This window comes from Corythoichthys intestinalis, chromosome 12 (genome assembly GCF_030265065.1).
Source record: "Corythoichthys intestinalis isolate RoL2023-P3 chromosome 12, ASM3026506v1, whole genome shotgun sequence".
Taxonomy (NCBI): Eukaryota; Metazoa; Chordata; class Actinopteri; order Syngnathiformes; family Syngnathidae; genus Corythoichthys; species Corythoichthys intestinalis.
This window is the reverse complement of record NC_080406.1, coordinates 30,562,350-30,700,901: the sequence shown is the minus strand read 5'-3', so window position 1 is coordinate 30,700,901 and position 138,552 is coordinate 30,562,350. Positions and strand designations below refer to the sequence as shown.

The window sequence follows — 138,552 nt, the reverse complement described above, 5'->3', positions numbered from 1 at the left end:
GATTACCACCCAGACTTTTAGAGATGGTTTTGTATCCTTTACCAGCTTTATACAAATCAACAATCCTTGATATGAGGTCTTCAGACAGGTCTTTTGACTGAGCCATGATGCACATCAGACAATGCTCCTCATCAGACAATTCTTACTAGGTGTGTGTTTTATAGTGGGCAGGGCAGCTTTAAACCACTTATCAGTGATGGGGCACACACCTGACTTAAATTGTTTGGTAAAAGTTGGTTGAAATTGCTCTTTAAGTCTCCTTAGGCATAGGGTTCACTTACTTATTTTCCCCCCCGTCTGACATTGTTTGCATGCTATCCTTATTAAAATATGAAAACCTATAAGTGTTTGGGTGGTTTTAGTTAAGACAGACACTGTTTATTTCATCTGTGTGATTCTGACAAAGATCAGATCAGATCTGATTATGATTTTATGCAGAAATGTGAGAAATTAAAAAAGGTTCAGATACTTTTTCACACCACTGTAAATTTATCAATATATTTAATGTATATGTTTCTTTGCCTGTTTATGTGCCTTCACATATTTTTTTTTTTCCCATGTCTTTCTGAACCTGTATTTTTAGTGTCGTTTATTTCCATACATGTAACTGTTCATATACGTGGGCCTGTTTCTGTGTCTTAACACACATCTGGAGCTTCATCAAATACAGTACCTGTTCTTTTAGCTGGATCTTTGTCTATCTATACTTGTTTCTGTACCTGTATCTGAAGTTGAAGTTGTTTCCGAATCTGCATTTGTCTTTGTATTTGAATTGTAACCTTTTTCTATTCCTGTTTCTCTACATGGAGCAGGCATATTATTGGATAATCTTTCTGTACAGGTACATTTACCTCTTTCTGTTTCTAAATCTGTTTTTACATTAGCAGTCTCAGAACCCATATCACCTTTGTACTGGTACTTGTTATGAGTGTTGCGCTCAAGACCAGTCTATTCAAGACCAAGACTTTGGTAAGAACAGAAACCTTGACTACAACAAGACTTTTGGTAGTCTAAACCAAGAAGTGATAAAACTCTTCAAAATGATTACATGAAAACAAGATCACTTTTAAATATTTGAAATTGTTACCATGGGTATTTACTTTATTTCTTTCTGTGTATTGTGTTTCTGTACCTTTCTTGATTCCTGAATATTCATCTTTGACTGAATTTAGCTTAATCCTCTTGTTTCAGGTCTCATTGAAAATGTGTACCTTGCTCTTATACTCTTTGGCGGCGGGGTCGATGTTGGCAATCATAGCAGTGGCGTTGGCTACCAGCACCGTGTACATCAGGCACCCGGACACCATGCTCACCATCACGATCCACAGTTCTACATAATCTACAACAACACCACAGCATTACAGATACAACCAGTTTAATTTATTTATACTGTGATTCAACAGGGTCAGAAAAAGACCATGCTTGGGTGTAACGCTTATAGTTCCGAGAAATAACAGGTATTAAGGGAAATAAATCCTGTGTCTTTTGGAGAACTCTCGTGTGTGTCTAGACCAAAGTAAGCAATTTGTTGGCTCTAAATTCATACCATTTAATGGATCTTGAGCCTATGGGGACAATGCTGATCAGAATCTTATAATCCTGTATTGACATTTTGTGGAGGTTATTATTTTGTCGACTACAATAACATTTATAAACGATATATGTACTCACTGGTCGGAGCATCCATGGATCCATAAGAGAGCGCAATCATCTGTGAGAGAGCTCTGAAGACCCCCCAAGAATATTTCACGATGACTGTGGCGTTCTGGAACAATCCATTTGAATTACAAATGTATTACGAACAGGGATGTACCACATAAGCCAAACAAGGAGCATACCATCAGGTTCTCCTTACGGACCCAGCAGTCTGTAGGAAACTCTTCCAACATGGGTACAAAGTACTGAATGCAACCATTCCAATGGCACAGCAAGAAGATCATCATGAATAGCGATAGAATTCGAAAAAACAGTCGCACCACCTCCAAATTTGCGTTTGATACCTGAGGATTAAGTCAGGTGCTTTATCCCAGAACGCGGAATTTTTGGGAAACACTTAGGATCACAGCAATCATATTCCACTTACTTTTTCCACTTCATTGAAGAAGCGTACTAGCCTGGACACCCGTGCCAGTCGTATGAGGCTGAGGATTCGAACAAACATGAGGATCCTCATCATCTTGGTAGTCTTAGAAGGGTTGTCTTCATTGTGGTAGTGCAAGTCCTAAAACACAGACATGTACTATCATTATCTGATATTTTTATTATCATTATATGTATTATAATTGATGTTCATGATTACAGCAAAGAGCAGGATGTATCCTATAGGGAAGGCAGCGATGATGTCAGGAATGAACCATGTCCTCAGGTAGCTTACTCGGATCCGCTTTATGTCTAAAATTGCTTCCTGGGAAAGCAAACACAAAACAAATTTGAATGTCTCTCAGTATTGGCAGTAGCAAAAGAAAAATAAAATACCTAGTTAAAAAAGAAATTGAAAATTTGATCATAATATCACTACCGTGGCTAATTTGTACTGGTTCACAGTCCACCTGAAATGTGATTTCAAGATTTTGTTATTATTCCAAAAATGTTACAACCTTAACACCCTCCTATCATGCTAACTTAGGTTCCATCTGAAAGCTACCAGACCTGAAAATAATTTAGCAGGTTTTACTGCAGGGCTCTGGAATTTCACTCCATGGACATAAACACAATAACCTCCAAAGACATTTTTAAACTTAGACTTAATACTCTACATTAGGGCTGCAGCTATCGAATATTTTAGTAATCGATTAATCGACTGAAAATTCTATCGATTAATCGAGTAATCGGATAAAACAAATTTTTTTTTAGGTAAAGAGCAATTATAAATATAAATGACAAAACAAGACATTTCATCTAATATTGAACCATTTTCAGTCAATCAGTGTCTTTATTTTCCACGTACATAGTTGAAAGCAGCCAACAATTACATCTCAGATGTGACTTGAATAAAAAAAAGACATTCACTGCTTTCACTCAAAAAACTTTTAGATCTTATAAAAAACATATTCCTACCTAAAAATGCCATTACGCTTGATAACACACATCACTTAAAAGTTAGGTGTTTTTCCCACGTGTTTCAATTAAATTTCCATTTGTGTCAAGCTATTTTTAAGTTCTAGTTAAGTTTTAAGTTAGTCTAAACTATAAGTCCTGATAGGATTTAGAGTTTTTGCAGTGTTCATAACATATGTATTTTAACGTATCAAGTTATAATATGGCGGGGATATTTGCATGCGTTCCTGAATGCACCGCGTGACGTGCGGGGGTGAGGGAGGTGTGGGAGAGCGAGCGACGTGCCTTCCTGTTGTTGTGGTTCTGGCGGGTGTGTTTGTGTCGGCTTTGGCAGACAGCTGTCGTGTGTTGGTTGTTTATAGTATATATAGTATATAGTACATATATATATATATATATATATATATATATTAGGGCTGTCAAACGATTAAATTTTTTTAATCGAGTTAATTACAGCTTAAAAATTAATTAATCGTAATTAATCGCAATTAATCGCAATTCAAACCATCTATAAAATATACCATATTTTTCTGTAAATTATATATATATATATTCTGTAAAATAATTTGTTGGAATGGAAAGATAAGACACAAGATGGATATATACATTTAACATACGGTACATAAGGACTGTAGTGAGCATTCACTCTACTGTCATTTAAATCTGTCTATGCTGTCCTCACTCCAAAGCTTCTACTTTTTCCAAAGCTAGACAGCTAGTGAACGACGCCTTAATAATCAGACTTCTTCCTTTTTCATCTGATTTATTAATAAAATGGCCTCAAACCATTGTCCTCTTTAGAAAAAATAGTAAAAAAAAATAGTACACAAGCATTGCATTAGCAACAACGTTAGCTTAGCACGCTATACAGGTTCATTAAACATAAACAAAAAGCGTCTCATACAAAAAATATAATATTTTGCTTACTAACATAATATGTACATTCTTTACAAAAACCATACTTACGGACAAATCTTGTCCAAGGATCATATAAGCACAACATTACAACGTAGGCGTCAGCCCGAGACGTCGTGCAGCCATATTGAACTGGCAAGAAAGCAATAAACCATGTCGCAAAGCGACCACAAGAGTTCGCTGTTAGACAGCACAAAAAAACCTTGCTGTAAAACTTACCAAAAGGCAGAATACTGTCTGAGTGGGACATGTGCGTTAATTGCGTCAAATATTTTAACGTGATTAATTAAAAAAATTCATTACCGCGCGTTAACGCGATAATTTTGACAGCGGACCCGAGCTACCCAAAAAGGGTTTGAAGGATATCTCTTTCTGAGGTTAGGTATCGCAACCACCACCTTATCAAAAGTTAAGCTTCTCGAACACATACTGTACATCTATATACAAATTGAAAAGATTGATAGTGAAGAAATAAATCAAATATTACATTGAAAAAGTCTTTTCAAAAATATTGACAATAAACAAGTTAATTTCGTTTTTTTCAGGCATGCCACTCAGTCCCCCCCGAACAAGGCAAAGGCCTATGTCATACATTACATACACTATACATACACTATACAGCCCACTCTTCCGCCATTTGCGATGTCAGCCTGTCGCTCTTCCCAACTTGACGACTCCTCCGAAGAAAACAACGACGAATCTGGTCCATCCTCTTCCTCGAGTTGATGAAATAATGCATTAGCTTGTGCTAAATTTAGTTTTTGATTCATTCCGCACGTTTCAAAGTCGCTAGCTCAATCCAACCGACTGTCGCTTGCTACCACGCCTCCCTCTCCTTAGGTGGCGCCTCGCTCGGCATTTTATCAAAAATGTTCACATTACGTCCGTCCTTTGTGACCTCACAATGGCTCCTGGGATATTTAGTTTTTCATGGTGCTTTCGGTTTTCAAAAAGGACAAGAAATGATAGAAATATGGGCATAAACACATGGTGCACGCAGCGTTTTAGTGCATATTTATGAAGGCACTAAAACTATAAAACTCAAATGACATTAGGTCCCGTTTTACTTGGTCGATTGAGTTCAAGTAAAAACAGGCGTGGACCTCAACTTCCGCACTTTCAAATGAGACCAACCATTGACACGTGGGTGACGTAATTACAGCGTGACGAGGCTTCAAAAATGATATGTGTAAACGTGTCGCCGCCAACACATCTGGTGTTAAAGAGTTAAAAATTAATATTAAGGGTATGACGAGTGTGGATGGGCCAGTGACAGTGCAGCGCGTCTTTAATCCTGGTGTTCGTCCAGGCTTTCTCATCTGTCACCTGACTCCATAACACAGATTAACAAGCCTGGTCACAGAGATTGTGAAGTGAAGCAGATCCTGCGCGCTGACGTGAGAGCCGCTAAGCTGGGTTTTGATCCGCTCACCTTTTGTGACATCCAGCGGGCCAATCATCAGAGACCCATCTGCACTCTGTATCATGCACACATGCCACACACTCACATACACATGTTTTTTTCTGCTTTCTCGTGATTCACCCGCAGGATTTTATGAAATTAGATACATCCGTGCTTCCTGACATAACCTAATGGCTCTCATTAGACTTTAATGAGATACATATACTAGAACCTCTAAAGAAAGCATAAGGTCATACTACAATCCCCTCCCCCCCCAGAGGAAATCATGGAAATGAGAAATAATCTGTTAAAGGGTCAACTTGTCAGTCAGACGTGTTAAAAGATGTTAATCGTCGCTCATAAAGCAGTGAAGCACTAACGCTTCTATTTTTAATATTCTCGCTGGTGTGGCTGCTTCAGAGCGCCTCATCATAATGTGAAAAGGACTTGTTTAATACTTGTACTTATGACTGTGTATAGAAAGGTAAGATCACTGTTTGGAAGTCAGCAGGCGGTCCCCTCACCTCCCCGTTCTCACTGATGATGCCCATTCGGAAGTTGAGTGCTACGTCTATGAGAAAAAGTGTGTCTGAGAAGACATTAAAGCCTTCCCAGGCCAGACCGCTGGTGCCGTCCAGAAAAGCGATCTCCATGGGGATGCCGATCAGGTTGAGGAAAGTGATGGCCATCATCCCCATGATGTAGTAACTCCTGTGGGAGGGACAACATCAGAAAACTTGCCAGTGAAGGCCATGCTATACACACACACCCAGTGTACATCTCAATTACAAGGCTCAAATAACGAAGCTTGATCACATTACTTGACTAAAAAGAAGCTGCAGGGGAATCTTGTTCATCCGATGCTTTCTTCCTGGAAATGGTGTCCCACAGTGTCCCTGAATGTCCCCCTCACACTCTGCTATTATTAACATCCTGGCTTTATTAATAGCTGAAAATGTCTGCATGCTCAGCAAATCTTGCTTCAAATGGGAAATTCAGTATTCCATTGTTTTGGCATGTCAGAATGAATAATGGTAGACTTGCTGTATTGGTTGTGTCTGTGTGACAATTGAGGATGTTAATAATTGAGACGTGATGTCGAGAGTATTTTGTTTCTTTTCCGTGTCAAATGTAGTAGCAATTAACTTGTATCTACACGTGTAGGACGTACAGTCAACAATGACTGTTGTGAGATTCATGTCAAACTGATGGATGGATGGATGGATGGATGGATGGATGAATAGACGGATGGATCATAGATGGTTGATAGATGGAAGGATAGTTGGATAGAAGTTGGATGGCTGGAAATTTGGATAGATGGTAAAATGTATGTTAAAAAACATGTAAAAATGGATGATGAGGATATAATCGCTATTGATAAGATGTTTGCTGGATGACAGATGTATGTACAGCATGTCATATGTGTGTAGAGTATGTTAAATGTTCAGTATGTGTACACAGATACATGAATGTTAGCTTAATCGGAGTCGGATGGCTAAATTCAGAATGATGCATGGTGGCTATATGGATGCATGTTGGAATAATGGATGGATGTCTAGATCATTGTATGCAATTGGTGGATGGATGGATGGATGGATGGATGGATGGATGGATGGATGGCTGGCTGGCTGGCTGGCTGGCTGGCTGGCTGGCTGGCTGGCTGGATGGATGGATGGATGGATGGATAGATGCGTGAATGGATAGTTGATAGATGGAAGGATAGTTGGATAGAAGTTAGATTCATGGCTGGATATTTGGATGGATGCTAAAATGCATGCTAAAAATCATGTAAAAAAGGATGATGTGGATATAATCGCTACTGATAAGATGTTTGATGGATGACAGATGTATGTACAGTATGTCATATGTGTGTAGAGTATGTTAAATGTTCAGTATGTGTACATAGATACAAGAATGTTAGCTTAATCGGAGTCGGATTGCTAAATTCCGAATGATGCATGGTGGCTATATGGATGCATGTTGGAATAATGGATGGATGTCTAGATCATTGTATGTAATCGGTGGATGGATGGCTGGATAGATGGCTGGCTGGATGGATGGATAGATGGATGGATGATGGCTGGATGGCTGGCTGGCTGGCTGGCTGGCTGGATGGATGGATGGATGGATGGATGGATGGATGGATGGATGGATGGATGGATGGATGGATGGATGGATGGATGGATGGATGGAAGGATAGTTGGATAGAAGTTAGATGCGTTGCTGGATATTTGGATGGATGCTAAAACGCATGCTAAAAAACATGTAAAAAAGGATTATGTGGATATAATCGCTACTGATAAGATGTTTGATGGATGACAGATGTATGTACAGTATGTCATATGTGTGTAGAGTATGTTAAATGTTCAGTATGTGTACATAGATACATGAATGTTAGCTTAATCGGAGTCGGATTGCTAAATTCAGAATGATGCATGGTGGCTATATGGATGCATGTTGGAATAATGGATGGATGTCTAGATCATTGTATGTAATTGGTGGATGGATGGCTGGATAGATGGCTGGCTGGATGGATGGATAGATGGATGGATGGATGATGGCTGGATGGCTGGATGGATGGATGGATGGATGGATGGAAGGATAGTTGGATAGAAGTTAGATGCGTTGCTGGATATTTGGATGGATGCTAAAACGCATGCTAAAAAACATGTAAAAAAGGATTATGTGGATATAATCGCTACTGATAAGATGTTTGATGGATGACAGATGTATGTACAGTATGTCATATGTGTGTAGAGTATGTTAAATGTTCAGTATGTGTACATAGATACATGAATGTTAGCTTAATCGGAGTCGGATTGCTAAATTCAGAATGATGCATGGTGGCTATATGGATGCATGTTGGAATAATGGATGGATGTCTAGATCATTGTATGTAATTGGTGGATGGATGGCTGGATAGATGGCTGGATAGATGGCTGGCTGGATGGCTGGCTGGCTGGCTGGCTGGCTGGATGGATGGATGGATGGATGGATGGATGGATGGAAGGATAGTTGGATAGAAGTTAGATGCATGGCTGGATATTTGGATGGATGCTAAAACGCATGCTAAAAAACATGCAAAAAAGGATGATGTGGATATAATCGCTACTGATAAGATGTTTGATGAATGACAGATGTATGTACAGTATGTCATATGTGTGTAGAGTATGTTAAATGTTCAGTATGTGTACATAGATACATGAATGTTAGCTTAATCGGAGTCGGATTGCTAAATTCAGAATGATTCATGGTGGCTATATGGATGCATGTTGGAATAATGGATGGATGTCTAGATCATTGTATGCAATTGGTGGATGGCTGGCTGGCTGGCTGGATGGATGGATGGCTGGCTGGCTGGCTGGTTGGATGGATAGATGCGTGGATGGATAGTTGATAGATGGAAGGATAGTTGGATAGAAGTTAGATGCATGGCTGGATATTTGGATGGATGCTAAAATGCATGCTAAAAAACATGTAAAAAAGGATGATGTGGATATAATCGCTACTGATAAGATGTTTGATGGATGACAGATGTATGTACAGTATGTCATATGTGTGTAGAGTATGTTAAATGTTCAGTATGTGTACATAGATGCTTGAATGTTAGCTTAATCGGAGTCGGATGGCTAAATTCAGAATGATGCATGGTGGCTATATGGATGCATGTTGAAATAATGGATGGATGTCTAGATCATTGTATGTAATTGGTGGATGGATGGCTGGATGGATGGATGGCTGGATGGCTGGATGGCTGGATGGCTGCATGGATGGATGGCTGGATGGCTGGATGGCTGGATGGATGGAAGGATAGATAGGTTGGTGGATGGATGGTTGTTAGATGGAAGGATAGTTGGATAGAAGTTGGATGGCAGGATATTTGGATGGATGCTAAAATGCATGTTAAAAACATGTAAAAATGGATGATGTGGATATAATCGCTACTGATTAGATGTTTGCTGGATGACAGATGTATGTACAGTGTGTCTAGAGTATGTTTAATGTACAGTATGTGTACATGGATACATGAATGTCAGCTTAATCTGCGTCGGATGACTGAATTCAGAATGATGCATGGTGGCTACTAGTATATGGATGCATGTTGGAATAACAGATGGATATCTAAATCATAATATGTAATTGGTGGATGACATGATGGATGGATGATGGGTATTTGTGTTGGATGAATGAATGAATGAATGAATGAATGAATGTTTGGATGGAAATATGAATGGAAGGATGCCTTGATGGAGAGATGGACAAATGAATGTCTGGAAGGGTGGATGGGTGTATAAAATGATGTATTACATTTAGATGAATTAGTTAACGGATGGATGGCTGACTCATATGCGTATTGTATGTTGGATGTTAACATTTAGTGTCTCAAACTAAACTACAGAAAAATAATCTCACATTAAAATCAATGAATGTCCACATTAATTTTGTGCAAATATTTCATTAGGCCAGGGACGTAAGAGTTCAAAAGTTTAGTCAATGTGTGTGTGTGTGTGTGTGTACCTCAAGAGGCTAAAGGGATGGATAACAAAGACTTTGCTCTCCAGCTGCCGTATGCACTCCTTCTCCACGGCGACCTCGCTCCCATACATGTAGAGCGACTGTCGGTTCTGCTGAGGCAGCAGCAGCGAGCGCCATCCGCAGGCGGCCCAGTCGCATCCCGCCACGGTCGACTGCCGACGTGAACCCGGACACCTTAGTCTCTGCATAGTTCCCGTGACATGATCTTCTCACCTTATCCAACCATTCTGACTACTTCAAATTAGTCTTCTGCTGGTTTTCTTTGAACTTTTTTTGGTTCTAGTTATTGTAATACTTGCAATTCTTCTCCTTGTTGCTGTTCTGCTTATTCTTCTAGTTCCTGAAGTTTGTGTTCTAGTTATCGAATCTCTTCCATTCTCTTCATGTTCGTCTTTTACATACTTCTTTCATTCTGTTTCTTTATTGCTCTTTTTCCTGTTCTTGTACTGCCTCTTGTTCTAGTTCTTGGAGTTGATCTCCTCCTTCTTGTTCTGGTGTTACTTCCACAGCATGAGCGACTTTTATGTTTGGTAAGCTCAACCTTAATGAAGGCACGTGGAGGCGAGTCCAGTGAGGATGATACCCGCCCTCATCCCTCACTCATCCCTCCTTCGCATCTCTCTCTCTTGCGCGCTCTCTATTCCTGCACCTCCTCTCTGGCTCATCCTCTCTTTTTCCCTGCGCTCATTAACTATTCACGATGTGACGCTCATCCTCCATGAATCATGCCAAAGGGCTAAAGGCCACTTTGCGTTCATCCTTAAGTGTCCGATGGGCACGTTTGCATGTGTGTGTGTTTACTGGTTGATAGATGGTTAATGTTATGGTACATATATTAAATGTATATTTATGTATGTTGATGAAAAAGTATCTGAACCTTTTGGGATTTCTCACATTTCTGCATAAAATGACCATCAAATGTGATCTGATAGTTGTCAAAATCACACAGATGTAAAAACAGTGTTTGCTTTAACTAAAACCCACCAAACATTTATAGGTTTTCATATTTTAATGAGGATAGCACGTGTATGGAGTCCCTCAAGGGTCAATTCTTGGACCACTCTTATTTAACATCTATATCCTTCCGTTAGCTCAGATAATGGAACAGTATGACATCTCATATCACGCCTATGCAGATGACACACAACTGTACATTTCTGTGTCCCCACATGATTATAGTCCCTTAGTCTCCCTGAGCAAATGCATTCATCAAATCAATGAATGGATGTGCCAGAATTTTCTCCAGTTAAATGTGGAGAAGACAGAGGTGATCATTTTTGGGCCAAAAAAGGAAAGGTCAAAGATAAGCGGCCAACTTAGCACAATGTCACTTACAGCTACAAATCAAGTCCGAAACCTTGGCGTAATTATTGACTCAGACCTAAAATTTGATAGCCATCTAAAGTCCGTCACTAAATCCGCTTATTACCACCTAAAAAATATAACCAGAATTAAGGGGCTTCTGACTCAACAAGACATGGAAAAACTTATGCATGCATTCATTTTCAGCAGATTGGACTACTGCAACGGTATATTTACAGGTCTTGATAAAAAATCAGTCAGGAAGCTGCAGCTAGTACAGAATGCTGCAGCCAGAGTCCTCACAAATACAAGGAAGCGGGACCACATTACACCGGTTTTGAAATCGCTACACTGGCTTCCAGTGAGTCAAAGGATAGACTATAAAATACTACTGCTCGTCTACAAAACACTTAATGGCCTTGGACCAAAATACATGCTTGACTTGTTAGATTCCTATGAGACATCTAAACCCCTAAGGTCGTCTGGAACCGGTCTTCTCCATGTTCCAAGAACAAGAACCAAGCAGGGTGAGGCAGCATTTAGTTATTATGCTCCTCACCTCTGGAACAAGTTACTCGAACGTCTGAAGTGTGCTCAAACTGTTAGCTCCTTTAAATCAGGGCTAAAAACGCTTTTGTTTAGCACTGCATATCCATAACTGTCTATATAATTCAATCTATCTGCTTTCTATTCCTCTTATGCTTATCTCCATTGCTGATTTCAATTATTATTATTAGTAGAAGTTTTTGTTTTATTTTTATTTATTTATTTTTATTCTGTGATTAAATGCGATCTTTTGTCTTGGTTTTTATGTTGTGTTGATTTAAATGTGATTTTTATGGTCTTCATGTGATGTAAAGCACTTTGAATTGCCTTGTGTTGAATTGTGCTATATAAATAAATTTGCCTTGCCTTGCCTTGCCTAGCATGCAAACAATGACAGAAAGGGGAAAAATAAGTAAGTGAACCATCTGCCTAATGAGACTTAAAGAGCAAATAAAACCAATTTTTTTACCAAATATTTTAATTCAGGTGTGTACCCAATCACTGATGAGTGGTTTAAAGCTGCTCTGCCCACTATAAAACACACACCTGGTAAGAATTGTCTTGATGAGAAGCATTGTCCAATGCGCGTCATGGCTCGGTTAAAAGAACTGTCTGAAGACCTGCGATTTGTATAAAGCTGGGAAAGGATGCAAAACCATCTCTAAAAGTCTGGATGTTCATCATTCGACAGTCAGAGAAGTTGTCTACAAATGGAGAGAGTTTGGCACTGTTGGTTCTCTCCCAAGGAGTGGCCGTCCACCAAAGATGACGCCATGAGTTCAGCGCATAATACTCAGAGAGGTAAAAAAGAACCCTAGAGGGTTTGCTAAAGACTTACAGAAATCACTGGCACAGTCCAATATCTCTGTGCACACATCAACTATATAAAATTATGGCCAAGAATGGTGTTCATTGGAGGACTCCACGGAGGAAGCCACTGCTGTCTAAAAAGTCTAAAAAAAAAACAAAAAAACATTGTTGCTTGTTTAATGTTCGCAAAAAGGTACTTGGACGCTCCACAGAAGTTTTGGCAGAAATATTTTGTGGACTGATGAAACCAAAGTTGAATTGGTGGGAGTAACACACAATGTGTGGAGGTAAAATGGAACAGTTCACCATCATCAACACCTCATCCCCACCGTGAAGCATGGTGGAGGGAGCATTATGATTTGGGGCTGTTTTGCTACCTCAGGGCCTGGACAACTTGCAATTATTAATGGAAGATTGAATTCAAAAGTTTTGCAGGAAAACGTGAGGCCATCTGTCAGACAGTTGAAGCTAAAAAGAGGATGGATGCTGCAACAAGACAATGATCCAAAACACAGAAGTAAATCAACTTTAGAATGGTTTCAGAAGAACAAAATACACGTTCTGGAGTGGCCAAGTTAAAGTCCACACTTGAACCCCATTGAGATGCTGTGGCATAACCTACAGACAGCGATTCATGCCAGACATCCAGGAATCTGATTGAACTACAGCAGTTTTGTCGAGAAGAATGGGTCAAGATTAGTCCTGCTCGATGTGCCAGGCTGATCTGCAGCTACAGCAAGCGTCTAGTTGAAGTTATTGCTGCCAAAGGGTGGGTGGGTGGGGGGTGGGGCACAAAATATTAAATGTGATGGTTCACTTACTTATTTTTCCCCCTTCTGTCATTTTTTGCATACTATCCTCATTAAAATATGAAAACCTATAACTGTTTGGGTGGTTTTAGTTAAAGCGGACACTGTTTTTTCCATCTGTGTGATTTTGACGAAGATCAGATCACATTTGATGGTGATTTTATGCAGAAATGTGAGAAATTCCAAAAGGTTCAGATACTCTTTCATCCCACTGTACGGATTGATGTTGGATGGATACATTGGAGGTCGTTGGATGAGAAGATATTTTGTAGATAAAATGTGTTGTGCTACAGTATGTATTTTGATAAATAGATAAAGACAAATGGATGAATGTTGAAATAACAAGTGAATGGATGGATATATGTGTGTGTATGTTCTTATCTTTGTCACTTTGTGTGAAACAACCATTTGACGTCTTGTCATTTTTTGTGAGAACATTTTCATTTGTTTTTGTCTGGATTAGAGAGTATTTGTGTGTCTGTGTGCGAGTATGTTCGCGTTTGTGTTCCTGTTGCATGCGTGTGTGCGTGCGTGTATAGGTGTGTGTGTGCGCCGGGTGCATGGTGAGTTCAGTCTGGGACATTTCTATCTGGGCTGTAATGAAACACTGACTTCGTTACCAGAGTACACAGCAGCAGCTCCGTGTTGATTCTTTACACTTTATTAACAACACTACATACACACAAGCACACACATTTATAGTGACTTATTTCATAATGTTTGTTTTTGCTTGGATGAATTTCATGCGAATGTGGAAAAGGGAGGATTAACAATGAGGTCATGCCAGTTATAAAATGTAAATGAGTGCTAATGTGTTTACTTTGGATATTCTGAAAGATTATTATTATTTTTTTTAAACTTCTAGCAGCAATGTATTTCATTTGCAAGAATATCACTGTCACTCCTCTCAGTCCAAATGGACTACGTGCCTATCCCCATCAAGCGCAGTGATAGGCTAAGAAAATTTTGAAAAATCTGAGAACACAGGTGGCTTCAAAGCAGACCACAAGACTCCAAAGGCTGATACCTATGAGACCAAGTAATGCAGACGTGTAAACAAGTGCATTGAGAAGTGATTCAGCACAGAGCAAACGATCCATGATGCGAGTCAGACAGCTGCAATGGATCCTAGGTTTCTTCATTGAAACCAGACCAAATAACATTTAAGAAGAGTAAGTGTAAGTGAGTGTATCAGTAAGTGTATCAGACCTGATAAATGATAGTGCGCTGCAAAATGGGCTTCAAACCAGACATACAGTGGGGCAAATAAGTATTTAGTCAACCACTAATTGTGCAAGTTCTCCCACTTGAAAATATTAGAGAGGCCTGTAATTGTCAGCATGGGAAAACCTCAACAATGAGAGACAGAATGTGGAAAAACCCCCTGAAAATCACATTGTTTCATTTTTAAAGAATTTATTTGCAAATCATGGTGGAAAAAAAAGTATTTGGTCAATACCAAAAGTTCGTCTCAATACTTTGTTAAGTACCCTTTGTTGGCAATAACGGAGGCCAAACGTTTTCTGTAACTCTTAACAAGCTTTTCACACACTGTTGCTGGTATTTTGGCCCATTCCTCCATGCAGATCTCCTCTAGAGCAGTGATGTTTTGGGGCTGTCGTTGGGCAACACGGATTTTAAACTCCCTCCACGGATTTTCTATGGGGTTGAGATCTGGAGACTGGCTAGGCCCCTCTAGGACGTTGAAATGCTTCTTACGAAGCCGCTCCTTTGTTGCCCTGGGATCATTGTCATGGTGAAAGACCCAGCCACGTCTCATCTTCAATCCCCTTGCTGATGGAAGGAGATTTTCACTCAAATCTCTCGATACATGGCCCCGTTCATTCTTTGCGGCGCCATTCATTTGTCCCTTTGCAGAAAAACAGCCCCAAAGCATGATGTTTCCACCCCCATGCTTCACAGTGGGTATGTTGTTTTTTGGAAGCAATTCAGCATTCTTTCTCCTCCAAACACGAGAACCTGTGTTTCTACCAAAAAGTTCTATTTTGGTTTCATCTGACCATAACACATTCTCCCAGTCCTCTTCTGGATCATCCAAATGCTCTCTAGCGAACTGCAGACGGGCCTAGACGTGTACTTTCTTCAGCAGGGGGACACGTCTGGCAGTGTGGTTCTGGGATTTTTGCTCACCGTTCTTGTTATCATTTTGACGCCACGGAGTGAGATCCTGCATGGAGCCCCAGATCGAGGGAGATTATCAGTGGTCTTGTATGTCTTCCAATTTTCTAATAATTGCTCCCACAGTTGATTTCTTTCCACCAAGCGTTTTACCTGATGCAGATTCAGTCGTCCCAGCCTGTTGCAGGTCTACAATTTTGTCTCTGGTGTCCTTCGACAGCTCTTTGGTCTTGGCCATAATGGAGTTTGGACTGTGACTGACTGAGATTGTGGACAGGTGTCTTTTATACCGATCATGAGTTAAAACAGGTGCCAGGTAACGAGTGGAGCCTCGTTAGACCTCGTTAGAAGAAGTTAGACCTCTTTGACAGCCAGAAATCTTGCTTGTTTGTAGGTGACCAAATACTTATTTTCCACTATAATTTGGAAATAAATTATTTAAAAATCAACAATGTTGACAATTACAGGCCTCTCTAATTTTTTCAAGAGGGAGAACTTGCACAATTGGTGGTTGACTAAATACTTATTTGCCCCACTCCAAGTGGGTCATTTCAATGGAAGCAAATGTTTCGGACAAAAGCAAAATGAAGGATTCTTCTCAGTATGACCTGTTTAAATTTCCATTAGTTTCATACTCAATACATTCACTGTTTTGTAGTCACAATTGGTGATGTTTTTTTCTGTCCAAGTTTGGCTTCATTTGGTCGTCGTGGGAGGCAATTGTTGGCGGTAAATACTAATCAGCAGGCATGGAGAGACACAAGAGCGGCTGCAATTGTGTGAAATCCTTTCAAAAAAACATGTAAGGTAACATGAGGGTTTTTGCAATATCTGCAGCTCATGTTACAAAAGAAAAAATAAGAGCGATTTAATGTGAATAGTGCTTTGCTTGTTTGTTTAAGCAGGGCACAGCTGCTGCTGGGAGAATGATTCAGGGCTTCTGTCTGCTTACGTCTGGATTTTCTTTTGCTGCTGACGCACGGCGTGGACACACATACGCATGCATTTTTCATATTTCACTCTCGAGTCTTCTCTCTATTTTTTTATCCAGTAGCATAAACCAATTTTACAGCACGGATATACACAGATGCATTCAGCAGAGTCTGCTTAACAGGCCAGGAGTACATTTCATATTAAATGTTCCTGGGCTTATTTTAATTTGGTATATTCGCTTGTCTTGATGTTGTTGAAAATAAACTATATTTAATGTTTTTAGAAAAAAGAAAATTATATTAATATTTTCCTTTAATCTCATGATGCAACCTGTATAGAATTTACTAAAGGGTTCAAATTAACTTGAATGGAATTTAGTGAATTTGAATCATTTTCATTTTGTTGAAATTATTTATTTTGTTTTTTTTTGTTATAGTGCAATTCATGAGCAAATGGGATTTAGTCTATAGATCATGATAATTTAAAAGGCTTATATTGAATTGTGTTAACCCACTTATTCTACATTTTATTTTATTGTAATTCATGGGTTGATTGGAAAAATTTGTTAGGTAATTGTGCTTATTCCATGTATTGAATTAATAAAAAACATCTTACTTTATTGTTTTACATTTTTGTTACCCATTTATTCTCGTTTATTCTATTAAAATCAATTGGTGGAAAGTATTGTATTTTGTGTTTTGTTTCCTTTTTGTTGGATTGAACTATTATTCTTATTATTGATTTTATACATATTTTTGTAATCAATTAACTAATGGGTGTATATTATTTGTATTCATTTGATTTTATTGTAATTAAAATTTTTTTTGAATGTTTTGTATTTGTCTTCTTTTGTCATAGAAAATGTCATTTTCACAATTGTAGTTTACTGTACCACCACACGAAGACTACATATCCCAGAATCCTTTGCAGCCAGTCATGTGGCCAAGTGACGGCGTGCCGGTTCCTGTTTGACTGTTCTCCTGTGAAGGTGACAGCGTGCAACAGCCTCCATACTGCTACTAGAAACTTACGCGACAGACCCTAAAGTGAGTCTTATGTTTTTTGTCCGTTCACTTGCCCCGAATTCTGCATTTACGTTGTGTTAATTTATTTATTATTTTTACCGAAGACGTGAAAACTGAGCGCTTTTTGGAGCACTTCCTTTGCTAGCCCTATCTGGAGCGTTATGTAGCCCTTCACGTGTTATGTAATATAGGATAAAAGTGAGTTTTGCGCCTATTAAACAACACATTTCGTAATGGTTATTCGCTTTAGTTTCAATTGTCCCAATATTGGGGTTCACAATTTTAGGTGCTGATTTTTACCGAAGTTCGTGGTGCGACTAACCATGAGGACACGCCTCCATTTTCATCACGTACTGTTGCGCCATTCATGATTCACAAATTCACTTTTCTTTATTAGTTTTAAATTAACTCGGTGACTGCGATTGACTGTTGCAGACTTTCAAGGTTCAATCCATTTTGACTGGGAGAGGCATTCAGCTAGCTAGTCCTAATTGGACGTTTAGCGCTGTCAAAGGCAGGCGATGAGTTCAAATTTGGAAGAATGTCTTCGTCTCTATACGCCACAAAACATTCCTTTATCAGTTTCAATAAGAATACGAGTGATTTGTATCAAATTTAATAAGGTATACTCTTGTAAAATGAGTTTTCTTTCTTTTAACCAAAGATAAGTGTGGCAGATGCTGCTTTCAATGAGGGCAAGCTCAAAGTGTGTCCGCCTGTGAGTGCTTTGTGACGGTGGAGAGGCTCAGCGGCACCTGCTAGGGAAAGACTCTGGAGTGCCAAAAGTCAAGTCTCCAAACACAAGCACCTACAATAAAAAAAAATTTTTTTTTTAAAAAGCTAATTTTTCGCTAGTTGTTTTTCACAAAGCAGGTGTTGCTAGGACGATCATGAAAATATCCAGTTCAACTCAGAACAACGGAGTACAAATCGAAAAATGCCTCCCGACAAGATCACTAATTGGCTCATTTCACTGTCACTCAAAAAGGGGTTCCACCTCAGACAGATCATCCAATCATCATGCAGAGAACTAGAGCAGCCAGGCCAGCTGAGCCCCGGCCACTCTCCATAGAACCTCAGAAACAGAGCGTCCAATGGGTGGGAGAAACCCAGCCTTTAACCAATGACTAATGGACTGAATGAATGAAAAAGTTGAGCGTGTTTGCATTTAGTTTTTTTGATTTGGATGGATATGCTTCCCTCTAGTGGTAACAGTGAATATGACATAACTCATTTAACATGGCTGAATCCAGCTGCTCCCTGTTAAGATCAACAGTAGTTAAGTGTTTGTTTGAGATATCTTTTTATGCATTCTTAAGTTAGTTTATAGGTCAGTTTGAACGATTTGTTCAGGGCATTGTCAAAAAAGGTAGCATTTTATAGCATTTAAGATAGCGGATGTTTGCTATCCAAGTTAGTTATCCAAGTTCTCTTGTTGTACTTAGATCCTTATTTTTTAATTTTCATATCGTTTGAGGTCAAGCTCAGGTATTTTGATTTATTTTTAAATGAAAGTGCAATTTTGCACAGTTTGGAGAAACGCTCGGGAGTTTTATTTTGTATTCGCATTTAATGCTCTTTAAGAAGTGCAATTTTAGCAAGCCTTTGTTTTACATCTCTTAACATTTATTTTGCAACGTATTAAATGTTCCTAATCCGATTACTCGATTATTCGAACTAACTAGTTGATGGATTAATCGACTACTAAAATAATCGATAGCTGCAGCCCTAGTTGTAAAGCATATTTAGCCAATGACATCTACACACAACAGTATACATTTGATCACTTGTTTTTGGACATTTTGTGGGAAGCTTGCCTTGTCGTCTTGAGCAATCGCTTCTAGTCTGTACAGTGTATATAATAAGGAAATGTCTATCTTCTGCTGCAGTGACTCATCTTTTGAGAGTTTCACGTTTTCTTTCACTTTGAATAGGTAACCAACATTTTGATACCATAATGAACAAGTAATTGTTCAGGTACAGAATTTCTGGTAGTTTGGTTTTATATTATATCAGAATGCTCTCAAAGTCAGACCACATCATAAAACCTAATTTCTGGCAAAAATATTAGATCATGGGAGAATCTCCGTTGTCCCATTGTAGATTGAAGATGTCGACAGTGTCCGCTGCTGCAGTGGAGCCCGCCGCCGTTACAGAGAGCGGTGAGCAGAAGAAGCCACTTAGGCCTTGCTGCGCTTGTCCTGAAACCAAGAAAGTCAGAGACGCATGGTAACTATTTGGATGATTACATTAAAAACAAACTTAATTTTATTTATTTATGTATGTAATGGTTTTCGCCTAATTTTTAGCATCATCGAAAAGGGTGAAGAGAACTGCACGGAACTCATCGAGGCTCACAAAGACTGCATGAGGCAGCTGGGATTCAAGATTTAACTGCTTGATTATTTGTGTGAATGTGCGTGGTAAGTTAAGTCTTGTGACTAATGGTCGTTTTTATTTTTTAATATGTATACATACAAATATAAGCATATTGCTAATTCTGAAAAAGTTAACGTAGTAAATTTCAGAGTTGTATTGTGATAAGTTTTATTTTATAAGGTAAAATTGTTCATTTAAAAACATGATTTTTCACTGCCAATCCTCCACACTTAAAATGCTCATTAATCTGGATGTAGGTGGAGCTCACTGTATAACGTGCATATACAGTGGTACCTCTACATACGAATTTAATTCGTTCCAGGACCTTGTTTGTAAGTCGAAATGGTCGTATGTCGAGCAGGATTTTCCCATAGGAATACATTATAATTCCATTAATTCGTTCCAAAGCCTAAAAACATACACTAAATTCTTAATAAATACTGCTGGCACTGTTACAAATGGCAATTAAACATAGAAAAACAAATAAGTTATAAATAAATAATTCAGAATAATATAATAATAAGAAGAATAATTAATAATTATTCCTGTAAATAATGTAACGAATCGGATTCTAATATGGCGGACACTTTTTACTGTCCCTGAACGCACCGCGAAGCTGACGTCTCAGTGAGATAGGTCGGTGCGGTAGAGATAATACTTTCGTTTTCTTGAGAGCAGTCAACTGCTTAAGACAATGGGCGTTTTGTGTTGGATAAGTTCTTAAATAAATGATAAAAACGTGACGAAGCTGGCGATTTCCTTGGCAATGTTACCACAATAATAATTGTCACCTTAACTTATAAATAGTGGTGAACGGTGGTCGGAAGAGGACCATGGAGCTGTATTGTTGAGCCAGTTCAGGGATGCGCACCCGAAGCTCATATTTTTCTATAACTTGCATCTTCATTTCAAAGGTAAGCATCACTTTTTTCCTTGTTTCTCCAACTGTATCAACTTTTTTTGAAAACTGTGTTGATTTCTCACACAAGAAAATCCACCGTGCGTTCGTTTGCAGTGCTGTCATGTCGTCGTATTTCGAGCAACTCGTCGGATGTAGAAACAAATGGCGGCTCAAATTTTACGTCGGATGTCGAAAAGATCGTGTGTCGAAGTGATCGTATGTAGAGGTACCACTGTATACAGTACATCAATGCAAAAAGGTGTCAGTGAAATGTTGAGCGTCAGGTATCTGGGGAAAATGCTAAATTTAGCGTGACAACTCGACTACACCAATGTTCCATGTGCTCTTATCATGACACATGTTGCAGCTCCCCACCTTCCACAGTGAATTTAAAAGAGTTGATTACTTGTAGACGTCCAATCCATTTGAACTGGCAGGGAATGAACGTTTGTTCATTCGCTGCCAACCCTCCCACTTCAAAATGTACTGGAAGTCTTTCGCTGTCAACATCCACTTATGAGGTAATGTGTGTAACATCTTAATATCTTCCTCCCTGCGCAGGAAATGGATCAAAACGACCCAGGAAGTTTTGTCCATCCTTTTAATTTATTTTTGTATGTGTAATCACTGCAGTTGGAATTTGAATAAAAGTTCTATGCAACCATTTCTCTGCTGGATTTTTTTTTTTTTTTTAAGAATGGAAGGTGAATTATTAATGGCGTGGCATTTTGGTTAGGTAGGTATCCTCGGTGCTCACTTCTTCCCCATTCCCTGAATGGCTGCTGTCCCTGGTATGTACTCAAGCTTTAAAAATAACTCTGGTCAATACGTGACATATCTGCATTCTTTTCTGTAGTGGACGGAACACCATTTTGTCCTCTAGAGTGGTAACAGGAGATGTAGTAGTACTAGTGGAGATGAAAATGACGGGAGAAATAAACATTTAATTCAATGAACCTTTTTTTTTTGGTGAGGGGAGTGTCAAAATTAAAATTTTGATACTGTATTTAGTGGCAACAAGGTTAAGTTAGAAAAACCCTTTCTCGTCATGTTGGCTATTCTTCAAACATTTCCTCCAAGCCCTACAAGTTGATTTTTACCATTCCAACTATTTTGGAATGCATTTTTAAGTGTTTTTAAATTTTAATACCGATGACATGAAAATTCATCCACTTGGTTTAGATGTTTGATTTGTCACTAGGGAAGGGGTCTGCAATCCAAAATGTTGAAAGAGCAATATTGGACCAAAAAAGCAAAAATTGTCTGGAGTCGCAAAAAATTGTCTTATGTATAAGCCTTATAATGAAGGCAACACATGGTGTATGTGTCTATATTGGCTATGTTAGCCTACTATTAAAATACATAAATGAGCCTTCATGATTAAATGTTTATTTTCCCTGCGGTGCACCCTATAGAGAATGACGCACCACGTGAGTACGTTGTTGTACGATGCCGCCTCAAGTTTAACTTCATCACAATGTTAATGAACTAGAAGAATGGTTTGTGTCATGTTTGTCCTACAGAAAACAAAAATATATTTTCCTCCCCCATCTTTTTCCATTTTCAAACATTCTTGAAAAAGTTCCAGGGAGTCACTAGGACATCGCTAAAGAGCCACATGAGGCTCTACAGCCGCAGGTTGCTGACTCCCGCAATAGAGAAAAGTATGCTGCAAAAATTATACTGATTTTTATCTGCAAAAGCTGTTTTTCTGTTTTGCTATCCAGTTGATTTGGGTGAAACTGACCCATGTGCCACATCCATTTAAGAAAGAACATAATGAGGTAGAAACATGCTTATTTTTTTCTGGTGAAAGTCTACCCCGTTTACATAGTTTTGAAATATCAGCCAAAATGCTCAAAATGGATGCCAATGCAGAGATTGTCTTTTCTGAAAATGGCTCCCATTCAAAGTTAAAACAAAAACAATGGTGGGAAGTGATTTATCCAAATAACATCAAATATACTTTAATCTGGATCTGATCCAGAATTACCATCAGTGTAAACAGAACAACTCCGTTGATCATCATGAATCTGTCATAACAGGTTTAGTGTCTGAGTGGATCATTCATCGTGTTTGTAGTCCATTAAAACGATAGATGACTTCATAATTTCAAGTGGTTGGCAAAGGTCTGCTCTCCTCCCTCACTACTTGTTTTTGTCGATTGATGGACAGTTGCGAATGTCAGGCGGTTGCAGTGGATATTTATACCTGAAATCCGACCTGCAGTTGGTTGCCTGTCTTGTGTGGATGTGTCCACAACCGCTCGGTTGGTTTGACCCATTCGAGGCAGAACTGACACAAGAACAACACAAGAACAACTTGGGCCGCCAGAACCTCTGGAGACTTCACAGCGCGACACAAAGTCCTTCCCACTTCCTGCCTGCCTCTCTCTGACTGTTATGTTAAGTAGCAGGCCTGCTTTCTGTCGGCTACTCGTGTCCTCCTTGGGTTTCAATTCCAAACATGGTGATCCTTGTGGGGACTCCATATCAACACCCCCCCAAACTCGAGCCCTCACTCCCACTCCTCCTCTTCCTCCAGGCTTATCCGCCCCCTCCAGCTGTTGTCTCTCTAGTGTTGGCCGGCATTGAAACTGAAAGAGTCACTACCTGAGACAGATACGGGACACATAATGAGAACAGGACTTCAATCCAGAACCGTGAGAAAACCCTGAAGAACTTCACGAGGGAACAAACTTGGATATATGACTCTGCTGCCCTTTTCTGACATGATTGAGCAGAATGCTACTCTTCTGGAGAACCTATTCTCCGCCCCGGTCTGCAATGGCTGGACTAATAATACCGAAGGAGCCCTTTACCATCTGGGCAACGCGTTTTTGTTCCTGGGCTATATGGGTGGCAGCGGAGCCTACGGGTGTCTCTTTATCTTCGGCTTTCTGACCCCTTCCTTCTTGTGCCTGATTCTGTGGAGCTGGATGACGATATGCGGCCCTGACGCGGTCACCTGGAACCTCCTGCTGCTTCTGGCCTGCCTGATGCAGATCTGCCACCTTCTTTACCGCTTGCACAAGGAGGGCCTGCCCAGCGAAGAGCTGACTGACCTCTACCAGGCTGTCTATCTCCCGTTGGGCGTGCCTGTCCAGGTATTCAAGGAGATCTCTGGTGCCTTCGAGAACAAAGTGCTAGAGATGAAAGCGGGTGAAACGTACGCAGTGGAGGGCAAGACGCCAATCGACAGGCTCTCGTTTCTGCTGTCTGGCAGGTGGGTGTCTTGTTTCTGTGAAGTAGTAACCTGCAGATCACTTTTCTTGTAAAGGTGGTATATTTTGCCAACTTTCAAGGAGTCGGACTAGGTTTGGTCCCTGGCGAGGGACTTGAAACACAGCCGGAGGCCCCAAAATCATGAGGGTTGTAAAAAGGTCGTTTAGTGATAGATTTGGCCGGCGCGGGCTCAGTTACTGATCAGTTCCTCTAAATCCTGTAACTGGAGCTTCTTAGGTTCCATAAATTGGGAGGTTGTGTCAAGGAGGATGACCAACTACATCGAACAAAGTGGATGGCAGTGTAGGTACATGTTGCTGGCGCAGGTTCCGTTCCTACCAGGGGGTTAGCACCCACTCGGGCCACCTCAAATCCCCGGTTCCAAGAATGGGAAAGGGTCTTCTCAGCCAGGGCTTCCACGCTACACCCAATCACATTGGCCAGAATTCAGTCCCTTCGTTGGTGCCACTGGAGACTCCCAATTCAGATCGTTGAGATGCATAAGTGTGGCTTTTGAATTGAAAGGCAACTAATGTAAAAGTGGCCAACGGTCTGAAGCTAATAATCCCTCAAAAAGACAAGAGTTAGTTTCTACCCTCTTTAAAGGTCCTAGTTAGCAATTTGGTTCCCAAGTCAGGGCCCTAACACCCAGTACTGATTTCCTTGATTGATAACCTGGATTACAAATGGCGGGTATTCCATTATTATGAAATTTCTCATGTAAAAAAACTTTGCAAGACCAACATTTTCTGTAAGAACCTTCACATATGTCAACAAGTCACTTCCTTTTTAGCATTTTATTTTAATTCAGTGGTCCGAAAAGTGATACCTCATAGTTTCTCCTCCTCATGTGGCAACTGTTTCACACTGTGGGATGGACAACAGCTATGACCCTGAATAGGGTGAGCAATATAGGATATGCAGTATGTGTTGATTTATGACAGGTTGAGGTCATAAACCATCCGTTTCCTATTTTGCTGGTCAAGTTCATGGCTATAGGAAGTATAACTTGGACTCAATACTAGCTCTGGTCTAATGTCCGTCATGGAGAGAGTGACATGATAGAAGGTTTCGAGGTTTTGAAGAAGAGATGACATGTGGAAACAAGGGATGCTATTCGTCTCAGACTGGTGCATTTGTGCAATGAATTTTCAGAAGTTCAATATCAGTTTTATAAAAGTGCTTATTCCCCTCAAAAAACAACTTTTTTGTAACATTTCAATTTATTTGCTAAATTTGGCTTTTATTTAATAATAATAAAAAATATATATATGACGGAAAACACTCAAGTGACTTAAAGTTCTGCTCTGAGACCCCCAATTTGGCAAAATTGTCCTATATGCATGTGTGATACATCATTGCAAAGCTTAAAATCTCAATCGCAAAACCCTAACTGGAGGTGAGTGCATGAGAGAACATAAAGACGCCATGATTTTAATGAGATGTTATCACTTACTTACCTCTTTTCAATACAAATACTCCATGTATCACTGAGTGTCAAGACACAGCTGTGAATGGCCACAAGTCGGATTTTTTGGATTTTATCGGTGAAACACAGTAATATAACAAGGGTCATGATGCAGACATCAAGGAGTGGTCGAGATGTTCTTTTTCATATATTTACCCTTTTCAATGTTTTTTTTGTCCATTTTTCTTTGTTTGGATCGATTATTTATCATCTAAAATATTGGGGAAAATGTGACCGTAACAAAATACAATTAAGCGATAGTTATGAGGTCAATATCCATGACTTATTTACAGACACTTATTTTTTTCATTGTGACGTAATTAGTTTAAAAGTTTAAAATATTTTATATTTTTTGAAGCCTTTTTTTTTTTAAACTAAATATTAGACATCAACTAATGATTCTAAGCTAAAAAATTACAGACATTTTGAATAATGAATAGAATTACTTACCTTCTTTTTATGGCTGGGTTGAAACAAAAGCGGTTGCGTGACATCTGTAAACGGGAGTTTCCAGGGTAAAACGGACAAATTAAATAGTTCGAGGGCTTAATGCGCCATGAATCTGATATGGCAGCATATAGACATATTGTTCTATTAAACACAACAGTCCTTTTGGCTTAAAATACAGCAGTTTATTTTAAAGACAGGTGCAAGAGCAGATACTGCTTTTTCAGCCTTGTCTGTGTTTTCCGCCATATATATATATATATATATATATATATATATATAAACAGTATCTTCCTCTGAAAAGTAAAAAAAATAATCAAACCTCTCCCCCATACTAAAAAAAACCCTTTGTCTCATATAAATGTTTTCTTGGAGAAGTGCTAATTTCTCTACAAGTTTGGACATTTGTTTTTCATTAAAATGTTTTTTACATTTCTGAGAATATTTTGCCTTTTTGTTTTCCTTTGACAAGTAAAAATAATTCATTGTTGTTCCTCTCCTTATCTGTTTTCCTAAAAAAATAAAACAAAATGTTTTCCTAAAAAACAGACTAATTTTTTTGTTGTAAAATGTTTATCCCCGCCCCCAGTTATTATTTTTTTCCCACAGTGACAAAAACATTTATCGTCCGTTTGTCCTCTCATATGCATTGAAACAAAGCGCCCCCAACCCAATCAAGTATGTCGACACATGAATGCACAACTGCGAGGGTCAGCTCAAAAGCACTAATCTGTCGTTGGTACACATCAGCGTGTACTTGGAAGGCTTCCCGAGCAGATGTTTAAAGCAACCGCGCATTCGCTGCAGGGATGTTTTGCTTGTTTCCACTTCCTGTTCGGCCCAAATGCGTGCACGCATGTGAGGTCAAGAGCTACAACCACCTCCCAGTTGACAAAGTCAATTACAATATTCTTATTCACAGCTCTTTCGATGGTGTTAAATGACCCAATTGTGACAAAGGTTGTCTCAAGTAAAAGCGAATAAGCAAAAATGAGAATGTAAAGAAATGAGGTGCTGTAACTTTTCAGCTGTGTAGGAGAAAGAGGAATCTTTACTGCAATCCACTTTTAGACAGTGGATTATCTTAAAGCCCCCCCACCCCCTGCCGAGGAGTGTCCTGATGACTTTATCCGCTCTTTCTGGCAAAGCAACAAACGGAGCTTGACGCAGCAAATATTCCAAAAGCAGTGCACTTTTTGTTGCCCCCCCGTGGAGGTGGGTATGCAAATGTCGGAAAAGTCACAAGTGACCTCCAGTTTTCTAATCTCACTTTCCCCTTTTCAACCTTGTCACCATTGATGTCAGGATCAACGTATCTCTGGAGGGCCAATTTCTGCACTACATCCACCGACACCAGTTCCTCGACTCTCCCGAGTGGGAATCTCTCAGGCCCAACGAGGACGGAAAGTTTCAGGTACCCAGGAAATGCACAACATTCAAACGCACTTTGCATTTTTTTGGGGTCTAAAGCAAATCCCTATTTTACTTGATAATAATCCAGGGGTGTCTAATTTTTTTTTACTCTGAGGGCCGCTTTCAGAAAAATGCAAGAATGCAAGGGCCAACCGCAAATCCTTCCACTTTCATTTGTTAGATAGAGGATGGGAATCGGGTAAAAAGATTAGGTCTTTTTTTTACTTTAAGTACCAACTCACTGCCATTGACGGAGATAGACGTCCAATCCATTTTTACTGGGAAAGTTGGCAATGTTCGTTCGCTGCCAGCCCCTTTGTCAAATTAGATTGGAGGTCTATTGCCGTCAATTGCAGTAAAACATGATCATTGAGTGCCAGGCTTCCCAGTTGAAATGGATTTGATGTCTATTTAACGCAGTGCTTCTCAATTATTTTCTGTTACACCCCCCCTCAGGAAGATGTAAATATCCCCCCTCAGGAAGATGTAAATACCCCCCCCCCCACTCTCTGCCACCACTGTAAATAGCATCATTTGTGTATAAAATTATTATAAGTACACCTCAGCATAACATTGTGTCCTTGTTAACATTAAAAAAATATAGATTAACTTACAATAAAGTGTAATTTTATTTTTTTGTTTGTAACAGAAAAGACTTAAGAGTGCATCAATTTGCCTAAATTTTTGGTAGAAAAAAAAAGTCACATCCAAACTTTAAACATACACTCAAGGTACATTTTTTTGACCATTTGGCACTGAAAAATAACATTTAATAACGTCAATAAATTTTAAAAAAAATCTAATTGATCCGCAACATCGACTCAAGTAGAATATGCCAAGCAATTTGACTGAAAATACAAAAATTAATAGAACAAAAACAACATTGTCACTGGACAGAGGCACAGTTTTTATTTTTGCTGCAGGCAGTTTCAGCTCCTTTGCTCTAATGTGGGGTTATTTTACACTGAGCAGCTTGGTATGCCACCTTATTTGATGCTAACAGTGATTGCTAGTTTACTGACGTAACACTAAGCGGGACTGTTGTCAATATTTGGCACACTTTCGCTTAAAAAAAAAAAATCAAGCAGTTTATCAATGTGTTTGGGGTCTAATGTTTTTAAGTGACATCTTGATTTGGCTTCAGGCTGTCTGCTGCCAACACTTTTAGACACAGTAAACATACTGGTCTTTCCTTGTCTCCCACTTTATTAAAAGAGAAAATAAACGCTACATATGCTTCGTCATATTTCCTCATTTTAGCTCTTCATATCTGCTGCTCTTTGCTGTGGGCTCTTGTTTGGTTAGAAAAGAGAGCGACACTGCTACCCACCGAGTGGATGTGCAATTACACCTCATTCTTGTATGGCAAAAAAGTATGATCCCCGAAGTCACATGCCCCCCTGGCATCGCTTTGTGTACTTTGCATGTCAAACGTCCCTCCCGATGGCTTCAAGAGAGTGCGCTGGCGGCTAGAGGTGCTAGCCTTTTGACCTGGGGGTTAGTGTGCTCTCCTGCCATTTTGGACGCGGCACATGTTTGAGTACCCTGTACGAGGGGGATGGAATGCGTCATGGTTCCATGCAGACCAGTTAAATCTTTAACTGTCAATGGCATTCAATGCGTTAAAGGCTACAAGCAACAGAATAATCCAGAGGCATGAGGATATTGACAGGATATTTTTTTAAATGTAAAAATATTAATGTAATACAAAAATGCTGAAATTCTACACAGCTTCCTGCAATTAGTTTAACATCTTGTCAGGTTGTGACTCCTGAGCTAGAGGAGAGAAACTGTTTAAGTATCTACAGTGGGGCAAATAAGTATTTAGTCAACAACTCATTGTGCAAGTTCTCCCACTTGAAAACATTAGAAAGGCCTGTAATTGTCAGATTTTCTATGGGGTTGAGATCTGGAGACTGGCTAGGCCACTCCAGGACCTTGAAATGCTTCTTACGAAGCCACTCCTTTGTTGCCCTGGCTGTGTGTTTGGGATCATTGTCATGCTGAAAAACCCAGCCACGTCTCATCATCAATGCCCTTGCTGATGGTAGGAGATTTTCACTCAAAATCTCTCGATACATGGCCCCATTCATTCTTTCCTTTACACAGATCAGTCGTCCTGGTCCCTTTGCAGAAAAACAGCCCCAAAGAATGACGTTTCCACCCCCATGCTTCACAGTGGTAATGGTGTTCTTCGGATGTAAATTAGTATTCCTTCTCATCCAAACACAAGAACCTGTGTTTCTACCAAAAAGTTCTATTTTGGTTTCATCTGACACATTCTCCCAGTCCTCTTCTGGATCATCCAAATGCTCTCTAGCGAACCGCAGACGGGCCTGGACATGTACTGGCTTCAGCAGGGGGACACGTCTGGCAGTGCAGGATTTGAGTCCCTGGCGGTGCATTGTGTTACTGATAGTAGCCTTTGTTACTGTGGTCCCAGATCTCTGTAGGTCATTCACTAGGTTCCCCCTTGTGGTTCTGGGATTTCTGCTCACCGTTCTTGATATCATTTTGAAGCAACGGGGTGAGATCTTGCATGGAGCCCCAGATCGAGGGAGATTATCAGTGGTCTTGTATGTCTTCCATTTTCAAATAATTGCTCCCACAGTTGATTTCTTTACACCAAGCGTTTTACCTATTGCAGATTCAGTCTTCCCAGCCTGGTGCAGGTCTACAATTTTGTCTCTGGTGTCCTTCGACAGCTCTTTGGTCTTGGCCATAGTGGAGTTTGCAGTGTGACTGACTGAATTTGTGGACAGGTGTCTTTTATACCGATAATGAGTTAAAACAGGCGCCATTAATACAGGTAAGGAGTGGAGCCTCGTTAGACCTCGTTAGAATTCAGACCTCTTTGACAGCCAGAAATCTTGCTTGTTTGTAGGTGACCAAATACTTATTTTCCACTCTAATTTGGAAATAAATTGTTTAAAAATCAAACAATGTGATTTAGTTTTTTTTTCCCACAGTGTGTCTGTCATGGTTGAGGTTTACCCATGTTGACAATTACAGGCCTCGCTAATCTTTTCAAGTAGGAGAACTTCCACAATTTTTGGTTGACGAAATACTTATTTGCCCCACTGTAGTGTAAAAGCTGAGACGTGCAACAGAATGTAAGATGAATTTCAGTGTGTCGTGCAGGCCATATTCAATATTTTCATTCATTTCTGCGGGACAATAAAAACTTGGCAGCTGGCCGCCGTTGGCCCATGGACAATAGTTTGGACATCACTGTAATAATCAGACTTCCCCCCAATGTTAATTATTCTTAACTTAGTGGCTTCCATTAACAGGGATAGATGTCAGATCTACTATTTGAACTAGGTGGGCGTGTTAAAATGGAATTTATATTTGTTGCTGTCAAAGTCTGTGAATGAGTAAACTTTAACGCTTATTTTTTTCTTCCAGAATTTTTTCCCCCCTACCTTTTTAATCTTAAAAAATAGAACTTATGTTCCAATATTGTGAAAACACTTGTTCAAAAATCATGACTTTTCCCTCTGTAGTACTGTTGTTTTTGGCAGCTCTTTTAAATTTTGTCTTAGTCTTTTGGACAATAATACTTATTAGTCTTAGTCATATTTTAGTCATTTCAAAATGTGTTTGTTGTCGTCTAGTTATTGTTGATGACAACTCAACACTAATTTTGTCTAGTTTTAGTCGGTTTACTAAAAATGTTTTCGTCTGTAAAATTAAACATTTTTACTCCAAAAATAAATAAATGTTTCCAACTATTTTAAATGAACATTGACAGACGTGCACATAGTGTAGCGTCTACAAGGACAATGCCAACTTGGTAATAATACACACTCAGCAGGAAAACAGTACATTATTTTTAAATAATTATACCCTCCTGGACGCCACGAACTGTATGTAAGAAAAAAAGTTGAGTTTGAGAGGATGCTCGCCGTTAGCATTAGGCTAATGTGAACGCGAATGCTATGCTAATGCTATGAGTTACATTTAGTGTGTGATGATTAAAGGCTAAAGCAACATTGCTTATTCTCTCTGGCCAAGTTGAGAAACCAAATCTTACCGTGTGTGAAAGCCTTGAGAGGAGAGTACACTGGTGCGTTGGGGGAAGGAGGGGCGCAGAAACGCAAATGAGTGACACAACCAGACACTGCTACGAAGAAGGCTAACTACATATAAGATGTCACACATTGTGAACATGTGACGGAAACTATGGCGCATTTTCGTCTCATCAGACGAAAACTGGCATGAAACTGGCATTAAACACGTTTTTACCTCGTTATCATTTGTCACCGTCAGGAAAAAAGTGTTTGTTGACAAAATATTTTCATTATGTCATTGTTGATGAAAACAACACTGCTCTGAAGTATTGTTTTTGTTGGAAAATATATTCATCATGTATAGGGAATTTTTTTTCCCTAGATACCGTAAATTCCGGACTATAAGCCGCTACTTTTTTCCCTCCCTCAGTATCCTGCGGCTTATAGTCCAGCGCGGCTTATTTGTTGATTTATTTGGGTTAATAGGTAACACTTTATTTGAGAGCAGTGTCATAAGACCGTCATAATTATAATGCTATCAAGGGCATTAAGGAATGCTTATGACAGATGTCATTGTAATCCGGCAAACTATGTCACTTACTCCATTTATGTCCAGCTCGGATCTTTTAAATCTATTCAAAAGTGAGATAATTTGCCGATGACACAAAATGACATCTGTCATAAGGATTCATTAATGCTCATGGCAGTGTCATGTCATAATTATTATAGTCTTATGGCACGACTGTCAAATAAAATGTTACCAAATACCATGACTAGCAATTAATGAAACAACTGGAACAGCAACTGAAGAAATAATTGGCACATAACATGAATTTTGATTGTTATTTACATCTGTAGCGCTGCAATGCATGCTAGGAGGCATGTTGGACAACAACAGAGTTGACGGCAGGTGGCAGCAGAGGTTGACTGTCTCTCCAAGGGAGCAGTGATGTCCAAATGAAGCTTAGTGAAGCAATGGTGGTTCATTTGGTCTTATGACCGTCATAATTATGACATGAAACTATCATGGGCATTACTGAATGCTTATGACAGATGTCATTAAGTGTCATCCGGCAAACTATGTCACTATATCCATTTATGTTCAGCTCGGATCTTTTACATCCATTCAAAAGTGAGATAATTTGCCATAATAACACTAAATGCCATCTGGTATAAGCATTCATTAATTGTCATAACAGTGTCATGTCATAATTATGATTGTCTAATTACAGTTTTATGGGGCCACTTTCAAATAAAGAGTTACCAAATACCATCTCTAGCAATAAATGAAACTGAAACAGTAACTGAAGAAATAATTTGCAGAGAACATGAATTTTGATTGTTATTTACATCTGTAGTGCTGCAATGCGTGCTAGGAGGCATGTTGGACGACAACAGTGTTGACAGCAGGTGGAGCAGTGATAGGCAAATTAATCTTCTCGAAGCAATGAAGCTTTTCAGCCCATCGGTTCAAAGCTTCATGGTGGTTCATTTGGTCTTATGACAGTCTTACGGTGCCGCTTTCAAATAAAGTGTTACCGGTCACTATCTTTTGGTGTAAATATTCCATAATACAGTGAGGAGTGCTGCGGTTTATAGTCCAGTGCGGCTTATCTGTGAACAAATGCTGTTGTTGTGTCAAATTTGGTGGGTGCGGCTTATAGTCAGGTGCGCCTTATAGGCCAAAAATTATGGTAATTGCTTTTTCATTGTAAGTGCCCTTGTTCTTCAAAAAATTCTTCAAATTTAATGACCTGTCAAAAAGTCTTAAAAAAAACAAACAAAAAAAAAACAAATCATGCTCTTAATCTGACTTTTGATCATTTCCCTAAAGTAATCTGAAACTGATCAACAAAACAATTAAAATACCATTTGACTTGATTCGTTTCCCTTAAAAATGTTTCCCCAGATAAAATTGCCCTATGTTCCTTGAAAAAGAAAATCTTTAAATGAAAAGTATATTTTCTTATAAAAATAGTGAGAAAATGAACTTCTTTTACATAGAAAAGTAGGATTTTTTTTCTTTTTCTGCAACTTTTCCATGGAAAATTACATTGAATTGTTTCAATAGAATTTTTTTGAGGTTCTAATTACTGCTTTTTTAGGGATTTTTTTCATTTGTCTTTCCCCACAAATTTCCTTTCTTTCTCAAAAAAAAAAAAAAATCATCTTGATGTTCCTAAGAACAAAAGATGTAAAGGAGTCGACCCAAACCTCTACACGTTACACAAACGCATGACGCACAACGCAGGAAACTCCACTTTTAACACTATTAAAGTGAGGAAGTTGAAGTTGCATCCAACTTCCATCGCACTTATTTGGCCTGTCTTTCAGGTGACTTTGACGGCAGAAGAGGACTGTCGCTATGTATCTTGGCGTCGCCGCCGCCTATTCTCACTCCTGTCCAAGGATCGTTACGTCTGCCGCCTGTTCGCCGTCATGCTGGGCTACGACATCGCCGAAAAGCTGTACAACCTCAACAACAAGCTGTACATCAAGAGCGGCGTCTTACTGGACATCCGCCTGCCCAGCCTCTACCACGTGCTGGCCCCATCGTCGCAGAGCGGCGAGGGCGAGGCCCCCGACGGAACCGAGCGGCCCCCCCACAGGGAGCCTGACAACCCAACTGGACGCACGTGGCCCTCGGACCCCGAGCTGCCCTCCGGTGAGGACTCCACCAGCCTGGTCCTGGAGGATTTTGCCGATGTGGCGGGCTCCTTAACCGACTATGGCAGTGAGAGGGATTATTTGAGGTAGAAGGGGCGCCAGGGGGGCCCGAGCTAACACACCCGCTCACCCGCTTAAGATACATGTAAGTACTGCACCGGGGGCACCGCGTGGTGGAACCAAACTTGCATGGATGCCATGCACCTTAAACACTAACAACAACAATTTCACAAACAAGACATCTTTTTCTGGAAACGGTGTAACAAATTTTTTTTGGAGAACTTGTCATGTTTGTCTGGGAAATGTTCTACTTTTACAGAGGAAAGATAAAAATCTCAGGACTTTTTAAATATGCCTCTCCGGACTGTTAGGAACACATAAAGAAAAAAATAGGCCTCCGAGAATGAAAATGTGATCTCACGAGATTTAAGTCGTAATATTTCCAGATTTAAAACACTCTTCTTAACATTATGAGAATAAAATTGTAAAATTACGAGATTAAAGTCGTGATTTTGCGAGAAAAAAAATCGTAATATTACGAGAAAATATTGTAATATCAAAGTTGTATTTTTACGAGAATAAAGTTACGACATTAAAGAGATATTATGAAAATTAGGTAGGAATATTATGAGGAAAAAGTTTTAGCATTATAACGTGACTAAAGTCGTAATGTTACGTAATTTTTAGTACTTCATGTAATGTCTGGATGCAGCACAGCTTACGAAGTCATATTATTATGATTTAGATGTGCCGTATCCATTTATATTACATAAAGTAAACAAAGTACGTTTTGTAATATGATAAAATTGTGACTTTTCTTCTCCTATAACGACTTTATCCCCAAAATATTACGAGTTTAATCTCATAGCCGTAATTGGAAAGTTTTTATAAACAGCATATACAGTATATATATATATATATATATATATATATATATATATATATATATATATATATATATATATATACGTATTTATATCAGAGGTTGCGCTAGACTTTTTCGTTGTCTGTCATTTTGACTGACGGTCATAAAAATCCGGTCATAATCTATTTTTACCCGTCACTTAAATTTTAAAAATGATAATAATGACATATTCAGTAGTATTTAGTTTTCATTCATTTTTAATTAATATTCTGTCCGAACAAGCTTAACAGAGAATCCACACCGTGCCATCACACATCAAGCAGATGAATAAGTAACTTTTTCTCTGCAGTGACAAAAACAGCTGACTGTGGCCCCAGTAGGTAGGCTACATATGGAACAATGAAATTAACAGTTCACCTGCTGTGGCCTGAACGCAGTCTCACACCTTCCTCCTGGTGCGCATGGACTTGAATTGCGTGCCCGCTTGTGCAGTCCCTCTTTTTTTAGCTCTTTTATCAACACCATTGTAGTTTTGGGGCTTTTTGAAGAAACTTCGGACACTCAGTTGCCTTGAAATTTTTCCGAGCAAGGCCAACGAAGTCATGCATCAAGAGAAAATAGCTAATTAATATGCTCACTCGCCACCCTGTGGTCTGGGGTGTGAATTGCAACCTGTCAAAATGACAGATGGACTTCAGTTTTTTCCGTCACCGTTTTAAAAAAACGGTCAACGACGGAAAATATTCGGTTAACGCGACCCCTGATATATATATATATATATGTATATATATATACAATGCTGGCCAAAAGTATTGGCAACCCTGCAATTCTGTTAGATAATGCTCAGTTTCTCCCAGAAAATGATTGTAATTACAAATGCTTTGGTCGTGATATCTCATTTATTTCGCTTGCAATGAAAAAACACAAAAGGGAATGAAAAAAATTAAATTAAATCATTATCATTTTACAAAACTCAAAAAAATCGGCCGGAGAAAAGTATTGGCACCCTCAGCCTAATACTTGGTAGCACAACCTTTAGACAAAATAACTTCGAACAACCGCTTCCGTTATGTATCAGTAAGTTTCTTACAATGATCTGCTGGAATTTTACACCATTCTTATTTTGGCTGCTCCAGGTCTCTTGAGATTTGAAGGGTGCCTTCTCCAAACTGCCATTTTCAGATCTCTCCGCAGGTGTTCTATGGGATTCAGGTCTGGACTCATTGCTGGCAACTTTAGAAGTCTCCAGTGCTTTCCCTCAAATCATTTTCTAGTGCTTTTTGAAGTGTGTTATCGGTCATTGCCCTGCTGGAAGACCCATGACCTCTGAGGGAGACTTAGCTTTCACACACTGGGCCCTACATTATGCTGCAAAATTTGTTGGTAGTCTTCAGACTTCATAATGCCATGCACACGGCCAAGAAATCCAGGGCCAGAGGCAGCAAAGTAACCACAAAACATCTGGGAACCTCTGCCATTTTTTGACTGTGGGGACCATGTTCTTCGACGGCCTCGTTTTTCATCCTGTAAACTCTTATGTTAATGCATTTTACCAAAAAGCTCTACTTTTGTCTCATCTGACCAGAGAGCATTCTTCCAAAACGTTTTTGGCTTTCTCAGGTAAGTTTTGGCAGACTCCAACCTGGCTTTTTTATGTCTCTGGGTCAGAAGTGGGGTCTTCCTGGGTATCCTACCATAGAGTCCCTTTTCATCCGGACGCCGACGGATAGTACGGGTTGACATTGTTGTACCCTCGGACTGCAGGACAGCTTGAACTTGTTTGGATGTTAGTCGAGGTTCTTTATCCACCATCTGCACAATCTTAAATTTGAAATCTTTCGTCAATTTTTCTTTTCCGTCATCATCTAGGGAGGTTAGCCACAATGCCATGGGCTCTTTTCTCCATACTCAATGTTGTACATACTAGGATACTAGAAAGAAGTTGAGTCAACTTTAATCCATTTTAACTAGCTGCAAGTGAGAATTTGTTACTGCCACCACCTGTTACGTGCCACTGGTAAGTAACAGGTGCTGTTGATTTCATAAATTAGAGAAGCATCACATGATTTTTCAAAGGGTGCCAATACTTTTGTCTGGCCCATTTTTGGAGTTTTGTGTAAATTGATAATGATTTAATTTTTCCCCCAATCCTCTTTTGTGTTTTTTCAATGCAAGCAAAATAAATGAAGATATTGCTACCCATGCATTTTTAATTGCAATCAATAGCTGACAGAATTGCAGGGGTACCAATACTTTTGGCCAGCAGTGTATATGTATGGCATATATATAGTACGCAATATATATACAGTATATACATATACATATATATGTATACAAGTTTTCCCACTTGAAAATATTAGAGAGGCCTGTAATTGTCAACATGGGTAAACCTCAACCATGAGAGACAGAATGTGGAAAAAAAAAAACAGAAAATCACATTGTTTGATTTTTAAAGAATTTATTTGCAAATCATGGTGGAAAATAAGTATTTGGTCAGTACCAAAAGTTCATCTCAATACATTGTTATGTACCCTTTGTTGGCAGTAACTGAGGCCAAACGTTTTCTGTTACTCTTCACAAGCTTTTCACACACTGTTGCTGGTATTTTGGCCCATTCCTCCATGCAGATCTCCTGTAGAGCAGTGATGTTTTGGGGCTGTCGTTGGGCAACACGGACTTTCAACTCCTTCCACAGATTTTCTATGGGGTTGAGATCTGGAAACTGGCTAGGCCACTCCGGGACCTTAAAATGCTTCTTGCAAAGCCACTCCTTTATTGCCCTGGCTGTGTGTTTGGGATCATTGTCATGCTGAAAGACCCAGAGATGGGAGATTTTCACTCAAAATCTCTCGATACATGGCCCCATTCATTCTTTCCTTTACACAGATCAGTTGTCGTGGTCCCTTTTCAGAAAAACAGCCCCAAAGCATGATGTTTCCACCCCCATGCTTCACAGTGGGTATGGTGTTCTTCGGATGCAATTTAGTATTCTTTCTCCTCCAAACACGAGAATCTGTGTTTCTACCAAAAAGTTCTATTTTGGTTTCATCTGACCATAACACATTTTCCCAGTCCTCTTCTGGATCATCCAAATGCTCTCTAGCGAACCGCAGACGGGCCTGGACATGAACTGGCTTCAGCAGGGGGGACACGTCTGGCAGTGCAGGATTTGAGTCCCTGGCGGCGCATTGTTACTGATAGTAGCCTTTGTTACTGTGGTCCCAGCTCTCAGTAGGTCATTCACTAGGTCCCCCCGTGTGGTTCTGGGATTTTTGCTCATCGTTCTTGTTATCATTTTGACGCCACGGGGTGAGATCTTGCATGGAGCCCCAGATCGAGGGAGATTATCAGTGGTCTTGTATGTCTTCCATTTTCAAATAATTGCTCCCACAGTTGCTTTCTTTACACCAAGCGTTTTACCTATTGCAGATTCAGTCTTCCCAGCCTGGTGCAGGTCTACAATTTTGTCTCTGGTGTCCTTCGACAGCTCTTTGGTCTTGGCCATAGTGGAGTTTGGAGTGTGACTGACTGATATGGTGGACATTTATTTTATACCGATAATGAGTTTAAAACAGGTGCCATTAATACAGGTAACGAGTGGAGCCTCGTTAGACCTCGTTAGAAGAAGTTAGACCTCTTTGACAGCCAGAAATCTTGCTTGTTTGTAGGTGACCAAATACTTATTTTCTATTCTAATTTGGAAATAATTTCTTTAAAAATCAAACAATGTGATTTTGTTTTTTTCATCGTTGAGGTTTACCCATGCTGAAAATTACGGGCCTCTCTAATCTTTTCAAGTAGGAGAACGTGCACAATTGGTGGTTGACTAAATACTTATTTGCCCCACTGTATGTAAATATCACTTTTATTTCTGTACTCAGAAAAGTAATTTTCATCATTGCAAAAACAAAATTTTTCTTTTCAGTTAAGATTCAAACTTTCATGGAGAATTTGTTGGTATGGAGAAGAGATTTCTCAGCATACATAACCCCCATAAACTATCCATTATTAACCTAATTAATTCATAACTAAAATGTTTGATGAATGGGGATTTCTCATTACCAAAGAGCAAAATGGCTCACATTTGCTGTGCTTTGCTTTTTTCCAATTTGTATCGATATTTTGTAAGTATGCAAGTAATTATTCTTTATCCCCACAGGGGGCGATGCTGGGTCCAGAGGAACAGCTCGCTTCCAGAGGAGCCGAGCACCATTAGCGCCCACCGACACTCCCAAACTCTGAGCAGGCCTTATTTTTTTTCATTTATTTGAAGACTTTCAGTTATTTGGACCACAGTTTTCTTTTTTTATTTCGTTTCACAAATCACTTGTGCTAATTTAGAATTATTTGTCCAAAAACATGATAGAAATTGAGTGCTTCATCTGTAAATAATCTAAAAATATGTTACTGTAGTTAGCCATTAGCGTGTTACAACTATTGATCATTTGGTAATGGTAATGGTGTTATACTTGTATAGCGCATCAATATAATGTGAAATTGTCCAATTAAAGTTTATTTATGACAACGGGGCCAACATTTCTCCAAGCTTCCGTGTGTAGTGAAAATTGTGGGACTGTCTAATTCCTGGGACGCTTCATGTATAAGCTATGGTTAGCTGCTATTTTTTTTTAGCCAATGTTACATCAATGTGTGTACATTTGTGTGAAATGACAACAATAAACACACATGCTAAGTTAGCGTCCACAACAGCATCTGCTTTTCTGCAACGCTGCATCTTCTCGCTGTCCTCATTTTTCCTCAATTGGTCACGACAGGTGGCGTCAGAAGAGGCCACATACCAGCACTAAGTCATGTGACCAGAGAGATCCTCTCCGGACGTTGAAGTTGTTTATGCAGACTGGCGCCTCGCGCCTGGAAAGAGAATGAAATCCTTAAATTCTGCCTGGCAACAAGCCACTCCCCACATGCAAATGTTTTGAATTGTGATCCACAATTATTGTGAATTCCACCGAGCAAAAAGTGTGACACTGCCCCTAATAGATTTTTAAACTTAAAAAGGACTTTAAAAATATGAATAATAAATTAAATCTGCCTAGCATCAAAGCTAATTCTCCCACACCCCAATGATTACAAATTCAACACAGCAACAATACCACCCATATCATTGTGAATTGAGTGTAGCTAGCAACAAGTGATGACTTGAATTTTGCCCTGTAACAAACGTCTTTCCTACCTCAACTATTTTAAAGCAGGTTTTCCCCTGCTGAAATATTGTGAATCTTGCCCAATAATAAGCATTTTCTCATCAAATGATGACACAATTTCTGTCTAACGACAAATGTCCTCCCCCACACGATTGTGAATTCTAGCCTGCAAGTTGTCAGCTCTGTCTAGAAAAAGGTGTGTCCCCCAAGTGATTGAAAATTCTGCTCAGCAACAAATCCCCCCAGGCCCGCACAACAATTGTGAATTCGGCCTAGCAACAGGAGTCAGTCAGTTTAAATACCTATTCTCGTTAGCAAGGTTTCTTTCCCCCATTCTGCATCAAGTGTCTTTGAGGGAGACAAATGCTTGTGAATTTTGCCCAGCAATGTGTGAATTCTGCTAAGTAACACACTTCGTCCCTAAAAGCTGTTATGAGTTCTGCCCAGCAAAGAGTATTTCCCCCCCTTAAACAAAACTTTTTTGGTTAGCCGTGTCTTCTTCTTGTCCCATGATTTTGAGTTCTGCTAGTAACTACTGCTCCTCCAGAATGGATTGGGCAATCTATTCGGTAACATGCGAAAAATTATTCTGAACATTTATTTAAATAAAGTCCCATTTAGGGGGCTCATTTTGTCAGCTAGCTGCCATGACAACAATGCTGTTGAGCACGAAACGTTTTAACATTTGGAAAACATTCCCATCTAGTGGCCTGGCATGCACATTACAGCCATCCAGATGTAAAACTGGTCTACTATCTGCCCCCCAAACTATAAATTCACTACGGATTTCAGCAGAGGTTGGAAGTAACGCGTTACATGCATTCCGTTACATTTACTTGAGTAACTTTTTGAGAAAAATGTACTTCCAAGAGTAGTTTTACAAAACTTTTTAATTTTACTTGAGTAGATTTGTGGAGAAAAACGCTACTCTTACTCCACTACTTTGGGGTACACAAGAGTCATTACATTTTTCCTTTTAATTTTTACATATGATTTTTGTTTTTGCCAGCAAAGCCAAGAGGAGAGACGTGCCTGGTGTATAACCGGGGTAGCTCTACGGATTTCACCAATGAGACGTCGCAACAATAATCACTTGACTCCATTATACCAATCGGACGCAAGCTTGCCGTTCTATCTCACCCCAGCCTGTTCAATCATGTGGTGTCTTTAAAGCAGCGTAAAAAATGAAGTATTTGACAGAGCGCTGCCCTCAACATGACTCGAAAGCGCGGATTTTAACCTCTCTCCCAGTCTTTATTTGGCACCGATTGACGGCTGAAAACCAGAGATATGATCCTTTTAATTTTATAATAGTAACTATGAAGGAACTCTTCACTAGGAGTGTGACAAAATATCGAAATGGTGATATACCCGTGAGTCATCACCTTATCGTGGTGGAGGGGTTTGCGTGTCTCAATGATCCTAGGAGCTATATTGTCTGGGGTTTAAGCCCCTGGTAAGGTCACCCATGGCAAACAGGTCCTAGGTGAGAGGCCAGACAAAGTATGGCTCAAAAAGACCCCTTATGATGAGCAACATGAATGAACCCCAGTTTCCCTTGCCCGGACGCGGGTTACCGGGGCCCCCCTCTGGAGCCAGGCCTGGAGGTGGGGCTCGAAGGCAAGCGTCTGGTGGCCGGGCCTGTCCCCATGGGGCCCGGCTGGGCTCAGCACGAAAAGGCAACTTGGGCTCCCCTTCCCATGGGCTCACCACCTGTGGGAGGGGCCAAAGGGGTCGGGTGCGTAGGGAGTTGGTCGGCAGCCAAAGGCGGGGGCCTTGGCGGTCCGACCCCCAGCTGCTGAAGCTAACTCTTGGGACATGGAATGTCACCTCTCTGGCAGGGAAGGAGCCTGAGCTGGTGTGTGAGGCAGAGAAGTTCCGACTAGATATAGTCGGTCTCTCCTCCACACACAGCTTGGGTTCTGGTACAAATCCTCTCGAGAGGGGTTGGACTCTCTTCCACTCTGGAGTTGCCCATGGTGAGAGGCGCCGGGCAGGTGTGGGCATACTTATTGCTTGGCGCCTGTACATTGGGGTTTACCCCGGTAGACGAGAGGGTAGCCTCCCTCCGCCTTCGGGTGGGGGGACGGGTTCTAACTGTTGTTTGTGCTTATGCACCGAACAGCAGTTCAGAATACCCACCCTTTTTGGAGTCCTTGGAGGGTGTGCTAGAGAGCGCCCCCTCTGGGGACTCCCTCGTTCTACTGGGGGACTTCAACACTCACGTGGGCAATGACAGTGAGACCTGGAGGGGCGTGATTGGGAGGAACGGCCCCCCCAATCAGAACCCGAGTGGTGTTCTGTTATTGGACTTCTGTGCTCGTCACGGTTTGTCTATAACGAACACCATGTTCAAACATAGGGGTGTCCATATGTGCACTTGGCACCAGGACACTCTAGGCCGCAGTTCGATGATCGACTTCGTAATCGTGTCATTGGACTTGCGGCCGCATGTTTTGGACAATCGGGTGAAGAGAGAGGCGGAGCTGTCGACTGATCACCAGGGTCCTCGAGGGTGCATGGGAGTTCGCCCGATCAGTCTACATGTGTTTTGTGGATCTGGAGAAGGCGTTCGACCGTGTGCCTCGGGGAGTCCTGTGGGGGGTGCTCCGGGAGTACGGGGTACCGAGCCCCTTGGTAAGGGCTGTTCGGTCCCTCTACGACCGGTGTCAGAGTTTGGTCCGCATTGCCAGCAGTAAGTCGAATTCGTTCCCAGTGAGGGTTGGACTCCGCCAAGGCTGCCCTTTCTCACCGATTTTATTCATAATTTTTATGGACAGAATTTCTAGGCGCAGCCGAAGCGTTGAGGGGGTCCGGTTTGGTGACCTCAGCATTGAATCTCTGCTTTTTGCAGATGATTTAGTGCTGTTGGCTTCATCAAGCCGTGAACTCCAACTCTCACTGGAGCGGTTCGCAGCTGAGTGTGAAGCGGTTGGGATGAAGATCAGCACCTCCAAATCTGAGACCATGGTCCTCAGTCGGAAAAGGGTGGAGTGCCCTCTCCGGGTCAGGGATGAGATCCTGCCCCAAGTGGAGGAGTTCAAGTATCTTGGGGTCTTGTTCACGAGTGACGGTAGGAGGGAGCGGGAGATCGACACGCGAATCGGTGCGGCGTCTGCAGTAATGCGGACTCTGCACCGTTCCGTAGTGGTGAAGAAGGAGCTGAGCCGAAAGGCAAAGCTCTCGATTTACCAGTCGATCTACGTTCCCACCCTCACCTATGGTCACGAGCTTTGGGTCGTGACCGAAAGAACAAGATCCCGGATACAAGCGGCCGAAATGAGTTTCCTCCGCAGGGTGTCCGGGCTCTCCCTTAGAGATAGGGTGAGAAGCTCGGTCATCCGGGAGGGACTCGGCGTCGAGCCGCTACTCCCCGCGTAGAGAGGAGCCAGCTGAGGTGGCTCGGGCATCTGGTTCGGATGCCTCCCGGACGCCTCCCTGGAGAGGTGTTCCGGGCATGTCCCACCGGCGGGAGGCCCCGGGGACGACCCAGGACATGCTGGAGAGACTATGTCTCTCGGCTGGCCTGGGAACGCCTTGGGATCCCGCCGGAGGAGCTGGTTGAAGTGGCTGGGGAAAGGGAAGTCTGGGCTTCCCTGTTAAAGCTGCTGCCCCCGCGACCTGACCCCGGAACAAGCGGAAGATAATGGATGGATGGATGATATATCGTGATACTTTGTATCCGCAAAGGTTATCGATATGCTCCTGCCAAGAATTGAGATATCGTTTTAAAAAGTTGTCAATGTCTAAAAAAAAAAAACAACAACATGTTGCTCCCAAAATCTTCCATTATAATAGTGTCTCAGTTAACTCTAAGGTTGCAATGACAGTGCTCGACGCCCGATCCATTTAGACTAGAAACGTTCGTTCATTCGAAACCAGAGCATTTACAGTCATTCTGTCCGATTTTCAGGGCATTTACAGATCACTTGCTGTTCATTTTTTGGCATTTACAGGTCATTTCCTGTTGAGTTTGAGTCACTGCCTATTCATTTGATTGATTCCCTGGTCACCTTCTGTTATGTAACTCAAAATAAACAGGAAGTGACCTATAAAATACCCCCAAATCAACAGGAAGTACTGAAAATCAACCGTTAAATGACCTTAAATAGCCCAAAATTACCTCACTGCCTGGCATTGGCTGCCACTGACGGCCATAGACGTTCAATCCATTCGAAGTGGGAGTTCAAATGGATTGGACGTCTACTAGTGATTAACTCATTCCAATTCACAGCAGAAGCTTGTTTTTCTGTTTATTAGTCGTTTTCAGAATATCATTGAATGATTTTCTGACCAATTTATCAATAATCGTTGTATCGCCATATCGTCAGATCGTTATCGTGACCTTTGTATCGCAAATCGTATCGTATTGTGAGGTACCAAGAGGTTCCCACTCCTGCTCTACACTATTCAAACTAGGAACTGTTTTCTCCACCAGAGGGCACTCATGCTCATTGGATGAATAATTTACTTTAATATAATTTTTTTTTTCTCTCGTCGGAATTGATTTTTTTTGTGTGTGTGGGTTTTTGTACATTGGCTTAGTCCATATAGATAACTGTGTTCAGAAAAAAATACTATTATTAAAAAAAAAAAAAATCCAACAAAAATATAAGCATTTACCCACAATGTTACCCATTACTTCAGTATTCTTTTCACCAAATATTTTTTTTTACTTGTACTTGAGTACATTTTTTGGATGACTACTTTTACTTGAGTAATATTGTTTTGAAGTAACGCTACTCTTAGTTGAGTAAAATTTTTGGGTGCCCACCCACCTCTGGATTTCAGACAATACGTACATGGGCGAAGCGATCTGGGACAGACAGACGGACTTGACGTGGATTTCGCTCTGGCGGTAGAAGCGAGCGCCTGTGTTTTTCAAGGTAATGGAGTGGATCTCACATAGCGCCACTGGGTGAGCCAACACCGTTGTGTACACCGTAGTGTCTGTACGGCTAAAACACAGACATGTTCATCACTTCAGACAGTTATTACCAAGCCCAAGGACGTTAGCATTATAAATAGCCAGCAGGGAAGGCGCTGCCATGTTAGGGTCACAAAAACATGCAGCGGACCTTCAATTCAAATACTTACTTAGGTCAACAAGTCTTGTGTATTTTTAGTTCAAGGTAAGTGGAAAACCATAACAATAAACATAGAAGTTATCATTTGTTTTGGTAACCTTTAAGAAGACAAAAATAGTGTTCAAAACTAAACCAAACTTTAGTGGAAAACTGACATCTTAGGTCTCATTGAATCTGATACACAAACAGATTATGCTTTTTTTTGGACAATCTTTGGACACTGAAAAATACCATAACAAAGCAAACTTGTACCCACAGCCGCAGTCTGCGTTGTGTCTCCTGATCTCCTGTGGTCAGCGTCACTTCCACTTCGGCACTTTTAGTGAGGGCCGACGTTTCCAACACCAGCATGATGTGATGAGCTAAGGGGCACACACATCACACAAAACCTCAACATCTTGCGCATGACATTATCACCATTAAGCACATGGTTTGGTGCCAGAAATAGTTATTTTAGTACCCTTTAAAACCAGCACCATGGATCTTGCTGTACTGCTTGGTGGAAAATTACTTCTAGGGTAATTGGGTAGGGTCCTTGGTCCCTCCTCCCCAAAAAGGGTGCTAAAAATGGTATGCATTACGACAATTTGGCCGGTATTCCTCACAGTATTTGGCAGAAACCTGAAATACAAAAAATGATTGCTTGGTGGAAAGGGATCACTTGGAGTACCCTACCACAGGGTGCTAAAATGTAGCGTGGCTCTTAATCACAGGTATAAAACTCGAGGGTAAGATCCTGCACGTCACACCATTTTGTGTGGCCAGCAAATCGACGTCATGTTTCTCGCTAAAATAAAATTAACATACAATTTCTGGAGGCCTCAAAAAAAGATCAGGGATGACAAAAATCTGAGAATATTTCATGTTTCTTTGTCCAATAAAATAAATACTTAAAAAAATAAATAGAGAATATTTACTTCATTATTTTGTTTTTAATCCAACATGTTATTTTTTGGTGTATCAAAGATCATATTTACAGGTTTTTCTTTTTTAATGAAAAATTAAAATAAAAATAATAATGAAGATCTTCACTTGATTTTTCCCTTTTTTAAATTAAAATGATGTAAATGAATTTAAAAATGAAAAATATAAAAGATTATTTGCTACTACGAGACTCAAAAAGGGGATTTGGACAATTTTGAAGTCAGCAATGTCTTTAAACAATTCATAGACTGCCAAAACGGTTGTCAATTTATTTGACAATCGATTAGTCGATTAAACTTGGTAGTAGAGTTGGCCGGTTTACCGAAAATTTACCGTTGCTGAGATGGTTCATGATGACCAACGTAATTTTGACCATGTCGGTAAATTTGGTGTTTTAATGAAATGAAAAAATAGTTTCAGCCCACTTTGACTATGTGTTGTTCGGCTATGCTCATTCCCATTTAAGTACAGCCAGTGTCCTTACGTGTGACGTCACGTGACTAACAGGAAATAAAACAAACAAGCCCGTTGCTATCCACTGGTACACTAATGCTACAAGTGAACGCGATGGAGTCTGATAATAGTGAAACCTACCGGTTGCCAGGCCAGAGGCATTTCGAGTATAGCATTAGTCAATGCTCATAGGGTGATGTTGCCAAGAAACAACTCTCTGTCAGTTGCATTTTGGATTCAAGAAGGACGAAGAACCATGGACGGTGTATTTCATTGACAACAAGTGGGAGCTGCGCACCCCAGGTGCAGGAGACACTCTATTTCTCATACGACCACGCGGGTTAAATGACCGCTCACGCCCTGAAACAAATGCTCTCGACTTGGGACGTGAAGTCGCCACCACCGACAGCGGCGCTAACCTTGTCAAAGTGGCTGAACTTTAACTTATGAGTTGGTTGGGCATGGACTGAATTTAGCAATCAGTATGTTGCATTAGTTTGTATTTCTGTTCAGCATAAAGTATAATCCAACAGTGTAGCCTATAATATGACTGTTTAATGGCCACAGCTATTTTTCTGTATGTGCTTGCTTTGTGCTGTGTCATTACTGCTAGAGGTGGGAATGTTTGGGCACCTAACGGTTCGATTACGATTACGATTCAGAGGCTCCGATTCAATTACAAATTGATTATTGATGCCCCCCCACCTCCACTTTTAATGTTTTGTACATTAGTTCCAAAATTGTTGAAAAATCCTCTCAGGCTAAACAATTACTATTTCAGTATCAATTTAACAGTTAAAAACAGTAAATAAAATAATCAAGTCCCCATTCTGTATCAGCAGCTTTAAACTACATTCAATTAATGTAATGTTGTGAATCAACCGTTAAAGTTGTTAAAACTGCTCCCGTTATTCCATAATTTTCCTTCTGTCTACTTTCGACATGTCAAAGTTTTAAAAGTGTTTCATCATTAAAAAATTTAGGGGTATTTTAGATACAAAGTTAATTAGGTTCGCTACAACAGAGCCTTCTAGAGAAGTCTACTGCTTTAAGATGGCAGCTGTTTACTAACGCCGGCAAGTCGCATCTAGTTCTCTATACATGTTCTAACTCCGCCGTCGTCTGTCATTTCACATCTAGTTCTAAATATATGTGATATCTATCATAGCCGTATGTGGCCGTATGTTTGTAGCAACTAGCAACTGGGCGTTGTTTGTAGCGGCTGTCGGCCGCAATCAGGTATTATTGTTTTTTTATTTAGCGGCATGGGTTGAACATGATGGGATGTGCGCGTGCTTGTATTTCAGTATCCATAGCAATATTTACAATGTTGCACATTGCTCGAGTCATAGACCCCGTTATAAATGTTCATACATTAATGCTTATGGTTTACAAGATATTTTTATTAGGGCTGTCAAACGATTAAAATTTTTAATCGAGTTAATTACAGCTTAAAAATTAATTAATCGTAATTAATCGCAATTAATCGCAATTCAAACCATCTATAAAATATGCCATATTTTTCTGTAAATTATTGTTGGAATGGAAAGATAAGACAAGATGGATATATACATTCAACATACGGTACATAAGGACTGTATTTGTTTATTATAACAATAAATCAACAAGATGGCATTAACATTATTAACATTCTGTTAATGTGATCCATGGATAGAAAGACTTGTAGTTCTTAAAAGATGAATATTAGTACAAGTTATAGAAATGTTATATTAAAGCGCCTCTTAATGTTTTCGTTTTAATAAAATTTGTAAAATTTTCAATCAAAAAATAAACTAGTAGCCCTATTCTGTCCTCAATGTGTGTGAGTACACAAATTGACAGATAGCGAACATAAGTTCCAAAAAGAAATCAGACGGTGTGGCAAAGTTGCATGGGCTTTACTGAAGTCATCTCTTTTTGACAGGAGCACGTTTCTTGTATTTTTGTAAAACTGAAAATAACAAGGCAATGTGTCAATAACTTGCATAAATCACAAAATAACATAAAATGTTAAAATACACATCATCAATAACTATCTAATGCTCATGAATATAAACAAAGGAGGAATATAACTCACAAGCGATGCATGTATTAGACACAAACAGTGTGATGGGGCTATGAGAACTAGCCTGGCTCTGCCAGACTATTCTCCCTGTATTTTTCAAACACTGAGAGAAACAGTCTGGGAACCATCCCATTAACGGCCTTTTCGAGCAGATACAAAATCAATCGACAAATCAGATTCGTTTATTTGCGTGACGTATTCTTCACGAGCAACGTCACTGTTGCGCGTCGAAAGTCGTCTCTTCAGCAAAACAGATGGTGAACGGCAGAGCCGAGAATATGTTCCAATCCACGGTAAAATCAGTTTTAAATGACCAAAAACACATCGACACGAGTCATTGACAACAGTCTGTCTCGCGCTAGCCATGTCGAATAAACTCCGCTCTCTTCGTATGTTTACTTCCGCGCGCAAGTCCCTCGTCCTGCCGTCGCCATTTTACTAACGTCACGTCTGCTCGTCGCTGATTGGTCCACTCCGCTGTCTGTTTGCTGTGGCTTGCTCCGCCCTGGAAATTGTTTCCGTGGGAATGGTGGCCAGACTCAATAGCTGGAACAGCGTTGAGTCTGGTGTACCAGGCTATGAGAACTGCCACTGAATAATGGATGCGGACGTTAGCTGGTCTGAATAGCACTGTCTATTAGTGTGAGTTCGCGTCGACATATTATCACGTCCGAAAAGCGCGCAGAAACCCAAATAATCAGCTGCACTGAATCGCCAGCAGAGGGCGACATTACGCCACATAACATATGCAAGTCACACCCAAGCGCCAGCAGAGGGCGGAAAAACTCCATAAAACACAATTAACAAGTTGGCCTTTCACTGTACTGACATTTAAATCTGTCTGAGCGGGCCTAGTGCGTTAATTGCGTCAAATATTTTAACGTGATTAATGAAAAAAAAAAAATTAACGCCCGTTAACGCGATAATTTTGACAGCCCTAATTTTTATATACTTAATGTTTACACTGCATGTACAATTGTTAAATATGTTACATTGAAAGCTGATAAATAAATCAACAAGAAAGTGTTCATTGGTATTTTATACGTTGATTCAGATTTTCAAATTATATAACAGTCCGCTTGGGCGAATTTATCGTTATCGAGGTAAATCTGCTCACTTTACCGTGATAAGTACTTCGAGCCATATCGTCCCGCCGTACTTGGTAGCCCTAGTTGGCAGACATAATCGCTCAGAAAAGAAAACCATTTCTACCATGTAGCCTGTGACAAATATGCTGCTCTAAATAGTCAGGGGAGCCGTGCTAAAAATAGTGTGATCCGAAAAGGTGCTCAGAATCGCATACTATTTGGTTTGGTGCAAAATAAGTAGTGCTGTCTGTCAAAAGGATGCCAAAAAGTGGTATGGTTCCAAAAGATGCCAAGAAGCGGTTTAGTTTGATAGGGCACCAAAAACTGTTATGTTCAATAGTGTGCGTAAAAGTGCTTCAGTATGTTTGACTTTGACTTGTTCTTGTTTTTTCATTGATTTAGCACTTGAGTGCAGGTCACTCTCACTCAAGCAAAGGAGCTCATTAGCTTCCTAGTGCTGAGTAATGCCGTTTCCCCTCTGGCTTTGTCTTTCATGTTTGTGGCGCAATTAGTAGCTGGAGTGAGCGTTCACACGTTTTGCTCGACTTTTGTGTCCACGTGAGAACGATCGTCAGGAATCGTGCACGTTTACAGCCTCAAGTCAACATTTGCCCAGGACAGCTGTTTATTTGAAAAGTTGGTTCTCACCACAGAAAGGTGGCTGCGAAGTTGTCAGGAGAAACAACTTTTGCTCTGTCGGTAGCGTGGAAGAAGTGATGCCGCACTTTTCTGACAAACCTGAAAGATACACATACGTACACACACTGTAGATAAGATGCTAAGACATGTTGTATTGGAATATTTGCAGTACAGTGATCCCTCGTTTTACGCGGTTAATGGGTATCTACTGCGATAAGTGAAAAACCGCAAAGTAGCGACACCCCCCCACCCCACAAAAAAAAAATTGTGTGTTCAATGTATTTATTCAGATTTAGCATTAGAAAGAGATGCATATAAGACAAATTTTTTCATTTTTTCCCCAGCTTTTATATAAATATGTGTATATATTAGAGCTGTCAAACGATTAAAATTTTTAATCGAGTTAATTACAGCTTAAAAATTAATTAATCGTAATTAATCGCAATTCAAACCATCTATAAAACATGCAATATTTTTCTGTAAATTATTGTTGGAATGGAAAGATAAGACACAAGACGGATATATACATTCAACATACGGCACATAAGTACTGTATTTGTTTATGAAGACAATAAATCAACAAGATGACATTAACATTATTAACATTCTCTTAAAGCGATCCATGGATAGAAAGACTTGTAGTTCTGAAAAGATTAATGTTAGTACAAGTTATAGAAATTTTATATTAAAACCCCTCTTAATGTTTTCGTTTTATTAAAATTTGTAAAATTTTCAATCAAAAAATAAACTAGTAGCTCACCATTGTTGATGTCAATAATTACACCATGCTCACTCATCGTGCTGAAGCCCATAAAATCATTTGGACCCAAGCGCCAGCAGAGGTTGCCAAACACCAAAAAGCAAGTAACAAGCGGACATTACACTGCTGTCATTTTAATCTGTTTGAGTGGGGCATGTGCGTTAATTGCGTCAAATATTTTAACGTGATTAATTTAAAAAATTACCGCCTGTTAACGCGATAATTTTGACAGCCCTAGTATATATATAAACTCATTCACTCCCAGCCATTTTCACCGGTGGAACCCCCTTCGCCTTCTGGTTTGGCCATGCGCGTTTCCAGCTGAGTCGCGGGACACTGGAGGTTGGGGACACGAGCGGCTGAGCACGGTGGCGTGGGCTATGCTCGGCGAGCAGCACGGACTCAACGGCATTGTCCACTGCACTGGTGGTCCCAGTCGTTCTGCTCGGTCGTCCAGCATCTGGCATCCTGGACGCCCAGTCGGTCGTCTTCCGCCGATGCCCCGGCCGTGCGGCCCGGTCGTTCGTTCCGTTGCATCGGGTTGGGGGTCTTACCAAATGCGCTACTGCCCTCCAGTGGTTATTGCTTTAAAATGGATTTTCAGCATTATGCTTTGGAGCTAGGTTGAATCAGAACCTAGAGATGTCTCTTGTTAAAAAAAACCCCTAAAAGACGTATAAATACATCTTTGGGACACTGAAACAATTAAAAATAGAATGTATTTATACGTTTTTGGGAGCAAATGAGTTAATGTTTTTTCAGCACTTCAAATGTAATAATTATAAGTTTTAAACATGTTACTGTCCCACTGAAATATTTTTAATCAAGAATAAAGTAGAAAAATGCTCGTCTTTATTAGATGCTCTATCGATTGAGTCCACTCAAATCCGCTCAAGCTGCTCACTTACACACAATGAGTTGCCACAGCAACTGTTTAACAAGTTAGACGATGACTGACACATGCGGCGCTTTGATGCTTAGGCTTCCTGGCAACTGTGGCAAGATCAAACTTAAAATATCCGTCAATCATCGTTAACTTTGATAAGCAGCTCCAGTGCACTGCCTGACCAACAAAGAGCAGGGAGAGGGAGAGAGGGAAGGAGGGAGGTGGAGTGAGCCCACGCGATCGGCTCGGGACAGCTCATCCGTATTTTTTTTTTTTTTTTAAATTGAAAAAAAATCCGTGATGGACTGAGGGTGCAAAGTTTGAAACGCCAAGTAGCGAGGGATCACTGTATATTCATTTTTGCTTTAATCACTCACCAATGGTCGGACATTTTCCATTAAAAGCGTCACAGTGACGGCAGCGTCCCTGCAGGAAGTTTTGGTAGCTGTCACACGGCACACCGCTCAGGCGGCATGATGAGTTCAAAGCACTCATATAAACATGCAGCGCCCTCATGTGGTCGCAAATCACGTAGCCATACACTGCAAAGAAGACAAAAGCCCTTTTCAGACATGCGCTCAAGTCCGGTAATGTTACAGTTCAAATGGATTGGACGTCTGTCATCGTCAATGCCAACGAATGAGTTAAAAGGTCAATTTTTGAAACGTTTCACATTTCATTTCTTTTTCTTAACAATATTTTGTACATTTCACAAAAGGAGTAACTCACCAGAGGAGAATCGGGAACGCGCGCATCCCGTCTGGTCGTTTCCTCCGTTTAGGAAGAAGTCCACGTGGCCAACCGGGATGGAGATGCCAAAGTCTGACAGGTTGCCAAAATAAGTATCACTCCCAATGTTACAAGGAGGAACTCTCTTCATGTGTATTTGTTTTTTAATATGTCAAAGACAAATGTGAGCTGTTGTCTTTCGAGGAAATTACATCTAAAGAGGCATTTTTATTGAAGTTGAATACAACTTGTGTCTTACAGTCCGAGTCGGTGTGAATGGCATCGACAAACTGTGCGTCGGAAGGGTCCAGACGATCAAAGGTGTCTGCACCCTTAAACATGGGACCAGCAGGGTCCAAAGCTGGAAGGTAAAAACAATAAAAGAAATAGAACTGATTGTAAGCCAAAATGAAACACATTTCAGTCAACGTTTACCTGTGATTCTTCCAATCCTTCCCTCGAAAAGCGTTCCCACAAATCCGGCCACATGTGCCCCTAAACTAACGCCGATGAAGTGGAATGACTCCAGCTTACACCCCTCTTTCTGGTTAAGGAAAGCAGGAATTATGTGAGGATAAGGTACAGTGTTACAAAAAGAAAATCAACAAAGTATGCATAAAAAAATTGCGATTTTGCCAAAAGAACGTCAAAGAGAGAACAAATACTGCTCCAAGGACAAAGTCATACAACTAAGACAAGATATGCATTGTTACAAATGAAAGTCATAAATTAGGATTTTTTTATGTGGCGAGCTGAAGACAAGTATACAGGTAACACAATGTTATAATTACTTATGAAGTTTGTTGCAATAAGAGAAAAATATGTGTTGCAATGTTTTGTGTAAAGATAATATTAAAGCCCATAAAGTGTTGTAGGCCAAGAGGAAAGCCATGAATTATGAGAAAAGAAAGTTGTAAGAAATGGGTCACAAAGTATGTGATAAAAATTGTAATGTTCTAAATAAAATTAACAGAAAACTAAGAGATATTTCATAAAATAAGTGACAAAAAGTTGTAATGCTACAAGGTTAGTCATACAGTAAATTGACCAAATCACAACCACATATTTTTCTGCCATTCAAAATGAATAGAAAATTCGGACGTGCATAGCCCCCACTGGCACGGCCTTACATGGGTGCCAGTTGAATGTAAATGTGCTGTAATGGTAAGTGTATGGCCAAAAATCACAGCCACACGTTTTTCTGCCATTCAAAATAAATTGAAAATTTGGACATGCCCAGCCGTCAATGGCATAGCCTTACTTGGGTGCCAAATCAAATTTATTTCTATAGCCCTTTACAAAAACCCAAAAGGCCCTAAAAGTGCTTTACAACAAAGATAACACGGTTCGTGATAAATAAAAGACTGGAAAGTACTATACTATGACATTAAAAAAACAAAAACAATGCGTCATGATAAAAGTCATAACAGCAAATAAAACAATAAAACAGACAAAATCCAAAAGCATTAAAACACTGAAGAAATAAAACTAGGCTACCCTTGTTGAAAAAGCGAGTCTAAAAAAGTGTGTCTTTAACCAAGATTTAAAAAGGCCTAGATTGGTCATGGTGAGGATTTCAGGGGTAGGCTATTCCACAACCTGGGGGCAGCAACTGCAAAAGCTGGCCATAACCCCCCCCCCCCCCCCCCATTTAATCTCGACCTCGGAACTTGCAAAAGAAGCTGGCTGGTAGAACGAAGAGCCTTGCCAGAGTTACGGAGGGTTAAAATCGCCGACAAATAAGGAGCCTGGCCATTAATAGAATTAAAAACAAACAATAAAAGTTTGAAATCATTTCTAAAATGGACTGGAAGCCAGTGGAGCGATGATAACATGGGGGATATATGCCAGCTGAACGTCAATGCGATGTAATGGTAAGTGTATGGTCAAAAGTCACAACTACACGTTTTTCTGCCATTCAAAATGAATCGAAAATTTGGACGTGCATAGCCGTCAAAGACATGGCCTTACTTGAGTACCAGCTGAATTTCAATGCGCTGTAATGTAAAGTGTGTGGTCAAAAATCACAACCACACGTTTTTCCTGCCATTCAAAATGAATGGAAAATTTGGACGTGCATAGCCGTCAATGGCATGGTCGGGCATGGCCTGTAAAAATGCCATATACCAAAAAAATGCTATATACAAAAGCATAGCCCTAAAGTCATTTTGCCACTTATAATAAAATGCCATATACAGTACCAAAAGCCATTTTGCCACATACCAAAAGAAATGCCACTTACAAAAATCCATTTTGCCACATAATAAAAAAAATTCCAAATCCCAAAATCCATTTTTATATACATTTTGTACTCTGTAAGACTCCCGAAAAAAGTGGACGAGGAAGTACTGTAAAAAGTACAACACCATAATATGTTCAGAACTTTTGTTGACATGGAAAAAAAACTAGTTTTTTTTGTTATCGGATCGGGACTCTGTATTGGCAGATTATCAAAATCAGGTGACTCGGAAAAAAGTTTTAACATTATTAGAAGATGGTCATGAATACAAAATGGTATGTTACGAGGAGTCATGAGTCGTGAAAAAAAGTTGACATTAATATTTGAATCATAAATGTAGTAAAAAATTTATAATGTTACAAGAAAAGTCATGAATTTAAAAGTGTAGTAACGTTATGAGAAGAAAGTCCCAAATTATGAGCGAGTTGCGGGTTCGTTGACCTGCAGGCGGCTGATGAGGCTGGATATGTGCAATGCCACTTCCTTGTAGCCGTCCACCACCAGGTTGTATGCGAATGAGGCGCGGTAAACCCAATCGGCCATCAACACGTTGGCGTCCTCCGCTTTCAGCAACGCTTGGGCCAGATCTAAAACCCAGCCGGGCTTGCTGCCCAATGCCCTGTCCGCACCCAAACAAACACAACAACGTTATGGTGGTCTTCAACCAATCTCAAACAGTAAACTGCCCGTACCTGTAGCCGTGTACAATGACCTTAGTGGGCCGCGTGGCGTTGAAGGTGGTCCCCGCCGCCTTCTGGAAGACGAGAGCGCACCCCGGGCGCTCTCGGGTCATAAGCAGGTAGCGAACCTGAGGCTGCGTCCTCTGCTGTCTCAGCTGGCGGTACTGTCGCCACGTGGTGTTGCTCATGTCGACACATTCTTCCGCCCATGCTTCCAAACCTACATGTTGGCGCGATGCCATTTTTATGTGATGACAATAAACAACAATAGAGCCGAAACGATTACTCGAATAATTTGAGTAACTCGATTTAAAAAATTGATCGAGGCATTTTCTCCGCCTCGAGGAGTCGTTTAATTTTCCCAGCTCTAGGCAGGAAGTTTTGCCTGGACTGCTTTTAATGCGGCACAAGGCACTGACGTCACGTGCGTAGAAGAAGAAGGGAGAGAGGGCGGATATATTTGATTTTAACCACGCATGACTATAGAGTTAACGATGAAGAAGCCGACGAAAGCGGAGAAAGAGACACCCAGAAAAAACAGAAAATGTCAAAAGTGTGGAAGCATTTCAAGCTGGAGACCAAGGCGAACACTGTTTCATGTATATTCACTGTAAGACAGCGCTTGAATAACTTTAGCCCCGCCAGGCCCCGCTACCCAGGGCCCCGCCGACGCTTCGGCACCCCCTGGCACCACGCGACCCGCACGTTTACGCCGAGCGCGGGGGAGCGATACTCAGGACAAGGTAAAATGAAGTTAATGTAGCGCTAATAAATAAGATTAACATTACTGTACCATGCTAAAGTAAAGTTTGCCCTGTGGAGGGTTAGGTTTCTATTAATTATGACTATTGCCGATGCGTGGCTAATGTGTATTTCATACAGGATTTATTTAATCGGTAAAAACACAGCACTGTAGAGCGATGAGGGTGTAAAATAAAAACATAATCGGTAGTCATTGATGGATAAAACACCAAGTAGCACTGGTGCCTTATGTGTTCCAATACAGTAAGTATCATACATTTATTTTGAACACTGCAAAAACTCCAAATCCTATCGGACTAACAATTTAGACTTACACTTAGAACTTAATTAGAAGTAAAATAGCTTGACATAAATGGAAATTCAACTGAAACTTTAAAATTGAACTTTTAAGAGACGTGTGTTATCAAGCGTAATGACAATTTTAGGTTAGGAATAAGTATTTTTTTAAATATAAGATCTTAAGGTTTTTGAGTGAAAGCAGTGAATGTGTTTTATCCGTGGTACTGACCCACCACCCACGGTCCCAGGCTTCAACTGTAATGGTCCCAGGCTTCAACTGGGACCGTGTGCTTTGGTCAGATGAGACCAAGATTGAGCTTTTTGGCAACAAACACTCTATGTGGGTCTGGCGTGCCACGAAAGATGCGCATTTTGAAAAGCACCTCATACCCACTGTGAAGTATGGGGGTGGGTCAGTGATGCTGTGGGGCTGTTTCGCTTCCAAAGGCCCTGGGAACCTTGTTAGGATGCATGGCATCATGAATGCTTTGAAATAGGAGGACATTTAAAATCAAAATCTGTTGCCCTCTGCCCGAAAGCTGAAGATGGGTCGTCACTGGGTCTGTGATTAAGAGAGATTCTGCAAAGAGGAATGGCTGAAGATCCCTCTTTCTGTCTTTTCCCATCTTGTGAAACATTATAGGAAAAGATTAGGCGCTGTTTTGTTGGCAAAAGGGGGTTGTACAAAGTATTAACACCTGGGGTGCTAATAATTGTGACACACATTATTTGATGTCAAATAATTATTTCTTTATGTGGGATTTTTTCCCCACTGAATAAATGCACTTGTATTGAAGGTTGGATTTTTCTCTTTTTTCCATTAAGATCCCATCTTACTTGAATTAAAAAATATATTAGAAGCTAAAAAACTCATTTTAACCAGGGGTGCCAATAATTATGGAGGGCACTGTATATTGCCATATGATTTAATTGTCTACACTACTCTAAATTTAAATTTGATTTACACGATAATTGTAATTTATTTATACTTATCAACAAAATATTTATTCAAAATTTTGATTTTTATTGCTTCCACCGATGTATTTCATGATATATATTTTTTACGTTATAGATTTATTATTTCTTAGTACATTATCTTTGCCTCATTTAGTCACTTTTTATTTATTTATTTAAATAGCTTAAAACGTCATAAAGCTGACCCTATTTTGAATAAAAAGTCCAAGGGTGGATGACTTACCTTGGACGCCGTGGACCAGCAGAAGAGAGAAGAACAGCAGGACGCTTTTGTCCGGGGGGCACATTTGCGGGAGTTAAAGGGAGCTTAACGGTGCTCAGCTGCTCAGTGTGACCGCTCCACAGTGATCGGCTTTCGGTTTCGTTGTCACACAATAGCTGACGGCCAGGAAACACCGTCAACAACCACAAAACGCCCAACAGGAATAACTCCTCCTAAACTTCACTCTCGTTTTACGACAATTTGCGGGACTTTTAATGCATCATAACTCACGTCTGAGTCGAGTGGACAGGAACGCGATTGGTTGTTGACTTCCCCGAAGCTCACGGCTGATAGGTCGCCTAAGGACACGTCACTTGGTAAACAAACAAAATGGCGGTTCCCGCCAGCAATAGCTAGCATAACCATGGTAACCAAATTGTTTAATTTGGTAGAATGCCGTGAAAAGACTGATGGCAACTTTAACGTGAGTGTTAAAACAATTATTCTTTATATTTAATAAATTAAAATTAAGCGGGCCTCCTCTTAAAGGAGCCTTAAAGGCTGAAAAGTTAAATCTGTGAAAACAATTTTTTTTAACAAGAACTGGGTCACATATCTAATTATAGTGTTTTCTATAGTCGCAAGAAACCAGTTTATTGTGTGTGTTATGTTTCCTGACATTTTTCTTAGTATGAGTGATTTTCAGGGTTTGAGCGGAAAATGCACATTAACCACTGAAATGTAAATTTAATTATATTTGTCATTGTTTTGCAATTTAGCGTTTCTTATCGGCCTAGTTATTCCACTCCCCCCTCCAATAACTTATGCTTTCTTGTCAGATACAATGAAAACAAACAAAGAAACAGACACAAAAATATCATTTTAAACTTATAATAATAATAATTTTTTTGTGTGTTTTGTAAAATGCCTAATTCTATTTTTGTATTTTTAGCATTTGAGTGTTCATCACCACAACCATTTGATGTCCAGCTTGCTGATCAGTGACGGCCTGTTGAAATCAGTGACATGGACTCTGGCCTAGTTCCACCCAGACGTTCGTGGGTGGATGATCGTGTTTATGTGTGGGCAGGTGTGTTTTTGTGTATGTGTTCCAGATCAATGTCGTGTGAACAGCTGTTTCCGTGTCGTAAGGACAAAATAACAACTAGAGATAAAAGATTTAATACTTTAATACATTTATGTCACAACAGGAACAGTGACATTTTAGGTCAACTCAAGAAACTGTCAATGAACGCAACAATGAAAATATTGGTAGAAGAGATTTAAATTGTGTGTTCATGTGCACCTATTTAATGGTAAAAGTCTAGCAACCACAGCGGCCAGTATTTTAATGTAAATTTAACCTTTTAAAAAAACAAAAAAAACAAACAGAAAACTGTTTTTCCTTTGTTTTAATGCTGGGTGGGTACCAAAGAAGTTTTCTTTGACGTTTAACCTCAGGCTACTAAGGGAGTTTTACCCTCCTAAACTACACATTCTGATAATATGTTTGTGTGTGTTGTTTTTTAAGCAAGCCTCTTTCTTTGAAATTTAAACTTTGACCAGAACAACGAAACTGGCCTTTTTATTTTTTCCATATTTCCTGGCGCTGAATGGGCAGCTGTTGCGCAAGCCACTGGGTGGTGTTACTTCGCGCTTGCTGCCAGGTGTACTTAGGCGTGTAACCCAGCTCACGTTTGGCTTTGTCGTAGGAAAAGCTGAAGGGCGTGTTGAGCATGGTGAGCAGCTGCCGGTTGATGGGCGGCACCACCCGGCGGAAAGGCCGAAGCATTAGGCACACCATTTCCCACAGGAAACAAAACACGTAGAACAGGGGCAGGGGCACCATCATCCTCTCCTGGATGCCGAAGCCCAGGGGTGACATGATGGCGTAGTTGAAGTCTGAGTAGCTGATGTGCGGCGTGTCGTCAGACACAAAGTAAAACTTTCCGCCTACGTCCGCCCGGCGCTCGGGGTCCTTAAGGCAGCGGGCGGCCTGGAGGTGGGCGACCGCCACGTTACCTACATACACCGGGTTGACTTTGGCCTCTCGTTGGGACATCCGGTAGAGGACGTCCCCATTGCGCACCCCGTCCGCCATGTGGCCCAACAGGAAACGGCAGTCTTCCCCGTAGATGTACATGGGCCTCAGGGCGCAGGTGGCCAGGCGCCCGCCATCAGGCAGCCACTCGCCGTGGTACTCCAGGGCACGAACCTCTGCTTCCTTTTTGGTCCTGCTGTAGGATGACTTGAGGGCGCAACGGTAGGCCATGTCCTCGTGGCCATTTACCACCGGGTCGCCTTTCAGGTTGGGGCCCATCACCTCGACTGTGCTGGTGTAGATGAAAGAGGCCACATTCTCCTGGACACAAGCCTCCAGGAGATTCTCGGTCCCTAAAACACCAAGCTTGCGTCAACTGGGCCTTCACTATATTTCGTTAGAACATTGTCTTTGCAATTTGCCAATGTGCAACTGTCCCTTCACAGTCACACAATTGCCTTTTTGGGAACCCATGTCAGGTTCGGCTTGGTAAGTTTTGGTATCATTTTGGCTAGATATGCCTTGTTGCTTTGACCTTTACAGGTCTGTGCTGAGTGTTATTCACACTAAATGTAACTTGTAGCGTTAGCATAGCGATTGCGTTAGCATTAGCATTTAGCGTGGCAAGTGTCTTAAATTCTTGGAAAACTTTTTATGTACAGGTCGTGTCGTCCAGATGAGTTTAATTAATTGAAAATAATCTACTGTTTTCCTGCTATGCGTGTATAATCATCATGTCCTTGTAGACTACAATTATGTGCTCGTCTGTCAATGTTCATTTAAAATTGTCGGAAACCCTTTATTTATGTATTTATTTATTCCTGGTATAAAGGTTTTGAAGTTTACAGACGAAAAAATGTTGAGTAATTGTCGACTAAAACTAGATGAAGACTAGATGATGTTTTCATTGACTAAAACTAGATGTAGGCGAACACATTTTGAAATTACTAATTTATGACTACGACTAATAAGTATTTTCGTCCAAAAGACTAAGACAAAAACAAAAGGGCTGCCAATAACAACACTAATATTGCAATATTGCAATCTGTCACAAGACCCCAAAAAGTTGCAACGTCATTTTTTTCCGATATCGTCAGCCCTACGATAACCATGAAACAGCTTTTTAATGGATAAAGACTTGACTAATAGTATATTTAAGTAGATACCCAAAATGTTGCATAAATTGGAGTTTTTGGGGCCGTTTACTTGGTGACGCTGTGACACCAAGACGCAATGATAACATTGTGGAATGGTCTTGCTTATATGTAGTGACGGCGAAAACGAAAGGCGAAGACACTAGCTTTTGATTCTGGCCTCTGAAGCGTAACGATTCGATTTAGGGGGTTGCTCCACAGTTATGTAAACGGTATGCTCTCGCGCCGATGACGCCAGTACCCGTACACGTCATTTTGGACATGAGCAGTCGCTGCTACTAAACATTCACAGCAGCAAACATGGTGGAAAGTCAGCTTGTTCTTTGTGTGGTGTGCCAAATGTTCGCGTTTGTGCGCCTTTTGAAGCAGAAGCTTCTGATATTTTAGCATTTTACAAAAAAAAGCGTGTGTACGCCATTGCTTCGAGTGGGCAGGTATGTTGTCTACCGATTTGAGGAGGTTGTTGTCAAGGAAGTGTCGCCTTGTAAAACTGCTTTGCCCCCTTGGGTCTGGCTTAAATACTACATCCTTTTCACACGGAATTTCGACATCGTTGAAACGGAGATGCAACTGTAAATGCACACATGAATATGAGTATCGTTTTCTATTGTTTTTGTCGGCGCATCACCATGTGAACGCCCTTCCAGTTTTACCTCATTTGCTTTTGAATCTGATAGCCCCGCTGCCCTGGAATTGTCCAAAATCAACAGAAAAAGACAATCAACAAGAAGTGGCCAGAGATCAACAGGAAGTGACTTGAATAGTTGAAATCCACCCGGAAGTGACCCAGAATTCCCTGAGAGTTTACCGGACGTGACCCAAACTCCAGAGCACTTGCCCTGGAAATGCACCAAAATTAACAGGAAAAAGACCCAAAATCCATAGTGACTGACCAGAGATGAACAGATAGTGAACCAGAAAATCCCTCAAATCACTCATGATTAAGCCTGTCGCAATATGCAATAATTCCATTTATCGCACATTAAATGAAAACGAAGGCGGTAATTTTTCCGCTGCGATTTATCGCCTCGCATGCACGTCCGTGCGCGCGTGCGGCAGATGTGCTGTTCAAAGTTCGGCTTCCTTGTTACCAACTACGCAAAATGCATCTTCGATCCGGGTCCGGCAAAAATAGCGCCGGAGCCAATCTGTTCCCATTATATGCTATTGTTCAACATATACCGGCCGCGTCAGTGCTCCGGATTGACTGCGGAGTCATGGCTTAGGCTATTTTCTATTTTTGCCGGAGACGCATCCGTCAAAATGGGCGGAGCTGTGCCTGGAGTCAACAGCCCAGTTGCTTATTCACAGTTTAACCAGCGAGCATGGACGAAGAAGGCTCCATCATGGAGGTGGAAAGTCACAAAGTGATTTATGATGCAGCAGATCATCATTAGAAGGACAACATTAAAAAGGAAGCCGTATGGTGTCCTATTATATGTGTTTTTCTGGCAATGATATCAAACACACGACGTGCTGACAACTTTGTTTTTTTATTAACACATGGCGCTAACAACATTTCCTCAACCTGAGGCTCTCGGCAGGCTGTGTGTCTCTCACTGCCGCGTCACTTGAGCAAAACATCATCACCGTTGCGTGCGCTTCAGGGTGCCTTGGAAAAAATCCAATCAAAATATTACACATAGAACACCATAGCAGAAGCTATGAGGGGAAAAGTTTTAATTTGCCTAAATGCTTAAGTTATTAAGCGCAATTAATTTTTTTCTTGAAAAAGACATTAGTTTTATTCTGTGTTTCTGTACGGTATCAATATTGTTGTTGTTTACTTAAAAGATGCATGTTCTATTGTTTCTAGTTGTGATTTCTTAAAAAGTATTATTGAATTTAAGAGTAAACATTTATTACGTTTAAATGGGTGCACTTGATCTATTAATACTGTATATACTGTATTCTTATTGTGTTAGTGTAAATTAGTTTAAAAAAAAATGGGGGGGGGGGCGCAATAATATCGCATATCGCACTGATTTATGAGATAAATTATCGCACACTAAAATTTGTTATCGTGACAGGTCTACTGATGATGTCAACAGGAAGTGATCCTTTATTGCCCACAAATCAATCAAAATAAGGAAAGTTAAGAAAATCCACTAGAGTTCCTGCACAGTTAGAAATTGCATTTTCTAGTTTTCAAAATTTGTTATTCATTAACTGCAGCCCAAAATGCAGTTCAAATGGATCGGGCATCTATTGCCGTCAATGGCACTGAAATATCGCAATTCATTGCTAGTTATCATGGTTAAAATGGATTTCATATCTATTGCTGTCAATAGCAGTGAATGAGTTCAGCATCTTTTTGTAGGTTTACGAGTGTACCTTTCACATTCACTCCATATATCTCGCTGGGCTCGACGGCCTCTGTGACGTCGATGATGGAGGCGATGTGGAAGACTAGTGTGGCTCCCCGACACGCCTTCCTCACAAAGTCGGCGTCTCGAATGTCGCCCTCAAACACTGTAAGTTTAATGTCGCCACGGATTTCTGAAACAAAGTGAATTCTTCATTACAACATCAATGCTACAAATATGGAATTGTGTCAAAATGAGTTATTTTGTGTGACATAATTATTTTTGTATTCCGCTCACCCACAAAGAAAAAAATCTCTACGTTTTCTTTATATATTTTTTCTATGAGAATACCTGCAAAAAACCTTTGACACTTTCAGGGACAGTGGTGACTATAGTGGAAATTTTTCAAAAATTGTGTCTTTTACGGTTTATAGAGCAAGTGAGTATTTTTGGTAATAAAAAAAGCGGGATTTTTTGGTCATGTAAAAAAACTTTTAGCAAATATTATTTTATTTTTATTCATGATTGTATTTCTATTTTTTATGATTATAAATAAACTCATAAATGAACACATTGTTAGTAAAAACTAAATGTATACAATTCAAATGAATAAAAAGAGAAATACACACTGATTATGGTCCATATTAAGACACTAAGTTGTAGTTTTTTTTCATAGTTATTTACCTAATTGCATGTCATTGATGGCGATAGATGTGAAATTCATTTAAACGGTGAAGACTGGCTGTGAAAGCTCATCTTTCAGTGCCATTGATGGCGCTAGACGTCCAGTCCATTCTGAATGGGAGGAGGCGAATGAACGTTTGTTCTAGCGCCGTCAATGAGTTAAAAGTTTAAGGTAGAAGTAATAACAATGTAGGTAAAATGTTCTTCACACAAAACCTTTTTTGCTGTTAGTTTTTTTGTATTGCTTTTTTGTATTGACTCTGATTGTCAACTGTTAACTATTTCTCTCTTTTTGACTGAAAAAAACCCTCAAACATTTAGTAAACGTTCCCTGTTTTGTCACCTTGCAGGCTTTGCAGCACCTCCTTTTTGACGTTTATGTCGAGGAGCCGAACCTCGCCGATGTTTTTCTCCTGCTCAAGCAGCATCTTGATCAGCGTCTTTCCCAGGAAACCGCATGCTCCTGTCACCACGCATACCTCGCCATCCAGGGATGACATCGCAGATCCTCCGCAGCGCAGAAAAATAAGAAAGAAGGAAAAGAAGAAGCGGGACTAGAAGTGAGTGAGCTGGCTGCCGTTTCTTCTTTTTTATGGACAAGGATTCTTCCAAGAGGGGAGGGGCCAAGCAACCAGTGGGAAAAAAAAATCATGAACATATTCATGTGTACTTCTAACACACACCCTAATTTCAAACTAAAACCCTGACCTGAAACCCTATTTTGGAATCCTAACCATTGTTTAACCCCTTGATGCCTGTATTTACATTATGATGTAGATATTGTACATATACTGTATGTATAGTGACAATTACATTGAAAAATACAACAAAAAATGGGAAAATCTTGAATCTTGAAAATTAACAAAATATTTGAAAAAATTAGAAAATCAAACAATTTAAAATGAACAAAAAAAGAAAAGTTTTTGGAAAATATAAATATGAAAATAATGAAAAGTGAAGGAAAATTTATTAAGGAAAAATGAATAAATTCCTCCTCTTAATTTAAAAAATGTATTATTATTATTTATTTTTAAACATATATCTTTTATTTTACTTTTCTATATATACTTTTATTTCTTCATTCAAAAAAATCTTTATGATTTTTTTTCTATTATTTTTTTGGGCTTTAACCCTTTAACACCTAAGCCTATTTTGGCCGAATTTGCATGCATTTGATGTTGCCTTTATATTTCAAAGAAAAAAATGTTTACAATGGCCAAGTTGGGTCCCTTTTTTCAGGACACCTTGAACTTCATGTCCAAACTGTTGTTTTCTTCACTGACCAATTATAATCCACATTTTGGACCCAAAAAGACAAAAAAATCCCAAAATCTTTTTTCAAAATTTGTAATGTTGATGTCCCATTGACAACCAAACATGCTCAACCAACCGTTTTGAAGCCTGATAATATTTATTCAACTTGTTAGGATAAACATTCAATAGAAAAAAATAAGATTGAATAGTTTTATGTTTGACAATTCAACACAAACCGCAGGTATGGTCATAGGCGTTTTTGGCCTTTACACATACTATGGTCAAAACAGGTTATATACAGTGCAAAATAGTGAGAAAAAAGATTACATATATCATCTAACACACAAAGGGTTTGGAGGATATATCTTTGTGAAGTTAGGTATTGTACCCATCACCTTATCAAAATTATATACGTACATGCAATCAAGCTTCTTCAACACACATCTACATAAAATTGAAAAAGATTATAGTGAAGAGAAAAATATATATAACATAGAAAAAAAGTATTTTATAAAAAATTGACAAGTACTTAAGTTCAATTACAATTGTTCAGGCATGCGACCCGATAAAGTTTTTTTTTTTTTTTTTGCGCACTCAATAAAGCTTCTTCTTGAACAGGTCACGGAGCTGCGTCACACACAATGTCACACAGCCTACTCTTTCGCCGTTTGCGCGCTGCTGTCACCTCTACTCGCCGAGACGCCGACTCATCCCAGGAAAACAACGACAAATACGGCTCATCTTCTTCCTTGAGTTAATGAATTAATGCATTAGCTTGTGCTAAATGTAGTTTTAGATTCATTCTGCACGTTTCAAAGTCGCTCGCTCAAACCAACAGGCCGTTGCTTGCGTCGCATGCCTCCCTTTCATTAGTTGGCGCCTCGCTCGGAAACTTATTAAAAATGATCACATTCGGTTCATCCTTCTTGACATCACAACGGCTCTTGGGATGTGTAGTCTTTTGTGCTGCTTTCGGTTTTGAAAAAGGACAAGAAATGATGGAAATATGGAGATAGATACATGGTTCATGCAGCATTTTAATGCATATTTATGAGTGCAATAAAAATATAAAATTCAAATGACATTATCTCCCGTTTTTCTTGGTCGATTGACTTCAAATAAAAACTGGTGTGGACATCAACTTCCGCACTTTCAAATGAGACCAACCAGCGGCACGTGGGTGACGTAATAACAGCGTGACGAAGCTTCAAAGACGATATGCGTAAACGCGTCGCTGCCGACACGTTCGGTGTTAAAGGGTTAATTTTTGATAATTTTTTAAATATTTAATATTTTTTTTTATTAATACTAAATTTATATAATTACATAAAAATATTATCCCTGACATCTTACAATTTTACAAAGGGCTACTGTAACTATGATTATGATTGACTGAGTCCCTAATTTGACCAAACATCCCAATGATCCCAACTTGAAACCCTAACCCTAAAAATATGAAATGTCTGATTCCTATTTTATTCAGAATACAACCAAGATTATCCTTAAAAAAAAGACTACAATCCCAAGCAGTTGTTCCTTTTTTGTTATAAAAATATTAAATATAAAATTGCAAAAGAAAAGAAAAAAAAATCAGAGACTAGGCGGAGGCTCAGTGAATCAGTGCTGGACGTGCACAGGTGCGTGTTCGCCCACAGTGCTTGATCTCTATTGAAGGGAAGAAAAAGGGCTTTTTGGGGCAGTGTCACTCAAAATGTCAGCACTCTTTGTACACCTCAGGGCACTAGTGGAGTATGCATGGAGTAGAAAAGTATTTTACATTAATACCGTATTGGCCCGAATATAAGACGGCCCTTATTATAAGACGACCCCCTCTTTTCAAGACTCAAGTTTGAAAAAAGACTTTTTGAACACCAAATTAATTTTTATACAGAAAATAATTACAGTACATCTGAAACAAATGATTATTACAATATATTTGAGAGAAGAAGCATGTTATTTTGCCTCATTCAAATCTTAATGTCCGAACATTTAAATATGTAAACTGAAGTGCAATCACATTCGTAAATGAATGTGGCTTCTGGTTTTTGAAATGTAAATAAACCAATCTATTGTGATAAAACAACAACATTGCAATAACTGCATTAACCATCAAAGTGAAGTCAAACTGTAACTGTAATCTTGAAACAAATCTGAATAAGCAAAAACATTGCAGTTAAATAATGCAAACTGGTTAAACTTGAGAGTAGCTGAGATCTGTCATGACAGAACATCGCTTCAGTGATATCTGGCGCCATCTAGCGTCGTGAATGGGTATAATGTCTAGACCTCGAATATAAGACGACGCCCACTTTTTCAGTTTTATTTCAATGCAAAAAACACTGTCTTATATTCGGGCCAATGCGATACTATAAATTCCATATAGCACATTAAGTGTTTGTTTCATACAGAACAAGGGAATGAACATGCTGCCACCCTCCCATTTCAAATGGATTGGACATCTACTATTGATAAACTAATTGAAATTAACGGGAAAAGGATTAAAAGAGCCACATGATTGTGCATCTATCACTGTCCATAGCAGTGAATGAGATAAGAATGAGGAGAAATATGTAAAATAACAGAAAGGTGAGAAGGGGAGCAGTCAACAGTCTTCATGGTCTGAAGTACCGTTCATGTTCTTGAGTGTTATTCATAAGACTGAGACGATTGGATGACTTGTTTAATACTATAAACTAGAGATGCACGATAATATCGGTCACCGATAATTATCGGCCGATAATGGCAATTATGACGTCACACAGATAATCCAGATATAACGGAATTCAACTGATAATGCGATCCGATAATTATATACTTGATTTAGCCCCAAAATGTGCGCAATCAAAAGTTTTGTCCAATTCTGCTAGTTTTAAGGAGGTGTTTTTGCAGTGAAGTAATGTGATATATGTTAGGAATGGCTTACTTTTAAGGGCATTTTTGTGCAACTTGGCTGTTTACTCTCTAAGTAATTGTTGCCAAAAGCTTACATTACACGTCATTGCCATTGTTTAGTTGTTGGAATTGACTACTTGTTCACATTTGATGTGGAAAAAAATAGCACTAAATTACATTTTTGCACAGTAAAATTTGATCTTTGTATACTTTAACATTTTACATACATATTTGAATAGAATTATCGGCGTGACATTATCGGTTATCGGGTGGAAGGGGCAGGAAATTATCGGTTATCGATATCGGTTGAAAAATGTATTATCGTGCATCACTACTATAAACTTTTTTGTAGAATACTTGATGTGGCCCACATTCACCCAATGTCTATCTCCATCGGCCCATGGGTAATTTGAGTTTGAGACCCCTGCTTTAGGATAAGCCCTTACATTTTTAACTTTACCTTGTACAGCCTTCTCTGAAAACTTTCTGGTTCTAGTTTTTCTTCACGATTTCCCGTCACTGGGAACGGTCTCTTAAATGCTTTAAACATAATACAAATAGTAATGTCAAGTTGAGCGACTATTTAAATGTTTTCCTGTGTGCTTTGGTGTCCTTGGCCATGTCTCTGGTCTTATCTCAAAGTGAAGGACGAATCCCCATTTGCTGGAATTTGTTTGTGTTGAGTCCATAATTTGTTAGAACAAATGCAGAAGGATTATTACTGGTTTCTTGTACAAAAGAATGAGCGGTGTTTTATTTGTAAAGTCAGAATAATTAAGCGTGTAGAAGACCATACCCATGACTCGAGTTCATGTTCAGCCACAGTGCAGAGCTTTGTCAACTTTTTTTTTTAAATAACCAAAATGTTCTTTATATTCCCTTAGGCGCCTCATTTGTGAGACATTTGTGACATAGCTTCATTTCTATGGCGTTTTGGTGCATGACCACACAAAAACTGGATTAGTAATACCCTCTGATTTTTCAATGGAAAATCCAGCCCTTAAGGCAGATTAGTTTAGCAAAATTTGACTCACTGGCTACCATTGACAGAGATAGACATCCAATCCATTTCAACAGGGAGGGGCTGAGAGCGAGTGATTGCTGGTAGGCCTCCGAGTCAAAATAGATTGGACATCAATCACTATAAATGGCATATACACATGACCATTCCCTTGGAACGCTGGATTTTTTGTTCATCTTGATGACAAGTTACATTTGTTAGTTCTTAGACAGTCGCTGATGCCCGATTAATTTAGCATCATGAAATTTGTTTATCATGAGCAGATCAACTTAAAAGTCACAACATACGATGGCTGAAAAGACGATGGAAACCTGCCAATTTGGTTTGAAGCAGCAATTTTATGGTTACAAAACAAATAGCAACACCCTGCTAAATTAAAAGAAAGACTTCATTCCCTGTGGCCAGTTTTACTTACTGACATGAAATTTGGTCACCAAGTCTAAATTAGGGTGTAAATGAAAAAAATCCTGATGATACGGTCCCATCTGGCTCTCTATACAATATTTTCTGATATTAAATTACATTGATTTAATACAATATTTGAATATGTACACCTTTAACACAACACAAGAGAAAATACCTAATCCAAGGCAAATCAACATTTCTGACAATTTTGTTGCTGAAAAAATTCAGATAATTGAATTATTATTTTTTTAACAAAGCGGCAACAAAACGTATCTAAAAGCTGACAACGTTGACCAATGTTTTGCAATTTGATCAATCTGACTGAATCTTTGCTTAACTAAACGATGTTGCAATTGTAACACAACTAATCATAAGTACAACTGAAAAAAAAAGACTCAAGGGTCCACACCACATGTTGGTCTTTGCCGAATCAGAATTATTTTGCCTTTATCCCACTAGATACTATGTTGATGGTCTTAACGAGCAGAGTTCAGTGTTGCCAACTCTGACGCAACGACCTTAACACGGTGACGGCGAAAACGGAAGGCGAAGACGCAAACTTTTGATTCCAGCCTCCAAAGCAGAACGATTGGATTGCGGGGATTGCTCCGTAACCATATGAATGGAACGCTCCCTCGCCGATGACGTCATCACTCGCACACATCACTTTGGGCAAGTGGAGTCGCTGCTATTAAACATTCAAAACAGCAAACCTGGTGGAATGTCGGATTAAATTTACTGTTTTTATAATATTTTTAAATATATTTTATGTTCGCGTTTTGTGCCTTTTGAAGCAAAAGGAAAAAAAAACGCATGAGGCCACGGCTTCGAGTGGTTATGTTGTCTTCCAGGCTAAGGAGGTTGTTGTCAAGGAAGTGCATCATTGGCTGTCACTTTGTAAAACCGCACTGCTTTCTAGGGCCTGGCATGAATACTACATTGTTTTCACGCCGAATTGTGACATCGTTTGAATGGAGACGGAACCATGTAAATGCAAACATGAAATGTGTTGTAGACAAGTTTCCGAGGTACTTCCACTTTAACTTCTGCATGTCTGTTAGCAACTTCCATTTTAGAATTTCTCCATTCAACTTAAAAAACACCACAAAAAGTCGCTAGATTTGCCGCTTGGAACTTTTGACAAAAAAGTTGCCAAGAGGCTTTGGCAAGTCGCCAGATTTAGCGAGAAAGTCGCTAAATTGGCAACAGTGGCTGAGTTGCTTGGAAGCGGATGTTTTCAAATCCGATCGAGGCCACTTTCGTATGTGGATTTAATTTTTCGGAATGTGGCTGCAGTTTGAACTGTTGAGTGCCTCCAAATCGGATGTAGGCAAACGTCGATGACGTCAATTTGTATTGCTTAGCAATGAGTGAAATGGCGGGAAATCACAACAAATATGGAGAACAGACTCCTCAGTGTCTGTAAAATCATCCGGCTACTTCCATTATTCAAGAGGTAAATAACAGGCCTCCATGCTGAATAAGCGCTGCTGTTTGTTTAGCATGTTTCTATTGCTACCATGTGTTGTGACGTGTCTTATTTTTGCTCTTCTACACATGCGCTACACTTCTCGGGCCACTATAGAAAACAGTTGTTTGAGCAGTCATACTAATAGATAAAATACATCAGATTTGTGCATTTTGACCTGCATTCTGACTGTAGCCAAGAAGACATGTTCTAAAAGTCAAAAGAAATATCTAATATTTGGGTTTCAAAGAGGAATCTGCTGCAGCCTCCTGAATTAAAAGAAAGAATAAATCAGCCCCTGAAGCCGTTTCACTTAGCACACATGAAATTTGGTCACCATGTTCTACCCTGAGTACTTAGTAGACCCACAAAAAAAATCTTCACACATGGAGTGTGCTTTTTGTTTTGAAGTGACTATTTCCATGGTCTTTGAAGAAACAGATTTTGTCCAATTGCTATCAACTTTCAATTCTCGCCTGTGGGCAGAGGTCCTTCCTGAATGTGAGCCTCATCCACTGACCCCTCCGGCAAATGAACAGTCAGTGTGCAGGCTCGAATTCCGCCCAGAGGCTCCAAGATGTCAAACACGCGGTCCCACTCGTCCTTCTCGGGGTCGTAGCGCTGCACAATGTCCACCATGCAGCGGCTGTTCCATGAATATCCGCCCACCACGTAGATCTGGCCTTGCATGACTGTGACGCCAACGTCACTCTGGCCCCGCAGCATGGGCGCCACCACCGTCCACTGGTTGTCTGCGGGGCTGTAGTACTCGCAGCCCAGCACGTCATCGTAGTCGTTGCTGCCCCGAAAGTGGTTCCCACCCATTACGAAGAGGCGGTCCCCCACTGTGCACATGCAATGTAGGCCTCGCAACTCCTTCATGTCAGCCCGCCGGGTCCACTCGTCAGCCGCCGGGTCGTAGCGCCACAGCTCCTTCTGGAAGGCATCATGGGTGATGCCGCCTAGGTGACAGCACAGGAAACCATGATTCATACATGTGTGCTGACTACTGAGCTACTGAAGACCTATAGGAGAAAGTGCTGTGGTGTAGGGGTGTCAAACATTGTAGAATTAAAATTTAAAGTGAAGAGGGAGGAGGCAGTAAATATTTAAAATGACATATTTAAAAATTAAAAATGTAAATAAAGATTTCATCTACATTTTTAAGTTTTTCTTTTTTCAAGCTAAAAAAAAGCAATACTATAACTTTTTTATATTTTTTCATTCAATTTTTAAAAATTCATTTACAATATAATTTAATTAACTGCAAATATTTCCTTTTTTTTTTGTAGGGCTGTCAAAATTATCGCATTAACGAGCAGTAATTGATTTTTTATATTAATCATGTTAAAATATTTGACACATTTAACGCACATACCCTGCTCAAACAGAATAAAATGACAACACAGTGTAATGTCCACTTGTTACTTGTGTTTTTCGCTGTTTTGTCGCCCTCTGCTGGCGCTTGTGTGCGACTGATTTTATGGGTTTCAGCACCACATGAGCATTGTGTAATTATTGACATTACACAATGGCGAGCTACTAGTTTATTTTTTGATTGAAAATTTTACAAATTTTATTAAAACGAAAACATTAAGAGGGGTTTTAATATAAAATTTCTATAACTAGTACTAACATTTATCTTTTAAGAACTACAAGTCTTTCTATCCATGGATCGCTTTAACAGAATGTTAATAATGTTAATACCATCTTGTTGATTTATTGTTATAATAAACAAATACAGTACTTATGTACCGTATGTTGAATGTATATATCCGTCTTGTGTCTTATCTTTCCATTTCAACAATAATTTACAGAAAAATATGGCATATTTTATACATGGTTTGAATTGAGATTAATTACGATTAATTTTTAAGCTGTAATTAACTCGATTAAAAATTTTAATCATTTGACAGCCCTAGTTTTTTAAATTATATTTTCAATTACAAAAAAACCCCAGTAAACTCTTTTTTTTTTTTCTTTAATCACAAACACGAAAAAGGAAAAAAAAAACGGTAAAAATTCTTGTTTATTATTTTCCAAGTTTATTGATTAATTTACAGAAATTTTATTTCAATTGCATTTTAATAAGAAACATGAGTTTGGTGCAGATGATTTACTTTTGCGGGCTAAACAAAATATGTTACGGGCCGGATCTCGCTCCAGGGTCATGAGTTTGACTCCTGGAAATAGGTACTTACTCCTTGAGAATTTAAATTGATTGTGCTGTCAGTTAAAACTAAACTGGGCTACTTGCTCAGTAGTCAGCATGCTTGACTGCCACAGTGACAGTACAGGTTCAAACTTGATGTAGAGAGGTAATAACAACTATCAGACCAGTTGCATATACATTTTAGTTGTTTGTAACTGTAAAACAATCAAAATGATTTTATATATATAACAATAGTTTGTTGTTAATATGACGTTAAACGTTTATGATTTTCCATTTTTTTAATGCTAAAAGTCTGGCAACCACAGCTGCTAGTATTTTATAGTACAGGTAGTCCCCGGGTTACGAACAAGTTCCGTTCCTAGGCTGGTAATGTAACCCGAATTTCTGCGCATGCTGGAATTAACCCTTTAAGTACCCCAAAATACCCCCTAAACCTCAAAATAACTGTCCAAAAACATGTATTATACGTCTTATTATTAGATAAAGTAAAAGATAAGATATTGTGAGGTACGTTGTGTTAAATGATGTTCTGTTCAATGACTATTTGGGCTTTACTTATGAGTGAATCGCCTTGCTGAGAGAAAAGGGCACTCTGGAAAGAGTAGGGAGGCGAGACAGGAGGGATATCATGCCCGCTCAGGTCGCCAGCGTTGCTTTTCTTGGCACGAGCCTGCTGTCCGAACTCAAAAAAAAGGGTTGGGACTAGCAAGAGGAGTCGGCACCGGGGGAGATGCAGCAGCAGCAGCATGAGAACAATGAAATGGGACCTGACACCATCAAGAACTGCAGGACGGTGGTGACGCTGCTGGGGGAAGAGGGGATTCTGACATGGCAAGAACTAGGTACTGTTTACGCAACTAAAAAAAAACAAACCATGAGACAGAATGGCGGACGAGACTCCAGCATAGTAAAGTCGAAATCACGTTAAGTCGGGCACGCCGTAAGACTCGTAACATGGAAACCACCTGTACAGTATTTTTTTTTTTTTAACCCAATGTGATCATTCAGTGCCAGCACTCGATGTACAAGTTAGATTAAACTTATATCACTGTCAATGGCAACCAGTTTTAGGACAATTCAGTGTGTCAATTTTCACTTAAGTCACGCCAATTTGATTATTTTGCACACACTTAGAATGGCGTATGAGAACTTTTGGCACGACTGTCTTGAGTGAAATCATGAGCAAACACCTGCTTCCTGTGGTGGGCCGAGGGTGAGCGCGTTCACGCTGAGAGAAGACGCCTTGGCAGGAAGAGGTTGGTTAGAAAAGGTCAAACCGACTTGGTCGATGCAATTTGCAAGACTATATCCAGGCGAGTGTGTTTTCTTTGTGGGAAAGCAAAAAATACATGTTTAAGATGAATGTTATTTTGTAGGTCAGATTAGCTAATTGTAGTTTGATGTTGAACACAAAAAATATGCTGTATTTTATAAATGTGAGACTTCAAAGGGGTTAACTTAGTTCCTTTTTTGGATTGATTTCTAGATTTTTTTTCAATTTTCAGGAAAAAAACAAAATGAATTCAGTTGATGTGAATTTTATGTTTAATGTGTTTTATGTTAGAAAAAAAAAAATCTTTCTGCCTTTTAACTCCTTGTGCTATTGCTGTCAATATACAAAATCATGGATCTTAAAAGATGAATGTTAAAATAAAACTATGAAACATTTTTTTGTTTTTTAAACTGTTTAAATATGTTTTTAATATACTGTATACTGTACTTGTTATGTTTTAAGAAAAGAAAGATACCATCTGAAAATCCCCCCCCCAAAAAAATATATATACAGTGCCTTGCAAAAGTATTTGGCCCCCTTGAATCTTGCAACCTTTCGCCACATTTCAGGCTTCAAACATAAAGATATGAAATTTAATTTTTTTGTCAAGAATCAACAACAAGTGGGACACAATCGTGAAGTGGAACAACATTTATTGGATAATTTAAACTTTTTTAACAAATAAAAAACTGAAAAGTGGGGCGTGCAATATTATTCGGCCCCCTTGCGTTAATACTTTGTAGCGCCAACTTTTGCTCCAATTACAGCTGCAAGTCGCTTGGGGTATGTTTCTATCAGTTTTGCACATCGAGAGACTGACATTCTTGCCCATTCTTCCTTGCAAAACAGCTCGAGCTCAGTGAGGTTGGATGGAGAGTGTTTGTGAACAGCAGTCTTCAGCTCTTTCCACAGATTCTCGATTGGATTCAGGTCTGGACTTTGACTTGGCCATTCTAACACCTGGATACGTTTATTTTTGAACCATTCCATTGTAGATTTGGCTTTATGTTTTGGATCATTGTCCTGTTGGAAGATAAATCTCCGTCCCAGTCTCAGGTTTTGTGCAGATACCAACAGGTTTTCTTCCAGAATGTTCCTGTATTTGGCTGCATCCATCTTCCCGTCAATTTTAACCATCTTCCCTGTCCCTGCTGAAGAAAAGCAGGCCCAAACCATGATGCTGCCACCACCATGTTTGACAGTGGGGATGATGTGTTCAGGGTGATGAGCTGTGTTGCTTTTACGCCAAACATATCGTTTTGCATTGTGGCCAAAAAGTTCAATTTTGGTTTCATCTGACCAGAGCACCTTCTTCCACATGTTTGGTGTGTTTCCCAGGTGGCTTGTGGCAAACTTTAAATGAGACTTTTTATGGATATCTTTGAGAAATGGCTTTCTTCTTGCCACTCTTCCATAAAGGCCAGATTTGTGCAGTGTACGACTGATTGTTGTCCTATGGACAGACTCTCCCACCTCAGCTGTAGATCTCTGCAGTTCATCCAGAGTGATCATGGGCCTCTTGGCTGCATCTCTGATCAGTTTTCTCCTTGTTTGAGAAGAAAGTTTGGAAGGACGGCCGGGTCTTGGTAGATTTGCAGTGGTCTGATGCTCCTTCCATTTCAATATGATGGCTTGCACAGTGCTCCTTGAGATGTTTAAAGCTTGGGAAATCTTTTTGTATCCAAATCCGGCTTTAAACTTTTCTACAACAGTATCTCGGACCTGCCTGGTGTGTTCCTTGGTTTTCATAATGCTCTCTGCACTTTAAACAGAACCCTGAGACTATCACAGAGCAGGTGCATTTATACGGAGACTTGATTACACACAGGTGGATTCTATTTATCATCATCGGTCATTTAGGACAACATTGGATCATTCAGAGATCCTCACTGAACTTCTGGAGTGAGTTTGCTGCACTGAAAGTAAAGGGGCTGAATAATATTGCACGCCCCACTTTTCAGTTTTTTATTCGTTAAAAAAGTTTAAATTATCCAATAAATGTTGCTCCACTTCACGATTGTGTCCCACTTGTTGTTGATTCTTGACAAAAAATTAAATTTCACATCTTTATGTTTGAAGCCTGAAATGTGGCGAAAGGTTGCAAGATTCAAGGGGGCCGAATACTTTTGCAAGGCACTGTACATATATATATATACAAAAGCGGTTGCGCGACGTCTGTAAATGCGGGTTTTCGGGGTAAAACGGACAAATTAAAAATAGTTCGGGGGCTTACTGCTCCATGAATCTGCTATGGCAGCATATAGACATGTTGTTCTATCAAACACAACAATTCTTTTGGCTTAAAATACAGCAGTTTCTTTTAAATAGGAGTGCAAGAGCAGAAACGGCTTTTTCAGTCTTGTCTGTGTTTTCCGTCATATGTATATATTAGCTTTTAAAAAGTGCTTCAAACTCTAAAGTAGGTTACCACAACCTTTTAAACCTAATGTTATTTTACGCTAGAACGTTCTGCTAAGACTCCCGTAACCTCCCCCGTAAGCCTTGAATGTCCCGATTGTGTTTATCTGGAGACGGAAGACTTTTTTCCTCTGTGAAGACCAGCAGTCAAGGCCGTCGCAAAGCCTTTATCATCAGTTCCAGTCACTTTTGCGGAAGCACCATTTTTCTGCATTCTGTTTGAGAATTCTGGAGCTGAAGATGCACCTTGGTTTGCCAATTTTAGTTTTGAGTTATGGTTTATTGGGAAGGAAAACATGCTTTGGGTGCAAACTCTTTGTTTTTGAACATCCACCTTTGCTCATATTTGACTCATTTCCTATGAGGTCTATGAAGTCAGCTGGATCTTTGTATCTTTTACGCTACAATAGCTGATTACCTGAGATGTACAACATGTTGTCATGGACCGTCCCGGCGTGACCATAATGAGATTGGGCCATGCTGTTCACAAAGGTCCACTCATTTGTCTTCAAGTTGTAGCACTCCACCGAGTCTGAGGTTTGGGTAGAAAATAATTCAGTGTCAAGTCAGGTTTTACACAGGAAATCAGGCATTGACAACCTTTTTGTAATTTTAGTCTGGTTGGCAAGAAGGTCTAAAATTGTGACATTTCTAGTTGCCTGTCAATCACAAAAAAATATTTAAATAAAATGAAATGATTTTTTTTTTTTTTTTTTACCTTTTTTAATTTCATATTTTAAATCTCAAAAAATAAAAATAAATATATAAAAACTTGAGTATTACTATTTTACCCATTCTGTTTTTTTTAATTAAAAAATAAAGAATACAATGGTAGTTCTACATATGAAGTTAGTTCATTCCAGGACCTTGTTTGTGAATCAAAATGGTCATACGTCGACCAGGATTTTCCCATAAGAATACATTTTTATAAAACTAAATTATAATTCCAATAATTCGTACCACAGCCCGAAAAACTACACTAAATGCCTAATATACCTGGACGTACTGTGTGGCTGTCGTGACAGAGTGAGAAAGGTGGGGTAGAGCTTTTACTTTCTCTATTAATGTTTTGTTGTTGGCGTCAATTGCGGAAGACAGTAGGCGTGTTGTGTATTACAAGTTCTGAAATAAATGATTAAAAACCTGACAAAGCTGGCGATTTCTTTGTTGCTGTTACCACAATAATAATTGTCACCTTAACTTATAAAATGGCGAATGGAGATCGGAGGAGGATTGTTGAGATCTTAGACATTCTATGGCCTTATTGTTGAGTCAGTTCACGGATGTGCACACCACACTTATATTTTTCTATCATTTCCATCTTCATTTTAATGGTAAGCATTAGGGTTGGGAATATCTGGCATGAAGCCGATTCGATATGTATATAGATACACAGGTTACGATTCGATTAAATAATGATACATTTTTGAGGCCGAGCGATTCGATGCGATTCGATACAGTTTAAGAATGATACGGTTCGATACAGAGTGAAAACGATACGATAGTAAACATTTGTTGTGTGTGTTCGTACAGTATTTTAAACGTAAAAAAGACCACATTTCTAATAGCAAAATTAAACAACAAAATTTCATACCAATGTTATGTTTTATTTTTTTTATGGAAAAAAAATAAGGCTTACTATATGACCGTCATTTTGTTGAATGGGATTGATAATAAAATAAAACTCTAGTGACAGACCTCAATAAAGTGCAGTAATTCAATTACTGTATTTCCTGGTGTTTTGAACACTAGAGGTTAGTAATTGAAGTGCAAACTTTATACGTAAACATCTTACAAACAAAAAAATATTAATTATATGCAGCAGCTCTAGAAAAAAAGAATTAAACCTGCTAGTGTTATCATAAATACATAATAAATTATGCTTTAGCACTGGTATAATTGGGGGAATAAAAACATGGCATTTTAGACAGACAGGTCAATAATCATTACTTTAACCTTATACACAGCAAAGTCATTCACTTATGCCTGTGCTTCCACATTTTTTATTCCTCATCATTGTCCATATCTTTTTTGAAGGGCAGATTTTTCTTGAGGAAGATCAACTGATCCACATGTTCATGTTTAACTAGACTGTTTCGTGGAAACAATACGCCGCCCTTTCCGCCATTGTAGGGTTAGGGTTATTTTTCAGGGTTAAAAACTCACGATCTCTGTACCGCGTCACACTAGCTCTGACCCATGCGAACAGATCTGGCTGCCTTCATCACTTCAGAGTCCAACTTTTGTCTTCCAGAGTGCGTTGAAAATCAATCGCTGCACATCGCTGGCGTGGTGCTCAAACTGTCCATTGTTTTAGCATGTTGCTTCGTTGCCACTGCTAGTTTCGTTTTGGGCTGTGAAGAAACGCTACGGAGCGTGCGTTACAGTGGTTTTGTTACCTCTCACGTTGTTATGACACGCCCGTGATGATCGGGTAATGACGGCGACCACTACCGGTCCTGCCGAAATGCATGGGAAGTTGAGGCAACCACAACTGTGAGTGGTGTTTGTCCATATTATATCATGCGTTCGGTCACAATCTAAGCAATGCATTGAACTAGGCATTAGAAGCCGATTCTTGTGCTCGCGATAGCCGAATTCTATCTCTACTATCGGTTCATTGAATATTTAAGGGCTAATTACTGTCGAATGGTAACTTTACTATCGGTACAGCTGTATCTCTCACCTGTAAAACCGGATATCCGGTCATATCGCTTTAACGTTCTCAAGCTTAGTAAGCATCACTTTTTTCTTTTTTTTCACCGCCTGCACCAACCTTCTTGGAACCCATGTTGATTTCTCTCACAAGAAAATCCACTGAGCATCCGTCTCGCAAAACAAAGAAACTGTGGCGCTGTCATAAATCGTCGTATTTCGAGCATTTCGTTGGATGTAGAGACAAATGGAGAGTAAAATTTTACGTCGGATGTTGAAAAGATCGTGTGTCAAAGCGATTCCATGTCGAGGTACCACTGTATATGGAACAAATAAAGAGATTGAAACCTCAGTTGGAGATCAGTTTTAGTTTAGAGTACCTTTAAAACAATCCTAAATCTAATCTCAAATCCGAGGGCTCAATTCACCTTGACAACAAGACTAAACCAAACTCGCACCCTAACCTGGAAAGAGGGAGTTGAAAAGGAGAGCTTCAGTAATCCCCAACTTCTAGCTGCTAAGAGAAGCTAGAAAAAAATAACTTTCTTGGTCAGATTCTAGTGTGGTTTTTCAGAACTACACAATGACCTCCGGAGCAAAATAACCCACTTACCAATCTCACCAACTGCATTCCTGCCACCAACTGCGTAGAGTTGCCCCTTCAGGGCGCTTAGGTGGAAGAAAGTCCGCTTCTCTTTCAGCGATGCGATCTGAAGCCACACATTGAAGCGCGGGTCGTAGCGATAGGCGCTATCGATGGCCGTCTTACCCTTGGTGTCGTAGGTACTCTGACCTGAGAAGATGGTGGAATGTAATGAAAATTCTTCAATTCTAAACTCAATGTTTTAACGTTCCCACCTCCAACAATGAAGAGAAAGCCGCCTAGAAGGGCCACGCCATGTTGGTAGCAAGGAACTTCCATTGGTTTGAGGGCTCTCCAGTGACCTGTCTTATCGTCGTACATTCTCAGTTCACGGCTCACCACCAGCTGCTGCCGCATGACACCGCCCAATGTCACGATATGGGTGGTGTCCGAGCGGATCTGGGTTCGCTCGCTTTGGAGTACTGGCTGCATGAAAGGCATCATCTGATAGTTACTGGCCTCAAGCAGAAGGTTGACGCAAGAGGTCTCAGAACGCATTAGGGATTCGCCTTCCTCGTCCTTGTCATCTCCTTCATGGGAGATTTGAATCAGCTCTGAAGGGCTCATCAGAGGGAAGCGAATGTGACGCATCAAGGCGTAGATGGAATGGCGGCGCTTGGCACAATCGTGAGCCAGCCAGCCTTTGGCGATGTGGTAGAGCTCCATTTCGGAGAAACCCCTCAATGAGTTGCTGGCCAAGACTCCGACGATGGTCTTCTCGGAGAGTTGCAGATAGCGATCGCACTGCACCAATGTTGACAGGTTGCGGCCCACAAACTCGGCTACCAAAAAAATCAGTGATGATTAATCAATGCTTGATTGCATATAGCTTGTCCATCAATTTATTCATTTTCTAGTCTAACTTCTGAAACAAAAGCTTTTAGTTCTGTAAATTACTATACTGTAGGGTACTCTTATGCCCTGAAGCTTCAAGTTAATTTCATAGTATGACCCTAAGCCTTCACCTTAACCTCGTAACAAGGTTGTATTTGATGCAATGTTTCTTTTTCAGTTCGTCTCTGACTCTGGACTTTTTATTTGTAGCTTTTCATATTGCTTTAGAATAGATTTTAATGCAACCTCCATATCCCTTTGTTTTGTTTATAAATACAATTGTTAGATCATGTTGCTCTTGATGTGTCTTGTTGATTTTAACGTGAGCTTTATTTATCCTTGTGTTTGTTTTTATTTCTTTTATGTTTTGCTGATTTTAATGTTAGACGGGACTTTGCATGGATCACTGAATGTTAGCTCGAATGCATTCCGTAGGTAGTCGTAGTCATAGTTCGTTCGAACTTGTTTTACGATACCCTGCCTGGTTGACTTGCTTACTTCAGTGCACTTGGGTCCCTCTTTTGTCTGCATACCGCCAAGCGAAACCCCTTTAAATATGACAGTGTCCAGTTACTCACAGACATTCTTTTGCACATCCTCCAAGATTAAGTCAGATGCGATGCCTTCTACTTCCACGCAATTATCAACTGTGATCTGGATCAGGAGACACACATGAGCGGTTCGTGCTACAACAGCATTGCCAGAATTTTGACAGAAGCTCACCTCACTGCTCAGAAGCTGGTTGCAGAACTTGAGTACAGGCATGACCTGCAAGAAGTTGGCGGCCTCCAGGGTATCCTGGAGGTTGCTCATATCCAGGCTGACTTTCGAGGTGTATATGAAATCTAAAATGTTCTTCAGGCCCAACTTGGTGACGCCGTGCAGCTTGATCTCACGCATATCCGTCTCGCGCATACCTCCTGAACAATTTACAAACAGTATGTTACTGGACAGATTGATGATTTTTCAGCTACTGTATGAGTTAACTAAAGTGGTTACACTGAAGAAAGATAATTGCTTCACTTTGTTGGATACAAGAATGATTTGTGGGGAATGTGTTGATTCTCAATTACTCTATCTAGCAGAGGACATCAAACCTGTGAACATGGCTTTAAAGTAGTCACTGGATGAAGCCATAATGACTCGATGCACTGGGAAAGTCTCCTCACAGTCTCCTGGAACCAAAACCACATCGCACAGTACGTCACTGGTCCTGAAAACATTCAAACCCTGCAAAAAAAAACAAACAAAAAAAAACAAACTATAACTGACCTTCATAAACTTAAGACTAAAAACTTGGCTTGTACCTGTAACACAGCTGAGCCATGGTCAGTACTACTAAACACCTTGGAAAGAGGCCGAGGCGGAAGTTTGGGCTTGGTAGCTTTGTCAGGCCGCTTGGGTGGAATTTTCTTAGCTGGTGTAAGAGGAACAGGAGCTGGGGATGGAACCCGAGGAATAGCTGGTGCTGGAGGTGGAACAGGGTCTGCCAGAAGGAGCCTGTCATCTACCGCTACTATATAAAGGACAGATTCCTTATTTTTAAAGACGAATACTTTATAATGTAGCAAACAGAAAAAACAGCAGTGTTCGATTCTTGAATAGATAGCAAATCCCTCAGTATTTAGCTTTTGTTCCATATTCAACCTGTTCCATGGTGGTGAGCACTGACCTTGACGAGCTGGTCGCTCCGGGGGTGGAGCAGGAGATCTCTCGGGTTGAGCGTGTGCCCTGCCGGGCTCCCGAGAATGCCGCCTGCCACTCAAGCGGGAAAAGCGTCGACTCAGCCTTCCTGCGCCGCCGTCGTCTCCGATCCTGCAGCGGTAAAGACAGTCTTTGTGGCTGTACTACTAACAGTTTTAACTTTGCACCTGACTTTGGAAGTATACCTGTCCCTTCCTTGATTGGGAACCTACACAACAGTTACCTTCAAGTCCACTTTGCACCTGACTTTGGAAGTATACCTGTCCCTTCCTTGATTGGGAACCTACACAACAGTTACCTTCAAGTCCAGGAGTAAATCTTATTTTTTTAATGAATCTATTTATTCATCCCTTTTTTTATGACAAGCACCACCCATCCCGTTTGTATGAAATCTCTTTATCACCAATTTGCCTTTGAAGGGCAATTCAAAGTGGCTGCTTACTAGTGTTGCACGATAATTATCAGTCAGATAATTATTGGTCCGATAATAGGCATTATGCCGTCATCCCAGTAAATCCAATAACATTATAAATAGGCCCGATAATATATAATATTTTTGGCACGGTGTCGGTGGATTGGAATGTGTGCGTTTGAGTTGTTTCATGGACCTAGACCAAAAAAGTCTCCTCTCCTCTTGCACCAGATGTTTTATCTGCTGACAAAGCACAATACCTGTTGGGTTTATGTTTATTTTAGTTCAGTGCTCATTGTTCAGGGGAACATGTCGTCAATGATATTGACTAACTGTTTAACAAGAGTTAATACATTAATAAGCTCTTCAGATAATCAGTTTGGTTTTAAACCTAGGCATGGCACAGAAAATCACGTTGTATGATTTTTAAATAATAAATTTGCATTTAATTGCATGAAATGAGTATTTGATACATCACAAAAATCAAACTTTAATATTTGTACAGAAAACTTGCTATTACAGATACCAAACGTTTCCTGTAGTCCTTGACAAGGTTTGCACACACTGCAGCAGGGATTTTGGCCCACTCCTCCATGCAGATCTTCTCCAGAGCCTTCAGGTTTCGGGGCTGCTGTCGGGCAACACGGACTTTCAGCTCCCTCCATAGATTTTCTATCGGGTTCAGATCTGGTGACTGGCTAGGCCACTCCAGGACCTTAAGATGCTTCTTACGGAGCCACTCTTTAGTTGCTTTGGCTGTGTGCTTTGGATCGTTGTCATGCTGGAAGACCCAACCACGACCCATCTTCAGGACCCTCACTAAAGGAAGGAGGTTGTCAGAAAGATCTGGCGATACATAGCCCCATCCTTCCTCCCCTCAATACAGTGCAGTCGTCCTGTACCCTTGGCAGACAAGCAGCCCCCAAAAAAAGATGTTTCCTCCTCCATGTTTCACGGTTGGGATGGTGTTCTTGGCGTTGTACTCATCCTTCTTTTTCCTCCAAACACGACGAGCCGAGTTTAGACCAAAAAGTTCAATTTTGGTCTCATCCGACCACATGACCTTCTCCCATTGCTCCTCTGGATCATCCAGATGGTCAGTGGTAAACTTCAGACGTGTCTGGACATGCACTGGCTTCAGCAGCGGGACCTTGCGTGCGCTGTAGGATTTTAATCCATGACGGCGTAATGTGTTTCCGATGGTTTTCTTACGAGACTGTGGTTCCAGCTCTCTTCAGGTCATTGACCAGGTCCTGTCGTGTAGTTCTGGGTTGATCCCTCACCTTCCTCATGATCAGTGATGCCCCACGAGGTGAGATCTTGCATGGAGCCCCAGAATGAGGCAGATTGACCGTCAACTTGAACTTCATCCATTTTCTAATAATCGCGCCAGCAGTTGTTACCTTCCCACCAAGCTGCTTGCTTATATTCCTGTAGCCCACCCCAGCCTTGTGCAGGTCTATTATTTTATCCCTGATGTCCTTACACAGCTCTTTGGTCTTGGCCATTGTGGAGAGGTTGGAGTTTGTTTGAGCATGTGAACAGTTGTCTTTTATACAGGTAACAAGTTCAAACAGGTGCAGTTACTTCCGGTAATGAGTGGAGAACAGGAGGGGTTCTTAAAAAAGAACTAAGAGCCGAAATATTTACTAGTTGGTAATGTATCAAATACTTATTTCATGCAGTTTTGTATTAGATTGCGTCCCTCACAGTTGAAGAGAATTTATGATACAAATTACAGACCTCTACATGGCTTGCAAGTGGGAAAACCAGCAAAATCGGCAGTGTATCAAATACTTGTTCTCCCCACTGTATGTTCTAAAAGAATTAGTCAATACCTATATGAGGAAAAACTCCTCTATGTTCATGTGTTTTCTAGACGCTTCCAAAGCCTTTGATCGTGTGAACCACGGGAAGTTGTTTAAGAAATTAAGCCAAGCGGGGGTTCCCAATGACATCCTAAGAATTATTTTATATTGGTATATTCATCAAACTATGCAGGTTAAGTGGAACGTTTGAATATCTGCCCCCTTCCAAGTTAGCAATGGGGTCAGACAGGGGAGCATTCTATCTCCAATTTTATTCAATTTTTATATGAATTAACTGTCAGAACTGTTAAGTAAGTGTAAAACTGGCTGCATGGTTGGTGGTGACCCATAATGTATGCAGATGATTGTGTGCTACTTAGCCCAAGCTCGGCTGGTCTGCAGCAGCTACTCAATGGGTGTTCCGGCTATGGGGAGCTATACAACATTAAATACAATGAATCAAAAAGTGTCATTATGATATTGAGAACCAAAGAGGACAAACGGTTGGTTTTCCTTGATTTTAAGTTGTCTGGTCAAGTTTTAAAGTCCTGTATTCAGGTAAAATACCTTGGTCATATACTCATGGACACTCTGACTGACAATGAAGACATATTGCGTGTCGCTCATTATATGTCGAAGCCAATGTTCTCTCCCGAAAATTTGGTCAGTGCTCTGATGAGGTCAAGCTCGCCCTGTTCAAGGCCTATTGTACTCCCCTCTACACTGCGCATCTGTGGTAAATGGTAAATGGTGTTATACTTGTATAGCACTTTTCCACAATAAGACAAGTTTTCAGAGACTGCAAGTGGCAAACAATGACTCTCTGAGAATCTTGCTGAAAAGGACCAGGTGGTGCAGTTTAGGGCTGCAGCTATCGATTATTTTAATAGTCGATTAATCGATGAACTAGTTAGTTCGAATAATCGAGTAATCGGATAAGGAACAAAAAAAATTAAAATACCTAAGCTGAGCCTCAAACGGTATAAAATAAATAAACGAATAAAGATCTTTGTACAACAAAATAACAATGGCTAACTTACATAGCAAAAGTCCGCTAGCTTAAATGGACAATGGCTAATTTACATGGCAAAAGTCCGCTAGCTTAAATGCTATAAAACGCAAATGCTTTTTTTAAATAAAAATGCTCCTAACAAATGGTTCGGACACATATTCCCACAAAACAAACAAACAAACAAAACAAAAACGGCTAATTATACCAATAAACTAAATTACGAATGCATCAAAAAAAAAAAAAACAGCTCAAAAAAAAAAAAACTTGGCTTATGTTGGTCCTAACATGGAGCAGCTGGATTCAGCCATGTGAAATGAGGCAGACTAGAGGGCAGTGTGTCCACTGAAATCAATAAAACTAAATGCAAACACTTTCAAAATAAATAAACCATTACAATGCCACTTTAATTAAACAAATACTCAAAGCAGCAAAACTTAATTCGAATCTTTTTTTTCTAATCGAATACTCGAGTTAATCGATTAATCATTGCAGCACTAGTGCAGTGCATCTGAAATGTTTGTAGCTGCGCATGTGAATACTCTCCAGGCCTTCCTTAGGGTGCTGATGTTTAATTTTTTTGATTGTTTAAAGTGTTCTGAAAATGTGATTGTCTGGGACCTGACTAACATTTTGCACAGTTCTACACGCTGCTTGTCACTGTTCTGGAAACAGTGGTATAGGTGGGTCACTAGATGACCTAGTTTTGTATCACTGTAGTTTACCTTCTTTTATTGTTTTTTTTTTTTTTTTTTTTAGTTTTGTTTAATCTGTTCCTCGTATTGTACTGTATGGTTGTGGCTTGGACCTTGAGTCTGTTAATAATAAAATCTAATCTAATCTAAAATACTGTACAGAGGGATGAAAAAGTGATTGTGCATTAACCCCTTTATGGTGTCCTTCTACTATTACGACTGCAACTCGGTTGTATTGCATTCACGTTACACAAACCTGAGTAACGCCGGATCATCCTGCTAGTTGCTGCTAAGTGAAACGTTTCTTGTTTCAGACTTGTGGAGCTTCATTATTAGTATGAGTTTTGTGTTATAGCTTGAGGTATTGAAACATAACTGCTATGAAGCCTAAAGGTTTAGTCTTTCAGTCTAATGTAATAGTTCAAATTTGGTAGCAATCAGACAAAATCTACAATACACTTCCACTTTTTAACCCTGGAAACAGCTAGAAGGACTCTAAAATGGCAGTTTTAGACCAAAATAGAAGACTTCCTGTATCACATTATATGTAGGAAACACCTTACCCCATGTAGCTGGCGTTCTGAGCTCGTGGGCTGTTACCGCACTGTCGAGACTTCCTAAATGAATGCAATGAAGAAGAGTGTTCAAGTCACTGCATACGGGATTCTTTCCTTTACCTTGCCAGTATTGGTCAATTGAATTTGCCCTAAAAAATAAAAAAAAAAGAGCCACTATAATGACAAAAATTCCCCAAAAATGAAAGCCTGAAATTAAGATGGCAGACATGTTTGGTCTTTCCATGCATGACTTCTAAAGAATTTTCTCTAGATCTACTGATGGCAGACAAGCATACCAAATTTAATTCTAAGTAAAACTGACATCATTGGCTGAATTGAAAGTATATTAATTAAGTAGTGCTAGTAAGCCAATTTTTGTGCACAATACTTAACCAAACTTCAGTTTTCATTAGGATGAACAAACCTGAAAAACTAATGAGTTTGGGACTATAGATAATGGCTCAAAATTGTGTCAATAGTGGACTAAGATGAATACATTAAACATATAATAGGGCCTTCAACCCCGAAAACTCACTCCTAACAAAAAAACAAAACCTACCCTTTGATTAGGTACATCAATCATCATTAAGTTTAGGTGAACTGTAAACATATTTGTCACTAGAAGATGCACACACAAAAAAAAAACATCTCGTGGACTCGAGAGTGAATTTTAACACCTCGTTTCGACCCAAAATTTGTTTGTTTATTGTCGTCATCATCGGTATCATTGACAGTTACAAGATAGCATTGTGATAAGATTAATTAACCCGAAGAAAAGACAAGGGCTGACGGGAGAAGCCTGGACTTGTTAAATTCCTTCCCCAGTAAACCAAAGGACGCAAATCTTGGCATAATTTGGTCACAATGTCAATCAGAAGAGAAGAAAACAAAAAGAATCTGTGCCCAAAACTGAACAGAAGGTTTGCTATTATTGTTTAAATCGGTCATTTTGAGGCCACTTCCATGGCCAGTACTTTGTAGGAAAGTTAGACACAAATCTGGCCTCGACACCAGCTGCACCAATTGACACAATTTTGTTTAAAAAAAAAAAAAAAAAAAAAAAAAGAAAGAAAGAAAAAGCGGCTCAAGAACCCATATTCAAATTTGATCAGAAAGATGACTTTTTTGTTTGGAAAGTTATTTTGGGTTGAATTCTTGTCACGCTATTTTTTAAAGATAGTTCCAGAAAAAAATTACCCTGAAACAGTTGAGAGTTTCACCAACTGACAAGAAATTGCCTGGACACGTCTATCATAACAGGATGCACAGAAAGTCTCAAAGACCCATGCCTAAAATTCATCAGATAGTTGACCATATTGGTTTTTGAAGCAGCAATTTTGGGGCAACAGACCTAGTAGTTTACAGAACAGACAGATGGGGGAAAAGCAGTCCCGCACGCCAGTTTCACTGACTGAAATGGGTGCACATGTAGCTTATAACAGGATACACAAAAGATCAAGAACTCGTGCCGGATGTTGAACAGTAACTTTCCCATTTTTTTTGGTGGCAGTCATTTTGGAGCGAATTTCAGATGTGTATTTGGTGGAAGTTTAGAAAAAAACAAAAATCAGCTACGGGCATTAGTTACTTTGAATCACATAAAATTAGGTGTATAAGTTGATTATAAGAGGATGCACAAAAATGTTTTAGGGACTCATGTCCAAAATTGAACAAAAACCTTCCCGTTTTGGTTTGGAACCATCATTTCGTGGTGAATTTGAGAATTTTATTTTAGTGTCATCTCAGTCCTGAAATTTCAATTGCAAAGTAAACTTTTCACATGTACTTTACTTCACAAACCTATTGGCTAAGACTTTCATAAACACAATGCAAAACGAAAAGTATTGAGTTGTGCTGCAAAATAGTGCAATGCTACTTCCTGTTTCCCAAAACACATTTGACCAAACATAAGCATCAAGCATCGGCCTTACCTGGCTGAAATCCTCCTGAGCAGACCAGACCCCAGGCCTTCTCCCTCCAGCCTGCGGCTCTGGAAAGAGGTCTGCTAGAGACAAAATGTCAGCCACACTTGTCAAGAGGCCTCAAGAGTCTCGTCGTGTGTGTTACGGCGGATGGTGAACGGGATCTCGGCGAAAGCTCACTCACTTCCTGTGTCACTTCTCTTTTGAGGCCACAAGCGACGCTCTTGTCTAAATGACAGCTTGCAATTTACCAGAGACTTACACCAATGAAATACATGCTCGAAATTAAGGGACGTGATATTTATTTGTCCTAACTGTTGAAGCACAGGGACTATGTTTAAATCTGACTAAAAAGGAAGAATGAAAACAGCAAGTATTTCAGCCCAGCCTAGTTTTCGTTGAAGTTTATTGTCATCGGCATGACAAAATGAAGAAGTCCTGACCTTTGCATTTATTAAAATACAAAGAGCATGTTTTGTGTGCAAAGTTTCAGTGTACAGTTTGTTGTTCTCCTTTTTGTGTTGATGACAGTGAAAAGTTTTGGCTTAGTAGGTAAAATGTCTCCTTGCTTTCTGCAGATCGGTCACAGTTTGGAGAACTGTATGAGGTTCCTGTTGATTTCCGCCACATTCCGGCAACCTACGACAACAAAAGGCAAGCGTTGCACAGTGGAGCGACTATGATAGTTGTTGTGAGGACTGGTCGCACTCACCCGATAAAGCCATTGACAGGCGGAATTCATCATTTAGAATTTGCAGCACTTCCCTCACGCCCTCTTCACCCTGAAAAGATAAGATAAAATATTATTTGGAACACTTCACAGTTTGATACAGTGCAGTAAGCGCAATTATGAACTTATTTATCATTCTTTGTACATTCTTTGTACTGTATATGTATAGACTAAATAGCTATTAGTAGTTCTAATAATAGAAGATCCAATAAATTAATTTCGTTATAATCTAGCCAATATTACTTTAAAAAAAAATATTTGCATGTTGGAAAAGTAAATAATTTGTTCTTCACTATTTTAAATTTTAAAAATTAATAGTCATCAACCATCCATCATTAATATTTGTATTTATTGGTTATCTCATTCATTACCACTTACGATCCCTGCCAGCCCCTCCCATTCCAGATGGATTGGACGTCTATTGCCGTCAATGGCTGCCAACGGTTTAATTTGACTGAATAGAACTACCTTGGTAACACACAAAATGTGAAGTAATTTCGTAACATGCCAAATAGGGTCACAATTAAAGTAATTAAACATTGTCCAACAAATAAAGCATGAAAAAATAATTTATATGTTGTATATTTGACAAAATAATCGCGTTTCCAAAGTTCGAGCCTGAAAGGGGACGAACCCGGAAGTGATACGTCACACCGAGAACAGCAATGGTAGCGCTCCATACGGCCGCCATACAAAGCCCTTCAAACAATGATTCAAACAGCAATAGATCGAGCGCAAGGGAGGAGATCCAAGTTTTTGAAGAGTTGGAGGAAGAAGAGGAGGTTGGAATTTTATGTTGAACCTAACATGTATTAGCCAGACGCTAATCAGGATGCAAACAGTGCGCCTAGACTACCTGACATGGAATGGAGACAAGACCCATCGAGATTACAAGATTGGTAAAATATAGGCTGTTATTATTTTCATGATTTGAAAATGCAGGCATTTGCACATAATTTTATGTTTTGGTCTATCTGATGACATTGTTAAAAAAAAATAATAATCAGACTTCATGTTCATTTTGGCAGATCCGGTAGCTCTCGTGCATATAAAATAATAATATAAAAACGTTGGGGGGAAAGAAGGAGATGAGTCGTTGATGGCTTTCTCCACTTTATTGTGGCAACAATAAGAAAACAAAATAATAGCGGACTGCCGCCACATTCGACTGCAAGGTAGAGCCTGTAGAAGTGGCGTCTAACGGCGTGAGGGAATGTAGTTTTTTCACACAAGCGAACAGATTGCAAAGCACCACTTCAGTGTGTTCCCGAGACTACATTTCCCATGATTCACTGCTTGACCCGCGCAGCTCGCTGATTCGCTGCGAGATTGACTCAATGGCTAAGCTAAACCAACACGCTAGTTGTCAGCTGTCACCTGTCAGCGGCTCTTGTAAAACACAAACTAGAAGGCTATCATGCGTTCACCGTGAAAGAAACGCCAAACCGTCCAAAAGCAATGCAATGCTTGAAGCATGAAGGTGGAAATACATAATACAAATACAAATAAATGTGCATAAACTCATCGGCTGTGTGTGTCTCTTACGGAAATGTGACTGTGAATTACCGCGACGCCGACCCGCTTATATGCACATCCACACCCCTTCCCCGATTGACATTGGATTAACCCTTTCGGACAAGATCGTAGATGACGCACAATTTAAACACGCTTAACCTAGCGAACGCAACAACAACTATGATCGGGGATTGCCACGAGTTAGCTTTTGGCTAACGTCGCTAGCTTCTACTGTTCATTCCACAACAGTTGGCAGCTCTGCTCTGACAAAGTCATCAGTCATCTTTCCAAAAATCACACTTAGTTTTTGGCAAATCCTTGATCATAAGTAGACCGGTTGAGGAAGCAGGCATCTTCAAAGTGTTTGCAGCAGAGAACACTACTCGATGATGGCGTGAAATTCATTCGCTTAGTGCGAACAAAAGGTGTCCATTTTCGTACCCTGCTATCCTTTAGCCACTCATACAACTTTTCTTTAGATTGAGAACAATACTTCGCCACACACCGCTGTGGCATCTTACCGAGAAGCAATGCAACAATACTGTGTGTATGGCGGACTTCCCTCGCAGTTCTCGGTGTGACGTCAATTCCGAAGATTTCCGAAGATTGTCGAAGATAAGCATTTTCGTTGTCAAGGGCGTTGCTATGGGTTAAACAAAGAATCTGGAAGGGTTGCGTTAAAAAAATAACGAAAATATGCTTATAATTGTTTAGCCATTGATATTATTCAAAAACATGGTTGGCCAACCTTACTTCACATTTGGCCTTTGAGGCCTCGCAGTTATTAATTTATGAAATAACATTACAGCCGTTAGAACACTTTCCTTGGTTCAGAGGTTGCGCTAGACTTTTTCGTTGTCTGTCATTTTGACTGACAGTGTCATAAAAATCCGGTCATAATCTATTTTTACCCGTCACATTTTTAAAATGATAGTAATGACATATTCAATAGTATTTAGTTTTCGTTCATTTTTAATTAATATTCTGTCCGAACAAGCTTAACAAGAGGCAAACAGACAGCGGAGTGCACCAATCAGCGACGGGCAGACGTGCCGTTAGCAACGAGGGCAGGACGAGGGACTTGCGCGCGGAAGTAAACATACGAGGAGAACGGAGTTTATTCAACATGGCTAGCGCGAGACAGACTGTTGTCAATGTCTCGTGTCGATGTATTTTAGCTCATTCATTCATTCATTAATTTTCCATGCCGCTTTTCCTCATTTAAAACTGAATTTACCGCGGATTGGAACATATTGTCGGCTCTCTCGCCATCCGTGTTGTTGTAGAGACGACTTTCGCCGCGCAAGAGTGACGTTGCTCGTGAAGAGCACGTCAGGCAAATAAACAAATCTGATTTGTCGATTGATTTTGTACCTACTCGAGAGGCTGTGTCCCAGACTTTTCTCTCAGTGTTTGAAAAATACAGGGAGAACAGTCTGGCCGTGCCAGGCAAACACTCAGTTGCCTTGACATTTTTCCGAGTAAGGCCAACGACATCATGCATCAAGAGAGACATTAGCTAATGAATATGCTCACTCGCCCCCCTGTGGTCTGGGGTGTGAATTGCAACCTGTCAAAATGACGGATGGACTTCAGTTTTAAAAAACTGGTCAACGACGGAAAATATTCGGTTAACGCGACCCCTGCCTTGGTTTGAGGTATTTGCAGAGCAACTTTGGTTAATTTGTTACCATCAATGGCAGCTAATGACTTGATGCATAGTAATAAAATACAGTTTTTAGTGTCACCTCTTACCACAAAATATATTTCAGAATTATTCATCACTGAGACTAACGATTGAGTTTCAGCTGGACCACCTGGTCATGTTCGTATACGTATGCGGAGAGAATTATGCAGAGTTGAAGGACACACACACATACACGCACAAGGACAAGCGTGTGTGTACGAGTGTGATTGTACCTTGTAAGCAAGGCCCCACACGGCCGGGCGTCCAATGAAAACGCACTTTGCCCCCAAGGCCAATGCTTTGAGCACGTCGCTGCCTGTCCGGATACCCCCGTCCAGGTAGACCTCGATGCGGCCTTGCACTGTGTCCACGATCTCGGACAAAGCGTCGATCTGTCGGGACAGCAACCACATCCATATCCATGCTTATTTACAAAAAAATTGCATTTAAAATGATTTGAACTTTTGTTTAAAAAAAAGTGCATCTCACAGAAGCCGGTCCGCCGTCCAGCTGCCTGCCTCCGTGGTTGGACACGATGATGCCTTGGACTCCGTGCTCCACCGCCAGCTCGGCGTCCTCCTTAGTTAAAATTCCCTTGATAATGATCGGCAGCCGTGTGATGGACTGCAGCCAGTACACGTCCTTCCAGCTAATAGACGGGTCCAAAGTGTTGGCTGGGATCCCGTACTCCTCCGGTCCCGCTGCCTCCTGTTGGGATGATTCAATTTTCATTCCTATTACAGTGAGGAAAATAAGTATTTGAACACCCTCTGATTTTGCAAGCTCTCCCAATTAGAAATGATGAGCGGGTTTGAAATTTTCATGGTAGGTGCTTGTCTGCTGTGAGAGACAATCTAAAAAGAATCACAGTGTATGATTTTTTAAAGCAATTTATTTGTGTTATACTTCTGCACATAAGTATTTGAACACCTGTCTATTAGCTACAATTGTAAGCCTCAAAGACCTGTTAGTCGCCTTTAAAAGTCCAACGAATAAGTGGAGTGAAGGTGCACTTTGTGAGTCTGACTTTTGGACCTGTTTCAGGCGGTTAGCTGCATATAAACACACATCCACCCCATACAATCAGGAAGACTCCAATTCTTAACATAGTCAAGACCAAAGAGCTTTCCAAAGACACCAGAGACAGAATTGTAGACCTCTACAAGGCTGGACAGGCTAACGGGGCAATTGCCAAGCAGCTTGGTGATATAAGATCCACCGTTGGAGCAATTATTAGAAAATGGAAGAAGCTAAACATGACTGTCAATTTCTCTCGGACTGGGGCTCCATGCAAGATCTACCTCATAGGGTCTCAATGATCCTAAGTATGGTGAGGAATCAGCCAAGAACTACACAGGAGGAGCTGGACAATGACCTGAAAGGAGCTTTCCATTACTGTTAGTAATACAATAAGACGTCATGGTTTAAAATCATCCATTGAACGCAAGCAGCACATGTCCAGGCCCGTTTTAAGTTTGCCAATGACTATTTGGATGATCAAGAGAAGTCATGGGAGAAAGTCATTTGGTCATATAAGATCGAAATGGAACTTTTTGGTGCAAACTTTACTCGTTGTGTGTGGAGGACAAAGAAGGATGAGTACCATTCCAAGAACACCATCCCTACTGTGAAGCATGGGGGTGCTGCATCATGCTTTGGGGGTGTCTTTCTGCACATGGGAATGGACAACTCAACTGTATTAAGGAGAAGATGACCAGGGCTTTGTATTGTGAGATTTTTGGGAATAACCTCCTTCCCTTAGTTAGAGCATTGAAAATGGGTCGTGACTGGGTCTTCCAAACTGACAATGGCCCGAAGCGGACAGCCAGAATAATCAAGGAGTGGCTATGTAAAAAGTATATCAAGGTTCTGGAGGGGCCTGGCCAGTCACCAGACCTAAACCCAATAGAAAATACTTGGAGGAAGCTCAAACTCCGTGTTTCTCGGTGACAGCCCAGAAACCTGATTAATCTAGAGAACAGTGAAATGAAATCAAGATCAGCTAGTTTTTAATGTTTGTCACTGTCAATCTTAGCCCTTTTTTAATTAAAAAAATTTTTTTTTTTTAAACCCGGAATAAAAAAACATGGCTGAAACCTTTTACCTGAAAAACACCGTCAAAGTTCTTGACCTTGAGATGCGGAGGCAGCTTGAACTGGTTCCGGATATCGTTGCGCCGCTTTCCTGTGTATGGCACATCCACGGTGAGCACAAGGGCCTTGAATCCCAGTGCCTCCACGCGGTGCACGATCTGCTCCGACAGTTTTCGGTCACGGTATACGTAGAGCTGGAACCAGCGGTAACCGTTGGGCGCCGCTGCTACAATCTCCTCCACTGAGCAGGTGGAGTATGTGCTGGTGATGTAGCATGTGTTTAGTGCCTCTGTTGCTATAAATTGGAGGAAAAACAATGCGAATAGTTAGTGGGAAGGCCATTATCTTAAATCTTAGGTCCCACTAAGAGAAATCTTCACGAAACAATGCCAAACTGAAGTGTTTCCGTGAAATTTGATTTGTTAATTTTTTTCTGTTGCATTGCTGGAGGTGGTGATTAAGTGTTTTCAGCATAGTTTATGAGGAATCTATCAAACTACACATGTCGTTACACATTCTTTTCAGCACTCATGTTACAGGACTCAAGGTTAAAACAAACACATTGTAAAAAATTTCAAGGGATGCTTATAGATAAGGTTAGTTTTAAATCTGTTTTTCAAGTGTGGGTAAGTATTTCAAATGAGGAACAGTGCTTCAAATTATTACTGTTTGAAGCCAGGTTTGCAGATTGAGATCTAATAAAAAAAAAAACAAAAAAAAACAAAAACAAATTGCGATGATATGCTATCACCTAGTGGTGAGAAGCCATACTACTACTTTTAATACTTCGATCAAATTCTTCTTAACATGTTCGCTGTTATTGAAGGCCATAGAAGAGGCTGGCAGTAAATAATATGATAATGTTTTAAAATAATAGGTCAAAGTAGTAAGAAAAAAAAGTTACCCCACCTCTTGCTGTGGCCATCTCGCCTTCATGCCAGGCAAGACAGTGGAAGGCGGTGGGTGCAATTCCCACCGGGAAGCTGAGCTCCGTGCCTTGCACAGTGGTCCGGGTGTCACTCACTGATACATCACGCAGGATTCGAGGTCTCAGGCGGATTCTGGACACAAACAGAAAAATAACTTCTCACAGCTTTAGGGAATAGAAAGGTACAGACTGTCTTTGATTATGGGTTTTTATTAGGGATGTCCCAATCAGATCACGTGATCGGAAATTGGGCCAATTGTGCCATTTTTCAGAGGATCGGAATCAGATGAAAAGGAATGGGTTTTTAATTAAGAAAATATATAGTGGTGCCTCGACATATGATCGCTTCGACACACGATATTTTCGACATAAAATTTCACTCGCCATTTGTTTCTACTTCCGACCACATGCTCGAAAATACGAAAACAGCGCCGCAGTTTCTTTTCTTTTGCCGGAAGACAGACTCACGACGGATTTTTTTGTGAGAGAAAACACGGGTTCCCAGGTTAGTGCAGGTGGTAAAAAAGGAAAAAAAGTGATGCTTACAACTGAAATGAAGATGGAAATGATAGAAAAATATAGCGTTGCATACGCATAACGCATCCATGACTGGGTTCGACAATACGGCGGAAGAATGTCTACGATCTTGACAGTCCTCCTCCAACCTCCGTTCGCCAGTCTTTATTAGTTAAGGTGATCATTATTATTTGGTAACATCGATAAAGAAATAGCTAGCTTTCCAACCATTTATTCCAGCAATTTGTGCAACACAACACGCCTACTGTCCGCCGCAGATGACACCAGCAACAAAACATTAAAAGAGAAAGTAAAATCACTACCACACTCTCTATCTCACTGTGACGTCAGCCACGTGGTGTGTTCAGGTACAGCATGCAAAAAACGTCCACCACATTAGAACCTGATTTGTCACATTATAACAGGAATTATTATTATTATTACGATTTTAATTGATAATTTATTGTTTTGGTATGTGTAGTTGCTATTTGTAATAGTACCAGTAGTATTCATTAAGGATTTAGTGTAGGTTTTCTCGGGCTGTGGAACGAATGAATGGAATTATAATGTATTCTTATGGGAAAATCCTGCTCGACATAACTTCCAAACAAGGTCCTGGAACGAATTAACTTCGTATGTAGAGGTACCACTGTATTTATGTTTTTCTGCTTCATGCTCGTACAGTCTCGAACTGTTCCTCGTGCTGCTTTTTTTGGCCAGCAGTGCAACTGGAGTTTGCTAGTTAAAGTTAACGATCATTGACAGGTTTGTAGCTCTGATCAGGCAAGTGAAGGCTTTGTAGCTCTACGATCAAAGGCACAAATGTGTCAATCATCGTTTAGTCAATCTTGGTTATGTAGAGGCTATTGTTGACAGAGTGAGCCTCAAAGCGTGAGTGAATTTGAGAGGACTCACTCATGTGAATTAGATGAATGTTATGGACCGTGGTTAAAAGTATGGCGTTAAAAGTGATGCAATAAAAAATGTGGCTGATGCACATTAAGAAAAAGGTTAGGCACACCAGTGCAACCAATGTAAAAAGAAAGTGTGGAGCCTTGGCAATATTTAATCCAATGTAAATTTTCTTCCAATATCATTCAGGCCTAATTTATATCTATATATTTTACTTTTTAAGGGCTGAAAAGTAAGAAAATAATCCAAAAATACAATGGCATTGCCAAAAGTTATAAAAATCTATATGTTTTATACTGCGCAACACTCCTGGAAAAAGCGGAAGAGGAAGTACTGTAAAAAGTACAATACTGTAACATATTTAGAAAACAACAACAACAACAAAAAAACCTTTTTTTTTCGGTATCGGATCAGGCTTTGTATCTGCAGATTCTCAAAATCAGGTGCCTCGCACTCAGGTGCAAAAATATGTGATCGGGACATCCCTAGTTTATATTTTTATTTATTTAGTGAGTCTTAAGCTTTTGGTACCGCTTGTAAGCCAGCAGGTTGTCATCTCTGGTGCAACATTCGTCTGCTCCGGCGGCGTAATAATCCCACGTGGCCTTCGACAAATGCTCCTTGGCATACTCTTCAAAGTCTGTCAGGCACACCATGGCCATCTCGGCACACTGACCCCCCTCTCTGTAGAACAAAACGTCAGAAACACATCCAACCCTGTGCTTCATTACATGGTTACTTTGTAATTTTTCTGTCAATGTTTTATTTTCTCACTTGTTTGTCCAAGGAAACCTTTAGATATTTGGGTTATTAAGGTGCAATATTCGAAAGTAATATTAATGCTACTACAATTTGCAAATGAGTAAAAAGTCTGAACGTGTGTTTGGGCAAAACCTGTGACAGTTCTTGGATTTTGCTATCTAATATATCACTTGTGGGAACTATACAAGTCACCTGCTGCTTTATTTTTGTTAAATTTCAGGTTGTGCGGTTGCTCCAGTGACGGTGAGCAACAATCAAACATTGACAGAACCTGACACCGTTACCCGCTGACAAACCCTGGCCCTTTTTTGTGTGGTCGAAAATCTGCCATTATCCACGTCAAGTACGACACACTCTTCTAAAAGACCAGTTAGTAGTATACAAGTTGTATCAGTCTTCATACATGACTTGTGTATAAAACAAATGTGCCTTTATACTGTTGGGTCATTTGAGCCCAAGACCTGTAAACTGTTAGACCGACATGTAAACCAGTCATAACTATGGTTTGACATTGATTCTAAAAAGTTAAACTCACCGGTTACAAATGCTCATTCTCACGCTCTCGCTCTCACTCTCTCAGCACAACTTGAACCCGTCTGGCAGAGTCATAACCTGTCAACAAGACAAAGAACATTTTCAAACACCTGTGCATAATTTATTAACATGCACAAGTTTAAAGTGAACTAGATGAGATGAGTGTCACGGATGGTCTTGAAACAGAAACATTACTGAACATTTCCACTTGTGAACACTTGAGGGGAGTGCAACACATAAAAACAATTCAAGTCATACTCTGTACAGTAGTTATGAATAAAACAGAATTTCAATTGAAATTGTGAGTACTGTTAAATATGTTGTTCCAACCCTTCCAAAGTATTTACTTTTTTAAGTTCTGTAATTTTCGCACTATAAGGCGCACCTGAATATAAGCCGCCACTCAACAAATTTGACACGAAAACAGCATTTGTTCATGGATAAGCCGCACTGCACTATAAGCCGTAGCTGTCGTCACTGTATTATGGGGTATTTACACCAAAAGATAACTTGTAGCACTTTATTTGACACCAGCATCATAGGATGTCATAAGACCAAATTAACCACCATGAGGCTGCAAGGCTTCATTGCTTTGAGAACCTTCATTTGGCCATCACGGCTCCCTTGGAGGAGACGGTCAACCTCTGCTGCCACCTGAGGGTCCACACTGTTGTTATCCAACATGCCTCTTAGCATGCCTTGCAGCGCTACAGATGTAAATAACAATCAAAATTCATGTTCTGTGATAATTATTTCTTCAGTTACTGTTCCAGTTGTTTTAATAATTGCTAGTTATGGTATTTGGTAACACTTTATTTTACAGTGGCGCCATAAGACTGTCATTAGATAATTATAATTATGACATGACACTGTTATGAGCATTACCGAATACTTATAACCGAGGGCGTAGGCTTGCATAGGGATGGTAGGGACACAACACTACCAACTTTTCAAGATGCTCAAATTGTCCCCACCAACTTTTAAGCAACTTATTTGCATTATATGATTAATTCAGTTACATACGTAATTTAGATCGTCTTCCCATATGTTGTAAGGAAAGAATTGACCCTATCATTATCAAGTTAATTACTTTCATTTAGTCCAGACTTACATTGACCCTTTCACTTGGGGTTTTAAGAAAATGATCAACATTGACCCTTTCACTTGCTGAATGTGCCAGTCCATTTTTTTCTCCTCAAACACGTTTGATTGGCTGCTGACTTTACACCCCCCCCCACACGCACACGTATCACAGCCCCGACATAAATACAACATGCCGCATCCTCTGCCACTTTTGAAGACGAGGAATATTAGAAATTTTTTTTCTGCCAGCAGCGGCCACTGTAAGTATTGTAAAATGAAGTCAATGTTGTAGAGGTGGGGAACACACCACTAATTTTACTACTGAAAGTCTGACTGGCATTAGACATGTGACAAATGTGACAGAGTTCACCTAACATTAATCTGTGTAAATTTCCCAAAATCGAGTAGGAAGCTGCTTTGAGAGAAAAATCCTCCATTATGTGTTTTCTACTGTTAACGGTAATTAAACTGTAAGAAATGTAGTAAACTAAGGTTTACACCCTTCTCCCCAATTTACATTTTTATTTTAACACTCAAAACAAGATGGAGAAAATTATTCTACTAGATTTAAGAAAAATGATCAGATTAAGACATTATACATTTGCAGTGTTAATGTATAAATCAATACTGATTTATTTTTGCATTGATCATTTAGCCTATCAGTTAATTAGACTCATATTAGTAAGAAATGTAGCCCTGACCCCTGTTCACCCAATCTGTTTGGTCTTATTCATGTTCTGTTCCCACCAAAAAGTCTACTTACAGGTTATGCTGTTATTTTGTCCCTACCAATATTGACACCAAATTTACGCCCTTGCTTATAACAGATATCATTTAGTGTTATCCAGCAAATTATCTCACTTTTGAATGGATGCAAAAGATCTGAGCTGGACATAAATGGAGTTAGTGACATGATTTGCTGGGTGACACTTCATAAGTCATAAGCATTCAGCAATACCCATGATAATGTCATGTCATAATTATGACGGTCTTATGATGCCGCTGTCAAAAAAGTGTTACCTATTAACACAAATAAATCAACAAATAAGCCACCCTGGACTATAAGCAGCAGGATTCGAATTGAAGGAAAAAAGTAACGGCTTATTGTCCGAAAATTACGGTAATTTCATATACAGAATAGGATTCCTTGCAATTAGCATTAGATATTAAGTGCAAATCAATGTGAGGTTGGTTTAATAAGGCTTTGAGTTGTTAAATTTACACTTTGGATTTTTGTATGCACCCTGGTCAAAACAAAAAGTTTTGCTATTGACCAAACAAAGATGTTTGCCAAAAATTAAATGTGCCAAAATAAAGTTAACTTTTATATATAGTAAAGTAATTATAAGTACTGAATGTATTTCATATGGCTCTGTGTGAGAGTTGCTCATGAAAGGTGCCAATCATGTGCTGAATGGTCACCCGGTGACAGCACATTGTCCAGGTAAATTTCTAGAATACCTGCCTACCTCTTTCACAATGTCACAAACAAGCTGTCCCTATTACGCTTATTAATGTGGTTTCCTTTATATAACACTGCAAATTTCCAATCACAATACAAAGTTGTCAATGTAAAGCCACCTGGTTGTCAACAATGAGGTGAAATTCCCAAGTCTTACCTTAACGTGTTGTCCCGTTAGAGGCCTTCAGCACTTCCGCTCTCATGTGACGAGGTCGTGTCAGAGGGCAGGCCCCCTTGTGGCCCCCCGCGTTCATAGTGGGAAGCTCCACCTCTCCAACACCCCTGTAGCAGTGCTCGGGTCCCATCATTTTTTAGGCAAGAGCACATGCATTACTGTTGGAGTACAAACTACAGGATAACAAATACAATGTTTAAAATCTCTATTAAAAAATACAAATTTTGTGTTCATTTCTTTATAGGGCAAGGGACTATTTTTGTTTTTCAAAGCCTAACGTAACTCTCTAAGCAGGGGTGTCCAAACTTTTTTTCCTCCGAGTGCTGCTTTCAAAAAATTAAAATATGCACAGGCAGGCCAACTTGAAATCCTTACACTTTTATTTGTTAAACAGAAGATCCGAATTGGGAAAAAAAAGTATTTCTGTTTAAAATGATTATTGGCTGCCATTGACGACGATAGACATCCAATCTATTTTGACTGGGCTGGCAGTGATCGTTCGCTCGACTGTCTACAGATTTCGACATTGATTGCAAATAATAGAGTCACAGTGTTTCTGGTGTTAAAGATGAGAAGTGCAACATTATATAGGCCGAATTTAAGCTTCTTGTGCGGGTCATATTCAATGATATTTTCATAATTTGCTGCGGGCCAATGTAAACTGGGCAGCGGGCTGTAGTATAGACACCACAGCCATAAAGACCTGGCATCACATTTTGTGTCACATCGGCCACAGACAGTATTAACTTGGTGTTCGTAAGAAAAAGAAGACAAAATATCAAAACTCAACACAACTAAAGTATCATGAAAAATCCAAAACTATTATAAGTTAACCTTGGCGAGTGGGGACCTGTCCGCTATTTTAACTCATTCGCTACCATTGACAGCGATAGACACTCAATCTATTTGAAGTCTGGTCATACCGAGTTCAACTACGAACCAGTTCATTAGGCAGTAATAGGCACTGACACAAAGTGAACACTGATGTGGATGTTTGAGTGAGCTCACTTCACTTTGAAGAGCCACACTATTCTCAGTCAATACTCAATTGAGTTCATCTGAGGATGCGATTGTCACTGCTACTAGTCCACCACCACCTGAATGTTTATGATTGTCGTCTCCATGGTGCGCCGATAGAACACTAATAATGTTGGAATCTTTGATTAAAGTACCATGCTTGTTTCTCTTCATCATCTCGCTCGTCGCCTTTTTTTCTTCTCCAAGTCAGACACGATGATTCAGGGCCCCTTGTAATCACCCGACTGGCTTTTTGGTCGATGTCATGCAATAACCTGCTGTCAGAACAATCACCATGCAGCCCCTGGGTTAACCTGTGCCACCACTCTTGGCAGTAAATGATCATGTTTTAATGTCATTAACAAGAATAGACGTGCAGTTTTGAGTGGAGGTACGTCGTATGATTTAAAAAAAAAAAAAAAAATCCTATCAGTGGGGAAAGGTGGAAAAGCGCTATATAAGTGAAAGAAGAAAAAGAAAAAGAAAGAAAGAAGACAATTTAAAATGGGATTGTTATTAGTTTAGTTTCAAGTGAGGTGATAGAGGCACCACTCTTTGCATTTGAAATTTAGGTTAACCCCCATTCTTAACCCTTTGTAGCGCAAGTTACTGTTTTTGGTCATTAGAAAAAAAATCGTAACCCCTTAAAACATGACGTCCCCATATGTGGACATCACATTTTAGGTCGTGTAAGCCGCATTTTTATACCAAATGTTAGTACAGTAATCCCTCGCTACTTCTCGCTTCAACTTCATGCCCTCAGTCCATCCTGTTTTTTTTTTTTTCTTTTTTCGATTAAAAGATAAATAAACTCAGTATTTTATAGAGATGTCCTGCTTCTATCATGTACAGCCTCTCACATGTCCCTCCTGCTGCTTTTCTTGCTCACCAAGCAGCTGCTTGTTAAAGTTAATGATGAGTGGCAGCTCTTAAGCTTTGATCTTGCCAGAGAAGCTTGGGAGCGCTTACCTTGAAAGGCACCGAATGTATGAGCTCATTGAGCTTGTTAAACACGATAGTGTGCCGTGGCGACTCATTGTGTGTGTGTAACTGAGCAGCGTGAGCGGTTTTGAGTGGACTCACTCACTGAAGAATATGATAAAGACAAGCATTTTGCTATGTTATTCTTGTTTAAAAATAATTAGGTGAGACAGTAATATGTTAATTTTATTTTTACAAATAATTTTTGTTATTTAAATTATACTTTGGGGTAAAAAGGGAAAATATGTCTTATATGTATCTTTACAATGCTAAATCTGAATAAATACATTGAAAACACCCACAAAAAAACAAAACAAAAAATATTAATATTTTTTTAAAATATTTTTTTTTAGATGTAAATAGACTCAGCCTCTACTTCGTGGATTTTGATGATTGCTGGGGGTAAAAATATGAATAAAAAAAGAAATCCACTCTGTTTATGGCCTCCAATAACACTCTACAACAACAACTTACAGTTGATATATATATGGTGGAAAACACTCAGGTGACTTGAAGTTCCGCTCTGAGACCCCCAATTTGGCCAACTTTCAAAATTATCTGATATGCATGTGTGATACATCATTGGAAAGCTTAAAATCTCAATTTTCTGGGGGAAGAAAATTTTTGAACACGAGGGCATTTAAAAAAAAAAATGTAAATAGCGCAACCCTATCTGGAGGTGAGAGCACGTGAGAGCAGAATTAAAGACGCCATGTCTTTAGCGAGATATTATTGCGCACTTACGTTATTTCGATCCAAAAACTCCACTTAGCATGTATCACTGAGTGTCAAGACACAGCTGTGAATGGCCGCCGCTGGATTTTTTGGGGTTTTTATGGGTGAAACATGGTAATATAACATGGGTTGCGATGCAGAAATTGCAGACATCGAAGAGTGATTCAGATTTTCTTTTTCACAAATTTGCACTTTTTTTTCAATTTTTCTTTGTTTGGATCGATTATTTATCATCTAACATATCCGTGAAAATGCGACAGTAACAAAAAAAAAACAAACCAAAAATACAATGAAGCGATAGTTATGAGGTAGATATCTGTGACTTTTTTTACAGACGCCATTTTTTTCATTGTAAAACAATTTGTTTAAAAGTTGAAAATATGTGAGTGAATAATTTTTTACAGTCGTTTTTTTTTCCCAAACGAAATATGAGACATCAATTAATGATACTAAGCTAAAAACGACAGACATTTTGAATATTAATATAACTAATTACCTTCGTTTTATGGCTGGGTTGAAACAAAAGCGGTTGCGCGGTGTCTGTAAATGGGGGTTTCCAGGGTAAAACGGACAAATTAAAAAACGTTTGCGGGCTTAATGTGCCATAAATCTGCTATGGCGGCATATAGACATATTGTTCTGTCAAACACAACAGTTGTTTTGGCTTAGAATACAGCAGTTTCTTTTAAGGAGAAGTGCAAGAGCAGAAACTGCTTTTTCAGTCGTGTCTGTGTTTTCCGCCATATATACCGTTTGAAAAAAGACTTTTTTAACACCAAATTAATTTTTATACAGAAAATAATTACAGTACATTTGAAACAAATAAATATAACATAAAGCATGTTATTTTGCCTCATTCAAATCTTAATATCTGAACATTTAAATATGTAAACTAAAGTGCAATCACATTCGTAAATGAATAGCTTCTGGTTTTTGAAATGTAAATAAACCTATTGTGATAAAACAACAAAATTGCAATAACTGCATTAACCATCAAAGTGAGGTCTTGAAACAAATCTGAATAAGGAAAAACATTGCAATAAAATAATGCAAACTGGTTAAACTTAAGAGTAGCTGAGATCTGTCATGACAGAACATTACTCCTCAAATTCAGCATTCGCTTAATTGATATCTGGCGCCATCTAGCGTCTTGATGGGGTATAATATCTAGACCCCAAATATAAGACGGCTCCCACTTTTTCAGTCTTATATCAATGCAAAAAACACCATCTTATATTCGAGCAATACGGTACTAGTATATATTTTTTAAACATCATATTATTGACCTCATTACCTGCAATTGATAACAATAGATGTACAATTCATTCAATTCATATTGAAAAGATGAACATTCACTCATCTTTCAATACCATTGACGGCGCTAGACGTCCAATCCATTTTGACTTGGAGATAGCCGCCAGCCTCTCCCAGTCAATGAGTTAAATGAGTGTCTTTATGAGTGTGCATAAAATTAAGTAGGCGTGTATTTTAATATTGTGGTGACTGTGGGTAGATATTTTCATTTGTTTTAAGCCTCAAATATACATATAAATGTTAAGTGTAATAGCGCTTCTTATGAAGGGGTAGGAGTAAATAAGTTTTCCTGCTACCTGCTTCTTTTCAAATTTGCCTGAGCTTTATGATATTGTTTTTTGTTGTGTTACTAAACTTTTTCCTGTTTGATTGTTCTTTTGTGGCCATTATTGCCCCTTTTTTCAACATATTCACAATATTATTAATTGTCATTTTAATTGTAGTTAAATTTTTTTTTTTTTTTTATGTAATTGTACCTTGTAACTACATTAACAGATGCACTTTATGGAGCGGGAACGAACGGTTTGGAATTAGTCATTGAGTGTAAAGGGATGTGTACTGTACATTGGGTGTTACAGTATGTGATGTAAGCAGACTGCCATTCATTTCAGAGCAGTAAGACTCAATTATGAACGTCCATAATAGTGGCTATAAAAGAGGGTAATAAACATCCAGCAAGAAGCCACACGCATGACTCTTAACAACAATCACACAATAATGTGATGTCTTGCTGCTGTATGTCTGTGTATGGGTAAATGATGTATTTTCACCTTGGTGACATGAGGGGGATACGTATCTGCCTGACTTTGCAGTCTCCATTTTGTGTGACTCACTGGTTAGAAATCCACTGCGGTGGATCGAACACATGCAGACATGACAAATAGTGGGTTTCCACACTTATGAAGTCATCGTAAAACAGCTGCCATTCTCTCACAAGGTCAAATAAGGGGGGAATGATTCGTTTGCCCAGCTTGCTGCGTGTTTCCTTATCTGACTTTTGAACTGTGATTTTATTAGTATTTTTAAGTCCTCAGTTATGACGTCTATCGCCGTCAATGGCAGTGAAAGTTTCTTATTAAATTGGGATGTTTATCGTAACTATTCGTGTGAGTCCCATTTCAAAACGTGGTTTGTATTGATGGTTTTTGGGTGGCTTAACCGTGACTGACGGCATAACCATTAAACACGCGCACATCTATCGAAGAAGGTGTGGCTATGGGTTAATGATAGAGAGCGAGTGCAGTGCTACTCATTTCACTTCTTTGAATCCTAATTCTCTCTCAGCTGAAAGTAAGAAGAATCCTTCCAATTTTTTATTTTTAGGGCTCCTTTTTTAACCCTACAAAATGTGTCATAATCACAGGCATGGGGCAGTTTTGTGAGTTTTCTTCCATCACAGGAAGTATATTAAGTTTCTGTGAACACATGTTTAAGTTCATCATTTTTATTCTTTTCAAGCTATCTTTTTGCTCACATTCACAAACTTGACTATGACAACTGCCATCCATCCTATAATGAGGCACCCTGGGATCAGAGTGTTTAAGGCAACACAACCTTTGTTTCTGCTGGCGTGTGATTCATAAGGGCTTTCATGTCACAAATGAAGCATGACCAACTTAGGTTCGCTCCCACATTCTCTTTCTGACTTTAACATAGAGGAAGGAAGTTGAAGCTCACACGGCTAGCTAGTGGTGACATGATGATACATTTAGTTTATTACTAAAATAGAATTATAATTTGAGGTTGGCGATTGTGGCCGTACATAAAACAGTAATGACTAAAACTTTCTTCTGACTTAAAGGGGAAATGTGAACTAAGGTTGGCCAACCATGTTTTTGAATAATATCAATGGCTAAACAATTATAAGCATATTTTCTTTTTTTTTTTTTTTTTTAACGCAACCCTTCCAGATTCTTTGTTTAACCCATAGCAACGCCCTTGACAACGAAAATGCTTTTCTTCGGCAATCTTCGGATATCTTCGGAAATTACGTCACACCGGGAAGTGCGAGGGAAGTCCGCCATAGAACAGTATTGTTTGTTGCATTGCTTCTCGGTAAGATGCCACGGCGGTATGTGGCGATGTTTTGTTCTCACTCAAACGAAAAATTGTATGAGTGGCCAAAGGATAGCAGGGCACGTAAATGGACATCTTTTGTTCGCACGAAGCGAATGAATTTCACGCCATCATCGAGTAGTGTTCTCTGCTGCAAACACTTCGAAGATGCCTGCTTCCTTAACCGGTCTGCTTATGATAAAGTATTTGCCAAAAAGTAAGTGTGATTTTTGGATAGATGACTAATGACTTTGTCAAAGCAGAGCTGCCAAGTGTTGTGGAATGTAGAGTAGAAGCTAGCGACGTTAGCCGAAAGCCAACTCGTGGCAATAGTCGTGGCATAGTTGTTGTTGTGTTCGCTAGTGTTACGTCCCAAGGACGGCTCGCGAAGGGCGTAACATAAAACGAGCCACACAATTTCACAAGTGGCACAAATTTATTTACACAACAATCAAACTCGCAATGAATATGTACAAAATGTGGATGAAGTGCGGCTTCAGGGTAAACCCAGGCCAAAACAACAAACAAAAGGAATCTACACATGAACCCCACCCGCTAACTAAACCCTGATCATGAAAAAGAACAAAGAAAAGACAGCCACTAACCTAGCTTCTTACGCTAAACAAAACAGGAGAAAACGGGTTGAACAGAAATGGCGACTTACACCTATTGCTTCAGTGCTCTTATTTACTGAGGTGAACAAAAACGATCCAATAACGAATAAACACAAAAGACCTCACCGAAAAAGCGGGATTGTATCAGACTAGCGGTCAAATGCAAACGAGCGTGAATGGCGAGCAAAAAGCTGGCGAGGAGGACCGCGGCAGAATGCTGTGAAATGCGACCTCCCAGAGCATTGACAGCGGCAGGTTTACACCGCCGGTGAGTTTGTGCACATTTATTTGTATTTGTATTATGTATTTCCACCTTCATGCTTCAAGCACTGCATTGCATTTGTAGCAGCGTTTCTTTCACGGTGATCGCTTGATAGCCTTCTAGTTTGTTTTTCGCGAGAGCCGCTGCCAGGTGACAGCGAGCGTGTTGGCATTGCGTCAATCTCGCAGCGAATCAGCGAGCGGCTCAAGTCACGCAGTGAATCATGGGAAATGTAGTCTCGGGACAACACTGAAGTGGTGCTTTGTAATCTGTTCGCTTGTGTGAAAAAACTACATTTCCTCACGCCATTAGATGCCACTTACTGCCGAGAGCCCCAGCTACTGTTAGCTCCATGTGTTAATAAAGAAACAAAGTTGTAAGCACGTCGTGTGTTCGATACCTTTGTCAACAAAACGCTCATAACAAGACACTATGCATGATCCATTTAAGAGATGCTGGGACTGGAAGTAGTAGCTGGTAGTCCGAGGCGATGCGGAGATGGGCGAGAAGCGAAACTTTGCGGTCTAATGTGGCGGCAGTCCGCTATTATTTTGTTTTCTTATTGTTGCCACAATAAAGTGGAGAAAGCCATCAACGACTCATCTCCTTCTCCCCCACCCCCAACGTTTTTATATTATTATTTTATATGCATGAGTGCTGCCGGATCTGCCAAAATGAACATGCAGTCTGATTATTATTTTTTTAAACAATGTCATCAGATAGACAAAAACATAAAATTATGTGCAAACGCCTGCATCTTCAAATCATGAAAATAATAACAGCCTATATTTTACCAATCTTGTAATCTCGATGGGTCTTGTCTCCATTCCATGTCAGGTAGTCTAGGCACATTGTTTGCATCCTGATTAGCGTCTGGCTAATACATGTTAGGTCCTTCATAAAATTCCAACCTCCTCTTCTTCCTCCAACTCTTCAAAAACTTGGATCTCCTCCATTGCGCTCGATCTATCGCTTATATTGCTGTTTGAATCATTGTTTGAAGGGCTTTGTATGGCGGCTGTATGGCGCGCTGCCATCGCTGTTCTCGGTGTGACGTATCACTTCAGGGTTCGTCCCCTTTCAGGCTCGAACTTCGGAAACGCGATTATTTTGTCAAATATACAACATATAAATTATTTTTTCATGCTGTATTTGTTGGACAATGTTTAATTACTTTAATTGTGACCCTATTTGGCATGTTATGAAATTACTTCACATTACAGCTTTAAGTAATTTGCAGTTAAATTTCTTCGTCATTCCGTCCTTTATAATATGTGCATTTGATTTTTAATGAGATTTTTTGCAACAAAAAAACGTACTCTACATAAGAAACACAAATTTTTTTGCAGCGTGTAAATTTACTAGTATTTTTGTGTGCTTTGTAATATGGATATGCATTGCTTAAAAAAAATAAATAAAATAAAATAATATAAAATTATATTATATCATATTTTATGTACTTATTTTATTCTTATTATTTATTTTTGCTTGAATTTACCGTATTGGGCCGAATATAGAACGGTGTTTTTTGCATTGAAATAAGATTGAAAAAAAATTTTATATTCGCGGTCTAGACATTATACCCATTCACGACGCTAGATGACGCCAGATATGATGCCAGATATTGAGGCGATGTTCTGTTATGAGAGATCTCAGCTACTCTCCCCATTCACTACGCTAGATGGCGCCAGATATCATTGAAGCAATGTTCTGTCATGACAGATCTCAGCTACTAGTTAAACCAGTTTGCATTATTTTATTGCAATGTTTTTCCTTATTCAGATTTGTTTCAAGACTACAGTTACAGTTAGACTTCACTTTGATGGTTAATGCAATTATTGCAATTTTGTTGTTTTATCAAAATAGATTGGTTTATTTACATTTCAAAAACCAGAAGCCATTCATTTACGAATGTGATTGCACTTTAGTTTACATATTTAAATGTTCAGATATTAAGATTTGAATGAGGCAAAATAAGATGCTTTTTCTGGCAAATATATTGTTATAATCATTTGTTTCAGATGTACTGTAATTATTTTCTGTATAAAAATTAATTTGGTGTTCAAAAAGTCTTTTTTCAAACTTGAGTCTTGAAAAAGAGGGTGTTGTCTTATAATCAGGGCCGTCTTATATTCGAGCCAATACGGTAATTAATAAATCATAAATATAAATATTTTTTAAAATAAATAATCAGAGGTAAAAGCATTGTAACTATTGCAACACTGATGCAACTACAGCGTTCAGCAATGTGTGTTAGCATTATGCTAACAGACTTTTTCATTTATGCAGTTTGGTTAGATCAATGGTAGCCACACTACTGCCCGCAGGCCACTGTGGCCCACAGCAAATTGTGAAAATATCATTTAATATGGCCCCCATAAGAAACTTGAATTATGCCTACATTCTGTTGCCCTTCTCAGCTTTAACACAAGATAGAGCTAGTCACTTAAACAGTTCCTCTCCATTATTTTAGGGGTCAAAACCTGAGAACATGTTGAAATCACTGTAGGAAACTGGATAGAATTTTAGTATAAGCGGGTTATGATGTACCCGACTTGAGTGATTTTGACTTTATGACCGGCGTCTTGCCCACTGGTTTATCTCTAGTCTTTTTCTTTTTTTTTGCTGCAAAAACAGTACCTTATTGTACCTCAAAGTATCTTTTTTTTTTTTTACTTGTTGATTATATTGTTGACTTTTGTTTTGTGGTACATGCTTCTATTTATGTATTAGAACTTTTGCACGTGAGTAAGAGCGCATGTACACATGAAGAAGGACATATTTGCGCACACTAAGAATTGTGCACGCGAAGAAGTCGCGCAGTCGAGTGGGAGAGAAAGGGGGGAAAGATTATAGCTTAGCTCGCTGTCTAGCTAGGACTTAGCTCCAACATCTTGGCGAGGACACTACCATGACATTTAATACAGGTTTTTGGATAGTTATTTTGAGATTTAAAGTGTATTTAGGGGTGCTTAAAGGGTTAACTTCGATTTATGTGGAAATTCGGGTTACATCACCAGGGTAGGAGCGGAACTCGTTCGTAACCCGGGGACTACCTATATTTTGTTTTTCCATGTTTTGCGAACTACAGGTTGCTCTGGAGTATAAATCAAAATAGTCAAAAAATGCATCAAACAGACAAAAAACAGTTAAGCCACAGTTTAATTTTTGGATGAAAATGTACCATATGTTCTCTCCACATATGTTGGCAAGTAGCGTAAACACTTCAGAGGTAAACCACTTTACACAATTTTGTGTACTGTCATTTTATGTTTAGTTCGATAGTAAACTTTATAGTAAACTTTATCTAAGAACGTTAATAAGCAGATTCAGGAATATTCTGGGAATTCTTCACTACCTGAAGCTTGTTGTTAGGTTCGCTGCCAAAATCGAGTATATTATTTTTTGCTTTCAACCGATGATCTAGCGATGTTTCAAGAAGCAGGTCATGTAGGCTACGTCTACACTAGGACAGATAATTTTCTCCAGACTATTTTGACTATTTTTATACCTGTCCACACTTGCGGTTAAGGTGTGTTTAAGGCCTCCCGCTTCTGCAAGGTACGCATGCATTTGCACAAACTACGCATTCGTAGAAAGGAGCAGCCTCATATGTTACGTCATATCACGCGATGTTTACCACTAAACCGGAAACTCATTCCTTGCCGGCGGCAAATTTCGAAATTACTACACCTTCTAGACTGTCAATATTTTGTGATTACAGTTTTTTTCGTGAACGCAATTGAACGCATCAAGGGAGAGCACACTCGGCTTTTTCGAGCAGTCGCCGAGTTGTGATTGAAGTCAATCTTTAGAAAACAACGAAAGCCTGACATCGTTACTTGGGATGTTACAATCGATGCTCAGTTGCGCTCTCACCACTTGGAAAGTAACAAACAGAAGCATATGGTGTGGCGCTGCGTATATTTCCTGGAAGCCGCAACCAGTAGTGCTTGTGCATAACAGTGGTGATCTTGGAAGTGGCAACAGTTTTGACAGGTAGAAATGTCATGGAAAAAAACTGATTGCGCGCCTCTTTTATTGGGGGTACCACGCAGGTCACTTTTCGGGGTTTTATTTTCCTCTACGGATTTTTATATACTCTACGCATTTTTATATACTCATATTCGGTTGGCGTTTAGTTGGGAGAGGCCAGCCCTGCGGCTGGCTGATCGGAGACAACGCGGGAGGCGAGCTCTGCTGCTAGTTGCAAGATTGTTGAAATTATTAATTAAAAAAAAAACAAAAAACCAAATGTGACACACAGAATGGCTTGCTAAAATTTGCTTAGATATATTTTTCTACGTAAAGAACATCAGTCGAGGTCGGCCCCACACATTTTTACCACACCAAATCTGGCCCCCTTTTCAAAAAGTTTGGACACCCCTGTTCTAGTATATTCTACAAACAACTACGGTAATAAAAAGAAAAACAAGCTTCTGCTGTGAATTGGAATGAGTTTATCACTAGTAGACGTCCAATCCATTTGAACTGGGAACTGGGTTCATTCGCTGCCAACCCTCCCACTTCAAACGGATTGAACGTCTATGGCAGTCCGTGGCAGCCAATGCCAGGCAATGAGATAATTTTGGGCCATTTAAGGTCATTTACCTGTTGATTTTCAGTTATTTCCTGTTGATTTTGGGGTATTTTATAGGTCACTTCCTGTTTATTTTGAGTTACAGAACAGGAAGTGACCTGGGACAGGAAGTGACCTGGGAATCACCCAAATGAATAGGCAGTGACTCAAACTCAACAGGAAATGACCCATAAATGCCCTAAAATGAACAGCAAGTGACCTGTAAATGCCCTGAAAATCGGACAGAATGACTAAACGCTCTGGTTTCGAATGAACGAACGTTCCCAGTCTAAATGGATTGGGCGTCAAGCACCGTCAATGCAGCCTTAGAGTTAATTGAGACACTATTTTGGTGGAAGATTTTGGTAGCAACTTTTTGGTTCCTTTTTATTGATTTTTTTTAGACATTGACACCTTTTTAAAGCGATATTTCGATTCTTGGCAGGAGCATATCGATAACCTTTTGGGATACAAAGTATCACGATATATCACCATTTCGATATATTGTCACACCCCTAGTCCATATTAAGCGGAGGGTAATATTACCCGCCTACATTATCCGTCTAACAACTAAATACGAATAATAGGCATACTAGTGTAGCCGATATGCCGTACAGTCCAACTAATTACACGTTTAAGGCCATTATCCGTCCTAGTGTAGACGTAGCCCTAGTGTAGACGTAGCCTAAGACTGTGTCTTAATTTGGAATCTTATGGCCTGAAAGTTGGACTTTCTAAACTGAGTCCACATTTTACTGGTATGAAGGAAGAAGTAGAGATGAGAAATGAGAGAAGAGATGTCGGAGGTGAGAGCAGAGGATGTGGCCCAGCACAGGATAAGATGGATAAGGGAGAGCGTGAGTGTTCGTGTGTGATACAGATTGTCTGGTAAACTTCCTGTTCTGACAAAATGGGAAAACCCAACATTCTCGTCTTTTATTTTATTGCTGTGGTGATAGACAAAAAAACTTACTCAGTTTGTCAAAATGAATGATCACGTACTAATTTTTTTCTGATTGTTAGGTGGATAATTATCAAATTTGTCTGAAATTAATTTTTATCTGCTAGCTTCTATCTGAAGATGGAACCCTTGGATGATTCCAAGCCAATTATGGCCATTAGGGGAAATTACAGCACATTTGCTGAATCTTCCTTATTTACATTATGGCCACTACTTGAATATGTTTGTAGTGTCAGTTCTTTAAAGTGTAAATCCTACAATCAGAACTACAATTCTGTTTCAAATTGTGATTTCATAAAGGTTTCCTTTTGTGATTATATAGTGAGTTTCAGTTGATGAATGCTTGAAGTCTTGACATGCCTTTAGTTTTTGCTTCAAAACTTGTATGACTTGAAAATAATGAGACATTATAAAAAAAAGTAAAACCCTGCTTCTATTAATAATTGTGAATGAATCACTTTAGAATTATATTCAGTGGACATCATGTCTGTGCTGCGGAAATGTTTCATTTTGTTTGTTTATACATGAGACATAGAGCGAGAGAGAGGGCAAATGGGAGCTTGGAGGATGGGGCAGATTTAAAAATACAGATAACACAAGACAAGTGAGTCCTGACTCAACTTTTAGTTGGTTTTACTGATAAAGCAAAAACCTCCCTTGGATTAAGTTCACGAGCCAACTGTTTATCTTTATTAGAAGACAGTATGCAATAGAAAAGCACATTTGTCATAATGTCTGAGGTCAACTTGAGGAAGGGGAGGATGAAAACAATTGTAAAGATGAAAGTGAATGGGTGGGAAGCTAAAGGGAAAAAGTAAATAGAATGCAGTTTAAATAATACACTCTCGAAAGTTGATGTTAAACAAGTTAAGTTGGGAAAGTTTTGAAACAAGGAAGGGTGCCAAATAGATGGCATTTAAAGAGCAAAGAGAAAATGGCGAAGCTCTGAAAAACTAACGGTTACATGCACCTAACACTTGGACATAATATTTGGACATCCAGTGCCGTCAGTGGCAGCAAGTACAGTTTCTGACATGTTGCAAAAATGCCATTTTTCATCAAATTGAAATCTGAGATGGATAAGTAATATGGACAAGTCGACACTCCCAACCCAAAAATTATGATGCCAGATGTGCATTTCTGCTATATCCTGAGCCAACATGTATAAATCCACGAATACAAGATTTGGAGAGGTGCTGGCCGTATCCAGCTACCTAGAAAACAAGTCATACTAAAGTGTAAAATAGTTTAACATGGCACCGAGGAGTCACTTAATGTTTTTGCCATATGTTCCACCTCTCCTAGTTCCCACACCTACCTGGAAAATTGGAATAGAATATGACCAAGTGGAGACATTGTCTCCTTGTTTCCACCAGGGGTTAGGGTTAGGGTTAGTTATTTGTGTTTCCTCTGTAAATTGTTTTATAATCTCAACGGCCAGTCTGACATTTATTTGCTTTCACGAGAAGCAAACACAAGTGTTTACAATTTCCTATTATTTACATGGCGGCTCGTTGCAAACCTTTGTCGTTACGAGACTGTACATTTCCAGTCTATTTAAAGAACTTGCAACTATTATTGAGGAAATAATATTATGCTTAGTCTTATGGACTGCGAGGGTTTGTAACAGAAAGACTACCAACGTGTGTGTGAGAGAGATAAACCATAGTGAGAGGTTTGTTTGGAATAGGGCTCATTTTACAGTGGATACGTGTTGTTTGAAAAAACAATTTGATAATGTTGGAGAGCCCGGGGGCAGGCAAACAGGCTTGAGGACTATATCCATCTATGGTGGGAAAAGAGGAACAGTCTAATGGAACTTGTTACAAGTGGTGAATCACTGTTTTATTCATTGGGCTATTGGTCATTTGAAACCTTGATTTTTGCTGAGTCATGCGTTCTCTTTATTTCTGCCAGTTTAAATGGATTGGTCTATCGCCGTCCATAGCCCTCCCAGTCAACCTTGTGTTCTAACGGCCAAAAAGATATTTGAGGGCAGGTCGCTGCACCGCATCAAAAGAAGTGACCTGATTTATCTGTGTTGGGTCAGTGGCCAGGTAGCTTCTAATCTTGTAGCCCCCTCCTTCTTATATATATGAAAGGCACCTAGACCTTTTTTTGACCTCTCTTTCGGTGAACACACACATAGGCGTCATTACTGTCATGGGGCAGGAAACGGAACCCCCAACAAAGACTTAAGCACATTGGAATCTAAAGTGGTCAGCGGCATTCAAGGACAGTGAATGGCCACCAAGCCCATGTCTGAGCTATTTAGTACTTTCTACCTTATTCTGGTTCATTTAGCCTATTCCACTGTATAACCAATAATTATATTATTAACCATTAGAAAATCTCTGGACAAATTGGGTGGGAATGCTTTCATGCAAACTGCGGACACATGTAGAATAATGTTGAATGAACTGAAATAATGTTGAAAGAATAGAATAATGTTTAATGGTGTTGAATGAATAGGAAAATGTTGATTGTTGTTCAATCTAGTGTAGGAATGTTTAGTGATGTATAATTACATTACAGTAAATAATTAAACCACCTGGAGGGAGGACCCGCTTTGTTCTTCTTGTTTTTTTTTTTTGTGGTTAGGACACAATTGAAGATGGCTCCTCCTCCGTTATTCAGGAACGGATCAGAATGTTTGAATTAAATTTATTCTAGGAATATATACTTATTGTTCCTGGAGGCAGATTTGTAATTTTTTGTCTCATTATATACCGTATTGGCCCGAACATAAGACGGCCCTGATTATAAGACCACCCCCTCTTTTCAAGACTCAAGTTTGAAAAAAGTCTTTTTCAACACCAAATTAATTTTTGTACAGAAAATAATTACAGTACATCTGAAACATGATTATAACAATATATTTGAGAGAAAAAGCATGTTATTTTGCCTCATTCAAATCTTAATATCTGAACATTTAAATATGTAAACTAAAGTGCAATCACATTCGTAAGTGAATGGCTTCTGGTTTTTGAAATGTAAACAAACCAATCTATTGTGATAAAACAACAAAATTGCAATAACTGCATTAACCATCAAAGTGAAATCTAACTGTAAATTGAGTATTAAAGCAAATCTGAATAAGGAAAAACATTGCAATAAAATAACTATAAAATAATAATAATAATAAAACTGATTAAACTTGAGAGTAGCTGAGATCTGTCATGATCGAACATCGCTCCAATGATATCTGGCGCCATCTTGCGTCGTGAATGGGTAAAAACACTGTCTTATATTCGGGCAATACGGTATTAATTTTTGACTACCGTAATTTTCGGACTATAAGGCGCACCTGACTGTAAGCCGCCACACACCAAATGTGGCACGGAAATGGCATTTCTTCCCAGAGAAGCTGCACTGGACTATAAGCCGCAGCTGTCCTCACTGTATTATGGGATATTTACACCAAAATATATTAACCGGTAACACTTTATTTGCCAGCGACATCATACAACTGTCATAAAACCAAATGAACCACCATGAAGCTTTGAACCAATTGGCTGCAAAGCTTCATTTGGCCATCATCACTCCCCTGGGGGAGACGATCAACCTCTGCTGCCACCTGCTGTCAACACTGTTGTCATCCAAAATGCCTCCTAGCATGCATTGCAACGCTACAGATGTAAATGACAATCAAAAATCATGTTCTGTGCTATTTATTTATTCAGTTACTGTTCGAGTTGTTTCATTAATTGCTAGTTATGGTATATGGTAACACTTAATTTGACACTGTTGACAGTGTAATGACATGAAACTGTCATAATAATTATGATATGACACTGCTATAAACATTAATAAATGATGATGACAGATGTCATGTTGTGTCATCAGGCAAATTATCTCACTTTTGAATAGATGTAAAAGAGCTGAGCTGGATATAAATGGAGTTAGTGACATAATTTGCCGGATGATACTTAATGACATCTGTCATAAGCATTCCTTAATGCCCATGATAGTGTCATGTCACAATTATGACGGTCTTATGGCAGTCTTATGACACGGCTGTCGAATAAAGTGTTACCGATTAACCCAAATAAATCAACAAATAAGACACACTGGACTATTAGCTGCAGGATTCAAAATGAGGGGAAAAAGTAGCGGCGTATAATCCGAAAACTATGGTAATTGTTTTCTGACAGGTCCGAGTGAAACAGTAGAGGGCATGCACACTTTTAGGGTGTGCTTATCGTGTCTCTAGGCTGATGAGACGGTCAGGGAGTGAACTGCGCAGTTGTAGTGCATTTTGAACTTTGTTAAATTGAGTAATGGTGAGTGATGTAGAACAGGAGTCTACAAAATGGTCCTCAAGGGCCTCTGTGGGTCCTGGTTTTTGTTACAACCGATCCAGCACAGACAGTTTAACCAATGAGATTTCTGCTAAAACAAGCAGCACCTGACTGCAATCAACTGATTACACTTGTAAAACACCAGATAGATGAAACCGTCTTGTTTGGTTGGAATGAAATCCTGCACCCACTGCGGCCTGATGTGGAATAGTTTGGAGACCCTTGATGAAGAATAATGTTGAAGGATTTTAAATGAAGTGATTCTGGGGAAATTTTGGGTCTCCTTCTGTTGATTTTGGGACACTTCTTAATCACTTCCTCTTGATTTTGGGACTTTCCTGTTTGGCAATTCTGGGTCACTTCCAGTTGATTTTGAGGCACTATCTATTGATATTGTGGCAAATCTGGGTCAGAAAGTCAATATATAAATATTAGGGCTGTCAAACGATTAAAATTTTTAATCGAGTTAATTACAGCTTAAAAATTAATTAATCGTAATTAATCGCAATTAATCGCAATTCAAACCATCTATGAAATATGCCATATTTTTCTATAAATTATATATATATTCTGTAAAATAAATTGTTGGAATGGAAAGATAAGACACAAGATGGATATATACATTCAACATACGGTACATAAGGACTGTAGTGGGCATTTGACTCTACTGTCATTTAAATCTGTCTATGCTGTCCTCACTTCGAAGCGTCTACTTTTTCCAAAGCTAGACAGCTAGTGAACGACGCCTTAATAATCAGACTTCTTCCTTTTTCATCTGATTTATAAATAAAATGGCCTCAAACCATTGTCCTCTTTAGACCGTTGTAAAACTACAAAAAAAAAAGTACACAAGCATTGCATTAGCAACAACGTTAGCTTAGCACGCTATACAGGTTCACTAAACATAAAAAAAAAAAAGCGTCTCATACAAAAAATATAACATTTCGCTTACTAACATAATATGTACATTCTTTACAACAACCATACTTACGGACAAACCTTGTCCAAGGATCATATAAGCACAACATTACAACGTAGGCGTCAGCCCGAGACATCGTGCAGCCATATTGAACTGGCAAGAAAACAATAAACCATGTCGCAAAGCGACCACAAGAGTTCGCTGTTAGACAGCACAAAAAGCCTTCCTTGCTGTAAAACTTACCAAAAGGCAGAATACTGTCTGAGCGGGACATGTGCGTTAATTGCGTTAAATATTTTAACGTGATTAATTAAAAAAATTAATTACTGCGCGTTAACGCGATAATTTTGACAGCCCTAATAAATATATATATGGCGGAAAACACAGGCAAGACTGAAAAAGCAGTTTCTGCTCTTGCACTCCTCTTTAAAAGAAACTGCTGTATTTTAATCCAAAACAACTGTTGTGTTTGATAGAACAACATGTCTATATGCTGCCATAGCAGATTCATGGCACATTAAGCCTCCGAACTATTTTTAATTTGTCCGTTTTACCCTGAAAACCCCCGTTTACGGACTTCGCGCAACCGCTTTTGTTTCAACCCAGCCATAAAATGAAGGTAATTAATTATATTAATATTCAAAATGTCTGTCGTTTTTAGCTTAGTATCATTAATTGATGTCTCATATTTCGTTTGGAAAAAAAAAACGATTGTAAAAAATTATTCACTCACATATTTTCAACTTTTAAACAAATTGTTTTACAATGAAAAAAAAAGGCGTCTGTAAAAAAGTCACAGATATCTACCTTCTAACTATCGCTTAGTTGTATTTTTTTTTTTTTTTTATTAGTGTCACATTTTCTCCGATACGTTAGATGATGAATAATCGATCCAAACCAAAAAAAAAAAAAAAAAAAAAACGTTTAAAAGGGTAAATATATTAAAAAGAAAATCTCAACCACTCCTCGATGTCTGCGATTTCTGCATCGCGACCCTTGTTATATGACCATGTTTCACCCATAAAAACCCCCAAAAATCCAGCTGTAGGCCATTCACAGTTGTGTCTTGACACTCAGTTATACAAGCTACATGGAGTTTTTGGAACGAAACAAGGTAAGTATGCGATTATATCTTGTTAAAGTCATGGCGTCTGTAATTCTGCTCTCGCGTGCTTTCACTTCCAAATAGGGTTTTGCTCTTTAAAAAAACTTTTTTTTTTTTTTTTTTTTACATGCCCTCCTGTTCAAAAATTTTCTTCCCCCAGAAAAGTGAGATTTTAAGCTTTCCAATGATGTATCACCCATGCATACCGGACAATTTTGAAAGCTGGCCAAATTGGCGGTCTCAGAGCGAAACTTCAAGTCACCTGAGTGTTTTCTGCCATATACATATATGTGTATGTATATATATTGTGTATGTATATACAGTGGGGAGAACAAGTATTTGATACACTGCCAATGGGAAAACCCATTGGCAGTGTATCAAATACTTGTTCTCCCCACTGTATACAGTATATATACACTCCCCGGCCATTTTATTAGGTACACCATGCTAGTAACGGGTTGGACCCCCTTTTGCCTTCAGAACTGCCTCAATTCTTCATGGCATAGATTCAACAAGGTGCTGGAATCATTCCTCAGAGAGTTTGGTTCATATTGACGTGATGGCATCACACAGTTGGTGCAGATTTGTCGGCTGCACATCCATGATGCGAATCGCCCATTCCACCACATCCCAAAGATGCTCTATTGGATTGAGATTTGGTGACTGTGGAGGCCATTTGAGTACAGTGAACTCATTATCTTATTCAAGAGACCAGTCTGAGATGCTTCCAGCTTTATGACGTTGCACATTATCCTGCTGAAAGTAGCCATCAGAAGTTGGGTACATTGTGGTCATAAAGGGATGGACATGGTCAGCAACAATACTCAGGTAGGCTGTGGCGTTCCAACGATGCTCAATTGGTACCAAGGGGCCCAAAGTGCCAAGAAAATATTCCCCACACCATTACACCACCACCACCAGCCTGAACCGTTGATAAAAGGCAGGATGGATCCATGTTTTCATGTTGTTGACGCCAAATTCTGACCCTACCATCCGAATGTCGCAGCAGAAATCGAGACTCATCAGACCAGGCAACATTTTTCCAATCTTCCAATTTTGATGAGCTTGTGCAAATTGTAGCCTCAGTTTCCTTTTCTTTACTGAAAGGAGTGGCACCCGGCGTGGTCTTCTGCTACTGTAGCCCATCTGCCTCAAAGTTCGACGTACTGTGCGTTCAGAGATGCTCTTCTGCCTACCTTGGTTGTAACGGGTGGTTATTTGAGTCACTGTTGTCTTTCTATCAGCTCGAACCAGTCTGGCCATTCAGTTGGACAGGTGTACCTAATAAAGTGTCCGGTGAGTGTATATGTATGTACGTATGATCTTTATTCAGGAATCACACAGGCTGTCCATGGCACATGAACCAACAGAAAAATGACATAAGAAAACACAGGAACAGAAACTAGAAAAGAAAGAACATTAAAAAGGCACAAACTATCTGTGCACAACAAACAGGCTTTTATGTCAGTGGCGCTACATGCTTGACCTACATTTTTAGCTATTTGTAGGGTCCGTTATTTTCATTAAAATACTATTTTCAGACTCATTTAATCGACACTTGAATTTATATTCAGATTTCCTAATAGCGTTTTAAAGGTGGGTGACACAGAACTTATAAATAATTGGCTGGCGCTGTACCATCTTGGCACATGCAATAACAGCCTCAAGGTATCATTATAGGCTACATTTAGCTTCTGCATGCTAAGTACCTGGTCCACAGGTGAGCGGTGTAAAAGGGTGTGGAGTATGCCCTTAACAGTGATGTCAATGTAAGTGAATAGAAATAATTTTTTCCGTGTCCTCATCAGAAAGTCAATGGGATTGAATAAAATGTGTATTTTATTAGTATGTTCTTGGTCAGAAGTTACTAGGATTCATAATTTTTTTTTTTTTTTGGTGGGTCTCCGGTGTGAATGAGAAATTTTTATGTGGGTCCGATTTGAAAGTGACTGGGAAGGATTTTACAAGTTAGCCAATGTGTTTTTGTGGGTCAAAGAACATTAATCATGGAGTCAAATCATTCATTATTTTGGTTTATTTTACTGTATAATCAGTCATAATAATGGGGGAAAAAATGAATCAGCAACACAACTCAAGCTAGTCCTGTGTTGCCTTTTCTCATGGAAGCATTAAAAAAAATATTGGTAAGATGTTCAAATGAGCCAGCTGAATACGTTAGTGCAAGCTGTGGAAAATAGCCTGTCTTCTTTCTTGCTCCTCGGGTATGTGCTGTCATTTTAAATCATGACTCTAGAGTTCCTTAGATGTGTAATGGGGTAACCATGGAAACCTAGATCTGAATCTAAACAAGCATAGGATTTGTTCAGTTATGCTGGAAAATCTGGTGAAATTTAGCATCAAATTAACTCAATTAATTCAAATATGATTCTAACTCTACATCTGAATATGAATAATCATTATTTTAACCTTTTATAAATCTTATAATATTGAAACTCATCTTGAAAAAATTTGAAAAAAAAAACCCAACCTAAATTTTTTTTTCCAGGAGAAGGTTTTTCCTAATTTTACTGATAAAAAAAAGAATACAACTATACTTTTTTTAAATTCCCCCCGCCGCCCCTTTTTGGCCATGTATAGAAGTGCAAATGAGTATGATGAATACTTCCAAGTCAGATAGAGGACACAGCAGCGTCATTGTCTGGCTCGTGGTTCCCTTTGTAAGTAAAAGCCCACTTTGTCTATTGAACTGTCAACACACATTTCTCAACCTGCCAAAAGGTTGTGTCCAAAATCCCTTCTTTCCTTCATTTCCTACGATGAACAAACACTTGTGTAACACAGCTATTTCATTCAGTTATTCCATTTCTATTCACTTTTTCTCTATCACACACGTCCATTTTCAGTATGACACACAATTCCAAAACATATCCATCAATTTATGAACATGCAGAAGTGCCCTGCTGTCTCACCAGGAGAAAAAGTTCAGTGTCAAGTTATTTGATAAATACAGTGGTACCTCGACATTCGATCGCTTCGACACACAATATTTTCGACATCTGATGTAAAATTTGACTCGCCATTTGTTTCTACATTCGACGACATGCTCAAAATACGACGATTTATGACAGCGCCGCGGTTTGTTTTACCGCAAAACGGATGCAGGGCGGATTTTCATGTGACAGAAACAATGTCCGTGCAAGTGGCGAAAAAAGGAAAAAAGTGAGGCTTACCATTGAAATGAAGATGGAAATGATAGAAAAATATGAGTGTGAGGTGCGCATCCGTGAACTGGCTCAACAATACGGCCGTCGACGGTCTATGATCTTGGCAGTCTTCCTCCGTTCGCCAGTCTTTATAAGTTAAGGTGATAGTTATTATTATTGTAACATCGGCAAAGAAATGACCAGTTTTGTCAGGTTTTTAATCATTTATTTCAGAACTTGTGCAACACAACATGCCTTCTGTCTGCCACAGCTGAACATGAAAGTGAAATTAAAAAGTTCTCCCTCACTCTGACACGTCAGCCACGCGGTGCGTTCAGGTACACCACGCAAAAATACATCTGCCACATAAGAACCCGATTCTTTATATAGGTATTATTATTATTATTACTATTATTATTAGGGCTGTCAAAATTATCGCGTTAACGAGTGGTAATTAATTTTTTTAATTAATTCCGTTAAAATATTTGACGCAATTAACGCACAAATGCCCCGCTCAAACAGATTAAAATGAGAGCACAGTGAAAGGTGTACTTGTTGTGTTTTTCGGAGTTTTGCCGCCCTCTGCTGGCGCTTGGGTGCGACTGATTTTATAGGCTTCAGCACCCATGAGCATTGTATAAGTAATTATTGACATCAACAATGGCGGGCTACTAGTTTATTTTTTGATTGCAAATTTTACATATTTTATTAAAACGAAAACATGAGGAGGGGTTTTGATATAAAATTTCTATAACTTGTCTTTTAACAACTACAAGTCTTTCTATCCATGGATCGCTTTAACAGAATGTTAATAATGGTAATGCCATCTTGTTGATTTATTGTTATAATAAAGAAATACAGTACTTATGTACCGTATGTTGAATGTATATATCCATCTTGTGTCTTATCATTCCATTCCAACAATAATTTACAGAAAAATATGGCCTATTTTATAGATGGTTTGAGAATTGCGATTAATTGCGATTAATTACGATTAATTAATTTTAAAGCTGTAATTAACTTGATTAAAAATTTTAATCGTTTGACACCCCTAATTATTATATTATTGTTCCAATTTTTATTAATAATTTATTTGTTTTGCTCTTTTTAATTGCTATTTGCTATAGTACCAGCAGTATTTATTTAGGATTTAGTGTAGGTTTTCAGGCTGTGGAATGAATTAATGGAATTATAACGTATTCTTAAGGGAAAATTCTGCTCGACATACTACCATTTCAACTTATAAACAAGGTCCTGGAACGAATTAACTTAGTATGTAATGGTACCACTGCATCACAGTTTATAGTGATAAATTTTACATTATAACTAAAACTTCATGTTATTGTCCACAACGACTACTTTAACATGATAAATGTTGTGCCGTAACCTGATAAATTCAAACATTTATAATGTGATAAAACATATCATGTTGTATCATGATAAATTTCGTGTTATAAGATGTTTGACTTAACGTTTTAACATAATGAATTTAACATTGTCAGGATTTGCGGGCAGGCAGGTGGTATGGACCCAAACGCAGGAAAAGGGAAGTGAGGCAGATTGAACGTGCAAAAGGTATTTAATTAAAGCCAACAAAAAACAAACAAAGTACAAACAAAACAAACGGGGAATCCAACAACTCTTAAACAAAAGTCAGGGTACTAACAAAAGACTGGTATCAAAAAACTTATTAAGGCTGAGGAACACGAGGGCTACGACGTAGGAACGGGCAAGAATAGAAACTGACGTGAACATGCACATTGACATTGACAATGACGCAACAAGGAGTAAAAAGAAATTGGGAGCTTATATACACACAGAGACAAGGGGTAACGAGACAACGAGAAACAGATGGGTGACACAGAAGGATGAAGGTTGGCAGATACACTAGGAGCAGGCACAACAGGTGAAATCAATGGGCAGTCACAGGAACATACTAGGAGGGAACCAACACAAACCTAACAGTACCCCCCCAAGGGACGGATCCCAGACGTCCCGAAGAAAAAAAAGTCCTAAACACAGCGAGAAGAAGGATGCTGGGAGGAGGGTGCAACATCAGTCAAGCGGGCATCCAGGTCGCCAGACGTGGGCCGACCGCAAGGGTAGATCGGGAGGGCGTCCAGGGCGCCAGACGTGGGGCATGCGTACGGGTCGATCGGGCGGACGTTTGGGGCGCCAGACGTTGGGCGACCGCACAGATTGATCAGGCGGGTGTCCCAGACGAGGTAGGGCTCGGTCGTTCATGCCGCCAAGCCGTGGCAGGAAGCGGGGAGTAGCGTCGTCGGGGCGAGGGCCAGGAACCAAGTCGTCATTCGGGTCAGGAACCAAGTTGTCAGGAACTTCGGAGTCGTGCGGTGGACTAGGTACGTCGGAGTCGTGCGGCGGACCAGGGACCTCGGAGTCGTGCGGCGGACCAGGGACCTCGGAGTCGTGCGGCGGACCAGGGACCTCGGAGTCGTGCGGCGAACCAGGGACCTCGGAGTCGTGCGGCGGACCAGGGACCTCGGAGTCATGCGGCAGACCAGAAACGTTGGAGTCGTCGTCATCTGCTGGCAGACCAGGAACGTCGGAGTCGTCGTCATCTGCTGGCAGACCAGGAACGTCGGAGTCATCGTCGTCGTCTGCTGGCAGACAAGGAACGTCGGAGTCGTTGTCGTCGTCGCCTGCTGGCGGACCAGGGACGTCGGACACAAAACCTAACAAACATCGTAATATGATGTTTTATGTTATGATGTGTAAAATGCATTTTTTTTTAATGTGAAAAACAAAACAGCAATTCCTTTCAGTTCAGGTAATACTTGGATTCTATTTCCTTAATAAAACCCAACAACAACACGTAGATGCTGATGAAGCTAGCCAGGTCTCAATAAATGACAGATCTGGCTTTAAAGACTTAAATCTGACACCCATGTTTTACATAATCAGTATGTTAAAACTCTAGAATTTTCTCCCACAACAAAGAACAACAACAAATGTTGCCATGAAAACAAACGTCTCAAACCCAAATTTCACAATGTGACTGCAGGACAGATGTTGCGCAAACAAAGCACTGCTGTCATTGTCCTACGCACACGTAATATTTTTACGATCGGTGAACACGTACTTCTGTTGGATACAAAACACACACAACGCCCCCCACATCTTAGACTCCGTGTGGGGCTCCACATCTGACTGCGTTCGTGGCCTGTCATCAGAGTATAAACCAAAATGTCTTGGCGATGACATCATCCATCTGTTTGTTTATGGTAGTGTCAGTGTAAGTATTTAGAATTGTGAGTAAATGAGTAAAGTGCAGATGCATTCTTAAATAACCAAACGGAACCCACTTTTTTGGGGGTGCTCTAATAATCGAAAATCATTTTCTCTGAGAACACCAATGCTTAGTCTGCTTAAAGGCCTTTTCAATTAAACGCAGCTTACATCTGTGTATTATTCTTTGAAGCTACAATATGCACATATGGTTGAGTTTGTTTTGTCTGCAGAGGACCTCATATGGTTTGGGTTTTGACATTTTTGTCATTGAGAAACAGTAAGTTAGTTTAAAGCAAGAACTTGGTTCAAAGAATAACACAGACAACCTATTCAAGGAGCATTTAAGTACAGTACTGACTATTATTCTTTCACAGAAAAAAAACAATGGTGGTTACCTTTACAATAACACCATTGGGTGGGGGGTCAACACATTTGGAACTTTCTTGGCTATCTGTAAAATCACTGTCAATGGCACTGAAACATCATTCACTGACATGAACAAGATGCAAAAAGAACACCAAACACCATCTTATCTCATTGCTACTGTTCCCGTATTTGCATAAGGTTTTCCACTCTGATATAAAACACATCTGAGTGGCTATAAACACTAGGATTGCTCTCAGATACATGTGGAGATATAAGAACAAATGCAGGCCAGTAAAGTGTGGAGAGTCCGTTCTAAGAGCCTAATCACTTCATATTCCCTCAGCTCGTGACCTCATCCCCCTGGAGGGGAAATGGGGAAAGCTTCCAGGAGGGAAGGGAAACACAGATCAAAAAACTAATCTGTTATATTCAGGGCTTTTTGCAGAGACACGTCATGTGCAATGGCTGTGAAAGAATTTTTAAGAATCCGGCTAGTCAGTAAAGGGTTTTGTTCCTCCAACTGGTATGTAAATATTGATCTCCTAAAGAACAACTAGGCTAAATGTGTTGGAAAATGTTTTATTGTGTTTTCAAGCAACCAAAATACAGAACTTGTCCTCCTTTGGCTACTCCTCCGTTCCTCTCTTTCACTTCCTCCTAAAGATATTAAAAAATGACGCATGTGCTCAGGTCTTTCCCATTAATTCCCACCTTTAAAGCCTTTTCACATTACATTTTGCAACATGCGGTGCGCTGTTAACCAATCCATTCATTGTGTGTATGAGGACAGCTGAGCATTCTGGGCGGCATGCTAAGAGTAATGTTCTGTTCGAGAGCGACGTCGCTATGATTTCACTAAGCGAGTCCAATAGAAGAGAGGCTGATGCTATTTTTTTGTCGATGTATTCACAAGCAGTGGTATAGGGACAACAAAGGAAGCCTTAACAAATGTGATTTCTTTGTTACAGTGGTATGAAAAAGTAGCTGAACCTTTGGGAAATTCTCACTTTTCTGCATAAAAGCAACAAAAAATGTGATCTGATATTTGTCAAAATCACACAGATGAAAAAACTGTGTCTGATTAAACTTAAACCACCCAAATATGTATTGGTTTTCATATTTTAATGAGGATAGTATGTAAACGATAACAGAATGGGGAAAAATAAGTAAGCTAACCATCACATTTAATATTTTGTGGCCCCCCTTTTGGCAGCAATAACTTCAACCAGACGCTTCCTGTAGCTGCAGATCGGTCTGGCACATCGATCAGAACTAATCTTGGCCCATTCTTTCCTACAAAACTGCTGAAGTTCAGTCAGATTCCTGGAATGTCTGGCACGTATCGCTGTCTTTAGGTCATGCCACAGCATCTCAATGGGGTTCAAGTCTGGACTTTGATTTGGCCACTCCAGAACGTTTATTTTGTTCCTCTGAAACTATTCTGAAGTTGATTTACATCTGTGTTTTGGATAATTGTCTTGGTGCAGCATCCATCCACTTTTTAGCTTCAACTGTCTGACAGATGGCCTCAGATTTTCCTGCAAAACATCCCAAACGTTTGATTTCATTCTTCCATTGATGATTGCAAGTTGTCCAGGCCCTGAGGCAGCAAAACAGCCCCAAATCATGATGCTCCCACCATACTTCACGGTGGGGATGAGGTGTTGGTGAGCTGTTCCATTTTGCCTCCACACATGACATTATGTGTTACTCCCAAACAATTCAACTTTGGTTTCATTAGTCCACAAAATATTTTGCCAATACTTCTGTGGAGTGTCTAAGTGCCTTTTTGCGAACATTAAATGAGCAACAATGTTTTTTTAGACAGCAGTGGCTTTCTCTGTGGAGTCCTCCCATGAACACCATTCATGGCCATAGTTTTACATATAGCTGATGTGTGCACAGAAGTATTGGACTGTGCCTGTGATTTCTGTAAGTCTTTAACAGACACTTTAGTTTTTTTTTTTTTTTTTTACCTCTCTGAGTATTCTGCGCTGAACTCTTGGCATCATCTTTGGTGGACGGCCACTCCTTGGGAGAGAAGCAACAGTGCCAAACTCTCTCCATTCGTAAACAACTTCTCTGACTGTGGACTGATGAACATCCAGACTTTTAGTGATTGTTTTGTATCCTTTCTCAGCTTGATACACATCAACAATCCTTGATTGCAGGTCTTCGGACAGCTCTTTTGACCGAGCCATGATGCACATCAGACAATGCTTCTCATCAAGACAATTCTTACCAGGTGTGTGTTTCATAGTGGGCAGAGCAGCTTTAAATCACTCATCAGTGATTGGGCACACACTTGACTTAAATTGTTTGGTAAAAATTGGTTTCAATCTTAGTTCTTCAAGATCTTCTCTCCTTAGGTGGAGGGTTCATGTACTTATTTCCCCCCCCCATCCTCATTAAATATGAAAACCTATAAATGCTTGGGTGGTTTTAGTTAAAAGCAGACACTGTTTTTTCATCTGTTTGATTTTCACAAACATCAGATCACATTTCATGGTGATTTCATGCAGAAATGTGCGAAATTCCAAAACGTTCAGATACTTTTTCATACCACTGTACCTGATCTTTGTGTCACTCGCTTTTAAACTTCTGCCTGCTCAGCTTAAATCACCTCTAAGTGATTTGGGTGGAACTTTAGCTTACCAACACAATTACACTCAGTAACATGCTCCTTGGATGCGGCTGTTCTCCCAGCTAGAATGTGTAACTTGGCAACATAACTCACTTTTACCCCCCTTGTTTTCTGTGTATAACATAAGATTGGAAGGTTCTGTTGTGAAAGCAAAAGTGTAAGCCAGCAAAAATGCCCTTGGGAAGCCACAATAATATGTAAGGAGCGAACAATTATACAGAGCAAGCACCAAGTACTTCATGATGCTGCATTAGGGTGGGAAGAACTGAGAGAGGGAAAGACCCATTTGAGTGAATCAGTTTTGCCAATGTCAAGATTTCTGCAGCTGTGACCTCTTTTGTTCCGCGTCTCCGCTTTCTCAGGATGACCTTCTGTGCGTGTTGTGTAATATGCACATTTCTTAATTTCTCCACGTCAGTACCAAATGTAACTGGCTCTGCCTACATTTCTTAACTTTTAAAGGGGAAAGCAATGACTCAACAATACATTTCTATTGCGGTCCTCAAATGAGATGCTGGCAACAGAGGGAAGAATTACTTGGGCAGCTTTGCTATATGATTATAAAGCAGGGAAAGTATTGAAACACAGAACTGTGCCCAATAGATGGCAGAGAATGTCTCTTTTGAAGAGGTCAGAGTGAATCACAAAAAGAAAGCTAGAGAGGGAGGGAAAATGGCGAAACTCTGTAAATATGACGCTTAACGGCAGTTAACATTTGGGCAAAATGTTTGTCTTGGGAGATCTTCTTAAGACCCTTAAATAAATTACACGTCTATCTCAGTTATTAGCAGCTAATGTGTTAAGCAGGGAAAATACCGAATTGAGGAACTGATCCCAAAAGATGGCAGTGATGGCTTCTTTTGAATGAGATCAACATGAATCCCAAGAAGAAAGGAAGAGAGAAAACAGTGAAGCGTAGACTTTAAAATGATATTGACGGGGAGCGGGGCCAATTAATAGGGGGCCTGCATTGTTGGCGTGGTCGTCAAAGCTGATTGAGTGGACTCACAGTTTTTTTCAATAAAAATAATTGTAAATAAATGTTTGAATCGCTGAATTCTTTATAGATACAGTACGGACGTAAAACTGTCTCGGTTCTTGGTTAAAAGCACACAAAAAAAAAAAACGCGGGTAGCATTTATTTTACGTAAATATTGCGAACCATGAGGCTAGTCTGTAAGGAAATTAGTGGCCGCTTTTCCAGTGAAAATTCTTGTGAATAAATGCTTAAATCCCTGAATTCTTTATAGATATGGACGTAAAACAGTCTCGGTTCTTGGTTAAAAGCAAAAAAAAAAACAAGAAACATGCAGGTAGCATTTATTTTACAGAAATATTGTGAACCATGAGGCTAGTCTGTAAGGAAATTAGCGTCCGCCATTCGTAAACAGAGCTTTTCCAGTGAAAATTGTTGTAAATAAATGCTTAAATCCCTGAATTCTTTTTAGATATGAACGTCAAACAGTCTCGATTCTTGGTTAAAAGCAAAAAAAACGGGCAGGTAGCATTTATTTTACATAAATATTGCGAGCTATGAGGCTAGTGTGCAAGGAAATTAGTGGCCCCCATATGTAAACGGAGCTTTTCCGGTGAAAATTCTTGTGAATAAATGCTTAAATCTCCGAAGTCTTTATAGATATAGACGTAAAACTGTCTCGATTCTTGGGTAAAAGCAACCGGGCAGTTTGCATATATTTTACGTAAATATGTCGAAGAATGATGCTAGTCCGTTGCGGTTAATTTCTCCCATTGATTTTTTTCACAACGTTTCATAATGCATGCATGGTACGAAAAATATAATACTTACCTTGAATCCTCAAACAAATCACTCCTGAGACAATCCTTCCTGTTTGTATGCGGTACAGCTTCCGTACTTTTTCCAACTTAAATCCGGCGTTGGATCCCTGCATGTGTCGCTGCGACCGACTACGAATAACTGAAGCGGATTGTGGGATGGCCCCCTGCTTGAAGGCGTTGCGCAGTGGCTGACCGATGTGACCCGTCAATACAATTATGAAGTCTATGGGTGAAGCGCTGTAAATCTGACAGTTATCCTCGGCTCCCACTTGGACTTCATATTTGTCTTGATAGATCTTGTCCTTCTGTTCTAACAATTGTTTGTCTTGCCATTGTTAGAATGTTGCAACAACCCAAAAGAACATGTTGGTATTTGTTTTCTAATCTATTTCTCTTTTCTCCCAAAACAAGAAACAAACAAGTTATGCTTTGTGTTTACACACTGAAATCAAACTCTGGTGGTTTTCAGAAAATAAAAGACATAGAAATAGGATAAAATTATACACAGATGCAATCCATGTAAAGAGTTCCAAAGCTTTTTTTGTTGGTTGTGATTTCAACTATTTTCCCGAAAACACCATCCCATGTGATTCTTTTTATTGGAAGATTACCTGGCTGGTTAAAAAAAAAAAAAAAAAAGCCTATTTTCGTTTGGTTGTGATTTCAACTATTTTCCCCAAAACACCATCCCATGTGATTCTTTTTATTGGAAGATTACCTGGCTGGTTATAAAGAAAAAGCCAATTAAAACCCACAGATGTTTACTTATCACCACATCACCCAACAATTAGCCACACAATGTCCAGACAATTGCGTTATACTGGGATTTCCAGCTTGATCGTCATTCATAGTGTGGTTATAACCACATAAATGTTTGGTCTGCTCTTGAGCAAATGATGACAAAGTGACAACGTGTTTTGAATTGACCATAATGCAGAAGTGCAGAAGTTTACTGTTGCTATAGTTCAAATTAGGGCTGGGCAATATGGCCTAAAGTATGTATGCATGGTAGATTGAGCAGATTTACTTCGATAACGATAAATGACGATAAATTCGTCCAAGTGGACTGTAATATAATTTGAAAATCTGAATCAATGCGTGAAATATAAATTAACTGTTTCTCGTTGATTTCAGATTTCAATTTAACATATTTAAACAGTTGTACATCCAGTCTAATAATTAAGTATATAAAAATTTCTTGTTAACTATAAGAATTCAAGTATGAACATTTATAATAGCTTGTATGACTTGAACAATACACAACATTATAAAAATCAATATGACAACTGTGCAAACGTCATTGTAAGACAAATGACTTAAAGTTTGAACAAAACACTTCAAACAGACAACTTATTGTTAATGGCTGCTGTGACATAATTACTCAACACAAGTGTTTACTTCAAGGTTTCATTTTTTTTTCCCGAGAGCATTTTTTAATACATGCATGCACACATGCACCTCCCACACAGACACACACACACATTAAAGCTAGATTGGTCTTTTGCCATTGAAACCTTTAAGATTTTATCATGGCAGTAATGACACAGAAGGAAGCAAGCACATACAGAAAAATAGCTGTGGCCATTAAATGGTCATATTATAGGCTTCACTGTTGCATTATAATTTATGCTAAATGCTTTGCCCTCATAAAAGAAATCAAAGAAATCACACACACACAAAGATACAAAATAACGCGACATACCAATTGCTAGACGCAGTCCGTGCCCAATCCACTCATTAAGTTCAGCCGTTTTGACAAGGTTAGAGCCGTTATCCGACTCCATCACGTTCATTTTATAGTGTTAACCGCTAGCGTTAGCCTGTGGCCAGGCTACCAGTAGAAAGCACCCTCTTCTGAAATCATGAAAACCAGGTAGGAAAGCGGGTGAAAGCCCGTTTGGAGGCCGCAAAGAGTCTACTTAATGTCGGGTGAAAGTTTGGCGAAGCCTTAAGCCCAACTCCATCACGTTTGCTTGTAGCAATAGCCGCTAGCGTTAGCATACAGGGCTTCTGTTTGTTTGAGTTCCTGATAACTACGTGACTTCATACGTCAGCACAATGACTGCTTTCTTAAAGGGGAATGAACAAAGCCGAAAACACAGAGTCAAAGCGCGATTAAAAGAATATATATTTAGGGCCCGAGCACTAAGCGTGCGAAGGCCCTATTGTTTTGCAAAGGATTATTATTTTTTTTTTTATTTTATTTTTTTTTTTTCAGGGCAAATGAAAACGGCCAATTTGGAGGCCTGAACATGCACGAAAAGTCACCAAAATTTGCACATACGTTTGGAAAATTGTAAATTTCGATAATTTTGCAACGTTGCAAAAAAATATAACAAAATGGCTCAGTGGCGCCCCCTTGAAATTTTAAAATTGGCCTATAACATTAGGGTCTGTCAGCGTAGAGCAATGAAATTTGGGGGGTCTATACCTTGTCCAAAACCGCTCCAAAAAAGCATTTACACGCATATTCCAAACCCAACAGGAAATCGGTTATTTTGGATCAAATATGAAATTTTTATCGATTTACAGGGTGCACATTTGAGACCTTTTCGCCGAGGGAGTTAGTTGGATCATCTTCAAAATTGGTGAGACTGTTCAGGAGACATATGAAATCTTAAGTTTTGAAAATGGTGCGTTTTCATTCACGGGTCTGACCTGGGCGTGGTGCCAAAGTCGACCATTTTTTCGGCAAAATGACAAATTCAGTAAATGACTTATAGTTCCTTGACACAACGTTCAATCTTTTTCATATTTGGCATGTATGTGTGGTATCCCACCCTTAACACGAGTGCATTGAAATACTACCCATTAGGTCTAGCGCCCCCTAGTGAGAACAGGAAATGCCTTTTTTTACGAGACAGGTTCCTCCTCCAAGGGAAAAAAATCTGTTGACCTCAAACCTGCATCAGGGGAGCCTTAAGACCTGTGTTCAGGTGCCTGATGAAAAATATTGAGGTTTCGTTGAGGCGGAGGGGTCCAAACAGGAAAGTGAAAATGAACGTCAACAATTTGTCACGCAAAAAACTTTGAACAGTCATAACTCGGCAGATATACAACATATCTGCGCCAAACTTCCCGTGTTTGTTGAGAGTCATACCCTGAAGGTTCTTGTAGGGGTCATTTGCATCAACTCTACAGTGCCAACTAGTGGCGACAGAAAGAAGTTTTAAAAAAGGCCTTTCCTATTGGGTTTTTTCAACATAGAGCAAGGAAATTTGGGGAGTAGATACCTTATGCAAAACTGCTCCAAAAAGTCTCTTGCACCCATATTCCAAATCCAACAGGAAATCGGGTATTTTGGATCGAATGTGAAATTTTCATGGGTTCACAGTAGGAGTTTACATTTGGAGGCTTGAATATGCACAAAAACTTGTAAAAATTTGCACATAAATGCGGCTTTAGATAACGTTCGATAATCTTGCAATGTTACGAAAAAATGTAGCAAAATGCCTCAGTGGCGCCCCCTTGAATTTTTCAAAAAGGCGTTTCCTATTAGGTTTTTTTAACAGAGAGTGATGAAATTTGGGGAGTCGATACCTTGTGCAAAACTGCTCCAAAAAGTCTCTTGCACCCGTATTCCAAATCCAACAGGAAATCGGGTATTTTGGATCGAATGTGAAATTTTTATCGGTTCACAGTAGGAGTTTACATTTGGAGGCTTGAACATGCACGAAAACTCACAAAAATTTGGACATACATGTGGCTTTGCATAACGTTCAATAATCTTGCAACGTTACGAAAACATGTAACAAAATGGCTCAGTGGCGCCCCCTTGAAATTTTCAAAAAGGCCTCTCCATTTAGGTTTTTTCAACGTAGAGGGATGAAATTCGGAGAGTCGATACCTTGTACAAAACTGCTCCAAAAAGTCTCTTGCATGCATATTCCAAACCCAACAGGAAATCGGGTATTTTGATTGAATGTGAAATTTTTATCGATTTACAGTGTGCACATTTTACACCTTGGCACCTAGGGAATTAGTTTGATCATTCTCAAAATTGGCGAGACTGTTCATGAGGCATATGAAATCTTAAGTTATCAAAATGGTGTGTTTTCATTCACGGGCCTGACCTGGGCGGGGTGCCAAAGTCGGCCATTTTTTCGGCAAAATGACAAATTCAGTAAATGACTAATAGTTCCTTCACACAACGTTCCATCTTTTTCATATCTGGCATGTATGTGCGACATCCCACCCTTAACACGAGTGCATTGAAATATTACCCATTAGGCCTAGCGCCCCCTAGTGAGAACAGGAAATGCCTTTTTTTACGAGACAGGTTCCTCCTCCAAGGAAAAAAAATCTGTTGACCTCAAACCTGCATAAGGGAAGGCTTAAGACCTGTCTTCAGGTGCCTGATGAAAAATATTGAAGTTTCGTTGAAGCGGAGGGGTCCAAACAGGAAAGTGAAAATGACTGTCAACAATTTTTCTCTCCAAAAACTTTGAACAGTCATAACTCGGCAGATATACAACATATCTGCGCCAAACTTCCCGTGCTTGTTGAGAGTCATACCCTGAAGGGCCTTGTAGAGATCATTTGCATCAACCCTACAGCGCCAACTAGTGGCAATAGAAAGTCACTCGTTTTTCCAATACATGTCCAGTTCTTTTCAGGTTGGTCATTGTAATTTGAAGACCTATTGTAATACTTATTTACGGCCCATGTCCACGTGTCTCTGTCTGTTGCCGTGACGACCCTTTATTCGCCATTTAAAGGAAATATTTTTTTTCAAAGACTCAGGCAGCTTATATAGCCACAATATTTGGCACACTTCGTCGAATTGGCCCAGTTAGAAGATTAATTTTGGTTTTGAATAAGGGCTTGGCTGCACAGCTCAGTAGTGGCTCCTTTTTTGTAGTACTCTCTCCAATAGGGGTTTTTATCTCTTGGGTGTGGGAATGTAAATAGGCGACTTTCGAGCATGTTATGTTCTAATGAAATGATTAGAGAGGAGCATCTGCCACCACCCTGACCTGCACACAGTCCGAGTTGCGTGACGTCCGAGTTGCGCTAGATTGCGAGGGCCCGTTCAGTCCTGCTTGCAGGCCTAGTTCTTATTGTTTTATGAAATTACCGAATTTACCGACATGGTCAAAATGATGTTGGTCATCCTGAAGAATTACGATAATGGTAATTTTCGGTATACTGCCAGGCTCTAGTTCAAATTCCAAAGCAACATATTGAAGCTTGGATTCTATAATATAGCAGTAGAAAGCCTTTTCAACTATTTCAACCTTTTCAACCCACTGGCAAACATGCCCTTTTATGGATGAGTAAGTTTAAGATTTAAACAGCACTAAAAGGACAGACAGTTTATGATTCCAATAGAGTATAACTGTATGCCAAGGATGACATTCAATCATTTCCCATACTTAACAGACGGCTTCGCTTACTGAGGCATATGAAAATAAATGCACCGTAACGTATCATGGTCTATTGGTGGAGAGCAAAACACTGCTCGACTGGCTGGTCTCACACTCCAAAGCAAGCAGTGGAGAACAGCCCCTCATGGCCACTCTTTCATGGTTAATCGTCAAATATGACACCGTTTCAACCCACATTAGATGTTTTAGGTAAAGAAGCTACTTTTGATCTTGGCTCATTTCGCAAATAGAAGGTATTTAAAGTTTGGACTTTGGACATAATGGTCAACTTCCACTTAAATTTTGGGTTGTTTATGCAACCTTTTATGATAGATGAGTTCGGCCAGTTTTATGTCGATTTGTGGAACTGGGAAATTTGTTCTGACTCTTCCCTGGCATTTGTTACTAAATGAGTTACGCTAGGGTTTGGTTGGGGCACCTAAAAATCCTTTGCAGATTTGAGTCTGCCTGAACAAAATGAAGGTATCTCCATAACGCTGGTGTTGAATGAACACTGGCTGTTTTTTTATGATGTTTTGTAACAGCAAATAAATGATTCATACTGAAAAGAAGACATTGTCTTTTGACTGAGGAACAAAGACATGGCTGTAAATGAAAAGAAACATTTCCCACATGATGTTGAGTTTTGCATAATAGTTGGTTTGAAAGTCTGTTTTGACATCATCGACATCCTATGACGTCCCTCAGCAGTAAATTTCAGAAAAAACTAGACTTGTTTCCAGATTGATGGTGGAATCCAATATTTTATCTGCTGTACTGTAATTTACGCACTATACGGCACATTGGCGTATAAGACGCACCTTCAATGAATGGCTTATTTTAAAATCGTTTTCATATGTAGGGTGCACCACATTGTAAGGCGCAGTAGTAGAAGTAGTCGTTGAGCTTGCATCTAATAAATTAAGAGGCGCTAAAAGGAATGTCATGCCATGGGGTAAGTACATTATACTACTATTGATCTACATATAAAACACATCGAATTATAAGGCGCACTGTCGGATTTTGAAAAAACCGAAGGCTTAATGTATGGAAAATACTGTACTCTATGTAGCGCTGTAGCTGTTAAACACATTGGCTACCATTTCGACTGGGAGGGCTGGCAGCAATCTTACACTAGCAGCCATTACTTGGAGCCGTGTGTGAAACTCTCACAAAATCACATCGCCAAGGCCAGCTGGTTCAAGCTCTGGCCTCCTCATAACTTGGATCAGGATTAGCAAACGTTTTCCAGATATTCAAACTTTGGGCTACTACTGGAGTCTTTCCAAACACTGACACCATTTGTCCCAATTTCTGCTGATGACATAACCTAATTGTAAAATCTGAAAGCCAACATCCTGCACAACATTAGTGTCCTTCAGTGAAGGATGTATAGGCCTATCATATAACGTTTGCTGTCTGTATTAGTACAACTCAAAGTGCAAGTGGAATATCAATTGTCTCATTCGAGAGGGTAAACACATACTGGATATTACGGTCCTTTAAGAACATTTACATTTGCAGGTTACCGACATTTTCTCAAGCAGCGCAGAGAGGAAAAAACACCACACTGCCCACAACACTGGATAACCGCTCAGCAGTGGCAGACTT

At 39.7% G+C, this 138,552-nt stretch overlaps 7 protein-coding genes and 1 long non-coding RNA gene across 13 annotated transcripts in view; 3 read left to right on the top strand and 5 right to left on the bottom strand.

Moving 5' to 3' along the window:
• The window catches only part of hcn5 (hyperpolarization activated cyclic nucleotide-gated potassium channel 5), a 20,024-nt gene extending 9,564 nt beyond the window's left edge, over positions 1-10,460 (bottom strand). The window contains exons 1-7 of the mRNA XM_057853198.1: positions 9,893-10,460; positions 5,899-6,085; positions 2,300-2,404; positions 2,084-2,221; positions 1,839-2,000; positions 1,672-1,765; positions 1,212-1,339 (exon numbers count right to left, since the gene is read on the bottom strand). Of these exons, the coding sequence (XP_057709181.1) occupies positions 1,212-1,339; positions 1,672-1,765; positions 1,839-2,000; positions 2,084-2,221; positions 2,300-2,404; positions 5,899-6,085; positions 9,893-10,098 (1,020 nt within the window). The 5' untranslated portion in view covers positions 10,099-10,460. The remainder of the gene's footprint in view (positions 1-1,211; positions 1,340-1,671; positions 1,766-1,838; positions 2,001-2,083; positions 2,222-2,299; positions 2,405-5,898; positions 6,086-9,892) is intronic.
• A 6,918-nt stretch (positions 10,461-17,378) lies between these two features.
• On the top strand, positions 17,379-21,418 carry LOC130926954 (cytochrome c oxidase copper chaperone). The gene is made up of 4 exons (XM_057852319.1): positions 17,379-17,495; positions 19,578-19,703; positions 19,784-19,897; positions 21,316-21,418. Exons 2-3 carry the CDS (start codon positions 19,585-19,587, stop codon positions 19,866-19,868), a joined length of 204 nt encoding a protein of 67 aa, XP_057708302.1. The 5' UTR covers positions 17,379-17,495; positions 19,578-19,584; the 3' UTR covers positions 19,869-19,897; positions 21,316-21,418.
• A 130-nt stretch (positions 21,419-21,548) lies between these two features.
• Positions 21,549-39,653, top strand: popdc2 (popeye domain containing 2). Of its 3 annotated transcripts, none has more exons than XR_009066316.1 (4): positions 21,549-23,979; positions 27,199-27,307; positions 33,654-34,131; positions 39,011-39,653. XR_009066316.1 is itself a non-coding variant. In XM_057852316.1 (4 exons), the coding sequence occupies exons 1-4, from the start codon at positions 23,462-23,464 to the stop codon at positions 39,120-39,122; spliced, it is 1,158 nt and encodes a 385-aa protein (XP_057708299.1). In that variant the 5' UTR covers positions 21,549-23,461; the 3' UTR covers positions 39,123-39,653. The 3 variants fall into 3 exon arrangements, 2 of the variants coding, with proteins under 2 accessions (XP_057708299.1, XP_057708300.1); XM_057852316.1 differs by having other exon boundaries at positions 33,654-34,072; XM_057852317.1 differs by having other exon boundaries at positions 33,654-33,984; positions 39,011-39,652.
• pla1a (phospholipase A1 member A) lies at positions 39,097-58,177 on the bottom strand. 3 transcript variants are annotated; one of them, XR_009066314.1, is made up of 11 exons: positions 57,806-58,174; positions 55,579-55,786; positions 55,328-55,505; positions 53,083-53,191; positions 52,907-53,008; positions 52,648-52,740; positions 52,296-52,460; positions 50,282-50,371; positions 45,356-45,465; positions 44,819-44,974; positions 39,097-39,723 (listed from the first exon to the last, which is right to left on the bottom strand). XR_009066314.1 is itself a non-coding variant. In XM_057852314.1 (11 exons), exons 1-11 carry the CDS (start codon positions 57,867-57,869, stop codon positions 39,633-39,635), a joined length of 1,362 nt encoding a protein of 453 aa, XP_057708297.1. In that variant the 5' UTR covers positions 57,870-58,166; the 3' UTR covers positions 39,097-39,632. The 3 variants fall into 3 exon arrangements, 2 of the variants coding, with proteins under 2 accessions (XP_057708297.1, XP_057708298.1); XM_057852314.1 differs by having other exon boundaries at positions 45,360-45,465; positions 57,806-58,166; XM_057852315.1 differs by lacking the exon at positions 44,819-44,974 and having other exon boundaries at positions 45,360-45,465; positions 57,806-58,177.
• Positions 58,154-64,825, top strand: LOC130926956 (uncharacterized). Its single transcript, XR_009066317.1, has 4 exons — positions 58,154-58,268; positions 58,737-58,874; positions 63,300-63,453; positions 64,320-64,825. It is a non-coding gene; the product is annotated as an uncharacterized LOC130926956 (long non-coding RNA).
• hsd3b1 (hydroxy-delta-5-steroid dehydrogenase, 3 beta- and steroid delta-isomerase 1) lies at positions 58,959-64,575 on the bottom strand. Its single transcript, XM_057852318.1, has 3 exons — positions 64,313-64,575; positions 63,314-63,478; positions 58,959-60,178 (listed from the first exon to the last, which is right to left on the bottom strand). Exons 1-3 carry the CDS (start codon positions 64,467-64,469, stop codon positions 59,370-59,372), a joined length of 1,131 nt encoding a protein of 376 aa, XP_057708301.1. The 5' UTR covers positions 64,470-64,575; the 3' UTR covers positions 58,959-59,369.
• A 218-nt stretch (positions 64,826-65,043) lies between the features above and the next one.
• On the bottom strand, positions 65,044-89,213 carry si:rp71-68n21.9 (kelch-like protein 9). The gene is made up of 11 exons (XM_057852922.1): positions 89,122-89,213; positions 87,197-87,250; positions 82,678-82,820; positions 82,313-82,521; positions 82,103-82,235; positions 81,729-81,925; positions 81,584-81,659; positions 80,387-80,953; positions 80,142-80,321; positions 77,292-77,405; positions 65,044-71,971 (listed from the first exon to the last, which is right to left on the bottom strand). Exons 2-11 carry the CDS (start codon positions 87,199-87,201, stop codon positions 71,475-71,477), a joined length of 2,121 nt encoding a protein of 706 aa, XP_057708905.1. The 5' UTR covers positions 87,202-87,250; positions 89,122-89,213; the 3' UTR covers positions 65,044-71,474.
• A 395-nt stretch (positions 89,214-89,608) lies between these two features.
• hao2 (hydroxyacid oxidase 2 (long chain)) lies at positions 89,609-101,557 on the bottom strand. Of its 2 annotated transcripts, XM_057852924.1 has the most exons (9): positions 101,492-101,557; positions 98,791-98,867; positions 98,025-98,177; positions 96,047-96,198; positions 95,149-95,432; positions 93,534-93,752; positions 93,278-93,436; positions 89,825-89,894; positions 89,609-89,751 (listed from the first exon to the last, which is right to left on the bottom strand). In XM_057852924.1, the coding sequence occupies exons 2-9, from the start codon at positions 98,805-98,807 to the stop codon at positions 89,696-89,698; spliced, it is 1,110 nt and encodes a 369-aa protein (XP_057708907.1). In that variant the 5' UTR covers positions 98,808-98,867; positions 101,492-101,557; the 3' UTR covers positions 89,609-89,695. The 2 variants fall into 2 exon arrangements, with proteins under 2 accessions (XP_057708907.1, XP_057708906.1); XM_057852923.1 differs by lacking the exon at positions 101,492-101,557 and having other exon boundaries at positions 98,791-98,948.
• Positions 101,558-138,552: the final 36,995 nt, after the last annotated feature.

Coding starts and splice junctions, on each gene's coding strand:
- pla1a (XM_057852314.1), bottom strand. CDS start 57,869: ATGTGCCCCCCGGACAAAAGCGTCCTGCTGTTCTTCTCTCTTCTGCTG. Junction 53,192..55,327: donor GCCTCATCAGCCGCCTGCAG/GTCAACGAACCC, acceptor TTCCTTAACCAG/AAAGAGGGGTGTAAGCTGGA. Junction 52,741..52,906: donor CATTCACACCGACTCGGACT/GTAAGACACAAG, acceptor GCAACCTGTCAG/ACTTTGGCATCTCCATCCCG.
- si:rp71-68n21.9 (XM_057852922.1), bottom strand. Junction 81,926..82,102: donor CTTTAAAGCCATGTTCACAG/GTTTGATGTCCT, acceptor TAAATTGTTCAG/GAGGTATGCGCGAGACGGAT. Junction 81,660..81,728: donor ACCAGCTTCTGAGCAGTGAG/GTGAGCTTCTGT, acceptor CTCCTGATCCAG/ATCACAGTTGATAATTGCGT.
- LOC130926954 (XM_057852319.1), top strand. CDS start 19,585: ATGTCGACAGTGTCCGCTGCTGCAGTGGAGCCCGCCGCCGTTACAGAG. Junction 19,704..19,783: donor AAGAAAGTCAGAGACGCATG/GTAACTATTTGG, acceptor CCTAATTTTTAG/CATCATCGAAAAGGGTGAAG.
- hao2 (XM_057852924.1), bottom strand. Junction 96,199..98,024: donor AACCTGCTGGCTTACAAGCG/GTACCAAAAGCT, acceptor GTTTGTGTCCAG/AATCCGCCTGAGACCTCGAA. Junction 93,753..95,148: donor ACTTTGACGGTGTTTTTCAG/GTAAAAGGTTTC, acceptor TCATCCCAACAG/GAGGCAGCGGGACCGGAGGA.
- hsd3b1 (XM_057852318.1), bottom strand. CDS start 64,469: ATGTCATCCCTGGATGGCGAGGTATGCGTGGTGACAGGAGCATGCGGT. Junction 63,479..64,312: donor GGTGCTGCAAAGCCTGCAAG/GTGACAAAACAG, acceptor ACTTTGTTTCAG/AAATCCGTGGCGACATTAAA. Junction 60,179..63,313: donor ATATGGAGTGAATGTGAAAG/GTACACTCGTAA, acceptor TTGGTGTTTTAG/GGACCGAGAATCTCCTGGAG.
- popdc2 (XM_057852316.1), top strand. CDS start 23,462: ATGACTCTGCTGCCCTTTTCTGACATGATTGAGCAGAATGCTACTCTT. Junction 23,980..27,198: donor TCGTTTCTGCTGTCTGGCAG/GTGGGTGTCTTG, acceptor CATTGATGTCAG/GATCAACGTATCTCTGGAGG. Junction 34,073..39,010: donor AGTGAGAGGGATTATTTGAG/GTAGAAGGGGCG, acceptor TTATCCCCACAG/GGGGCGATGCTGGGTCCAGA.